The sequence below is a fragment of the Amphiura filiformis genome, chromosome 4 (genome assembly GCF_039555335.1).
Source record: "Amphiura filiformis chromosome 4, Afil_fr2py, whole genome shotgun sequence".
In the NCBI taxonomy this organism is placed as follows: domain Eukaryota; kingdom Metazoa; phylum Echinodermata; class Ophiuroidea; order Amphilepidida; family Amphiuridae; genus Amphiura; species Amphiura filiformis.
This window is the reverse complement of record NC_092631.1, coordinates 58,448,547-58,592,725: the sequence shown is the minus strand read 5'-3', so window position 1 is coordinate 58,592,725 and position 144,179 is coordinate 58,448,547. Positions and strand designations below refer to the sequence as shown.

At 37.2% G+C, this 144,179-nt stretch overlaps 2 protein-coding genes and 1 non-coding gene across 4 annotated transcripts; 2 read left to right on the top strand and 1 right to left on the bottom strand.

Annotated features, from left to right (window-relative positions):
* Window positions 1-54,472: 54,472 nt before the first annotated feature.
* On the bottom strand, window positions 54,473-110,155 carry LOC140151130 (poly(A)-specific ribonuclease PARN-like). Of its 2 annotated transcripts, XM_072173351.1 has the most exons (20): window positions 110,004-110,155; window positions 107,839-107,984; window positions 106,465-106,532; window positions 106,109-106,190; window positions 105,468-105,528; window positions 104,473-104,653; window positions 103,914-103,979; window positions 103,171-103,209; window positions 102,541-102,586; window positions 100,822-100,902; window positions 98,573-98,707; window positions 97,706-97,792; window positions 97,067-97,142; window positions 95,614-95,791; window positions 94,173-94,228; window positions 83,375-83,536; window positions 79,782-80,073; window positions 62,500-62,600; window positions 56,181-56,238; window positions 54,473-55,007 (listed from the first exon to the last, which is right to left on the bottom strand). In XM_072173351.1, exons 1-19 carry the CDS (start codon window positions 110,020-110,022, stop codon window positions 56,186-56,188), a joined length of 1,929 nt encoding a protein of 642 aa, XP_072029452.1. In that variant the 5' UTR covers window positions 110,023-110,155; the 3' UTR covers window positions 54,473-55,007; window positions 56,181-56,185. The 2 variants fall into 2 exon arrangements, with proteins under 2 accessions (XP_072029452.1, XP_072029451.1); XM_072173350.1 differs by having other exon boundaries at window positions 54,473-56,238.
* On the top strand, window positions 100,349-100,420 carry Trnai-gau (transfer RNA isoleucine (anticodon GAU)). The gene has a single exon. It is a non-coding gene; the product is annotated as a tRNA-Ile (tRNA).
* A 4,386-nt stretch (window positions 110,156-114,541) lies between the features above and the next one.
* LOC140151128 (bifunctional apoptosis regulator-like) lies at window positions 114,542-134,606 on the top strand. Its single transcript, XM_072173349.1, has 9 exons — window positions 114,542-114,607; window positions 122,717-123,208; window positions 123,862-124,063; window positions 125,732-125,891; window positions 126,473-126,627; window positions 129,229-129,399; window positions 130,473-130,669; window positions 131,495-131,676; window positions 132,834-134,606. The coding sequence occupies exons 2-8, from the start codon at window positions 122,766-122,768 to the stop codon at window positions 131,655-131,657; spliced, it is 1,491 nt and encodes a 496-aa protein (XP_072029450.1). The 5' UTR covers window positions 114,542-114,607; window positions 122,717-122,765; the 3' UTR covers window positions 131,658-131,676; window positions 132,834-134,606.
* The last annotated feature ends 9,573 nt before the right edge of the window (window positions 134,607-144,179 follow it).

Below are 144,179 nucleotides of genomic sequence, written 5' to 3'. Positions count from 1 at the left end.
CTTACAAATTGATATGTTACTGTAGAAACCAATGTTGTACCCCACCAACCCCCTCTATGGTCATCTTTGACGACCGGTCCTACCCCCGGATAAGAGGCTGGGGTAAAATATTTTAGCACTAAATGAGCGCAAAGGATGGATCTACGATTAGCTTAGGTCGTTTGGGCGTAAACACGTGCGTTTTTTATGACGGGTACAAATTCTTGGGTGGTACAGCCCCGCTTCGTAGTTCTAGGGTAAATGCAGGTGTTTTAGAGGAAAGGAACAGTAAGCAAGTTGAACTCAATATCGCTGTAGACAACCAAATAGTAAAGAAAGAAAAAAACAGGCATCTTTGCCTTATTGTTTTATTTTGCCAGATGGAATGGAATAAAAGTGCAAAGGAAATAAATAAAGCAATAATGTCCTTCAAAACAGAACACAACTTCGGTCGGGAATGTTGTATTCTATAACATCCTGTATATGCACCGGCTCTATGAGATGACAAAGTTCTTCTGGTATAATCCTGCGTTGGTAGTAGACTAGGCTGAATGTACGAATATAATGCTGACGCTCCACACCAGCAGAGCACGGTTGTTTGATAATTTATTAATGTTTCTAACGTGACATTACATAATTTCAGTTGTCAATTCTAGACCTTTACAGTACCTGCCTTTCCGCGTTTTTGTGGTCATTTTTATTCTATAAAATGTATATTTGTGTACAAATTGAGGGCGCTATTTATATATATTTAAAATTGAATTTAGCCCAATAATATGAGTTATTCCTTTCATTTCATAATAAAAAGTAGTTTGCAAATGTCCTTGCTATATGTTACTCATTTTCTGATGTTTTAATGCCATTATACAAGTGTCTATCCCTTGTAAAGATGCAAACAAGATTTAGGATAAATAGCGCCATCAGTGTTCAACTTTTTTTAAATGAATACATTTCTACATGACATCAAACAACCGTGAACGAAATTTATTGGGATGACTTAACATGTTGAAGAGTTTCCTTTTTACCAAAAAGATCCCATTTAGTGTTCATTCTTTTATCTAATACCTGCAACAAAATACATAAGATTGAATAATCCCAGTATAAAACGCTTTGCCTCAACTGCTCCTATGAGTTCATCCAATCATGTCCAACTACAGACTTCCAACACTATAGCAATGGATGGATTAGTATTTTTTTCTTATCAAGCAGATGTAGAAAAGTCCTTAATTTCAAACGACCACAGTGAACAATCAACTGAAACATATACACAAGTGGCAGAAACAACGTAAAATGACTCATGGACTTAGTACATGCAATCTAAACTCGACTGCCAGCGTCCCTGCAGCAAGCTCGCATTATAGTTTCCTCAGCATGTGGAACAGAAGCTTATACAAGTGCATATAATAAACAGCGCATGGTGAAAACGTGTGAAATTGATAACTAACAGCAATAAAGTTTCTGCTGTTCCACCTCTTGGACGTGATGGTTAAAAGTGCATCATAGCCAAGGACAAGACTAACCTGCCGAACAACGCCTCTAGTATCAATACCAACTTGATGATGATGAAAACAGTGCTCCTAAACTCTAAACAAAACTAGTGTTGCATCACTTTGTGTCTTCTACAGCTACTTCTTCATCTACTGAGTTAGCTGATAAAGTAGGGCTTCGTCATGACTACCGTCATGTCCTCTATGTTTGCATCGTCTTATTGTCATTTATTAATTTTTTGCTGTGATCCCTTTTCTTCTTGTGCTGGTCCACCAGGTCCCGAATTCTCAGTTACGCAGAGGCAAAAAACAAAAGGGGCAATACGTATTGTGTAAAGGAATCGGAACGCGATGGCATAAAAGGCGAATATTACGTTTTCATGCTAGGCAGTAATGTCATCACGCCACCTCCTCTTCTGTCTTCCTCGTGATCTTTTCCCTGTTCTTGGTTGCCATTCTGTAAGCCGTTTAGTCCATCTGTAATCTTCCCTTCGTGCAAGATGACCTGCCCATCTCCATTTCGCTTCTTTGAGTTTCACCATAATGTCTTTGACTTGAGTTTGATGTCTTATTTCAGTGTTCTTAATTTTATCCCTTAAGGTAATGTGAAGCATCTTCCTTTCCATTGCTCTTTGGGCTGTTTGTAATTTCTGTTCCAGGTACTTGGATGTTGTCCATGTTTCTGCCCCATATGTCATTGTTGGCAATACACACTGGTTGAACATTCTACTTCTCAGATACATTGGTAACTTTTTATCACATAGAATGTCCTTGAATCTTCCAAAGCAACTCCAACCTGCCTTTATTCTGATCAAAGCTTCTTCCCTGTTGTTGTCCTCCATCTTCACTGTTTGGTCGAGATATTTGTAACCATCCACCTTTTCGATAACATCGCCTTCAACTTCAATGACATCCTCTGACTGATAGTTTGTTATATTTTTGTTTTGCCCTTGTGTATGTTCAGTCCAATCTTTTTACTTCCTTTATACAGATCATTTAACTGGACCTCCATATCCTTTACTTACATTGTCACCAAAGCTACATCATCTGCGAATCTCAGATCTGTTAGCTTCTCGTCATCTATGTTGAGCCCTCTCTCCTGTAGGTTCAGCTTTCTGAATATATCTTCCATTGCTGTAGTGAATATTTTGGGGGATATTGTGTCTCCCTGTCTCACACCACGCTGAATTCGGATTGTTTTTGAAACATAGTTTTCAATGTGGATTTTGGCTGTGGCATTTGTGTATATGTCCTCGAGAATTTGGACATAACCTTCATTGACTCCAACTTTACGTAGTGCTGTAAACGGGACAACAAATTTACAAATGGGCACGAAAATTTGGTTTTGATCCTCCCACTAAAATTCTACGCTACTGGCGAGAGTCCATAAAAGGTCAGTGGTCACAAACAATGCAGACTTGCGAAACGTACCTACGGCAGCCATTGCTTGTGTCCACCAAACAGTCTGTGGTCGTCTTTCATTGATATTTTACGATTTACTTTGTAAATTGTTATTTGTATTAGACATTGAGAATGGAGAACATGTAAACAAAATAAATTCTTGTAACTAGTTATATTATAAATTTATAGTGACCCGACCTTGCTACATTGTTCTATGAACTCTCACCCTCCTGCAATATGGTGTGGTTGTCTACAGTTGGGATACATACACAAGAATCCAATGTAAGTCATACATCCATCATGTTCATTTGCCCCACCAAGTCGTACCTTTCATTATGAGGCCAATCAATTCACTAATATCTATCCAGGGTATCTTTATTCTTCCTTGCACCGCCACCGATATACTTAAAGTAGGCTCAGTAGATCGTATTTAAGAACCGACGATAATTTGAGGGAAAGTTTGATTATTGGAGCCAACCTGTACATGATTGTGTAGACTACTCGCCATCACGGGAAGGGATGGTGCGCGGCAATAAGGCGGGGACTAGCAGCAAAACCGTGACATTAGAGTCACCGACTAGAGTGCTGCTACTGCAAAAGGAATCTAGAAGACTGTTACATTCCCAATGATGCCATATAATCAATGTAAGGTTAAGATACACATTCCGTGACTTGTTGTAGGTGGGTAGTTTCCACCCACTTATGGCACAACAAAAGTAAACCACCCAGGACATCTAAGTCCCTCAACAGGTCTCACAATCAGTCTCGGCACCGATGTCCTTTGATCGCAATTGCATTTACGTAATGTCATTACCTTGATCTTATCGGTATATAAGCTCAAATAACGTATTTTACTTAAATGTCTTTATCATTATTGCATTTTGTCTGTATATTCCACTATTTTCTAATCGTGGCTCAGTGATCCATTTCACAAAATCAAGACCTTTTAGTTACTCTTTTTCTTTTTCAAAGGAATACTATTCAAAGAGTAAGTTAAGGACCTTTTTCAAGTTAGCAAGTTATATTGGTTCCCAGTATCAAGGGTAACCACTGATATTCTTTCTACATTTTATCATGCTATCCATTCCTTTGATCAATTATTTTCCTCCGTGTGTACAGAGTAAGTGTTTCACGAGACTGAGATCGTAAAACTTGAATAAGAATGACCTATAACGGATTGAAGTAAATATGTGCGAGCTTAAAATGCGTCAAAGACGTCTGGTATTACCATGGCCAAAGAGATCGAATAATTTGAAATCGCCAATCCCTTTATCATATAGTATTATTCATGAAACGGTAATCTACATCATATTGTGTCCGAAAGGTAATCGCAGAACCACTTACAAGTTGTTCACCTAAACTTTGTTTTTCATAACGTTCATTAGTATGCGCAGAATGATCATTTCGGCACCGATTTGCGCAATTAAATAATAGATTTCACTTCGGTTTTCGAATCCCCGGGTCTAGATTGCGAGTAGACTGTTAACAAGCCCATACACGGTCACTCCGTTTTGAAGCAAATAACGACGTGTACTCGGTCTATTAGGTCAGGTCAGCCAGTAACTGAATCGTGTGGAATATATTATTATTTTTAATTTGGACAATCGACACACCCTTTGGGACAAGTTTGCAACAAGTGAATTGATATTTATATTTGTTGATATGTAGAACAGTTTAGGTGAGTAAAATTTAGATTTGTTTCTATTGTAGCGTAGTTCGATCCCATTTAACATTCTTTTTGGCAATTTTGGTGAATGAATGCTTTTTACGCGGTGAGTACCGAGTGAGAAGAATCCAGACAAGTGCCTTTCCCAAACTTGCGAGCGGGTTAGGTTTGGTTCTAGGGACACTTGTCGGATGCCGAGTTTTGGGCAAATTGGTTCTTCAAGGAATAAGGAAAAATCGCTTTTCTTTTCTTTTCACTTATCACTCGAAATACTATTATAGCTTTTTATGGTTTTATACGGCCGGTGTGGTGAAACAGAAAAAGATCGGTGCATTGGTAAAAACACTCCCGGGTAACCACCCCATTGTAGCTCATGGGTTCAAAGGGTTTGCCTTAATGAATCCTGTTTTTCGCTAATTCTTGCAGTACGACATCCTTTTTTCTTATTCTTAAAAGAAATAAATAAATGTATCGATTGATATAGCTGGTGGTAGTGTTCATGAAATTCTGGCATCAACAACATTACTGAACTGCCGAGTTCCGATATTCAGAAGAACGTAAAGGACAACAACTAAAGGACACGTAACTTCAAACCTTTTGAGCAAACAACATATCGAACACATGCATCGCATGGCTACATAGAATTTGAAGTAACTCTCAGACACTTTTGATAGAAAACATACAAGGAAAATGTAAAAATGGAGAAAGTGAAGACATAAGTTCTCTTACGGTTGCGTTATCGTCGTGTCACCTCGTTATTTTCAAAAACATGATAGGCGCACGATTCTGGACAAAATGGCCTCCATTGTGGCTGTCCACGTTATTGGCCAGTATCATATCGTCTTGAGCAAAATGGCTGATATAAGTTAAAGAACATAACCCCTCTGTAACAACCTAGATTGAAGCAGCAAAGATTGTAGTCTTGAATGCGTGGTGTAGTAACTAGCCCCTACATTGATGCCCGAGGTGCTCCGGACTAGAGCAAAATTAGACTGCGTACAAAATCGATCCAAGGTCTAAACGAAATAAATCCGTCAAATTGACTTCTAAATATCAGTATTCTTTGAACTTTTGGCGAGTGAGAAGGGGGAAACGTAGATGCCCACTCAATAAGTCCCATTTGGTCACTTTCTAATAGCGTAAGTCGGGAGTTGAAGTTGGGCCAGCAACTATTGTATTTTTTGTGAGTTAATATGGCTACCCCGGCACCATTGGTCAAACAAGTATTACAACGGAATGATCAAAAATAGACAGCGTACAGAATCGATTCGTATAAGCGAAATAAATACGTCAAATATATTTAGTATTCTTTTCACTTTCTACGAGAGAAAAAGTGGAAACGTAGACGGCCAATAAGTCCTATTTGGTCACACTATAATAGCGAAGGTCGCTAGCCGAATCTTACCAATTGCATGCAAAATGTACTGCTACCTCGTTCGGTTGCTACATGGCTACATGGCATGCATGGTATGCTTTGATACCGTTTTTGCTGCATTCAATGCAGATTACTTTATAATGATATTTATTTGATCTAATAGTATTCAAATATTATCTTATACTGTCCACTTATGTATAATGATACTAATATTAGTACTTAATTTACAAAAACGTTTGCTTGTACCGATGTATGTTTTGATGAGAATAAATTTGAATCTGAATCTGAATATTTGAATCATGCCGTAACACGCAGAAATGCGACGTGTTTTCTGTATTGTGATTACCGTAACATAATTGATCAAATTCAACAAATTCTGATGCATCTTGTAATTATTGTATTAGATAAAATGCCCTCGCTATCATTGGGACGCATGAGACTACGTGACCCATATTCCATTGGTGGGGCTGATCTTACTTGCTTGCTTAAGTCGACTCTTGTAGTCGGACTCCCATAATGGCTCTCCAAACTGCTCTATCCAGCATACAATTTTTAATGTCTGGTCCTGTTAATCCCGTATCATCTGCCAACACCTTGATGTAATCCTTCTTGGGGCTGATCAGAAAAATCTTAACATATTGGAACAGGCCCTCGCTCTCTCCGTGTCGTGTGCTTATACGAGGTGAGGCTAAATAAATTACGCTCCTTGGCTTCCATTAGTGGCGTCAATCAGGGGCATATCAAGCGGGTGGACTGGGCCAGGTGGACGAAGTTCAAGGGCCCCGATGGTTCATGGGCCCGAGCAAAAGCGAGAATGAAATAGGGCTGATAAAGAGGAGGTTAAAATAGCTCCGCCCAGTGCGGGCCACACTGCTCCTTGTCCATGGACCCCCGAAACTCTTGCTACGCCCCTGGCGTCAATGCGTCTTGAAAAGTGTGGGGATAAAGTATATCTACTCGTAGATGGCATGAAAAGCCGACGATCAATTGAAAATTTTGACCTTTTGTATTGAAGATATAGATTTTTCCCAAAAACATCCAAATAAATCAGGTCTTTTTGGGAAAAAATGTATATCTTCAATTCATTTCAATGATACTGGTATTTATTAATTTTTATGTACCTTTAAATTATCAAAGAATAAAAGTATCAGACTCAAATAAATATAATAGCAAAATATGGAAACGATAATTTTCGTTATGGTACCGTTAGCACAACCACCGCCTGATTAGTAAAACACATTAAGGCCAAGTAAAAAATAAAACATGTTTCACGTCCAGGTTTTCGAAAAAAAGGAGGAGGAGGGGGCTTTTTATTTTCTATTTTTTATCGCAAAATTGGTGTAAATACCCATACTTAGAGCTGTTTTAGCGTATACAATAATGCCTGGAAAAGGAGGAGGCCCTTTTTATTTGTTGTTCTGAGAGTTACACCCCTCCAATGATCACAAAACCTTCCTAAAATGTTTCTTGTATCTTAACAACTCTATAGAAAGCATTCCAACTTCCTAGACATATTTTTTGAAAAGTTATAACTGAATTTCAAAAAATAAAAATATATTTGAGGAAACCTCAAAAAAAGGAAGCGGGGGGACGTGAAACATGTTTATTTTTTTTATTTGGCCTAATACTTTGCGCCATCAGCACAAACAATGTTCCAAGAAAGGTCAGAATTCGGCCAGTATGAAACATGAATGTTGTAAACATGTAATGTTTATTTGTTGTGGTGAAGGGTGGAGTAGGGGACAAATATGTTTTGGTAGAAAATATTTGGCTGAAGCGTAGAGCAAGCCGGAGACCATGCAGAAGATAGTGGATGCGATATCGCTATTTTTGACGTCGCCATTGGATTAACACATAATCATGAAATCTTCACAAACAATTCTAAATGTGTTATGTGGTGTCAAAGCAAAATAATTTTACTCTAAAACCGTCGGGGTTCGACAAAGTACCCCACTGTAAGTATGTTGTTTTTCAATTTGTAACTGCTAACCGTGTATTTTGAATGGGGCTGTCGGCCTTGTATTTTCGCCAGCCTCGAACGTCACGTGTTGCGTGTCCTATGCCGCCCGCCGGAGACCTCTGGATACCGGTTTACCTGTTTTTTACTGACGTATATTTTACGCACTTTACTAAGGAAGGTTGTCCTCTATGACGAACCCCCTATAATACTGTCCTATTTTTATTTGCTACCAAAGGATAGCTAATGGTCTCTGCTATGCATTGATACCAAAATAAGTACCAACATTCTCAACATGGTGTCTTTTTGGGGAAAATGTATATCTTCAATTCATTTCAATGATACTGGTATTTATTAATTTTGATGTACCTTTATATTATCAAAGAATAAAAGTATCAAACTCAAATAAATATAATAGCAAATATGGAAACGATCATTTTCGTTATAGTTTAGTATTAGTAAAACACATTAATACGTCACGTTTTACGCACTTTACTAAGGATGGTTGTCCTCTACGAGGAACCCCCAATAATACTGTTCTATTTTTATTTGGTACCAAAGGATAGCTAATGGTCTCTTCTATGCATTGATAAGTACCAACATGAAGAGACCATTAGCTATCCTTTGGTAAAATGTGACGTATTAATGTGTTTTACTAATCAGGCAGTGGTTGTGCTAACGGCACCATAACGAAAATGATCGTTTCCATATTTGCTATTATATTTATTTGAGTTTGATACTTTTATTCTTTGATAATATAAAGGTACATCAAAATTAATAAATACCAGTATCATTGAAATGAATTGAAGATATACATTTTTTCCCAAAAAGACCTAATGTATTTTGATGTTTTTGGGAAAACAATCCATATCTTCAATACAAAAGGTCAAAATGTAAGTAAGTAATGTAAGTGTAAGGCAATTTACAAAGCAGGCCAAAATTGTATTTTGGCTACAATATCGTAAAAACATTCGATTTTCACCGGAATTTTGGCTAAGTATGAAAAGGAATCAGCCGAATCACTATACTTTGAACTCAAATGTCACTAAAATAGTTTTGTAAGAGCAAACATTAAATTTGGTAACCCTTCCCACGAACTTTGATTGACCACCCTGCACCCCCCCCCCCACACACACACCCCCACACACCACACACAATGAAGTCCAAATAGGTCAAAATTTACGAGTATTTCGTTCAAATGAGCGCAAAGGGTGAACATCAGATTAGCTCGAGCCGTTAAACCGTTTTTAGCAAAATGTGGAAACATATGTGGAAATGAGAGTATAAACTGATCAGTAGATACCAGTTGTAGTCCTACTAATTCATGGCACATTGGATGGGCCTGTGGAAAGTTAGCCCATATTTGCAAAACGTTCTATGCATTCATTCAAGGTGAAATAAACCTACCCATGTTACCATCTGGTCGTGGTCTGGCCTGATGTCTAATCTTTCCATGGGAAATAAGGTTTTCCAATTTGGGCCTTTAAGGGTTGAATAGCGATGTTCCCCTTAGAATCTTCAAATTCAAAAAGGGTTCGTGAAAATCTAAGAACATCTTGTAGAACTAATGAAGGTGATGACCTTGCAACGGTATGTAGGTTAAGGGAACATTGCAACATTTCGTCGGCCGTATCACATACTGACGTATTCGACATTTTTAACATTTTTGAGAAAATTTGTATATTAGTTTGTTATGTTCTAATCTATATATTCACCAAAAACCATGCCTCAAAGTGGCTTAAATAGTAAGATATTAATTAATTTAATTATGTCGTATTTACAAAACATTGAATTGTCCGCATCACATAACGACGTATTTGCCGATCACCTATACTGCGCAAGCCCAGTATATCGTATCTGCAATTTGAAGAATTTGCCGTTTCACATACTGACGTATTTGCGCAACGTATTTGCGCGACTCTGTCATTTCACGGCAAAATTGCTGTTTTGTCCTTTTCACATACTGACGTATTTGCGCAACTGTTTCACATACTGACGTATTTGCGCGACGTATTTGTCATTTCAACGGCAAAATTGACATTAGTCCTTTTCACATAGTGACGTATTTTATTTAATATTGATTTTTTGCAGAATGAGTCATGCTCTGACAGTGATAAGTGAATTATATTGAAAATATGGTATATTTGCATTACTGTTAACCTGGTTTTAATCGACAATAATATTTTAATCAAGATTATAAGGCAAATGAAAATCGCTAAATTTTCAAGTTCGATTTTCTCGAAATGCGTATTTTGCAAATACGTCAGTATGTGATGCGGCCGACGATTTGCTGAGAACGACATTGAACTTAACATGAGAATCAACACCTGGTTCAAATCTGCAATTCGACATGACGAATGTGTCCCATATATTAAACCTAATTCATATGCATGTGTGTCACGCCCGGTGTCACGACTCCCACGTGGAAGTCGTAGGTGCAAGGGATTGTCGTGATCTGCACACTAATCATGTTATTTTATAAAGCCTGGTTCATACTTCAATATTCGACGTGGAATATTCGATGGATACAACAAGTTTTCGTTATTCAAACTATTTCAAGTAATCTATATCTCCTAACTAATTGTTGTTGACGAAAAATGGGCTATTCCATTTAAAATCCACAATACCCCCTGTGAACGATTTTGGAGATACCTTCTACAGGGGGAGTATGAATTTCAAATGGAATTAAGATGTTAACAGCTCCATTTGATCCTCCCTCTGTAGAAGATTCAGATTGAATCTTTCTCAGAGGGTGCATGAAATTCAAATGGATCTGCCTAATGTGTTAATTCCATTTGAAATTCATACTCCCTCTGTGGAAGATATTTCCAAAATCTTCCACATGGGTAGTGTGGCTTTTAAATGGAATAGCCCAATGGATTATATGTATTAGACGGCAAAGTACCTTTTTCGTCACCAAACATTCGTTAGAAGTTTAAAATGGCTAGAAACATTGAATAACGAATACGTCTTGCATGGAGTATTCGACATCAAATAAAGTATGAATCGGGCTTTGACGTAACATTCTAGCGCAGATGCAAATGGCTGATAACACTATTGTTGTTATGTTGCTATTATGTGGAGTGTGTTGAGTGATATAAAAACAATTGTTCACTTAAGCATATGGGGGTTCAAATAGAAGTAATCAAATATGTAGCAAATGTCAATGACGAATGTTCCAATCAGAGCTCATCAGTTTTCATGCTTTATTGAAAAACCTCAGAATTCAACATTGCCTCGTCTTGAAATGTAGGACCGGAATATATAGTTCTTTTACCTTTTTATATTAAACTGCAAATAGATGAATCCTATGTTGCAGTCTTGTCCAAAATCGCTGGAAAAGTCGGGTGGGTGTACCAATCATTTTCATTTGGCTTCATTCAATCCTTGGGGAAATTTAGATAGGAGACACAATATCAAATGTCGAGCCCCCCCCCCCACACACACACCCACCCCCCCACCCCCACCCACATACACACACATTTTGTCAACTTCCATCTTAAAATTACAAGCGTGTTGTTTGATAAGAGCAAGCATGCAGTTAAAGTCTATATTAGAAAGCTTTAGACCACGTTTTGAGGTGTCTGTGCTATTTAATCAACAAACGTGTAAATATGTGCACCAAATGGCTTTAATTGGGGCGTCATTTTGAAACAATCAAACTTCTGCGGGGCACATCCTCTCAGATACTCCTCTGCGTCGTGTAAGTCTATTATTCTCACATTTTGATGTCTGTGATTATCCAATAATGGGGTAAAAATGTGAACGGCCTTTTATTACAAAAAAATTCTAGCTTCTGAAGGAGACAAATCCCCCACAGACACCCCTCCAGTACCGTCGCACAAGTGCGACGTCCGGCAATCCCGGACCGGCAATCACGCGCCAATCTTCACTTATATGTGTCCCCTCACATTTCAGAACGGACTGACTCTCCTGTTGCAACTATAGCTGCTATAATTAAAATTGAATCGAGTATGTATTATTAGCATTGTAAGAATAATTATTCGTTAAAACAAGAAACACGTCAACTTGTGGATCATGCGGAATTCCAACAGTTTCTCCCCTCGTGTCTGGCGATTTTTATCATCACACTGCAGGGGAGAAAACATCAAATTGGTGCCATTTGGACATGTCATGCCTGCAAACCTCACAATATTATTTCATCTCTCCATCCTGCTTGTTGATGTTTTCCTACCCCTACTTCGTGAACTTGTCATCGGTCTCCATTCTGTGCTAGGTTTTGTTCATTCCGATTGTCCCACGCGTCCTGTCCATCCTCATTTCTTGTTTTTGCTACGTTCAATGATGCCTTGAACTTTTAGTTTGCTCTCGTATCCATTTACATGTCCTCCATCCGTCCCTTTTGTTGATTCCTAACATACATCTTTCCTTACTTCTTTGCATGACTCTGAGCTTCTGCTCCACTGTTTTCGTCACAGCCCACGCCTCTGCTCCATCATGTCCATATGTCATTGCATCGGTATGATGCATTGGTCAAACACCCTGCGCTTCTGGCATGTTGGCATCTTGCTCTTCATGATGTCATTTAATTTTCCAAACGCACGCCATCCAGCTTGGATTCTTCGTTTTACTTTTTCCAGATGACTATATAATCCATTTTTACCCAATTGTCCTAGGTATACGTATTGGTGATTGCATCATTGTTGACTCTGATTTCTCTGGATGTAACATAATTGTTCACATAACTTTTTTCGTGTTGGTCTTTAGCCCTATATTGTTGACTCCCTTTCAATCCCAGGTTAATTTCATGAAAATACCTTCAGGGTCAGCATTGAAGAGTTGTGGTGATATCGAATCTACCCTGCTGATACATTTGAAACTGGGCATGTCTTGAGGATGCCTCAACATCGGCTCCTCTACCAAGCCTATACATAAACGACTTCAGCAACAACAAAAAACACCACCAGGTCGTCCACCTAGAGATATCACGCTGAATCAAATGCGAACGGGGAATAGTTCTATTCCAGCAGAGAGAGGCTCAACATCACAAGCTCCATAAATGATGTTATTTGCCGGAGACGTTTGAAATGGGCTGGGCGTGTCTTTAAGATGCAGTCAACATCGGCTCTTCAACCAAGAGCTACCAGGCCTATATAAACGACTTCAGCAAAACAAGACCACCAGCTCGTCCCCCAATCAGATGGAGAAACCAAATATTGAGTGATCAGGGAGAGACACCGCATGAAACAGAGACGTAATCAGCGGACAGAACTAAATACAGAGCCTAGAATTGAAACATGCCTTTAGCTTTTGTTATATGGATCTGGTCTATCTGATCCTCACACCATCTAATACCTTAATTTGTATTAAAATGCGATATTGTTATGATCAGTTAGGTACGATACTACATTGAATATCACCTTCAAGAGTCTTCCATTTCCGCTTTTCCATATGCATAATTTACATAAATGTAATGTCCCAGGGGTTACCCCCGTACAGACGTGATACACATGCACCATAAATTAGGTATATTGTTGCAGCACATTTTGTTTAAAAGTAATGGCTCTGGAATTGGTAATTTTTGGCCATCGAACTTTGCCTGTTTTTGTGCCTACATTAGTTGTTTGGTTTATCGTGTCTACTTATGTGCACAGTGATTTTCATCACTTGTTCTAGTGCATGGCATACAGGGTGTCCCTGAAAGAATTCTATTATTTAAAAAACGGAGCGGACAATTGTTAAAATTCAAAAAGTATGAGATAGCTGATATATTCCTCAACCATATCGTTTATTTGGTTATGTTTGGTTTATGCGTTAAAATACCCAACAAATTCAGTTCCCGGCGGTACAGTTCTTTCAGGGACACCCTGTATCGTACCCGCGTAATGTTTTTATCATAAATGTAATTTGCACCCCGATAAACTGGCGTAGTACATACAAACCACACTCATAAATTGGTTCAGATTCAAATTGGCTCAAATTAAGTTTTATAATGAAAAACTTTACAGCCCATTTTACCATACAAAACATGTATTTGACCCGGTGGAAGGTTAAAAAAGGGCAAATAAATATCAAGCATGTCGAAGGCAAAAGGACCTCTATTTACCAAGATCATCTTCGTTATTACTCTTTCCAGTTCTGAGTCTTCATTCCGTAATTCATTTAGTCCATTTCCATTGTTTCTTGTCAAGTCATATCTTTACAGCTTTTACACTTTACATTTGCATACAAGTATTGTCTCTGGTGTATTGTTTGTTTTTTAACCAGAGTGTGCCCGAGAAATTGTAGGGAAACCATAACCCTAACCCTCACTGCAATGGTGTGATTTGTTCAGATTTGTCAGGTTTCGTTGATTTTCAGCTCATTTTAGGGTATTTTTTGCCCAATTTCACGCTGTTTTTGTGGATTTTTTGTACTATTTCCGGATATTTCACAAGCTTTGAATCACACCTCTATACCTGACAACTCTAGCCCTGGAGTTAGGGGTATTGTGGGCCGTTATGATCAGTGGCGTAGATTTCTTTTTGACATGGCGGGGGCAGGGGTGGAAAAAATATCTTGAAGTATAGTGAATCCAGCACCTTTTGGCGACCAAATGAGTTTATGGTACAAATGCGCGAAAAATTGTGCCATATTGAAGATACAATTATGAAATATGGTGCTAACGTTGAATATTTTCGCGCGAAGCTCGCAAAAATTGGCACTTTTGGGGCTAAAATGGCCAAATATGAGGTTAATTTGGTCAAAAACCCACATACTGGCGTCGACAACATTGGGGGATGATTGTATGGATCATCCCCCTGGCAAAATATTGGGGGAGAGATTTATCCCCCATTCCCCAGGATCTACGCCTATGGTTATGATGCAAAAAGAAATTAAGCATCGGGGCCGTCAAGTTTTGTTGTATCAAAAGTCAAAAATTTGAGCCAAATTTAATGCAAATTTGCCGATGTTTGGCAAATTTTGAAATGTAGGCTACATTGAGACAAATAATTTTGAATAAATGACCCATCCATATACATGATATACCAAAAATGGCCTTGAATAGGGGTAATTGATATACCAAATGGCCGAAAGTATGACCCATGTTCAGTGGCGGCGCCACGTGGGGGGATGAGGGGGCAAATCCCCCCCAGTCAGAACTCTTGCCCTCCATGTTGCCCCCGAAAATTTGACCTTTTGTGGTAATTTTGCGCAAAATTGGTTTATACCCCCCCTGAAATTCACTTTGCCCCCACAATGCTCCCCCCCTCGTAAAATATTCCTGGCGCCGCCACTGCCCATGTTTACGGCATGTTTACGGCACATTACCGTATGGCCATTTGTACTGAGTACCCCCAATCACCTCATCAAAAAGACCAGATAAGTCACGCATTACTTTCATAATATCCATAGATTTTTTTTGTAATATGACGCTATTTGCATATTCTTTGTTGTCATCTATAAAGCCTAATTTTTCTTTGTCTGCCCAGTCCAATCTGATGCTTTATCAAAACGATACCATTCTTAGTTTTGCTTTTGAATTTGAAATAATAATTCAAGTCAAGGACGACACGTTTGTTAAAAACCGGTCAGATTTAGCTCGTTTAGTTCAGACAAGATTGGAAATGTTTAAAACTCAATTGGATTCACAAATTTACGTAAAATAAATTTAGTTGTTTGTGCGTACGTGTGTATAATCCAAGGCCTATTCAATGATCCCAGCGAAAGTGTAAAAAAATTAAAATTGTGTATACATTTTCTAAAGGTGAAGGATAAGTCATTAAAATTGTCATTAGCTATATTTGAAATGAAAAATTTGGCAAAAAAACGAAGAAAACAGCAGTATTTACAAAGTTAAAGCCCCATTCAAATATATGTAGCTAATTTCTCCCATTCGGTGATCCCAGCGCAAGGGTAAAAAAATAAAATTGTTCAGAAATTGCTTAAAAGTAAAGGAGCAGTTAATTTGGAGCAGCCACCCTCTTCCATCGTATGTTCTACAAAGAGGCCCCTGAGTTGTTATGCCAGCTGGTGCCACACATCCATGTCCATGACCCCAGGTTGCGACGGTCTGTGAGATCCCATGACCTAGCAGTGGAAGTCCCAAGATCAAACCTTGTCAGCCATGAAAGATCATTTTTACCATCTACAGCCCAATTATGGAATTCTCTTCCTGCCAAATTCCAGCCATTAGATCAAGGGCCATATGCAGCTTCAGCAGGGAGATTAATCGCTTTCTGGGTGCTTCCTCGTCAGCAGCTTCTAAACGATTTTTTGTCTCTGCTGTTAATGCCCAGTTAAGTTATGCCATGTCGTAAAAAACGACATTCAAATTGTCATTTGGTATTATTGAAATGAAAAATTTGGCCAAAAAAACCCCGAAGAAAACCGCAGCATTGACAAAGTTGAAGCCCCATTCAAATATATGTAGCTATAATAGTATTAGATTTATATACTGTCAGTATATAAATTACAGATTCATGTAAATGCCTTATTTTGTCTTAAATACACGGCTTTCGGCTGGACCTAGCAGGCTATGTTAGCCTGCTCGGTGATGTTAGCCCATCTATACAATGACAGAGGTACACAAATCTGAATTTTTATGATTTTTACGATCGTCCGGATAAGCAAATCACTGATTGGGCCTTTAATAGGAAAATTACAGATTAATGTAAAATGTCTTTTGTCTTTAATACGCGGCCGGCTATTCAAAAGTGCAAAAATCTGAATTTTGATGATTTTTACGATCGTCCAAATGAGCAAATCACTGAATGGGCCTTTCACTTATTGAAGTTTTTCGCCGTGAGGCCTATATGACAAAGGAATCCGAACATTTTGAGCGGATACTCATCGGGTTTTTTTTCTTCAAAACTTCCATCCCTCCGGGAGTAATATTGAACGGCCCCTAAGTGTTACAATAAATGACACATAGTCCCTGGGCATAGCTGAGATGGTCGATCAATATTTAATTGTTTCTATATTAAAGCAACGCAATGTTTTTGACATTAATCGTCAAATGCTTAATTAAACTGCAGTTCATTAGTCAAGTTGCCATGGTTAACTATATCTTGGAATTATGTTATACTCCATCGCTGAGCGACGAGCGATTGCATGGTATTGGACTGATGAGTTAGCTCGCTTTTCCCAACGCAACAAAACGCGCGCTACATCACTGGCTAAAAACCAGTTGCTATCGCTCAGCGAAGTTGTTTAAATTCAGCTTAAGCTTAATATGGTGTGTAGAGGTGTGTTTGTTTTGTTTGTTTAAAAGTACTACAAAAATATGTAGAATATTCCAGATTTATGAGCAAAGGAGAAAATAAAGCCGTTTAAATGAGCGCAATGGATATTATTTTACCTAATTTGAGCCATTGTATAATTATTTTGTATACCACCCATCCACAGTCAATATTTGTATAATATTCAATATTCATGGTATAGGCCTAGCCTATCTATTAAAATGGTGTATTTTACTATGTTGGCAGTAATTTTAGTGCATCCAGTTTCCTTTCTCACGAAGTAAGGGCTAAGAGTAAAATTGTACAATTGTGTTTGGGAGTGGCCTTCTCTCTTTTCTCTTTTTCCTAGCTATTTTCTTCCATTTCTTGCTTTGTTTATCAAAGCTATCTAGGCCAGCATGCATATATTAGCCTACACTGGCTATCCAGGCTTGTGCATTTGTATGAGCTTGGAACGGTCCATGGTTTTCCATGGATTAGCATGTGTTCCTCACGGACCAACCTGGGTAAACAAACAAACAAACAAACATTGAACATCATGCGCTAAACTGCAATGTTAGTGGCCTGTACGGTCTTCCTGTATCATGGCCTTACTTTAAAATGTGAATAGCGCCATCGTACGTTAGAATATCGTCATTGCTTACCTCAATTTCACTCAATTTTGGCATTTTTCAGGAGCCATTTTCTCAAAAAGTAGTCCGTGACGAGCATTATTTTTTGCTTTTATCTGATAAAGGGACAACTATTTAAGTTAAATTAGTTGTAAAACCTTAAATATTTTTATGCGAAAATTGGTTGCTTTCGATGTAAAACGTTGGATGTCCGGCCTGGCGCGCGAGAATGGAATATGACTTGGCTCGTTATTTGTGGCACGATTTGTTTATTTTTGAACAAACTGAATTATGAGTTTATGTTTGTAATATTTCACTTTTGTATTTGTCTTTCAAGAACAATTTTGTGAGGTTATGTTACGAACTATTTAATTAAATTAGGGTAGACTTACTACGAGCAATCCCAACTTGCTCGTGATACAAAAATGTCCATTCTACCATAACACCTTCATCTGTACCTGCTCTAAACTGCGACCAAATATTGTATTCTGAGGATTTACATAATAGCTTATATTTATTCTTTTAAATACAGATTTGCTGACTTAATCCAAAGCCAAGAGACAAATCAAATGGTCGTTAAATATAGGAGGAAGTACGAATCAAGGAAACCCGCTGAAAATCAAAGGTTGGTGATGCTATATTTAAGGAAGGGAAGGTGTGATGAGAGAAATGGAAATGACGAAACTGGATACGCTAAAGAAATTTCGAAAAACTACAAAGAAACAAGGAAACATAATTGTCAAATAAGAAAGGTTAATTCAATTAAGTGATTGCGGGAGAGAATGAAAGGGTGGGAGATAGAGAAAGAAAAGAAAAGGGATAAAGGAAGAAAGAAAGACAAAAAGAAAGAGCAAGACTGAAAGAAAGGAGGAGTGAAAGGAAGAGAGAGACGTAGATAAAATGGAGTATGAGAAGATTTTGAACAATATCGTTATTAAAAATAGCCCAGAAAACCGGTACTTTGGGCGATTTTTGTGATATGTCAAATCCCGTGTTTCAGGTAGACCGGTAATAAGTGACGGAACTTATCGGTAGCCTAAGTGGGAAAGATGAAAGATCATCAACGGTAAAAGTAACAATAAAATCAAAATCATTTCTTGTTAATTATTATCATATTTATGTCGTGTCTAATGTATCAAAATGGTACAGATAATCTATATAATAATACCGTATAGAGTCGTTCACAGAGAAGAATTGTTTCAACATTTTTTTATGTTTCAACAGCTGTTAACAAACAATATGCATTGATACTGTATTAGGCCTATTTTTAGGTCAAAAGAGATAATGAACCATATTTTTGGTATACTAGTACGTGCGCGCAAATGTTGGCATGGGGCGGAGGTAGGTTCATATCATCATCTAAAAGGACTATACTCGAAAAGGACTCTGAACATGTAAATGACGAAAATAATAATTTAAAGATACTGAACATTCGTCAAAATTTCTACGAAATCAAAGTCCAAAGTTTATAATCCAAAATTATTATCATTATTATAAGCCTACATGATCAAAGATAATGTAACATTAATATCATTTCGGCGTCTGCACGAGCAAATTACATTGAATGTGACTTGCAGCACGGGTTTAGTCGATAATTTTTCTCTTCGTGATAATACGTGTGTGTACTTTTTAATGTAATGATATTACGACAATTTATCGTTCGGCGTGTTTCATTTGCACCTGCTGAAAGTGATTTGAAATAATTCTGGTATGTAATCCAGTGAATATTATTTGCGGTGATAGTCAGATGAACCAACCATCGGGAATATGAGTCTTTTAAGTTGCTGAAATGGATTGCTGTCCTTAATTTGCCAACTGGTGATTATGGGTGTGTCTGTGAAGAGAACTTTTCTACGTGTAAAAATAGTTTGAAAGTGATTTACTTTAGTGTCACCTGCGTTGCTACTGAAACCCGATGGAAATTTAGCCTATGGAATCAACGTTGTGAAGAATAGAAGCTTAGCGAATGGTACGAATTTGTACGTAGGGGTGCTATAAGTTATATGCTACATAGCGTGTTGAATCGCTGTACTCTACACAACAGACGTACATTATGATTGTGAAATCAAAGTCATTGTTCACGATCAATTCATTGGATTTATACTTCATTTATTTGAATTTGTATGGCACCATAAAAAGCTAGCAGAACGGTTTCGACCTGTTATTTCGAAGGGCGTTATTCCGAATTGTGGAAAAGGGGCGGTATTCCACATTGAGCAAAAGGGGCGTTGTTCCGAATTGCGCAAACCCTATGCAAATCCCAATCCTAACCCAAATTTTTTGGAATAATGTCCGCTTTTCACATTCGGGCTTAACACACCTCCGGAATGACGGGCCGACCTCTGCAGAACAACACTTAAAATAAAAACTTCTAGCGTGTCATCAAAATCGTCGTTTAGATTTAATAGACTTGTACTTGATTCCGGCGTGCATTTGTTACGTTTTTTACAATTACGTACGACATACATACTGAATTAATCCCGGGAATTAATCTATTCTGATGATCATATATCTACATGTGTCATTGGAGTATCTGCAAATGCAAATTGGGCTATTTCAGTTAAAATCCATGGACAACATGACCATAAACTTTCGCACAGGGATTTTGAATTTGAAATGGGTTTACCTAAATGGATGACCCTGCTTGAAATCTGCACCCCTTGTATGGGAGTTTAAGGTCATGTCTTCCACAAGGGGTGTATGGATTTCACTGGAATAAAAAAATGCGCTATTTGCCTATTTTATGTTCGATAGGTTGCTTGTTTTAGAGTGTGGCTCGGACGGGTGTTTGAGTTTTCATTTAAAAATCTTTATTTTACGCAGCATAGAAATTGACTTGGGGCTTATAGCCTCTAATATAGGCGCTGGAATTCGGAAATTATATAAAAATGTATTTGCTATTTGCTTTAAATTCAAATCGCTCACGCGATCACGTCTATCAGGAGATCGAAGTGCCCTTATGGCAAGCATGTGTAAACAATAGGACACTATACAAACAATATAATTGATACTAATTAACGTTGTGATTGTCAATATACGATATGCAATAATTATTGTTATTACACTTAATTTAATATAAGTGCCTTCTCACAACCTCACTAAAAGAACGTATTGTCGCTTTTTGGCTTGCCCTGCACACACAGGTAAAATGTATCATAAACTTCCAGGCATAGGCAGATACGGAGATAGGGCGTAGCGACCGAATTGAGCGCTACAAAAACATCACCGATAGTCCATTCTAATGAATCGGATATGAAACTAAGTTTTGTCTCATTTGCATAATCCTTGATCATCTTGGTTTTATCCAGTTCGATCTTACAATTCGAATTAGACTTCATTCGGTTTACTCTCGTGCTACTCGCTCGCCCAGGTCCGCGAAATTCGGGCACTCATACTGCGTTACCATACGCGTGTAATTTTGGTTAAATTAACGTTTTAGATTAATCAAATGTAAAATTCCACAGGATTATACTGTTTGTAATTTAATCAAACCAAGATAAATATTAAAGTTATATTCATCCTTGCTGTTCAATAACTTGATAATTTTGGATTATTCTGAAATATAGGCCTACATTTTGTTAATTGGACTTTGCTTTCTCATTTGACACCCTGTTCGTGAAAAACGAACAAGAATTGACCAAGATATGCGCCTCCAAAGCCTCAAACCCCAAAATCAAAAGTTGCATTTTCAACAATTTTCAATGGGAACGCATCGTTGTATTGCACACAAGCACTACACGGGCCAATCAATAAAGCACACAGTGTAACAGGCACAATTGAATCGTTAAAATTGCAACTTTTCATTTGGGGGTTTGAGAGTTTGGAGGCGCATATCTTGGTCAATTCTTGCTCAATGTTCACGAACAGGGTATCAAATGAGAAAGAAAAGTCAAATTAACAAAATGTATATTTCAGAATAATCCAAAATTATCAAGTTATTGAACAGCAAGGATGAATATAACTGACGAGTTTCTTTTTGTGCCTGGTGTATGTGTCAAAATGTACTTTTCTTGGTACCGTCCGTAAGCTCGTAAAAAAACAGTGGAACGTCATTACTCGTACTCTAGTATAAAGTATTAAAACCAGGTCAGTTTTAAAAACATGTTAAAGTTAAAAGTGTAATGCGTGGGCGAACCACATTCAACGAAAATAACGATTGTTCACGCATAGCTATTTTTATCACGAATGACTTGGAGCAGTCCCGGTTTCTAAAAATAATAAATATTTTGTTCCTTGCCAGTGAACTCATTTCAAGTACTCATGCCAAGAAATTTACAATGAAAAAAAGATAGGATTCACTCGTGGGAGGATTCAATAAATAAACGAAAACAAATACGAATGTTGTAATCTGTCACGTCTTGTAATCTACTAAAATAGGGCAGGAATAAGAACTTTAAAAAGCTTTTCGATAGTCTTATTCATCTCGATATTCTTTCCAGGGATGTAGAAAGTGATTTCTTTCTCAGTAGCTCTCTCTGTGTCAGGTGGCGCTGTGTAGTGCTGCTGTGGTCTTCACAAGAGTACGCCATCTCATGCGATCTGATGCCAAGTGCATTCCTTGGTTAGAAACCAACTTCACGTCATTAGTCCAAGATGTTGGTGGACGTCCCCTTCCTTGTCGGCCTTTCATAGCCCCTTGCAAAATTTGCTTTGCTACACCTCCATGTTTCCTGACAATATGGCAAATTTTTTCTATTTTTTTTTCTCCCTTTTATACTGAAATATAATTTCCTCAATTTTGATAGTCATTTCCCAGGAGCGGTGCTCCTCACTCTCCCGTTTTCTGCATCCCTGATTCTTTCTTTATATCTACCTTTGGCAAAATCGCTCTTAGCTAATCGATGAATAGATTAGTAATTATGTATGTGCTCTAAGTAAGAGAAGTCTATTTACCGAAGTAAGAGATTTTTAATGTTATATCTCCAAAGAATGTAAAAACAACACCCATAGCACAGTGGTGTAGGCATACCGGGCTAAATGTCCAGGGGTGACAAATTTGCAACATCGTCCCGCGATACTCCTCTATCAAAATTACTTTACTGAGACAAATGCGCGCGAAGCGCGGGAAAATGTGCAGTTGTATTGGTAAAATGGGCCAAAAATATGGCTACGGTTAAATATGGCCTAAAACATGTCAAAAGGAAGATGCCCATCAACAATGTTGGTCATTTTTCTGCCCTGCATTCGGTACGCCACTGCCAAAGCAGAATAAAATGATTGATTATAATATACCCCCTCTTATTTGTAATAAAGTTAGAAATTAAGGCTAATTGTTAAGATATTAAGTGTTAGAAAGTTTTGAAAGGTAAAGATTCATGTTGTGTCTTTCTTACTCCTCATGACCGTGTCCCGGGATTCTGCTCGTCAGTCTAGTCTGTGGCAGTCTGTGACATCATTGATGCTACTCTGTGTCCAGGGTTTTGCTCGTCAGAATGTGTGTAATATGTCATCATACTGGCCAGCACAATCCCAGACACTGGTTAGTTACGTCATCAAAATCGGCTTACTACCTCATCTGTTTGCAATACGTCATAGATATCTGCGTACAACGTCATCACTACATCGGATGTGACCCTACACGATACAAACACTCAGAAAAGGTCGTGACTTGAAACCAAATAAACTATAGTGTTAATGAATGTTCCTGAGAATTTGGGGATCCGCATACCAAAAGCATTCGCACCCGGCATTCGTCACGGCACCGGAAACATTTAGGGACTTTTTTTTAATACTGACAATGGTAGTACTTGATGACTCATATTTAACTATTATTGTATTTGTATATACCGTATATAATTTTATACACTGACATTGTTTTGTGAACTATTTAGTCATAATTTGAAAGGAAAATTAAAAAGAAATGCATGTACCAGTAATAAATTGCCAACTGTTGTTTACTTTGTTGTCTTATAATAATTATGTTATTTTCATCATTTCCATTATTTCAAAACGATGTATAATACAATTACCGATCTTGCAAGGTCTATAAGTAATAGTTAGTACCTCTATTACATGGTACCTCTCCTCCCCTATGGAAAGAACCCTGTTTTTGGGCCGCGCAGCTCCTAAATTTTATCAAAGTAGAGTGCTTAAAGACTCCTGATTTTGATGATTTCAGTTCCAAAAGACCCATAAATTGCTCATTTCACACTTTTCTGTTTTTTAGGCAATTTTCAACCAGAAAGCTATGACAGACCATCGATTTTGACCGTTCGCAGCTCCGAAAGACACCCTTTCACCTGCACCTTCCAACGACTCACAATCTCCAAATTCCAGGGGATCATACCCACCAAAAATTGAAGATGTGCACCCCCGGGTCAATGTAGACAGATCAATTGCTATTATTAGAGAATGCTCACATTTCGGCATTTTGGCAACGTATGACGGTATTGCCGAAAATATCGGCATTTCGGCACAGTCTCAAACGCCAGCAGAAAGTTGCTGATGCGGTCTCTCAAATAAAAAAATAACATCGGCAGAACTTTTGCCGAAAAAGCCGGTAACTCGCTAAGCAACCTATTTTGGCCTACCATACAGCGCATGCGCGTGGCCAGCTCGGGTGGTGAAAAATCGTCCCGCTCGCGTACCGCTTTTGTTGGTGTACCTTACAAATTCAACTCAATATAAATCTTCTTTTTATCGGAGGCATCGGGTGAAGGGATGGGCAAACTGAATTTCAGGGGGGCAAAATAACAAATATTGCGTAAAATTGCCGCTAAAAGTTTTAATTTTCGTAATTTTGCGTTTTTAAGCCTGACAAGGCCTTAAAAGTGTGAGGGACCCCACCCGCCGTAGTGCCACCACTGATTCTATTGAGAACAACCTGCAATGTCAATTCATTCAATTCAAATTGTATTGGTAATTAATGGAAAAATGTTCCACTCATATAAAGAAAAACAACCCTCATAACTATAACACATCATTCACGTTACAAAAGTATGCTATATGCCTTTCTAAAGAGCCTGTATTGTGTCGCAAAAGTCTGCATATCGCAAAAACCGTAATTTGTATCGCAAAATGAATTTGTTACTAGACCTCAAATTGTGATCTCGCAACATGTTCCAGTTTATAAAATTTGATATACATTTGTATTGAACAGGTGCACTATCTCGTTAGTAGTAATTGCAACATAAAACTTGAAACGGGGATTTCCCAATGAGTAATACTCAGCTGCTTATCAAAGATACTTATCATATATCTCAAATTCGCGCGGGAAAAATTTGGCGCGCTAAGCCTCTTCGTCAGAGCTCTATTATCGCAGCATGTAGAGGAAAAATCAGCGGAAAGTAAAAAGTACGTCAATGTAAAGATCGAGAAAGAGGGCAAATCAAATCACTTGGGGTTGGGGGATCCCCTGTTTCTTAGAATCAACATTTTAAGACGCTGGATTGGATCAATTGAGTATGCACGTTGAGTAATGTATGAAAGGGTTTTTTGATTCAAATCAGTATTCAAACATTTCTAGTCCGCAAAAAAAGCTTTCGAAACTGATTTATGACAATAAAAACAGGAAGCTTTCGGACGCGGGTAGTTCCATTTTAATTTATAACCGAAAATTAAACAAAAATATACGCCTTTTGGTCATAAGTAATGATTTTCATTGCCACGTGCGTTTGGACATATTATTCGTATAAATATAGCAAAGCGGAAGGAGATTCCTTGCATTTATATTCGGGCGTGTGGTCACTCACGAAGCAAATGAGGTTCTCTTCACGCACAGCACATGAACTCTGCTGGTAAACTCATGTGGTTTTTGTATTCAACAGTGCAGAGGATTTTAGCTGAAAAAGACTTCGTAAATCTACCTCGCTGCCCAGGCCTGGCTGTCTGTAGCCTATGCTGTATGTGCTAGTAGTGTGGATGCGAAAATAAGTAAGAATCCATCGTTTTTCGTTAATGAAGTAATATAATTTGATTTTCTTTGTTTAAAAAATAAACTGGAAGCTAATCCACCTGTAGAACAGATCTCGATATTGGCTGCGGAGCAAGCGACCACCTGATTTCTCCATGCAAAACGGTCTTTAAAAACGCACGTGTAATAAACTGGAAGCTAATCACATGTAGAAAAGATCTCGATATCTCATCATCATCCTTCGGCTGCGGAGCAGGCGACCACAAGATTTCTCCATGCAGAACGGTGTCTGGTAAGTGCGGTTTATCTCTGTTCTGCTTTAATCATGCCTTCAATCCCTTCATCATACCCGAGCATACGTAAACCGAAACTGAAACCCCAGCACACGTTGGATGTACGTGGACGTCCACGTCTCCTTTTGCCATCATGATTTGGTATGTAGCGGGCATTTCTTCTAAACACTCGGGCTCTTCCTGTGGCAGACGAGTGATGTGCCCGAAGAATCGCAACTTGCGATTCCTTAATACATAGTGGATAAGAGGCTCACTGTTGGTCATGTATAAATGCTGGAGTTTATGACATGGTCATGATGGGGCGGATACAGGATTTCGAGAAAGGGGGCACACTCCTGAAAATAAAAAAAAAATGTATGAAATGGCCGCGAAGCGGTCATCGCGGAGCGCTTGCGCGACGCAGGGGGGTGTCTGAGGGGGGATGTGCCCCCCTGAGAAGTGAGAAACTTTTGGAAAATGAAGACCCAAGTGAAGCCATTTGGTGGACCATTTTGTCAACATTATTGTGTAAAATTTTCGTTTGAAAAAGCGTAAAATTTGCAAAAAGACGGCCCAATTGAAGCCATTCATGGACAAGTTTTGACCTCTTGTAAAAGTATTGCTTTATATGTACCCATAACGTTGCGCGACATGGGGGGGGTGCCTGGGGATGCCCCTCAGAAATGAGAAACATTTGCAAAATAAAAACCTAATTGAAGCCATTTGGTGGACCATTTTGGCATATGGTGTAAAATATGAGTTTGAAAAAGCCGAAAATATGAAATTTGCAAAATGACAGGCCAATTGAAGCCACCTGTTTTCACTGTTATTGTATAAATTCAGAGTGCTGGGTGTGAAATACAGAAGCGAAAACGGGCAGTTGTTTATATAGGCAGGGGGTTGTCTGATGTTCCCCCTCCGAAATTTGGAAATTTTGCAAAATGAAAGTCCAACTGAAGCCTTTTGGTGCATCTGTTTTACACTATACCAGAGTATATCATTGCTTTTTAAAACAAAACAGGGCCCGAACTCAATTTGTAAAATGTTACACTGACACTTTAATAGGCCTTAGACTCGGAGATTCGCAATTTAAAGCATGCATGGATCGAAGCCAGCATGGAGTCCGTATTAATACTGACTTTGAGTGACAAAAGGTGACGGGCCATGCATCATCGACGGGCCAGAAGAAATCAACAAGTACTATAGGGCCTACTTCTGATACTTCTTTTCCTCTTTTTTTTTGGGAGGGGGGAGGAAGGGGGCGCCGCCCCCTGAATCCGTGCCTGGAGTGCCACCCCGGTGTATGATACTCACTACAGATTTATTAGGCTACAGGTCCGAAGATTTTCTTTCTTTTTTTTACGTTGTTCCGTTTTCTTTTTTCTTTTCTTTTCTCCCTTTCTTTTCTTTTCCTCCTTTCTTTCCCTCCTTCCCTTCTCTTTCTTTTCTTTTTTTCTTTTTTGCACGGGCCGGCTGTGCCCCCCTCTAAATCCGCGCATGAAAATTTTTGATATGATATAAATTATATGTCTTAAAGCCCATGGCACGAATCCGGAATGCGTTTTTTGTTTTTCGGGTTTTTTTCAAAGACTTAATTTTGAATTAACATGTCATTTGCGATAACTGCCAAAGCTTTTTTTCGGGTGGAGTAGCCTCGGGTGGGGTGGTCATTGGGGGTTTTCAGCTTTTTGAACAGACGGTTTTTTGAGTACCATTGTACTTCCTCACGGTGAATTGGAGCCTCAAAATGTTGGCCTGGCCCAGGGCCCCCAAAATGGTAAATCCGGCCATTTTAATAGTACGACTAGTTATAGGGGGAATATTTCTGCAATACAGTGAATCGATGACCACTTTAATAGTAGGGCAAGGGGTACCTGCAGAGTTTCGAAAGAAGTCATTATCTACACATTAGTCCTGCTGATCTGCCCACGAAATGATTTTGCTGGGACGAATGAGAGCGAAGCGCCGCGGGAAAATGTGCAAACTTACACTAATTTGGCGCACAATCCCGCGCACAATAAGGTTATTTTATTCTTAACTGGTGCAAGAGAAGAAGAGTACACACTTTATTTGTGCCAGAGAGTGGGGAAGGGGTGGGTAGTTGCCCTTAACGCTTTGCCACCGTCTTATAAGTTGCAGCATTTCATCATAGGCCTTAAAGGCCTATGATTTATGTCTCTGAAAGTGTGATTGCACTCCGAGATTCAGCTACACCCAGGGCCGGACCTACCATTGGCCCAGGGCCCCAAATTGCCTTGTGTATCTTCCTTTTTAGCCCATCCGATGTGCCAAAATAGGGTAACATTGTACAAATTTGCTCGCACTGACTCTTCAATCAGCAAAAATCGGCAAATACAGTCTCGAATTAATTTTGTTGATGCGCGTGACTGTCCTAGTAGTAAAATTGGAACAAAATATACCCGTCCCCCTCTATAAATTTTAATGATTCTGCCGCCACTCGCGATTTCTTATTACACTTGGCCACTTGAGTGCACATACCTTCCTCACGGTGAGTTTGGAGCCTCCAAATTTTGACCTGGCCCAGACGCCCCCCCCGGTAAATCCGGCCCTGAATGCTGTTTATCATTTATACCATGCATATATTTGTTCATCATTGGGGCCTCCACATTTTGACCTGGCCCAGGATCCCCTAAAAGGTAAATCCGGCCCTGGCTATACCTATTAAATAACCTACTGAAGCCAGAAACCAGTACATAACTCGCATTCCCCAATTACTGTGTTCTCTTAATAATGTTGATGACCAATTTTGAATAAAAATGCACAAGATCTTAGGTTAGCCTACCTTTTTGACATCTGTATACAATGTTAATAAAGAGTTTTGAGGTCCATTCATACTACGCCGCAATTGCTTTGCGGTGCGTTGCCACACTGTATCCTACTGCAAAAAACTGAATTGCGGCATCGCAATATAAAGTTGAATATATTTTAACTTGGAAATGCGACGAGTTGCGTTGAGTTGTGGCAAAAAGTAATTGATATGTTGGCAACGTACCGCACCGCAAAGCAATTGCGGCGTATAGTATGAACGGACCTTTAGTTGGTGCCGAAAATGTATCTTTCTTTTAATATTTCCGAGTGTCCCTGGTTTCTATGTGATGCCAAATCATATTGAATTTTGAATGTATCTTCTAAAAGAGAATTCTAGGATAGTTAATATTAAGTATTAAACCTAAACTTTGATCTGCAACGCGGGTAGTTGTCCTCTATAGGACTATAGTTTGCTAACATTTCAACTTAAATATCAAAAAGTTGGCATATCATCTTTTCGCGTAGACAAGGTAGAAGAGGGTAAATGCTCGGGGATTCATAATGCGGTAAAAGTCATTTGATGGTTGAGCGTTTTGTTTTAGCCTGTTGGATTATAGACCGTGAAGACAACTTTGATCATACCCTATAGACGAATTCAACGAGCCAAGTCATGGTCAGGATTTGGTCGGCCATTATTGGGTCCCCGCAGCACCAAACTGGTGTTGTGACTGCCCAATTGGGTGGATTAAAGCCACTTAAAATTCGATGTTAGATTCTTTTGTGTTGTAAACTGTCATCATTCTTTTGTCTACGTGTAACACGGGTGATAGAATGCAGTTTAATATACCATCCAATGCCGCATCATTTCACATTTTAGGTGTGATGGAGCCGACGGAGACCCAGCTTTGGCTGCCATTGAGGTGTAGGAATGCGTGAAATTGGATTCGTCTATACTACACCACTCATTAAATCAGATTAGAATCTGACAATCTTGACTTTATCTTCTTTCTTTCTGTTTTTTCTTATGGTGTTAATCGAGGTGTTTTTCAGTGTCAATGGATATCAGGTAGCGAAAGTGTTCTGTTGCCTAAACATTACTGAATGAAATGACACTCATCTGATATACAAAGTTTCGGCAAAATGGATGAATAAGTCTGATCCTTTAATTTCGTTGAGTAGTGTGTGATCCTTTAATTTCGAGTAGTGTAGTTTCGGCAAACGTTGGCTTCACATAAAAAAAAAGGGTTTCCACTGTTAGAAACATGTTATCCATGCAAACTAACAACAAATCGCAATTATTGTTAAGGGCAATACAGAGTCCAAATAATCGACATAAAATATTCGTTCAACAAATATTCGATATTCAATCTACATGTATTTTAATTCATTTTTATCATCTGACGAATGCTTGTTGACGGAAAATCAATTCTATTTGATGTTGAATGTTTGTTGGAAATATATATCCATTTAATGTCAACAACCATTCGTTATAACATGATCTGCGGCGGGCCTTAGAGAAGTTTGTCAAAAACGTGAATGCTTGAAAAGTACGTAAACGATCACTATTATGATGTGATGAACTTCTTGTCATAAATACTAAGAAAATACTCAGTAGACCTAGTGCCTAAAAGGTCACTATTGACGCACATCACAATCGGTCATATACATGAAAGTACATGTAATGTGTCAAACATTGAAGAACTAGTGGTCTATCTGTGGGATATATGGCTACATTAAAAAAGTAATTCAATATTATATTTCCTTTTCATGTTAGAAGAAAGAGCCTTAAAATAACACGAATACACAGCTCCCCTATTGTTTATTTTACCCGGGTGTCCCCCCAAAAGGTTACTTGTTATAGATATTTGAAAATAATCTGAGTAATGTTAACAAAAAAATGTTTATGACATAATCTTTGTACCCTCTACCATGTCTAGGCCTACCCCTGTAAGTGTCAAGTTCACAACTTGCGTACCTAGCCCGCATTCCTCAAACTGTTTAGGCCTGCGTGGCATAGTGCAACACGAGGTTTATTCCAACCGTCACAACCACCGTGAGATTGGCGGGGCATTTGAATAGGCCCAGTCATATTATGGCAGATGCAGTATTTTATTCTGATTAACAGAGAAGAAAACTTGATCAGTTTTATTTCAAAAGTTCAGTTATATAACGCAACACAGCAGCGATTTCAACTCAACAACAAAACTTAAGGGATCTAAAATGAGCGTTTATTGCGTTTCGACAGTATTTTTTGTGGGACATGAGAGCACCTCGGACCTATCGAATTGCATTCTGAATACGAAGCATGTCTTTCTGATATCAAATAATTTTCATTTTTTGAAAATCACAATATAATACAAATTTTATGACAAATTATAAAAATTTGATATTTTTCAAATTTTTTATATATAACAGTCCTCGAAGTAAATTATATAAATCTAATGATATATTCTTAAAGTGTATGTAGCAGGGAGGAAAAGCCGACAGTCAATTGAAAATTTTGACCTTTCATATTGAAGATATGGATTTTTTCCCAAAAAGACCTAATTTTTTTTTGGTGTTTTGGGGAAAAAATCCATATCTTCAATACGAAAGGTCAAAATTTTCAATTGATCGTCGGCTTTTCATCCCACCTACATACACTTTAAGTATAAATCATCAGATTTATAAAGTTTACTTCAAGTACTGTTAAATATCAAAAATATCAATTTTTAATGATTTGCCATAAAATGTGTATTAAATTGCGAATTTCAAAAATCAAAATTATTTGATATCAGAATGACATTCTTCGTATTCAGAATGCAATTCGATATGTCTGATGTGCTCTGATGTCCCAAAATAAATACTGTCCAAACGTTCATACCCCAGCCCTTTCAAAGGCAAAAGATTTTTTATTAATTTCACGATGTTGATGATAGGAGATACAATGTGCAGAAACGCCTTCACCAAAAAACGTGTTCTTCTCTAATGAATATCTTTATTTAGTGTACAATATTTAATTGTTCAATATGTTTCATTGTGCAATTAAGTTCAACCATGAAAAAAGAAGAGAAAAATTAAAATATGAAATCAATGGTTGCTTAGGGAACAAACCAAAAGATCGATGACGTCCTATAAACGTAACTAGTTTCGTTTCTTAGCCGACCCCCTCCCTCCCTGCCAGAAACGTAATAATGAAATGTTGAAAATTTTGACATAATAACAATAATGACACATTCTTATCAGACCGATGTTTTTGAACAAACGTAATCGATGTTTACCCCCTCCCTCCTGAACAAAACTAGTTTCGTTCATAGGACGTCATCGATCTTTTGGTTTGTTCCCTTATGTTCAACTTTCGTTGTGCGATGATTTAATGGTTAGCCACTCTTAACACCCCTATCATCTTGCGCTCCGAAGTAAGTTGCTTTTTGGCGCCCTCTACGGAGGCGCCAAAATATAGGCATGACTTTGTGATTCTTTGTGAAAAGCTTCTAATTTCACTCTTGCTAGATTGACTTCGCAATTGTTTTGCTAAAATTATGCCCAGCTCAGAAATAAAACCACAATTTGCTTGGATTTTATTTACAATCGCAAATTTCCAATTTGCGAGTGTTCTGTTTTTGGTCAGTTCTTCTTTCTTTCTTTCTTCTGTCAAACTTTTAACGAGCCATCGTAGCCATATGCTTTAAGCCAATGTGACCATATTTGGTCACAAGGACCATTGGGTGGGGGGACAAATGTTACATGACCAACTCGGGGTCAAAGGTCATCCAAAGGTCATTATGGCCAAAATGTGATTTTCACTAAAAATGCTTCTTCTTCCACAAATTACATAACACAATGTCGTCACTTGCATACCTGCATCGCCTTTAGCCAGTGTCTAAAAGTTGTACAAAGAATTGGGGTCAAAGGTCATTAAGGGGTAAAATCTTACAATTGGGGTAAAATCTTACAATTGCATTATCTCAACATCCGTAAGGGGTATGGGGCTCAAACTCAGTGACAACAAATCTCATGACCAGGGGAACATTTTACAGGGGTCAGGTCAAAGTTCATGCAGAGGTCAAATTTAAGAAATGCATTTTCTGTACATCTGTAATGGGTACGGGACTCAAACTCTGTGACAACAAACTTAATGACCAGGGGAATATTTTGGAACACTTTGCAGGGGTCGGGTCAAAGGTTATCTTGGGTCAAATCTTACAATTTCCTTTTCTGGACATCTGTAAGGGATATGGGGCTCAAACTCAGTGACAACAAATCTCATGACCAGGGGAACATTTTGTAGGGGTCAGGTCAAAGGTCAAATTTTAGAAATGCATTTTTGGGACATCTAAGGGTACGAGACTCAAACTCGGTGACAACAAACTTAATGACCAGGGAGAATATGTTTGCAGGGTCAGGTCAAAGGTTATCTGGGGTCAAATCTTATACCGTAATTTCATTGTCTGTAAGGGGTATGGGGCTTAATTTCGGTGACAACAAACCTCGTGACCCGGGAAACATTAAGGTCAAAGGTCAGGTCAAACGGCCATTAAAGGATTACATGCCTTGCGATTGTCTGCGCTCTGTGAGCGCAAATTATCTCTAGTTTATTATTGTTTTCTGATATGCACAGGATAAAATGGTGAGCGTATATTCTTTGTTTAAAATACAAAATTAGGATTTATAAAAACACCAAATAAATCCTGACCTTTGTATGGGTTCAACCAGTTTACCGTGTGCCTTAGAAACCCGATAGACGGTGACATTTGACCATACACTAGGATCCACAACATGCTCATCTATCATGGGAACAGTTCTTAAGCCCTAATACATTAATAGGCCTACTTTCATCCTTTGAAAATTTGGGTACACAAACTCATACTTTGCAACTTGAGGTCAAATTTTGCACTATGATTATGTAATTGAGGTTATTGGACTATGCCATTGGGACTGAGACTATTGTGGTCCATAGTGATAAAATCAATTAACGAGGACTCTACTGATGGCTTTTGTTTGCTAATTACCATAGAATCTATATAGCGGTTATTGCCAAAGTTGCAATATGGTGGCACAATAATGGGCGGAAAACTGTATGCAAACAACACGGCATATTAATTATACATGTTCTACATTGTTGTATTTTAAAACACTGAAGACCAAAATTGACGTTATTGCCATGATTGGATCATGGAGGTAGTAAGCCTACTACAACTCTGGCGGAAATTCGTTGCCACACCAGGGCCACACCAGCACGTTCTGGTGTTAAAAGCACGCAATCGAAGCTAAATATGGGATAGTTCCGTATTATTTTGTATAATAGTTGCAAATGCACATTCAGATTACACTTGCCCCTTCCCCACCCCCCACCCCCATTTTCCAATGTTGGGAGACTGTAATGTAGAAATGATGACGATTTTGTCTAAATCAACATTGCAATAGGGGAGCGGGGAAGGATGTTGGGCTAATTAACGCTCAGGTGTGGCAACATTTTTCGCCAAGGTTGTAGCTATATACTACCTCCATGATTGGATTAAGTAAATAACTAAATCCTGTTATCTACCCAGCAATGTTTGCTTATCATAATAATTGTAACAAACTGTAGACAGAAAAGGCAAACAGACAGAAATTTAGAGTTTTAAATTAGAGAGTTGACAGGAAGTTGTAAGAGTTAAATTGTTATGGATATGATTGGTGTAAGAACGAAAAAGTTGAATGTCAGATCAAAGTCATCCGAGGTGAATTAAGTAATGTCAATCACAAATTGTTACAGGTCATTTGAGGTGGACTAAGTTTATATTTGGATTGTCAGAACACCTTCCCCAATCAGACACATTTCTCTTGTTTGGCTTGACTTTGCAAAGAGCGTCTAATTTCGGTCTTGCTAGATTTACTTCGCAACTGTTTTGCTTAAAAGTATGCCCAGCTTAGAAATAAAACCACAATTTGCTTGGATTTGATTTTATTATTGTTTTCTGATATGTTCGGGATAAAATGTTGTGCGTATATTCTTTGTTTAAAATACAAAATTAATGGACTTCTTTCTATGCTAATATTACATTATTGTTTTAAAGAGAAAAAAAAAGTATCCAAACAGTTGGGCGCCCATTCCTTTTTTAAAGGAATTTTTATTAGATATGGAGTTGAAACTTAGCAGACAATAAATTGCAACAAGGATGAACAAATAATATCTGAAAAACTGATATTGTTATGTTGTACCATCACAAAATGCGCTTCATTTTCTACACGTAACCTTTTTTATGTGACACCTTGTTTATCGTTTGTCCCCCATTCAATGGGGATGCACCCCGTCATGACCGTCGCGTGATTTCTATTTGTCTTATTGGTAAATCTCACACGATAATTAATTTACCTCGTGACTTGCTGTTTTGTTGTACCATCACAAAATTTTTCTACACGTAACATTTTTATGGGACACCTTGTATATATCATTTGTCCCCATTCAATGGGGATGCACCCCGATTGGTAAATCTCACACGATAATTAATTTACCTCGTGATTTGCTGTTTTGTTGTACCATCAAAAAAAATTTCTACATGTAACATTTTTATGGGACACCTTGTATATATATATATCGCTTGTCCCCATTCAATGGGGATGCACCCCGTCACCGTCATGACCGTGTCGCGTGATTTCTATTTGTCATATTGGTAAATCTCACACGATAATTAATTTACCTCGTGACTTGCTATGATGAAAGCAAACCCATTTAATAATAGGGACATTACACGTGCATCATGTGTACGAATCCGTCATCATTTTAAACGAGATTCCCTTAATATTATGCTGAACGTCTCATATAAGAGCATTTCGTGATACACGCTGACCTCATCCCCCATTTACCTCAAAACAGTTGAGATTTTTACAACATCAGAATTTCAGAAACCAGCGTTAGCGTGCATAATCCTTTTGTCAGATTCGTTAGTTTGCTAAATACATCGTCCAAATTTGTTACCGACTGTCGGCAGCCAGTAATTATAACACAGTGGATTATGCATAAATTATGCATAACTCGTAAATTCAATGTCTGTGAATCAGCTGAAATTTTGGAAATAATCGTTCGTGGATGATATTTATTAAACCATACTCTAGTTTTATTGTTTACCCTCTGCAGTTAGTTGCAGTTCACAACAAAACTTTCGGCACGTGATGATGAGAAAGATTCCTAGCTGGAGCAGATGACGATACGCCACAAGTTGGCGACTTCGAAGATACCCTCAATGCAACTCTTGAATGACAATCAGGACGTCAATCTTCCAAATCGGCAAGAGAACAAACCAAAATTTTGATGACGTTCGTCAAATTTCCAGATTGCAGCCTTGGGGTTTGGAAGGCGTGATGAAGGCAGATGATGAAGTGTCCCGGATGAAGTATAATGTATGGGTAGCGTGGCTTTCGAGATAGCAGGATACTGGGTGATGAAGCCGGGTGATGAAGTGTAACTGTTGTATGGGTAGCTGTGCTTTCGTGATTGCAGCCTCGGGAGTTCGGAAGGCGTGGTAAAGCCAGGTGATAAAGACACTCGTATGGGTAGCTGTGCTTTCGCAGATTGCAACCTCGGAGTTCGGAAGGCGGGATGAATTCAGCCAGGTGATAAAGACACTTGTATGGGTAGCTGGGCTTTCACAGCGTGCATTTTACGGTGAATTTATAAAAACTCGTAATGCCCTGTGAAATCCCAAATATACCATACTAAATTCCTCGACTTCATTTGTTACGATGTACTACAAATTATTGGAATCATCAGTTGTGAGGAGATTCTTTCATAAATACCATGCATGGATGAAGGAACCATCTCAGGCGCTTCAAATCCTGAAGGTATCTGTGACATAACAATTTGGTTTATTAAGTTTATTAAGTTAAGTTATTAAGTTAAGTTATTAAGTTTATATAGTCGGTTCATGAAAACGTTTGTAAAGTTTTATATGAAAAAACACTATAACAAATGTTGTCAAACTGTCATGGTAAAAATTTGTATGGCAAACATTTTTTGCAAAATATTTTGTCCACAGTCTGTATGTCATTATGTTAGAATGTTTTGCAACAAGTGTCAAAAATGTTTTTGAATGTTATTAAAACGTTTTATACCCTCTATCATGTTTATATAACTCAATATTTTAAACGTCGATTTTCTGTAAACATTTTGCTGGGAGGTTTATCAAAATCATACAAATATTGTTGAACAAGAGTTTTACCATAATCAGAGATGCTACTTTATTTCCATTTAAAAAGCCCAAATCAACTATAATAATGGCCTCTAAATGAGTGTATTGTATTGTTTCTTGATGAAAGACAAAAGACACCCTGTACAAAAACATTATTTGGAGTTTGAGCAACTATATTATTGATACAGGCGGCTGTACTAATAAGTATTATTGTAAGACCAATCTATTGTAATGTTTTAATAGAGGGTGTCTGCCTTTCGTAAAAAAAAAAGGAAACTCATTTTGAGACAATGCATGTAGATAGAATTATTCGGTATGCTAGTTTTATTTCTTCAACAAATTTTGTATAAAGAGTGTAAAAAAAGTAATCGCATTATATCCATAATATTTTTTAACACGTGATGTATTCAAAATAGTGCTTTTTAAAAGGGTTATACCAGTGCTAACCATCACTTATCTTTCAGTGATCCCAGCGAAAGTGTAACAAAATTAAAATTGTGTATAAATTACTTAAAAGTGAAGGATAAGTCATTAGAATTGTCATTAGGTATAATTCTGCAATGAAAAATTTGGCAAAATAAAACCAAGGAAACAGCATTATTGACAAAGTTAAAGCCCCCTTAAAATATATTATGTAGCTAATTTCTCTAGAGAAATTATGGATTCATGTAAAATGTCTATACAGCTTGGAAATGTAAGAGCTTTTTGGATGGAACCATGCGAGTTTGCACACCCCACCGCAAAAAGGTCCATCACAACAGCAGATGACTCTTTTGTGATACTTTCCACGAACCTTATTGAGGGTTCTCCATAAGACACTCTGGGGACCATGAAGATCACTCCTAACCATTGTTTGATCAAATTTGTTTTCCCTGGTTTGAAATAATACTCTCTTAAATGGACCAATTGAAATATTGCAATCTTTTAACGCTTGATGAGATGAATCAATCCGAAAAGATTGAAAAATAGATTGAAATGGATTGACTCTTTTTGTAGACTAATATGTGATACTCTGATTGTGGTTAAAATGAGATTTAAAACTTTTTTAAACAATAAGAGTGAATATTTTCAACCTCTTTTTTTTTAATTTGGAGAGGACTTGTCCCCAACTTCAGTTGACAAAAGATTGAAAAGCAATAAAAATCATTCCTTTCAACTGAATATTCGATCAGAAAAGATTGGTAAGTAGCTACATGTATTTGAGTGGGGATTCAGCTTAGTCATTACTGCTGATTTCAGCAGGATTTTTATTGGCTAAAGTTTTCATTTCAAAAATATACCTAATGACAATTTTAATGATGTGGCCGTGTGTCCTGAACTCGCCACCCTTAGCGTTACATGACAAATATTATGAATTTTTACACCAACCGGGTTTCTAATTAGATTATCTCGACAATCATCAACCCTAAACTAGCAAAAGTATACATTTTTGGAAAGCTGAAGGCATAAGCAATTCAAATATATACATTTCAACTCATTATACAGGGTGACCTGCAAGTTATACAGGGTAGAATAAAAAAGATTTTGATAAAAAATGGGTCACTCAATGCATTGCTTATTACCAACTTACAGTAATAAACTGGAAGTAAACAACATTCATTTGGTTAGAGGATATGGAGAGCCAACTGACTTTGGAAGAAACCAAAATCACAGCTGTTTGGTAATCTCGGAATATAGGGTGTCCCAAAGTATGTTAGATTTTTTTTACAATTCAACATATTTTGAACCTAAACATTTTCCCCTAACCCATACATAAAAAATATGTCCATATTTAGATTCCTCGTCAAATTTCCCTTAAGAAAATCTATACTTTGACTATGATAGGATAAGTAATTAAAATGTTACAGTAACTTTTAGATTTTGAAGACATCTTCATTACTTACTACAGTGTTTAATATGACAACGGGTAGTTTTGTATGGAAAAGTTTGTATTTTCTAGACTAAACCAATCATAAATTATTAAAAACAATTAGTAGAATTGTTTAACTGTAAGGCCATGAGTGTTTTAGATGCTAAATATAGTCCAAATCCAATTTACAGCCTTTACAGAAGCAGATTACGCACTAAAAATACCAATCCCATAGAGTTTGTGTGTACCACATCCCCACCACCACATCCCCACCACCGCCACCCTGCCCATTCTGAATTCTATGAAGCACAGTGTCAGTATTAAAAAAGTTCAAGTATTTCTTTTTACAGGGCTGAAAGTGCATTTTATTTAGCAATAAAATGAGACCACAAGCATGACAATACCTTCTTGCTTGACAGAGATATCATCATTGGTTTTGAGTCGACTTTGGCAAAATGTAACGTCGCCACCTTTTTTAGGTGGCGAGCTCAAGACACATGACCATGTAGCAATTTATCAACAATTTTAATTGGTTTTTTTTTTACACTTTCGCAGGTATCACTGAATGGGACTTTGTGTCATGTGTTTTTGTAACTCTACATTAAAATAACATCTGTATGTATTAATAGTGTTTTGATAATTATGACATTTTATGTTATCTACCTATAACACTCAAAATTAATGGCATTGTAAAAGTATCTTTCTAAATATATGATTTTGTTCTAGATTTGGGTTTTAGCGTTTCATATTTGAAAGAACTAATGTTTAATTGCAACATTTGAAACCACAAACCAAAACTGGGTGCTATGATGTACAAGATTGGGCTATTAGTATGCATTTTACCAAGTTAGCAATAGGTATTTGCTTCATTTTGCATATGCATGACTTTATTATACTCAAAATCGGATTTTATTATACATGTTATAATATAAGGAAGTTGTTTAGGTGCATATAGGCTCCTTCACAACCGGTTTCTGTCGTGTATGTTTGCGAGTGAGCCACAAGCAGACTGGGTTGCCAGGGACTACAGGACAAAATACCTGTTTCTAACTATTAGCAAGGTCTGGATTTGGCACCCTACCAGCTATACTGATAATGGTTAATTGGAAATCTGAAAATAAACACTTATTTTGTAAACAGATGATACTCTGTGATTATTTATGGATGGAAACTTAGGAAATTGCTGTTAATAAAATAATTGATATATTAAACAAACATTTTGTTTTGTCAACGATAAAAATCCATTCAAAAATAAGGTTTTTAGGAACCATTTGACATTAAATATTTTGAACAATTGCTGTATGAAAAATGATATAAATGCACCCCTGCTAGCTCTGATCCAGGCTACTGATAAGCTGTCAACAAGTGACCACTAATTCAACAATTATAATGAGCAATTATCTGACCAGACAGGAACCAAGCTGGGTATAAGGTGCCCAGGCACCTGCACTGTTAACTAGGGTTAGTTACCATCACTAATTGATGTTGGGCGTGACACTAGTGGGGGGGGTTAAATACCAGTAATTGGGGTAGATAGTTGCTTTGGTTTTATACATTTTGGTAGAGAAACTGGGCAGTTAGTAGTAACAATTATAATCAACACATTCAGAAAATAAAGATTGAATTGAGCCAGGGAACTCCTGGGATAGCACTACTTTCGGGCTCTGTTGCTATTTAGTATACTATCCAGAGAGGTTGCGTCTGACGCACTCGATTGAGAACGTCCGTGAGGGCCACAGACTGACACTCGATTGAATGCCTCGCACTATGCGCTCGCTAAGTCTGTGAGGGCCACAGACTGCGGCTACCCCTGGGATTGAGTAATCAGTCTTTTTGATTATAATTGTTAAAGGTCATCTGAGCCTGAGGTGGAATAAGTATATATTGTTGGATTGTCAGAATGTTCAAAGTCATGTCATAAAACGTAATCACAAAGTCGTCTGAATATAGATTGTTGGATTGATGCGAAACTCAGTGGATGTGATTTCCATTGATCCCTTTGTTTGTACAAGTATAAATTAAGTATAAATTAAATGTAGACCTATTTAACACACATTTTTCAATTTAGCTTATAGTATGTCATTGGTGGTATTCGTGTTAACAACATTTCCAACCCCGTTAGTTGTGCATGTGCTACACACCGGGGCTACACACACCAAATTACTAGCATTCCAAGTACTTGTCAATGTAAAATTATGAAACATGAATTTCATCCATGGTATTGTCTTCTTAATTAAAGACATTTCTTGTTATATTTTCAAATCAGTCCCTACTACAATGCCAAATATAGACAGTAAGACCTTTGACTTAGGCTGTAAGGTAGCATGTAATGTGGCGATCTAATGTGAAAATGTTCCTCAGGAACGAATTATAAATGAACTGTTACTGTTAGCTGACATCAAGACATATCACATTTCTAGCAGAAATGCAACAGCCAATTTTAATTGGGATCCACATATATGACTTACGTTAGTTCTTTTGGATTTGGAAAGGTTTCGACTGTATCCATTGAAATTACACAAACCAGAGCATTATCTCCCACAGTAAAGCATAGTGTGCATGTAGTAGATACATTAGACCTTGGCTGAACAAGTGGATTTCTTGCTCCAGCCTAACTGCCTAAATTAGCTCCCCTCCCTGTTTGACACATAATATTTAGAACAGGCATTCTCAAATAGATTATGTGAAGTGCCACATTAGACTAGAATTACGCAGTTCGTAATTAAGGTGGCCTTACACATAGGTATGTAAGCAGGTTTTATGCAAATCAGCTCATTATTCATAAATATGCAAATAACATGACACAAAACAATGCAGCACATCAGGCTACCATATCCAATCCCCATACAAAGTTTGAAGTTTGAGTTTGGGCCATTGAAAGTGATATAGGAGGGACCTCTTGGTATGTTTTTCTTCATGTTTTCAACTATTTCAACAGACACAGTATTATAGATAAATATAGATTCTCTTCAAAATTATCAAAAAACAAAACTAACAACGCTATTTGCAGATGCCTGATTTAGAATCACATAATCTAACTACATGTACCCTACCAGCAAAAAAAAACAAGATATGAGTCGGTTTGCATTATTATTATACAAAGTTATACATTGTAAAGTCAGTGGAAAGTCAGTGGATGTGGAAATTAATTGGTAGATCATTCTTAGGTGCCGAGGAGGGATTCCCCCTTCAAACCCAGCTTGTTCATAGGGGGATTTCCCTGATAACACCGCTGCATATAAATAGAAATGACCAAATATAATAACTTCGCAGATTGCTTCTGAGCTTACCTCTTTTCCCATGCGTAGGTGAATGGCATTAGATGGTATGAAAACATGTATCACTATAATAGTGTGGCTGGTACCAACTGCCTGTACTACACCAGGCACAAAAAGAAACTTGTCAGTTATATTCATCCTAGCTGTTCAATAACTTGATAATTTTGGATTATTCTGAAATATACATTTTGTTAATTGGACTTTGCGTTCTCATTTGACACCCTGTTCGTGAACATTGAGCAAGAATTAACCAAGATATGCGCCTCCAAACTCTCAAACCCCAAAATGAAAAGTTGCAATTTTAACGATTCAATTGTGCCTGTTACACTGTGTGCTTTATTGATTGGCCCGTGGTGCTTGTGTGCAATACAACGATGTGTTCCCATTGAAAACCGTTGAAAATGCAACTTTTCTTTTTGGGGTTTGAGGCTTTGGAGGCGTATATCTTGGTCAATTCTTGTTCGCTTTTCACGAACAGGGTGTCAAATGAGAAAGCAAAGTCCACTTAACAAAATGTATATTTCAGATTAATCCAAAATTATCAAGTTATTGAACAATAAGGATGAATATAACTGACGAGTTTCTTTTTGTGCCTGGTGTATATTTTGTTGCATCAGTACCAGCAATGGTAACACCAAGGGAAAGAAGGGGGCATGTGTTCTGTAATCTTTGGCTTTTCTCCCATCAAAATAGGACTTTTTTTAAAATTTCATCTTGTTAAGGCTAAAAATTACAAATTTTAGGCAAAATTTGCCCCTCCCCCAAAAAAGATTGTCTTGGTCACTTTCCTTCTCCTACCCCCCCACCCCCAAAAAACCCAACAACAACAAACCCAACATTGTGGTGCTGGACACTGTTCAGTTCTCATGGTTGATTTCGCACTGAAGGATATTGCAAAGCATTCATCTTTAGCCTCTGATGTTATGTAGGTATTGCCATCAGATTTGAGGACTGGTATTTCACTCTTGCCCCCTTTGCCCATGAGCCGATGTGCTGTCCACCACCAAGACTTTGATCCTGTCTGGAGCTCGTCTGTCATCTTCTCCTTAACTCTGGACTTGTGAGCAGATGCAGCTTTTCTTGACACAGATGTGTATTCTGTCCTGTCTCTGTTATATTCAAGTCGGGTCTCTGGAGTCAGGAGGGATTTCCAACATCTCCACTTGCTATCCTTCTACAATTCACAGCCATCATTCCACCATTCTGAGTATAGTTAACATAGGAGTGCACAGATCTCTGTGGTATAAACTCATGCATTGCCTCACAGATGACATTGGTCACATTATCACATGCAGCCTCAGGGTTGTTTTTTGTGATCAATGTGTTCCATGGAGCTGTGACTAAAGCGCTTCTTAGTCCATTCCAATCTGCCTTTTTGTGGAGCCATACTTTTCTGGGAGGTGGTTGTTCAGATAGAGTTTGAGCTTGCAATGTTGTCTGGACAAGGTAGTGGTCGGGGTACCAATGTTGTGATCTATGATGACTGGAGTGAGCAGGTTGGGGGCATCTGTAATGATAAGATCTAAACGGTTCCCAAGCTGGTGGGTGGCTCCCGAAACAATTCCGAGTAAGATCATGTGTACAGCAGAAGCAGAAGTGCATGAATACTTGAAAGGGACATTTTATGTTATGTACGTAGGTTTTAAGGAATTTGATTTTCCAAATATATCAGGTCACCTTCCTCTAATTTCACTCTTTTCTTTATCATTTTAATATGAAGCACCTGTAATCATGATGCAGAAAATAAATCAATCATAATCCTTTAGTTCATAAGTGCAGATCTCCATATTTTGATGGGGGATGGTCCATACAATCATCCCCCCAATGTTGATGCCTGTATGTGAGTTTCTGACAAAATTTACCTCATATTTGGTCATTATAACCTAAAAAGTGCTGATTTTTTTTGCCTACTTCACGCAAATTTATTCCACTTTTGTACAATATTTCACCAGTATAACAATTTCATATGGCAACATTGTTCGCACGCTTCACACACATTTTTTTTATAATGACCTTATTTTGTCACCAAAAGGTGCTGAATTCATTATACTTCCAAGAAAAATTTTCCCAACCCATCCTCCCAAATGTCTAAAAGAAACCTATGCCACTGCTTTAGTCTGACCTAAATGACAATTTTGATATTTGGCCAATTTTGGAAATGTTAAATGACCAAAAGAATTTTCAGGGTGTTTTTTGTACAATCAACTACTAAAAGACTGGGAGAAGTGACATCAATTGCCTCCTCATTTTAATTGCTGATGTTTTAATTGCTCCTTGGAACCAGCATAAGCACATAGAGTACTCCTGGGATCTTATTATATCAATTGCTTCTCTGAATCGGGACTGTTAGGGAAAGTACCACAGCATGCACCTGTCACACAATCCCATCTGTATATAGATATGAGCCAATATTTTAATGGTTTGATTCATTGAATTGTTTTGATTCTGATGTGTTATTTTGCAGATACACCGTCATCAATTTAAATGTCTCTGAATCCTCATTTTCCAGCCAAGTGGTAATTCATCAGCAACTTAATTTAGAAATTGCAACTTTTTTTAAAGCCATTATACTTGGTGAAAAAACAGATGTGGAAGTGAGAGTCTAACTGACCAGTTACATACAGTGGCGTAACCAGTGCCCCCCCCCCCGAACACAAACAACTGGGAAGAAAAGCAACAAATAGGGAAGGGGAAAAAGGGGGGAGGAGTGAAAAAGAGGGAAGAAGACAAAAGGAAGGGGAAGAGAAATGGGAAAGAAGAAAAAAAAAAAAAAAAGAAGAAAAAAGGGGAAGGGAGAAGAGAAAAGGGAAAATCAAGGATAACTGTTGTACAAATTTTAGTGCAGCTTCAAACAAATCTACACTACTTTCATTGTGAAATTTGTACTCTAAAACACTGATTTTTTTTAGCTTCTAATATGCCAAAAATCAGGAGCTGCGGTGCAAGCTATTGCTCGCACATAATTACTACAACTTTTGATCTGAAATTGGGAAATTTTAAAATCTTGCTTACCCCTTGAAGATCAGGTCTGGTTACGCCACTGGTTGCATAGTCCTACTAATGTAGGGCGCATTGGGTGGCCTAGGGGGAAACAGGACCCTGATTATAAGACTATCCATGTGCTCCAAGTGAAATTTAGTTGCTGTTTTACCATTTTCCTGGGAAACCATGAATTCCAATGTGTGGCTTTAAGTACCATATCTTCTGGATGTTCCTCTGAACGAATTAAAAAATATAATCATAAATATAACTTTTTTACCCCTACCCCACATTTTTTTAGAATCTCGAGAATTTAGGGTCACCAATTAACAATTTTAGTCAGAAAAAAAGGGTCTGTGTATTCATTATATCCTGTGCCTTACGGTGCCTGTAATGGCTCTCAGCCGCCTTGTATGGAGAGTATAGATTCAAAATAATTAACCATGGCCAATTAAATCAATTGCAAAGCATACTCCCTCTGTAGAAAACTTGTTTGAAATCTTCTACATGAATATGCCAGATTGTTATTGAGCAGAGATTCATGCTACTGGGATGCAAAAATAAGACGTATAATTAAAAACGAATAGCGAAATATGCATTTTACATGTCAATGTAACAATGATGCAAGTCACACATGGCTTTAAATACGATGTGACTTGCTTCATCAGGGAGGGAACATATACGTGACTTGCTCACATTACCTAATATTAGGGATGTCCACTGGCAATACATTTGCTACTAGTACGGTTTCCCATTTACTGTTGTGTGCACTCATCCATGTATTGTCAATGCAAACACAAATTTGCAGGAAGTCCCATGGTATGCAGTACTTGCATTGGCCCGATTTAGACCTAAAACAGGTTGTTTCAAGAAATTCCTGATTCCACCAGAAAACATTAACCAAACTCTTTCCTGATTGGTCAGTAAGACCTTCCTTTATCAAGGGATCAACTTTTTTTAAAGACAAATTTAATGAGATGAGAACTACAACAGGTTGAAGTGACACCATTCTGTGCATCAGGTGTTGAAACGCAATTATCTCCAAATTTGGATTGATTCAGACAAGCAAACTTCCATACTCATAAAATTTAACTATTTTTGAAGACAAAATGTGCAGGATGTTAAGAAATTAAAGAATGTTTAAGTCTTCCAAAACCCATCTCAAATTATGCACTTCTGACCACCATGTGCATTTTAGATATGCTACCCATCATGGCTTCCATGCACACACAGTATATTGCTCAATGTAGTAAAGATAACCTTTGAGTTGGAGCAAATTTCTCAAAATTGGTAGTGATTAATGTTACCAAACTTATGTCATGATGAAATATAATCATAAAGATCAAATGTGCTGACCTTAAAAGATTGAACAATGTATAAGACTACCACTATTCATTTGAAATAATGCACTTATTGTTCAGCTCCTCTATGGAGCTATTTTCCATGGCAGCCATCTATGGTCATACTTGAGGTTCCACCAAACAAACCATGGGTTTTGAGGTCTTATATTTTTGTTGTATGTCAACAAAATTGCTTAAACTTCAGGATGATCTTATTTCATGTTGTTATAAGCAAATATAATGTTCCAGATAACACCAGTTAATAAATACATTAAGAAAAAACACCTTAATATTGCACTTTCTGTAAGTATTCCTTCTTGGACTTTTTAACATGTTCTAGCAGCCCTATATAAAACTGTGACACTTGAAAGGCCATATCTCTGGATTAAAACATTTGATTAAAATTATTTAAACACCAAAATGTTTCTTTCATCAATTCCCAGTCAATAAGTTAGGTCTGAATCAATTTAAAAATACTTCAATTTTTAGTGGACATGCCTACTAATATGTGAGTGGACACTACACTGTCATGACAATTGTATTCCGAGATACAGTGCAAAATGTGTGCGAAGGTCATATTAATTCATAGGTGTCTCAATTAGGCACGACATGTTTCTCATTTGATATCGTTTAAACCAATCAATAATCCTATTGCTGAAGAGGATAATAATCTTCTACAATCATTAAATAGCTCTAGTCTTTGTTTGCTTTGGCTAAATCCTGTTCAAGTGGTGGGTTTATACAATTGCATTTTATTTTGTCTAGGTATATATAACCAACAATAATAATGAGAGGCATTCCTGAACCTCGTTGACTTGGGGCATTTGAAATGACCGCCAATTATGACTTTATTACCAGCAATGTGGAAAAAGGGACACAAGTAGAACCGAAAAAAGGTACAATTTTTGTTGAGTTCAACAAACCATAACCCCGCTTCTGGATATCGTTTGAAGTCAAATGATATACTATTTTAAAGCTTATGATATATATTTTCTAAACACGAAATAAAACAAAATTGACCGGGGCCGACTTTACGGCTGATTCGTAGTGTCCAGTCACATATACCTACCTTTGTCCTAATGTCCCAAAACCATTACATGATCCATTTACAGAACTAAAGCGTTGAGGCAGACAGAACTTTTTGAATGACCTTTCACATTCAGCATCCAACTTAATGGGGAAAATAACTCAAATAACTTTTACAAGGCCACCTCAATTAAAACCCAAGTCTCAAAGCTTGTGAAAAATTGAAAACCTAAAACAGAAAATGAATTTCTTGACTTTCAAAGAAGATAACACAAAGGAATGCGTATGTCAGCTTTGAGACCCAGGTTTTTATTAAGGTGGCTTAATTAGCAAAATATACTTACTTTTGCAAAGTCAAAGAAATTTTTTTTAAAACTATAACCATTGATAACCCTTCCAAATTTTCCAGCTCAATTTGAGTTGGGCATACATTGCATTAGGCTGTAGTTAACAAGTGAAAATTGCACCTTGAATGTGACAATGTATACCTATTATTATTATTTAAACCAAACTTTCAGCACAAAAAACATAAAATGCATCTCAATGCACATTATTCATCAAATACACATGTTGGCCTAGCATTCCCAAAACGATTTATATTAAAGTTTTTATGTTACTATTTGCCAACTATCAATAGCATCTTATTTATTGACGATAACAAGTCTACATCAACAAATGTGATGCCTGAATCATTGTTACGATGGGCTGTCCTATATGAAATCCACACACCCCCTACAGAAGACTTGAAATTAATCTTCCACACAAGGAGTATGTAATTCAAATTCAGTTACCTAAATGGGTGACTCCATTTGATGTCCACACCCCCTGTTAATGTTGCGTCTTCCATAGGTGTATGGATATCAAATAGAATAGCCCAAAGCCTCAATGGATTTCCATCCTGCCACTACATTGTAATTGGTATTCTTCAATGCTGAAGGTAGAAAGTGGGGGAAACCCCTACTCACTTGTTTACATGAGGCTGGCGTTGCCACGAGTGACGACCAATTATTATTGCTTTTATGACCAATATATCTGAGCATAAAAACACATTAATTGGTGCATCTTAATTTCTATATATTAAAGCGACAATTCTACATACAGGCATGATTGACCCAGATTTTGTATTTTGGAGATTTTTTAGCTGTAAACAAATAAAAACGGCTATTTTTTGATTTTTTGAAATTAGCAATTTAATACACATTTTATGGCAAATCATTAAAAATTGATATTTTTGATATTTAACAGTACTTGAAGTAAACTTTATAAATCTGATGATTGATACTTAAAGTGTATGTAGGTGGGATGAATATTGAAGATATGGATTTTTTTCCCAAAACACCAAAAAAAAAAAATTAGGTCTTTTGGGAAAAAAATCCATATCTTCAATATGAAAGGTCAAAATTTTCAATTGACCGTCGGCTTTTCCTCCCTGCTACATACACTTTAAGAATATATCATTAGATTTATATAATTTACTTCGAGGACTGTTATATATCAAAATTTGAAAAATATCAAATTTTATAATTTGTCATAAAATTTGTATTATATTGTGATTTTCAAAAAATGAAAATTATTTGATATCAGAAAGACATGCTTCAGTATTCAGAATGCAATTCGATAGGTCTGAGGTGCTCTCATGTCCCACAAAAATACTGTCGAAACGCATAATAAGCGCTCATTTTAGATCCCTTAATCAAGAATAACAATATTCCCCACATTTCTATGTATTTCTTTATTTAGGAAACCAACATCTCCAAAGAAGGGGTTATTCCAGTTGAAATTCATACACTCTCTATGGAAGACATGACCATAACCTCCCACACAAGGGGTGTAGATTTCAAATGGAGTCACTCATTCAGGTAACCCCACTTGAATATCACACTCCCTGTGTGGAAGATTAAGGTCACATCATCTATAGGGCATGTATGGATTTCAGCTAGAATACCCAATAGAATTCCACATGTGTTTCCCAGGTATTAGTAAATAGATGAAAAAGGTACTAGATCACATACAGTGTTTATCATTTTGGATGATAAACATACCATTTATTTTTTACTTCCACATGGAATACTAATCACAATTATTTTAGAAACTTTTTGACACTATATATACATTTCCTTATGCACTGTTTTTATTTTTGTTTTTGTTTTGTATACATGTACTTAGGGAACAACCCAAAAGATAGATGACATCCTATAAATGAAGAATACTGATTACACTTCTCCTTAGTTCTTAACCCCGTGAGAACTACCTGGCGATTGGTCAAAAACAAGTTTTCATTATCAATTGGACCAATCAGCAACATTGTTAAAATAATTTCACCATGCAAAAAAATTGGGGTGAATTATTTTCAAAGCTCCATTCTGATTGGTGATTAAAATGAAGATATCATGTTATTGACCAATCAGAGGCAATGTTAGCTTGAATAAGTTTTGTGAACTCAAAACAAGACCAGACTAATAAATCAAGACTATTGCAATATCTAATTGAACTAACTGAACCCCTAATAGGGGCAGAGATCTGTTTTTTGTTTTCAGAGTCAAAATTTGGACAGGCAGTCTAGGTGAAAATAACAGGCACTTGCTAAAACATAGCGATGACCCTGGAGGGTCAGCTATGAAAAGAAACTAGTTATATTTATAGGATGTCATTGATATTTTGGATTGTTCCCTTACTTTGGTCTTATATATTTATATTGAGTAAATGTTATCTCTATACAAGTAATTATTTATATATAGAATTAGAATTGGATCTCAAAAAATTCTATACAGGAAATACATATTTACACATTTTACACAGACATGTAAACTTACGTCTGATCCCCTCTTGTACTCTGGATTCAATCTAAATGTTGAATTATTCTGAAGCATTGTTAATTCCCAAATAACACATACAGAATACTTATAAATATCGGTAAGCAAAAAAAGAAAAAAATCATTATTCCAAAGGGATCATTGGGCTATTCCAGTTGAAATCCATACACCTATTATGAAAAACATGACCCTAACCTAACCAGAAGCCACAAAAGGCTACAGCACAAACCAACTACAAGGACAAGTATCCCGCATGATCCGATTGCATCATCGTGCGAACAAACATATGTGACCCGTTGGCGTTATTTGTTTTACACGCACCTGTTCAAGCCAGTAGTACGTCTGTATGTCCTTTGTGAATGGGGGTAAATGTAGACTTCTCCGTAGTCCACTTGCCCATTTTGCATAATCTGCCCATTACATTTAAGCATAAAACTGTGATTTATATTGATTTGTGTGCAACTGATAGATTTTCACATCTCTATCTGATCTTTTCAGTCACCGCACTCCCTCTGTTTGTTAGCTTCCCAAGTGGACTACTGACTTTGCCTTGCGGTTAAAATTTTTAACACGGGACTCTATGGAGAGTTAGGCCAATTTCTGGCCTAACTAAAATTGGCCATGATGTAATGCATCTTTAAATGGATCTGCCTTGTGATTGGTCGCCCATATCTCGCTATTGTTTAAATCTTCCGGGCTCAGCGCCATTACCATTAACTACACCGTACACAACTATCTGTGGTATTTGCGACGCTTTTGTGTTGATGCGAAAGTTAATCTCTCATCAAACATCTAGCGCGTCTTGTACTATACCATGCTTAGTACTTGTGGTTAATGGACTGATAAACATGTATGCTTGACTGTGTGTTTTTAGAGAGCAAAGTCCCGGGTAAAGTTCTGCTTAAAATTCAAAGTCCATAGTCGGATTTTCGGGGTTCGCTATCAATAAACTGGTAGATTCCAAAATCAGAATTGTTCATTATTAAAGTGAGCCATTATAATTATGCAAGATGATGTTGCATTCAGTTACTTTTATTGTCACTAATTATCTGATATTTTTAACTCTTTATAACCATTTTACTATTGAATACTTATTTTAATAAACATCCGTATAATTTTGAGTTCAACGAAATGGGTTCATCATGAAAAAATAACATATTTTTAATAAAATCCGACTATGGCATAGTCTAGGGTAAATGGGATATTAATGGGGGCACAATGGGCCATTCATGAAGGACATACTACTGGCTTGTACAGATGCGCGGAAAACAAAGAACATCACATCAGTCAGACAGGATGTCTCGAAACTACCAACTTGCGACTTTACGCTCATTTCGTGTAGCAGGACACATGAGCACGGAGAGCTTGGCCAGCCAGGTACACCCTCATGGCGCACTATGCCTAGTCATGTGTCTAACACCCATGGGGTCCGTGGTTCAAAACCGTTAGGAGAAAACAAATTTCTATTCATCATATTTCTTCCTGCCAAAAAGCCTCCAGTACAAGGCAAGTTTAATCTTCCACACAGGGAATATGAAGTTGAAATGAGGCTACCTGAATTGATGACTCCATTTAAAATTTACTCCGTATGTGGAAGAATAAGGTCACATATTTCATAGCGGGTGTTTGGATTGTAATAGCCCAATGTGTATGTGGTGTGTAACTTTTAATTGGAATAATAAACATTTGAAATAATAAACCCTGAAATCATGAGACGTGGTGCTACCGAAAATTTGTGTGCAGAAATATTGAGAGGTCCTACACAAATATGGGTAAAACAGGATAAGGCAACAAAAAAAGACACCCAAAACTGTTCTATAGGCCCGACCGACCCAGATTTTGCATTTAGGGGATATTTTGTGTTCTTAGCTGTATTTAATTAAATACAGTCACTTGTTGGTCTAAGTGGATTAATTTTGACTGAAATTTGGAATAATACATTTGCAAAAATGTTTCAGATTTTCAAGCTTTCTGAGATTTTTGGGGTCATTTAGCCTCTTCCAGAAAAATTTAATAATAAAAATCATGACCTCCCCTACTTGGCAAGTCTGTCCACCCATAGAACAGCCCCCCTGTCTCTTATATATGCCAAATTTAAACTCAATCGCTTGTTGTGAGAGCTTTTCATGTTTGCTCTGAAGTTACAGACTATTATTTTGTCAGAGAGTCAAGTTGACAAACAAACTGCTTGTTCACAAAGCGGCCATCACCTTTCAGAAATTGTCGAGACTTGGGTGATGTCCCGCATCACTTCAACTAGATTTGCACCACTTCAACTTTGTTTAGTAGTCACAACTTCAATAACTATGACAATATTTAGATAATCTAAATGGAAGCTCTCTTTAGTACCGTACTCAAAATGCACAAATAAACACATTAAGCATGAAAAAGTGGGTAATGGTGAATCCAACAGATGACAACACAAAACACATCAAGGATCAATAAATGATACAAGAGGATACCTTGATTATGAACAACAGGAAAGAAAGAGAGCAAGGTACACCAACTTGATGTGGGGAAACAAGTAAAATACAGACTAGACAAAAACAGCAAATGTAGGCATTAGAACTAAAAGTGAACTAGAACAAGTGTTCCCGACACTTCTGTGGGCTCTGGAATTGGCCATTTTTGGCCAAACTTCAGTGCATGTTTTTTAGTTGTTTGGTTTTTCATGTCTGCTTATGTACACAGTGATTTTCATCACTTGTTCTAGTGCACTTTTATTTCTAATGCCTACATTATTTGTTTTTTTTGTTCCCCCTCTGCATACCGTCTAGTCTGTATTTTACTTGTTTCTCCACATCAAGTTGGTGTACCTTGCTCTTTTTCTTTCCACATTAAGCATGGTCAAAAGAGTACACCCTCTATGGAAGACATGACCTTTTTCTTCCACAACGGGATTGTTTCTTCCACAAATGGATTGTGAATTTCAAATAACTATGGGCACCTGAATGGATGACCCCATTAAAAAACTACACCCCCTGTGTGGGAGATAAGGTCATCCATCAGAGGGGGTGTGTGTGGATTTCAACTGGAATCATCCAATATAATCTGTATTGGTACTTTAGGCCAAAAAAAAAGTTTTGTCTCATGTCCTCCAAGCGATTACAAATCCAAATGCGTTATGCATTTTTTTATTTATCAATAAATCAGGTGTTAGGGGTTACCCTTGAAAACTCACCAGTTTTAGCCCATAATATGTTTTGCCAATGGCTATTTACCTTCATTTTTTGAAAAGAAAATAAAAATTGTGAAATAAAATTTTATTTTTGAACATTTTCACCATCAGAAATCTAATGCGTGCAGGGGACATGAGACGAACCTATTTTTTTTTGGCCTTATTGTAATATTTCATTGTACATTGTGACATGATCTGGCCCATGGGGACCAAAGGAGGCATTTTTGAAAATTGAGTTACTGTAATTATTGCATTATACGTATAATATGCTATCATTTACTTTAAACACCAAAGGTCTAGCATACTTGGTTCTAAAGTTATGAAGTTTTTTGATGTCGATTTTCTTATGTATTTTATTGTTTTTTACTTCATATTTTTACCTTTATCTCAGTTTCAAATTTACAGCCTTTGGCCTCCATAGACCAGATCGTGTCACAATTAAATATTATTATTTCCCTTGTTAATGATTTTTGAGCACACAATCAATAGTCTAGTATCACCTTCAAAGTTGTGAATACTAAGCTACTAGTCACGACTATTAAAGGCTATATAGTTGACTTAAGTCATGCAACATTGGGCTATTCAGTTGAAATCATTACACCCCCTATGGAAGACATGATCTTAATCTCCCACACGAAGGAGTGTAGATTTCAAATGGAATCACCCATATTCAGGTAACCCCATATGAAATTCGTACTCCCTGTGTTGGAGATTAAATTCATATCTTCCATAGGGGGATTACGGGGTGTATGGATTTCACCTGGCATAGCCCAATAACTGCTTTGACCAGTCGATGTGTATCAGCCTCTTTTACAAATTGAAATTCATTTCATTCTTTGAATAAGTTCATCAGGACTAATATAATTATAATTTAAGTAACTATAATTACTGATGAAATCGTCCACACAGAAGTTGAAATGTTCATTCTGTGAGTAACCTTCTGCACTTGTACAAGATAACAATATTATGATCAACCAAAAAGTTCATTCCAATCACTTTGGATGTCATTATATTGAACTTGTGGCATTTTGCATATTTTTAAAAACATACATTCCAACCTCATAATTCCAACCTCTTTAATCTGGACATAATAGGACCAAGCACTGCTTTACATGTGACAAATCTGGATAAGTGAATGATTATTAATTCAACATTACTGTCTAGACACATGTCACTCAAACATTACTAAATAAGGGTAACAGCACTGAAAGATTATACTAGTACCGTATTGGTCCGAGTATAGTCCCACCCCCCCCCCCCCCCCCCCCCCCTCCCCCCCCCCCCCCCCCCCCCCCCCCCCCCTTTAAAAAAAAATTTAAAGTTTTTTTCTTGGTTTTGGAGTTTCCCTGGACCTAGACCTAAATGCTAGGATCATTCATGGTTGACCTAAAAAAAATAAAAAATTGCATGATGTTTTGTGTTTTTAATATGAAAATTGATAATTTGTTTTCATGTCATACTTTTCATGTCATACTCTATTAATGATATCAAATTTTGGTCAACTATGAATGATCCTAGCATTTAGGTCTAGGTCCAGGGACACTCCAAAACCGAAAAAATAAATAACTTTAAAAAAATGGTTTTTTTACAATTTCTGGAATTTTTCGAAAAATGGGGGGTGGGACTATACTCGAACGTGGGACTATACTCGGACGAATACGGTATTTGAGTGTTGTTTACAACACAGAGATGTCATTCTAAAAACTTCAGATCATGAAACAAAGACGTCCAAGCATTAAAACATGTTATCCTATGAAGATCACATGGCCAGATAACAGAGAGATGTGTATGTATTTGAGATCTGGATAATGGAGACTTGGCTGTATTTACAAAATGTGATCCTCTGCAAGTACAACAAATAGCAAATTAACAGAATGAATGAAACCAAAGGATCTGGACTAACCGCTATCTTGATACACACACGGGGCAAAAATTGTGGATATTCATGATTTGCTCGAAATGCATCCGAAACTAATCGGTGCTTTTGGGCGATACACGCAGACCGCAGGCACAATTAGACAAGCTCCATGGCGAACGCATTGATTGCGTCAAAGGAGTGACGCAGTACACATTTCTCACGCAGAATCGTTTTTGTTTGTTTCCGTATACAGACGGCAAGGACCTAAATACCCCTAACTTTTTCTTTCGTAGGTGATGGCACCATTGTACATAGCTGTATAGGGAGTCCCGGTCCTCCTTGTAATTCTGTGGTTTGCTCCCTAGTAATTGGAAAATGTACAAGTAACAAGCAAACTGTTTCTATTTGGTATAGGCGGTGTGCCCAACTATGTGTATGCCATGCAAGACTCACCGTGGGGTCACTTGTATACTGTTCGACTTACCAAGCCTGTTCCAAAACACAAGACCAGCTTAGGTCCTTGGATTCACAAAAAGGTATCAAAATCACAAAAGCCTCCCAAGGTCTCATATAGGGTATCAAATTCATCCAGCGAGTCTCATATAGGGCTTCTATTTTTCCATAATGTATTTTTCTCAAAAGTTAACCAACTTTGAGGGAAATGAAGAAAAGTTTTATTTGGATGGGTCTTTCTGTTGTTCAAAATTTTCTTCTTTCTCGGAAAAATAACCCAATTTTGCCATTTGGTACGATGGTATTCTTGCAATAACATATAGTTTAAATTGATACCCATGTAATTTTGCAAAATCTTGCATGGGGTATGGGGTATCTTTTTAAACAGAGGTGGTCTCAAATATGGTATATTTTTACCCATTTTTGGTATCATATGGGTCGCCCTCCACACCCCAGTAATGCACTTGATTATCCGGACACTTGTACCGGTAGGTTAAGACTTGCCAGCCTTGCCTTTATTGTTGAATGAATATGGATGGTGCTGAAGCCAAAAATACTGTTTTCACTACTCCCCAAAAGTCATTGTGAAACCCTTAAACAATGGCTCCACGTATTTTTAGCACCACATTTAATAGATAGTGAGCAAAATGATTATTGCATCCGGTTTTAATAAATCCACTCTTATTTTTAGTAATGACATATTACCATGGTTACCAAGTGGTAGGCTCTTCAAATAGCTTGTCTGGATGTTTCTTGGTTGATTCTGAAGACAAAAGTAAGAAAAGAAAAAGAGAAAAAGTCAGAAAACAAGTAATAGGTATATATTGAAGTTTTCTTTTCATTCATGTGTTTCACTGTTGCAACACAGGGTTCAATCATTGCCCCTGTGCGAAAAGTTTTGGCACAGGGGCAATTTTGAATTTTCATATTTGGTATAAAATACACAAGCATGTTATGAAAATGTTTTTCTTGTTTGTAATTCGTACTGCACAACTCTGATAAATCATTGTTTACCATGGTATTTTGTGAACTTGCATTTCTTGATATTGTATGTGGCCAAAAAAAAGGTAAACCAACCGACCTTGACTTTGGAGCTCTAAGGGCAATACAATTTTTAAGGCCTAATCAAACATGATACTATACACTTGGCTCACTATGATCATAGTATTCATACTGGTTTGAAGCTAGTCATACTTCTGGCATAAAAATATTATTGTATCAGCTGATACGCCCACTTCCTACTTTCACTTTCTAACACAACCTAGCAAAGTCAATCAAGAGCCTATCAAAGTGGTTCTGCTATGCTCCCATCTCATCCATGTGTATGCCCGGGGGTGGTACTCCATGCTCCATACACTGGGATGTGATGCAAATATGGGTCTCATGTATGGCTTCTCAACAGCCCCCTTTTTCAATTTTGGTATAAAAATGGGTCCTTTTTCAAATTTTCAACATAAAAAATACACAAATTTTCACCTACAAAGCTATATGCCCAAATTTTATTTTGGAAAATTGTGTTAAATTTTGCAAACAAATCTGGGCTTCAGGTATAAAAATGCGTCAAATTTCCTTGGAAAATTGGTCTAAATATCAGCTCACTTTCAGATTTTTTGGTGCAAATCCCTACCCGAACCTAACCCGGAGTGATATGATTGCAAATCATGGCCATTGTATCATAAATGGTACTATATAAAATTTGGTCAAACTATCCCGTGTTATGACGAGTCAATTAGTGGTCAAGTGATCATTGCAGTTTTAACCACATAAACCATGGGTTCCTCCAGTCATTTATGAAAGTGAGTGCTCCAACACAATGTGACAAGTATGCTCATGTGACCAGGGTTTGTATGTTGTAGAGGTATACTTTCAATGGGGGTGTGGGGATAGAGCAGCATTTTGGAGATCATGGTTGTCAGGCTCTGGTGGATAGGAACACTCTGGTCAAGTCAGAAGTACTCAGGCTACAACTGGAACCATTTTTGATGTTTATAGGTATGACAAAGGACAGCTTTTTTTGGATGGATTTTGACCTGAACTTGATGTAAAAAGTGCAACAAATATTACATGTTTTTAAAAATAAAATTTCAAGGACAACCTTGGTTGAGGGGGAAACTGAAATATGGTTCAAAAATGGGAACAGTGAAGTATTGGCAGATAGGCTAACATTTTGCCAGAAGAGGAATGACCCTCTCAGTATTCCCGGCTACCTCCTGAGTTAAAGCTAGAATCTAATGCAACACTGGTATTACAAAAAGGAGAGATTCTGGATGACTTAGGTACTAATTCTGGTTTACCCTATGTACGTTAGATTAGAGTTATGGTCAGGGTTAGGGTTATACTTAGGGTAGTGTGCAGGGTATTCCAAAATAAGTCCGATTCAAATTGTCCAATTCATTTTCCCAGGTCAATTATAATAACTAGTTCAATTGTCAACAGAAACAATACATTATTGTGAAGGATTACCTTGGTGATTCTTCTTCAGTTAAATCTTGCACTATATCCCCCCCCCCCCTGTTTTAATGAATATATTTTCCTTTGGTCTATATCCGGCATCCTCAGCTGCACTGTCACATTTCATCCCATTTGAATAGCAACATCTAAAAACCAGTGGCATTAGAATTCGTTTTCAGGGTTACAAATGAGGAGCAAGAAATTGATAGAGGGGGCAGAAATCCCAAAAAATTTCTTATTTTGACTGGGGAAAGCCCAATTTTGGGGGGAGATGCTCCCATGCTCACACCCCCCTTGGTTCTGCACTGCTAGAAACTGTGATCCCATGAAAATGTTCTTTTCTCACATTTTTTGTTGTTGTTTTTGCAAAATGTTCATACTCTTTTGTGCATGATATGGCACTGTGAAATTGAAATGATGTGTGTATAATTTGTAGCAGAAAAGTTGTCCACAACCCCACAACAGACACATAAAATTGTGCGTGTTCCAGTGTCCTTGGTTCATATCTGACCCCTTGTACACCACTCCCACCAGGTCGTTCAAAGCACGATAAGGCTAAAAATAGCTTTCATCCTCAACCCCACACCAGAAACATGGCATCGTACGTGTTTCGGTGTCCTTGGCTCATAGCTGACCTTTTGTACACCAGGTCGAGCAAAAACACGATAACAGCTAAAAATAGCTTTCAACCTACAGTGTTCGAAAACACGATAATGGCTAAAATTAGCTTTCAGCAGTGATCAAAGACAACACATGAACCATGCACTGAATTATCTGGGCAGACTGCCAAATACAACATTGAAGCAAATGTATTGGTTGAATGTTAATCTGGAAAGTATAGGAATAGGACGGTTAACCTCAGAGAATAAATCAATACATGTATATGTATTATTGTATATTGATGCACTAACTTCGTGTAGGCAGGGTACATGCTATCATGGTCTTCCATACTTAGTTTTAGGCATTGTCATTGCATCAAAAGTGCAACATGTTAGTTTCATCCTCAGTGAACTGCAACGTCCCATTTTGTTGTGTATGTAAGTGCTTGCACTTACTTCAAATGCTGTGGCATAGCCAGGGCCTGGGGGGGGGGCAAAAGGGGAAGCTTCCCCCTGTGAGAACTCTTGCCCCCTCTTGCCCCCTTGTGGAATGCTGCCCACGCTGATATTTATGATTTTCTCTGATATTTATGATTTTCTGCCTTTTTTGTACGTTTTAGCCCATTTTTCGTCAAATGTTGCCCCCTTGAAAGTTGCCTTACCCTCTGAAAAAGTCCTGGCTACGCCACTGTTCAAATGGCTTTAAAAATTTGTCATCATGGACCTGCACTTTTCTCCTTTTTATGATATTTATTGTAACTTATTATGGGTTGGAGGTCTTACGTATGATGCATTGTATATGTCAGTAACTCCATGGAAGTAACACCCACCTCGGGGCATTTCACAAAGGCTTACGATCGATCTTACGATGGAAATAATAGGGGATTGCATGTGGTATAGTAAACCAATCGTAAGATTGATCACAAGGCTTTGTGAAACGGACCACTATTTGAGTAATTATTGAATTTATTGTATTTCTCCTAATCATGATACTAATTTTTTTCGACCCAAAATATATACTTCCCCAGATCCTGCTTGATGGTTGCACCATTATTTTTGTCTTGTCACCTCCCTGGTACAGTGCAGTGAGGTGTACAGGACACAATTTCAAATTGATTACAATAATATCCAATGCAGAAACCACTATCAAAAACCATTTGCTCTATAAAATCATTTGTGAAAAAGTAATGCTTGAGTTTCCAAGGTAAATTTAATAAAATGTGTGAAAAAAAAAATGTTTGCGTCTTCAATATTTTTGTGAAGGGGAAAATAGCAAGAGTGCTGACTTTTCCTGTTCACATAATATGAAACCTAATACTAATAGACACCACTTGTAGAAAAGCCTAGTTTTGCTTTTATAATTAGCTTTCTTAAAATTCTAGTGACTTTAGTAAATTAAATCAGTTTTGCTATCACAATACCGCACCTCTATAATTATATTCACCAGAAACGAGGCAAAACTAATCACATGATACTATAAATATTATATAGTGCATGGAAATGAACTAGTACTGTACACAATGCACATATATGGTGCAAGCTTTTGTCCCTTGGTACATGGACCAGCAAGGATGCTTTGTGGGTCAAAAGAAAAAGCCATGCAAATTTTTCTCCACCTATTTCCTGGTGACTGAATCTTACTAGAATATTGACATGAGCATCACTAATTAGGCGTGTCGGAGTAGTAATAGCCATTCAAATCCCCCAAAAAATTTTCATTGTCTACATTAGGGGATTAATGAAAAATTACACCCTGAAGATTTGAATGGGTATGGAATGGAAAAAATGCACTTTCAAAAATTGATTAATGTATTGTGGTTCTTGAGATATGTGTCATTTTGTGTTGTTTCGACACGCTTTACATCACAACTCAAGAACCACAAGACCTACGAAAGTGTAAATGTGATATTTGAATTCTTTATCTAGCCTGATTCAAAATGACCACAACAATTTTTTACAAAGGTAATTACTATTCACAAGATACCACAATTTGACAAATTCACAACAGCTAACTAGTCTAATGGGTAAAAACGGGGGTGGTGTTCCAATTCAAAGACAACCACTTTTGACAGAATACATTGTTAATAATGCAATTAATGAATGGACATTTACATACTTCTTTGGTGTGACTTTTCAGCAGGCTTCACAGCTATTACTTGTTCTGGGAAAAGTATATACTGTGCAAACTTAAGCAAAATGAGTCGGATGTTAGGAATATTGAATTTGAGATACAGCTAATAATAGTATTCAACTTCCTTTGTATTTTATTGTTCTGAGCAACCGTAGGTCTAATTATGACGGGGTTTTCAGCAAAATGAAGCCTGTGTAATCAAATGGAAAACTTAATTTTGATTTTGTTCGATATCAGACTCATTTAGCTTGATTGTATCATAAATATTTCTACTTAAGACAGCGTTCAAGATTTGACTTACGTTTGGCGGACACACATGTGAAAAAAGTATTTTGGGGTGAAAAGAACCAAAATTCTTGAATGTCAATATGTTTCCAAGGGTAAAATGTCATCTAGTTTCAGATTTTGGCACTTAAAACTCCCTATTCTTTAGAGAATTTGAGAAAAAAATCATTTTTTTGTCCGATTTTGGCCGAAAATGTCCATTTTGGGGTAAAAAAAATTTTGACTTGCAGATTTCCTTTGAGTATAATTATGAACATGAAAACTATCAAATAGTGCCTAATTTTCTATTCTAATTGTGTAACAAGGGTACAATTGTGATATTAAAAGCATTGAATGGGATCCATATATTTCTTTATTTTTGTAGCAGGGGTAGAAACTTGAGGGTTCGGGTGACAATTGATTTAGAAGAAAATACAATATTCGCATCATTTTCAATTTGAAAAGGCCATATCTCCACAATGGTATGAGCTATAGGGATGCTTTAAGTGTTTTTTTGCTCAGTATTTCATTAGCTAAATGGTGATATAACAAACAAGTAAGCTAGATCTACAGAAAATAAAATAACTTGCAAAATGCTACCCCACCCCTAAGGATTTTGAGGGCGTGAAAAAAGTCATGGATTTTGCAAAAAAAATAATAAGTCCTTCAAAATTGGGAGGTTTGAGGCGAAACAAAAGACATGTTGCCCTTACCAAGGCCTCCCTCTAGAGCAACATGTTTTTTGTTTAGCCCTGAGTATCCCCATTTTGAAGAACTTATTTTTTTTGCTCTAATTTTTGCTCTAATTTGGGGACTTCGGGCAGAAATATGCCTGTACAGTGCTATGGGGAAATTTTCAAGTTGATAATTATGTATTTTTTATGTCAGATTCAGTTTCTACATTTCACCCTAGAAAATGTTCCTTTAAGTAGGATATCTTTCAATTTAAGTTTCCACCATTCTGGCCACCAAACGTAAGTCAAAGCTTGAATGCTGTCTTAAACTGTATGATAGGCAATTGACCTTTTTCGGTAAACCCCATAAGCTTTTGTGAGTACACATGAGATGTCATCATTTGACATCACGCTGACTTGCAATGAGCAGTAACGATGTTCGATAAACGATGTGCGCATCGGTGCAGATCGATGCGATATCAAATGACGACATCTCAGGTGTACTCGCAAAGGCTTATGGGATTTACCGAAAAGTCAATTAGTAGTGTTTAACTCACCAAACATTTGAACTAACATTATCTACTCTCTATATCAAAGTATGTAATGAACGCTTAAGGCCCCTACAGACTTTTTAGGGATGTAGAATATTCAATGTCACAAGTCTTCATTATTTAATCAATTCCCATTCTATTTCCAGTAATGTTTTCTTCTAACGAATGTTTGATGATGCAAAGTCGGTAATATATTTCCACCAGACATTCTACATAACATATTATCGATTTTACATCATTAAATATTCGTTAGAACTTAAAACATCGCTGGAAAGAGAATATATAGAATGGGAATAGATTAAAAGAAGATATGTAACATTGATTATTCTATGTCGGGTATGTAGCGGCTCTTACCATTTGGACTAGCACCATCTATTTTCTTTGGTGTTATTTCTTTATCTTTGTTGTCCTGTTCAGCTGGTGGTGGAGTTATCCTGGAAACAAATGGTTTGGCACTGCAGAAGAAGGAAAAAAAGGTAAACAATAACATTGTTATTGTGGTATAAATAATAATAAACATAAATGACAGCAAGTGAAAAAATTCACTGACCATCCAGGATTTGAACCTGGGACCTTCGGATCACCTCAAAGATGCTCTACTTGAGCATGATGAAGAAGAGAAGTCAGATGAAAAAGAGAAGTGCTGTTATTATCTGTAGGCTTTCACCAGTTCAAATGATTATCTTGTTATTTTGTTACATTGTAGTGCAAGATATTCATTGTTTTTGTCACCTTGATCATCTTCATGACAGCGTACTGTATAAGTTGCCTTTACTATTAACCCTAAAAGGAGAGAAGATGAAGAAAGAAGTCACTTGGCACCCCCCGGGATTCGAACCTTAGACCCCTCCCATGCCAAGCACACGATCACCGACCGGTAGCTACACAGGTAACACTACCCCGGGCAGTGATTCTGTGAGCATTTAGCACTTAGGGTGATTGCGTCATCGCAGACCCTAGGATTCATGCATGTACAGTGGTTTTCATCGTGGTATTTTGTGGTATCTATGGGTGTTAAGGTTAACTACTCCAGCTCCAATGACACCTCATTCATTTCCATGGACATTTGGATGCATTGAAATAGGTATACGTATTAGCATTTTACTTTGAAAAATCAATGACAAGACTGCAGTGCTAGTTTTCATGCCCCTCCAGTGAAAATAGGCCTAATCCTACCCACAACAATATGCATGAGGTGTCACTGGAATTGAAACAGATAATAATAACAACTGAAAATTCTCCATCAACAGAGTGTCAGTGGCAGAAATGTTCATAATTTTGGGTTTTTACTGGAGGGAAACTGGGGGTAAGCTGTACGACGTGTGGTATGTTCCCCTACATGAACCCAAACTGCAGAGTATTGTTTCTGCCATATGTCAAAGCAGTCATCTGGTAATCTTCTAAAGAGCATTAACTGATCTGGGTGATGATGGAGCATTAATAAAGCCTTCACTTATCAGATATTACTGGACTGTATCAACCATACTGCTTTTGGCCAATGACCTCAGTGCAAAATTCACTGGGCAAAGCTTAAAATCGCAAGCAAGCATTTTCTCAATGTGCTGGAATATATGTCTTGTTTAGATCATACAGTCAGCCTACTCTGAAGTACAAAGTAGCGACACGGACGCACACATTGTGCCAACTTTGAAGGCACGCATACATGCAGCAGAGACGCAGCACTGCACACTATTTACACGCGTTGTCACTTTGTACTTCAGAGTGGACAAACTGTAGGTTCTGAAACCAGGAGACTAGTGTGGGCTCACCCCCCCCCTATAATTTGGGTGCGGGGGCTCGAATACCCTTCAGGCCCTCAATAATTTCAGGTGAAGTATAAAAATGTGATCAGACACCAGTAAAAAAGACATTTTTTTGACCTATTGTTTACCAAATTTTAATGCTCTGCGTGCTAGCCATGCGCTTCAATAGAAAAAGTTCAACTTTTGAAATATTTTCTCAAAATATCAAGAGCTATCGTAAGAACTACTGAATCAATACTAGGCTTGTTTGTACTCATTTTAATGCATTTTTCATGCTGATTCCAAATATGGTCATGAAAATTCACATTTCTGAAATTTTGACTTTTGAAAAAAATTTTGAAACTTGTCGTATGCAGTCGACACCCGCGTGAAGAGAGTTAAGGTATCAATAACCTAGACAGAATCCTTCGTCTGCCAACTACACGTCTTTATTGTTTGATACTGTTAATGATGGAAAACACATTCCAAAAAGTAACGGGCTGAAGAAATTATTCATGCACGACTTGCGTTGCTAATCCTAGCGTGACTTGTGATGTATCCGTGTCTCTGTGCACCATACCACAGTGACTCGATCTCGCGCTGAATGTTCTAAAAATATGTGTCCAATAAATAACTTCATTACACGAACACAAGTCAAACGGTGAACTTTGATACAACTGAACAGAATTTAAGTTTCTTAACAAGAATGTTAATGACTTGAGGGCATCAGTAACTGTTTGTTTGTTTATTTGTTTGTTTGTTTTCCTACAATCTTCTGGCCACTCAATTTTTAAAGTTCTACATTCTATTTCTATATGTACTTTCATTTTGCTACTATCCAACATTCCACTTCCCTTTTTTGAACTTCTTGTTTATATTATTTCCTTTTACTTGGAAAACCCAAAACCTTCACATCCCATACTGATTTCCTATTGGAAGTAATTACATTGTAATTGTAACACAAAATGTATTTAGGCAAGGTTAATGATTCAAATTTTCTCTTCAGCAATTCTGTTTTTGACATGAAATGAAATTTGTTTCATTAAGTCTAGCGTATCTGACACCCTAGTGTCTCCCATGGGATGGGATGGGGGCAGATAATAGTAATACACCGGACACATCTATCCCCACCCAAACCTTCCCATGTGAGGTAGAGAGAGTTAAAGTCCCATTCAGTGATCCCAGCGCAAGTGTAAAAATATTTTAAAAATTGTTTATAAATTGCCTAAAAGTGAAGGATAAGTCATTCAAACTGTCATTTGGTATTTTTGAAAAAACAGCAGTATTGACGAGGTTGAAGCCCCATTCAAACACATGTAGCTAATTTATGTACTGTCATGTAAATGTCTTATTTTGTTTTAAATACACAGCTTTCAGCTGAACCACTAGCATGCTATGTTAGCACATCTATGACAAAGGTACCAAAATCTGAATTTTGATGATTTTTATGAGCAAAAAATCCAGAAAAACACGGTAAAATTGGGCAAATAAACCCTACATTAGGCTGAAAATCAATAAAATTGCATAAATTTTGGCGACAAAAAATCCGGAAAAACCCAGACAAATCACACCCCTGGTTATGTGTATCATGGAATATGAATCAAAATACATAGTACACCAGTATGACCGTGGGACATTTTGTTCCCATAAATGAAACTACAATTCACTGAATTGAAACTCCAAAATTTACCACTCGTTAAGACTAAGAGGTTGTATTATAAAGTACACCCTAAAATGCTTATGTTTGTATCCGGATGCCCCCAGTTTGGGTACAATAGAGCCGGAACCGTAATTGTACAGCTTTATTTGCCTTTCCATGCGTGACATACATGGTACACACTCTTATTTTGCATGCACAGCATGGTTTATGAGCCCTTCGGCCATGTTGTACACTGCACTTAGGGGAGGCATTCGTGACTGAAGCAACTAGCGGAATCATGGATTCTGGAGTATCGTTATACTATAGCGTAATCCACTATTTTGCACAAGTTAAGACAGTCGCCGATTTCATTTAAAATATCTCATAATACTAAACTTACATAAAGACTAAATGTAAACTATCTAAATTTGCCCTTTTTGATGCATAAATTAGCACCAAACTCAACATATATGCAAGTTATGGGCCTAACATTAAAGAGAACAACAATTGATTATTTCTACTGCGTTACAATCTGATCGTAAAGCTAAAGCTGCACTAACACATCTGAAACAAAGAACAATAAATACTATAAATCGTACCCAGGGACGGATTCAAAAGGGGGTCAAAATCATACAAAATCAGCCCATATATTTTAGCCAATCATAGTGTCTCCACCTCCCCTATTATACATAATTAACCATCCCGGATCCGGCCCTGACACCAACTATCAATCAATATTATAGGCTAAGTCTGTCTCACTATTGCATCAGTATGCCAACATTGTCAGCTTCACAAATACATATACAATTTAGGCTAAAAATTTCCCAGTTGCTACAGATAAGAAAAGTAATATATGCAGGTGACACACACAGCCCTGACAGAACTTAAATATGGAACTGCTTGTAATATTATATCGTAGGCCTACTACGCTAATTTCCAAAGTAATTTTTAGTAATTTTGAGAACAAAGTACAAAATGTAGTTCATGCATGCATCAGTTACAAAATCACCAAAATTATTTCGAATTATTTCCTTTAATTTGTATCATTACCATATATATTCTTGTGCAAAGATTGGTGAATAAATATGTGCATGCTTGAACCATATTTTGTACTTTGTTCTCAAAATTACAAAAAATGACTCAGGCAATTAGCGTAGTAGGCTGACGGCATATAGTCCTCAAGATTCAAGAAAATGTCTCATGTCTCCATCAATTGTAGTATCACCCAATATAACAACTGAAAGTAACTACATTTTTACATAAACTATTAAAACTGTTTTATATCTTTCAATAATTCAAAGTGTCCTAAATAGCTCCCTTTGGTCTGCTGCCAAGATTCAAGATGGTATCGATAATCATCAATGCTATCTCTTCCTGCTGGACACCGGACAGATGATCTGATAAACTTCCGATGAACCACTCCATGGAAATCTTTATTTGGATCTTTCTCGGAACAAACAATAGATAACATCGCAATGCTATTAATATTAACCTGATTGAAGCGCTTAAGATAATATGAACTTGTCACGTAATCCATATCCTTCATGGGTTCAAAGGTCATCTATAGCTATTCCATTTGAAATCCATACACCCCTATGGAAGACATGGCATTAATCTTTCACACAGGGGGTGTAGATTTCAAATGGAGTCACACATTCAGGTAACCCCATTTGAAATTCACACTCCCTGTGTACAAGATTAAGGTCATGTCTTCCACAGGGGGTGAATGGGTTTCAAGTCTAACAGCCCATTGTACTAGTTAAATATAAATGACCCAATTATGCTTTGCATGCTAGCCAGAGGCTTTGACATATTAAAAGTCCTAAGTTTTGAGATATTTTCTCAAAATATCAAGAGCTATCTCAAGAACCACTGAAACAATAGTGGGCTTGTTTGTACTCACTTCAAAGCATTTTCCATGCTGATTCCACATATGGTCGAATCCAACCAAAAGTTTCCACGGGCCAAAAATAAAAGTCCGAAATAAAAATGTCTCCACAATTTTTTCCTTTTGCCCATTGATTGATGACATATTGGCCTTATAGGAACCAAAAGTGCCATTACTAATCTTGAAAAATAAATCCAGGACGTGTGATAGTAAATGAAATATCAAAACCCAATATTACCTACGAATACCACTAGGATGCTTTCACTATCGCAATACTAATCAACCTAAAACAAATGGAATATTCCCATTAACGTTTTTTTCGTGTAATGTAGACCACAGGGTGTCAGGAAAATGCTAGCTCAACCAGAAAATATTTGTTTTATTTTTATAACGCGATCAATATGATCTTAGTCAATTTATGCTAGTTTATTTTTGAAAATGAAGTTTAGGTCAGTTTCTGTATTTTATTTATCAAATGAGTATGAATCAATTTACACATTGTATAAGAACGAGTAGGATATATGTTTTCAAGAATATTAGGAATTATACGCATACACCTAACGCTTTATACAATGAAAAGGTGAAGAAACCCGGTATTCGTAGGTAACATGAGCAATTTAACAATATCTATATTGAGTTTAGAGGTTTAAATTTTGCTATTATGGTAATGAATTAATAAAATGGTAGTTTTAGATCTCTTTCAGATGGTACGTCCAAATGAATAAATGCTATTACCTTAGATCAAACAAATTTTGATGCTTTTAGCAAGATTTTGACCACTTCATTTTGATATACAAGTAGTTAATCAGCAATTTTACATAATAAATAATTGTTGAATGAATCCAGTATATGGGTAATAATAGTGTCCTGGGGTACCGCTTAAAGTTTTTGACAATTAATTTCCATTGGTAGGGACACTTCATTACACATGTCATGTATTATGCTGTATTCGTAAGTAACATTTCAGTATTTGTAGGTAAGAATTAGACTTTTGGTGGGTATCGTAATCAAAACTTCATTTTATAAAGCACTTTGAATGTATTATTTTCTTTATGTGCGTTTATTGATACTTTAGACCCTACCATGTATTAATAATGTCGGTTCACAGCGGTTGAAAGAGGATTGAAGTAAGAAACAAAGGCACTAAAGTGACTTTAATTTGCTTAATTGCACACAAATCGCTTGAAACCGTTATTGCAGACTTGTGAAGTCCATCTTGGAGTCAGTTACGTCTTGTGGCCTTTCGTTTGAGGGCAACTACAATTAGCTTTATACCAGGGTCCATCACTGTGTTGTCTAGATCATGAGACAATGAGAACAGTCGTTTTTTCCATGGTATTCGTAGGTAACCTTAGCGAAAACGTCAAAAGGTTACCTTCGAATAAATCAATTTGGATACAAATTACTCAGAAACCAGAAGGTCGGTAAACATTTAAAATGAAGCACACATGACAGTTGACAAATCCAAGTATTTATCCCCTTCTAATCTTCTTTGAATCTGATTTTTCTTTCAAATGAGCAGACCGTTGTCTATTTCAGTACATATTTTTCAACAATTAAGCCGTATTCAGTTTTGCATGGTGGGCATGTATGTGAATTCGCAACTTTCATTGACATATGATTTGATAGCAAACATACAGGCCTTCGTTATGTACCAATATGGGCAATGGCATGAATGGCGGTGTTTCACAATACTGTCATGATGTCAAATTGTATTCGTAGGTAACATTCGGTTACCGAAATTTACCTACTGAATACTTGCTTTTATTGTTGACATCTCAGAAATATTTAAACGCAGGCTATTGAAACTTGGTAGAAATAAAGAGTGTATTACCCTGCACCTATTGCTTAACTATTGTTTACTATTCTCTCACTTTGTGGAAATGACACAGCTTTTAACATGTATTCGGAGGTAATGTATATTTTTTACCAAACCTACCTTTGTGCCATTTAGAATTTCTGGCAGCTAAACACATTAATAAAGATGTCCGAATGCAATGCATTTCAGTATTGGACATATCAAAGCTTGTATCAATTATGCATTTATTAGTGATTTCCATTTTTAAAGATATATCTAGTGCTATGAAAAATTGTATTCGTAGGTAATGTAAAAAATACCACTCAAAAAATTATCACAAAAATTCATAATTATGTACAAATATGTGAAAAATTGAACAGGCAATCTTTGAATACACACCTTTCAGGAAATCAATTTAGATTCAATCCAATGATTTCTTTTCATAACTGATTTAGATGTTTTTAAAAATACTTTAACAAAATTTTTGAAAAAATGGGTAAAAATAGCATCATGTTTTGGGGTCTCTGTGTCTAAGTTTTTCACAGAAGGGGTCTTATTATATATGGCGCCAAGCGTATGATCAAGGCGCTTAATAAACACAATACAAAAAACGAATGCCAATTGATTAATACTTTTAAGTTATGGCCCTGAACATGCCGTGTACACTTTTCGTTGGATTCGACCATATGGTCATGACAATGTACAATTCTGATTTTTTATTAATTTTATAGAAAATTTGGAAGGTTAATAAACTTATTAAGGTAAAAGTTATTCAGTTTTAGTTACTGCATGCATTAATAAAGTTCTAAATTACTATCACGCTAATCCACAAAAGCGGGTGGCAGGTGTGCAAAAAGCAAAGCGCCCTTTGCGTAGGTGTTCACCCAACAGATTGTACGCTATTCTATAGTTGAGTTAACCTCAATGTTTATCAACAAAGGCAAGGGACTGGTATATCGATATGCTTGAGCGTACAACATACAACCACTACACATGTTCACTAGCCTTATTGTGATGTGGTGGGAGTTTTAAAAGCACAGGCCCTGAACAAAATATGATACGCACGCCCCGGGACGCATGCATACTGCCAGGCAAGGAACAAGAGGAATTGTGCTGCTGCATGCGCATACTGCCAGGCAATGACGTCAGAAGTCAACTCATCCATATTCATCTATGTTATGAGTATATTCGTATCTATTCCAGTTGGAATCCATACACTAAAGCCAAGAATTTTCTGCTTTACAAATGCTAAATTCCGCTTTTCTCCGCTTTGTAATTTTAGCACATTTCTGACATAATAAAATTTCACAAGAATCATTGCAATGTTGCAAAGTTGGGATGGGTGATTGGGTATCATGGCTGCAATGGGAGGTAGGACAGGCGTTGTAACGGTAAATCTATGACCCATTTCATTTAGTATTTTATTTATTTATTTTCAATTGCATTTTATTTCTCTTTTCTAGGTCATTTTTGCTTATTTTTTATTTTTTTCTCAGAAATGTGTTTTTCCGCTTTACCTCTGAATTCCGCGATTTGAGAATTCTTGGCTTTACCATACACCCTCTTTGAAAGACATGACCATAACCTTCCACTCAGGGAGTGTGATTTTCAAATTGGATTACCTGAATAAGAGGTGACTCCATTTGAAAAATACACTCCCTGTGTGGGAGATTAAGGTCATGTCTTTCATAGGAGTGTATGGATTTCAACTGGAATAGCCCGTTACGAGCTGAAGAAAGTATTAAGTGATAGCACCTATTTACGCAAGCAAAGCGTTACATGTGATCAGATTATCACTATAGAGGTTGTGCGTGAAATTATTGATTGGTTGGTGTACCATCATTCCAAAATGTGCATCATCCACATACCAAGAAGCTATTTATATGCAACCACTACCCTGGCAAATGAAAACGAGAATACTACACAACATGAACTACATGAAATACTACATTAACCCTTGCCCTACTGAACCATGTTCGTGACCTGTTCCTACAAAAAGCGTAACACGAACCAATCAATAATTTCACGCACAACCTCTATAGTGATCATGATAAGTCGCAAGTTGGGAGTTTCAAGACTTTCCAACTGTTGAGTTGCTGTACTTTGTTTTAAGACACCTGTAATAGTCAGTGGTATGTCCTCTGTGAAAGGGGACATAATATGCTGTACCCTATATTCAGTTATGTCCCCATTCACAAAGCACACACTACTGCACCAGGTGTCTTCAAACAAAGAACCACAATTCAACAGTTGCAATGTCTCGAAACTCCCAACTTGCGACTTACTGCTCATATCTTAGGAGCAGGTCACATTTTGTAACACGAACTAGGAAGAGGGTGGTTGTTGCAACCCCTTCCATATTTGTTCATATTAAACATCATATACTGTTATATGGGGTACCAATGTATAGCTATGGGTCTCCTCTATCCAGTGATACCAAAATAAGTACAAACATTCCCCCCGTAATATTGCTATGATGTCATAATGTGAGCAGTCATGCAAAATTAGGACATTCTGGCTATGTTGAAATTGTGGCTAAAAATCTCAAGAACATGCAATTTTCACCTGATTTTCTACTAGATATGTAAGGAAATGTCTATTTTAACCTAGCTACCAAGTTTTAAATCCATATCACTTGGAATGATTTCAAAAGAGCAATATTAAAATCATGGATTTTACTGCAGAAACCTATGGGGGCCCAACCAACACTCCTAACCCAATGGACAGTCAGTAAGGTGGTGGGTTAAATCAAATCTCTAAAATTAGCGCAAAGGATGGATCTACAGTTTGCTTAACTTACACTACTAAATAGACCTGTGCCATCATTGTGGATGGAGATTTCAGGCAGCTTTTTTGAACATGAATTTGACACTACACTACTGTCATTGATATTGTCAGAGAAATGTGATGGTGCTAAGCTTGCTGGCCATAAAAGTGAAGGCTAGCAAAGTATTGGGCTATGCCAGTTGAAATCCACACCCCCTATGGATACATGACCTTAATCTTATATACGGAGGTATAGATTTCAAATGGCATCACACTCTATTAGAAATTCTCACTCCCTGTGAGAAAACTTAAGGTCATGTCTCCATAGGGGTTGTATGGATTTCAACTGGAATGGCCCATCCTTGATCCCCTCCCTTCTCTTTTTATTAAGGATATGATATTTTGGTTATATTTTCAGTTCAAGAAATTCATCTTTGCTGATTACACTTGGAGAAAGTTTTCTGTTTCTTAGAAATTTGTATTTTGGGATACTTAACAAGTTAACATCACACACACTGGTAGGGTACTTTGTACTTTCACTTTAATTTACACTTTTTTTAAAGTTTATCATCATAGATTTCTAGTCTACAATAACCTGTTATGCCTTTTATCACATTCCATGTAGCTGTATTGTGAAAATAATGGAACTATATAAATGCATTACAGTGTGGTTGGCCTACTCAGTGAACTGTTCAATAAAATCTATGCAAGCATTCATACAAAGTGTCAAATGGCCTGAAACAGCGACCACACACTGTGAATTTTGTTCATTTTGAACAATTCCAAGTAAAAACGAAGTTGGTTTACTCACATTTTTAGTGACGTTAGTGGCTTCTTCAGTTTTTACTTGGAATTGTTCAAAATGAACAAAATTCACAGTTGATATCAACATTCCTAATGAACTTGTTCAAAGAGCGACCACACACATGTAGAGGGAAAAAACCTCAACTTCAAATTCAAACTGAGAAATCATTTTATTTATTAGCAGTTTTCGAAATAAGATGATGAGCCATGCACTTGTCTGACAGACAACTACTATATTTTATCTCTAAAATCGTGATTAATAAATAAATAAAACTTTATGTCGGGCTCCAACGCCAATTGTTCATTACAATTTCTCATTTAAGGTAGTAGCTAGCCCAGAGTTGAGTGCAGGCAGTGGCAGCACCATGCAGGGGGAAGCATGGGGGGAATGCCCCACCAGTCAGAACTCTTGCCCTCCCAGTTTCTCCCAGTAAAAACCCAAAATTACAGTTTTTCCTACTTCTGTGCCTGCATTTATTGTTTCTTGTCCCCCTGCATTATGTCTGTGTTTTACTTGTTTCTCCACTGCAAGTTCGGAATACCTTGACCTTTTTCCCAGTTGTTCGCATATTCAAAGTTTCCTCTTGTATTTAATTCTTGATGTGTTTTATGGTTTGGTTCCTTGGATTCAACATTACCTATGTACTTTTACTTTCCTATAAGTTCATGATCGCTATTCAATTGTATTGTTTTCTTAAATTCTAATAACAAAAGATAGATTACAATATCAGTTCAATCTTGTTAAAATAAAACATCAACATCATCAATTCAATTTCCCTTTATCTTGAGATGACTTTCACTTTGCACACCAGTGACCTGCACACCACTCCCAAGGACAATTACTGGTAATTTTTTAGTGGTAAACCACACCACTATAATTTAACTTCATAATATTTTGACTGTATCATAGCAATAATAATTGTTTTGTTTCACCCGAGTTACAAAATCATCACATGTAATCCAAGTTATCCAATCTTGCCCTGTTGAATAAACATTTGTTCATTGCAAGGTGGGACTGATAATAAGGTCAAGGATCTCATGTTATCACCTATTGCGACATTAAGGGGTTTTCCCCTCGTTACAGCTATTCCTGGCTTAAATGCACTGATAGAGGGCCTCATACTCAAAACAAGCTGAAATACTAAACTAGAATATAAGGCACAGCACACCAAATCAATCCATGTTTGCTGAATGGAGAATACTCAGTGGTATGACCAGAGAGGAAGTTTTGGTTTGGGGGTTACAGCCCCTCCAGGGTGTTAGTTTGAAACAGTCCATCTGTCATTTTGGACAGGCAGTTTGCTCCTGGGACAGGCAATATTAATGCCTATGGCATGCTAAATTCTAACAATAATGCTTGAATAAGTTTTGTGAAGTCAAAAAAAGATCAGACTAATAAAATAAATCATGGCTATATAGTATTCAAATATTGACTGCTAAGAGGGGCATGGTTAAGATTATAGGCCTTAGGAGATCACCGCGGGCCTACAATATTAACCATGTCCCAAATATAAAGCAGTCAATATTTGTTTTACATACCGAATGGATGTACGTTGATGTTGCGATTGCACAGTTTGATTGGGATGCACGTGACTGGTCAATAGTTCATTTCCATGACCGGTCCATAGTTCATTTTGAGGGCATAGCTAATTCAATGACTACACTTTCAATCAGATGACAGGTATCTATATATGAGGTATATAACAATAGCTATTTGAACTAAATGCACACACATACTCACCCCCCCTACTTGTGTGTCTGTGAGACTTGTGTGACTTTTCTTGTGTCTTTTTGACCCGACGGACACGTGACGGACGCCTGACGGACCTCTAGTGTGTCTTTTTTTCCATCTTGTGTGTCTTTTTTGTTGTACAGACTGGTTGTTGCTTGTGTGCCTTTTTCAATACCTTCAAAAATGAGCTCTATACCCCCTCGCAAGATCTTGCTTCTGTGCCTAGACACACAAGAAAAAATCAACACACAAGCTAGTTTTGTACTCAAAAAAAGGCACACAAGCATAGCTTCGTGAGAACCCCAGAAAGGGCAGAGGTCTGGTTCATCTTTTCAGAGTCAAATTTTGGACATGCAGTTTTGGTGAAAATGACAGGCACTTGTCAAATCCTACTAGCCAAGACTCTGGCTTCCACTACCAGGATTTTCAGCAACATTCTGCTACTAAGCCCCAGTCAAATAGTCATGGTTTTGAGATCACCTTGTGCCTATAATTTTAACCATGCCTGTGACCATGGGCCTATTATTTAAAGCTCAAATCCTAGGTAAGACCCAAGCCCCTCCACCACGATTTTCAGCAACATTCTGCCACTCAGCCCCAGTTTACAGCCCTCTGGGGTTGTAGGTTTCTAGGCATGCTCCTGGGCACTTGTAGTAACTTGTCAAACCAAAGGTACCTTCTTCCCCCTCCCCCCAAAAAAAAAAAAAAAAAACAAGTTTGGATATCTCTTCCCTCCCTATTAGAACTGAAAACATCCCTGTGCTGCAAACATTGATGACTTTCTGGAAAAATGGTCTCATTTTTGCTTATATGTACTATATGTAAGGATTTGTATGGGCAATGTTTAAAAGTCAGAATGTCACATACAAAATAGTACAAAAATTAACCCCCAACCCCAATGTACCTTTCTTCCATTCCAAATTATTCTGATTAAAAAAGAATGGAAGAAGAAAAATCAATAATAAAATTGGTTACCATATAAAATTATGTCATTACAGCAAATCTTATTTGTGGTTATTACATTACATACATATTCATAAGCTAATAACGTTATTTCATTGATCAATCACAAATGACAAGGTCTTTTTCCCTGTGTGTAATACTGTGCAATAAAACTTACTACACGGTTCATACCTGAAAAAATAGGGCTATGGGTCTTAATTAATCACCCCAAACATTTCTTTTGTTTGCAGCAACTGGCCGGGGATTTCCCATTTCATCCCCATCACTATGAGTTGAACACGCTTTCTATTGTTTCAAGCTCAATTTGCTCTCTAAGTGACGGTCCGTTGTGGGAAAAATCATTCAACAGAGAGTAAATTCAGCATGCAATTTACTCTCTGTTGATTGATTTTGCCCACAGGGGACCTTCACCTACAGGTAAAATAAGTCATTCTTGGCCAAACTCAAACGTTATGAACGCTAGTGGCACCGCGATAAACACACTCACAGATAGCGAGGTACAGAAGAAAGCATACACACGCCTTACATTGCGTACACACTTAGTACGCTACATGGACGCAACGCGCATGTTCCAGCTTGGCCAAGAAATACTTCAATTATCTGTAGTAGGTGGTTATTTTTTAGTACAGAATTCTTGTGATTTCTGCCAAAGGGGCCCTTTATGCATAATGGTATTTTCACAAAATTCATATTTTAACAATGTTGTTATCTAATATAAGTTGATATTTGTATATTGTTAAACTTGCAACCTAACCTTTATTCATGAAAATAAAACCATTGTGAAAATTACCACTTATCCAGTACATGAAAATTACTAGTTGCCACTAGAGGTCTACAGGTTAATTAAGTAATTCTTGGCCAAGCTGGAACATGTGCCTTGCGTCCATGTAGCGTGCTAAGCATGTACTAAATGTAAGGCGTGTGTATGGTTTCTTCTGTACTGCGCTATGTGCGATTGTGTTTATCGCAGAGCCACTAGCGTTCGAGCTTGGCCAAGAATTACTTTATTTACCTGTAGTTAGCCATGGCACAGTTCTGCTATATGCGGTACATGAATGGGAATTGAACCAGTCATAACAGTGTGTAAAGTTACGTAATTCTACCTTTCATGTCTATTGCTAGTCCAAGACTCTTCTTCCTTATTGCGGAACTATGCAATGGGCGATAAGGACCCTTATTCATTGCGGAACCATGCAATGGGCGAATAAGGACCCTTATTGATTGCAATCACTCTCTAAGAACCAAGCCCCAAGCATCTTGATTAAGGCTTCCATCCGCCAACAGCTATACTATATATAACCTTATCCCTCCCAACAATGTAGGTCCCTGCCCATGAGTGCCAGCCTTCACATAGTGCACTCTCACTTACAAAAACAAAGTGGCTGCCAGAAATTTGACCAAAAATACAAAAGTCATGTAGTGTTGGAGGCAGAAAATATAAATAGCACTTGCAAGACAGACCTGTGAACAAACGGAAGGCATGCATGGCAGTGGTTCCTGCTCATGACAGAACTGAAAACTATCACTCCTACCCTGGTACCGCAAACATTGGGGTTTTTTTTTTCAGATTTGTGCTGCAAGTCCCCCTTTGAATACTCCCTGTAGTTCACCTGCCCTTTTTCTGCAAAGTCACATTTCTACAGTATTTTCTTGAATTGAATCATCTATTGCAATAATAGCTGGTTTTCCGTTTGATCATGTGACGGCAAAAACATGTTGATGTGGCACTACCAGATTTTTATATTATTTGCTGATGCCCTTTGCAAGGAAGTTGTATTTTTGGCCCCTTGTAATAAACTTTTACTTACATCATCACATGTTTCAATAGACCATTGCAAATCAAGATCAAAAACCAGGTGCAGCGACCAGAGAAAAAAAACATGTACCACTGTTCAACAAAATGGTGGACAAGATATGTCATGAATCATGGTACCCTTTTGAGCAAAAATTTGTGTTCAGGCTAAATAGTGGTTGTTTTTGTTAGCGTTGATGACCCAGAGTTATAATCACGCTCTCGTCGGAAAACTTTAATTTGAAAACGACTAAACTACTTGAGGGTTCATGCAACATAAATAATTGTTTCCAATTTTTACCTCAACATATTTTCAAATATATTCAATTATTAATGCCTCTATATCATTCCAGCCCATGATTTTGATGTTTATGTATGTTTAATCCTATCGCCTCTATTTATTGTGTAAAAATTTGACATGTTCTTACAAAATTAGAGGCAAGTTGCAAACCTTTATTTTGAGCTCTGTCCAGATTTGCATTCTCTTGATCAAAAGCTTTGAAATGATATAACTTGTCAGGTTACTCCCTCACTTGGTCTTCAAAAGTCAGTATTTCAATGAAGAATTCTATTATTTTCTATTGTTTTCTGACATGTTCAATGAGCCTGATCTCCTTTTCTTCCCTGGTGATTTTCTGCTCATTCTGTGAGAAGGCCTCAATTTTCTTTTAATGTTTTTAAAATTGTAAAAGCCACAATGTTATGAATTTCATTAATACAAATTAGTGAATCATTAACCGTCACACTACATGGCAGCCAGGGCTAGGTTAAAGCCACAATGTTATGAATTTCATAAATACAAATACGTGAAAAATTAACCGCCCTCATGATCCCGTAACAGCCAGAGCAAGCTTTGACTTTCACATAACATTCCTGTCTTTGTTGAAGCATAAAAACGGGATTCTCCCTTTTCGTTACCTCAATACAATTTAATGCATACATTTCATGCATCGATGCAAGGTATTTGAACTCACTAGGGGCAACATCACTTCAGGCATATGCTATTGCTGTTACAATCCACACACCCCCTGTGGAAGACATAACCTTAATCTCCCACACAGGGAGTGTGAATATCAAATGGGAGTCATCCATTCAGGTAACCCCATTTGAAATCTACACTCCCTTTGTGGGAGTTTAAGGTCATGTCTTCCATAGGGGGTGTATGGATTTTAAATGGATAAGCTCATTGGTTGTATGGTGTCTTAGGTCACTGTGGTCATGGTTTTTCTCTACGGCACAAATACTGTAAAACATGACCTGTTCACATGCATGAAAAGTTTGTGAATTCAGCGAGTACAGTTGATTCATGAAAATTTCATGCACACAAGTATTTTTTCTTCCTATAGGTCTTTTAAGGAATCAGATAGCAATGTTTGCACAGTATTTTTTGTGCCTGAAAGAACATCAGACACACCAAATTGCATTCTGAATACTAGGAATGTCCTTCTGATATAAAATAATTTTGATTTTTTGAAATTCGCGATTATATGGCAAATTATTAAAAATTGATTAGGTCTTATGGGAAAAATGTATATCTTCAATACGAAAGGTCAAAATTTTCAAATGATGGACGACTTTTCCTCCCAGCTACATCCACCCAGCTGAAGGCCAAAGGTTTTGGCCGAAACGTCGGTGATTCCATCTGACCAAAAAGTGAGTTTTTCTGGTTGACCAGATTTAATTATCTACTAATTGATCAAATCCCAGATGACTGAAAGTATACACAGTGTTACACTTTAAGTACATATTATTAGATTTTGAAAGTTTGCTTCGAGGGCTGTTAAATGTATAAATATTTATTAATTTGCCATAAAATTTGTATTATATCGCGAATTTCAAAAAATCAAAATTATTTGATATCAGAAGGACATACCTCGTATTCATAATGTCCCACAAAAAATACTGTGCAAGCGTTGCTATCTGATTCCTTAAGGAAAACATGAAATTTTAATGCTGTGAAAATATTATGCTTTACAGTATTGTCAAATATTATGCTTTACTGCAAAAATATTATGCTTTACAGTATTGTCAAATATTATGCTTTACTGCAAAAAATATTATGCTTTACAGTATTGTCAAATATTATGTTTTACTCCGAATATATTATGCTTTACAGTATTGTCAAATATTATGCTTTACTGTGAAAATATTATGCTTTAGTATTGTCAAATATTATGCTTTACTGTGAAAATATTATGCTTTACAGCTCAAATATTATGCTTTACTGTAAAAATATTATGTTTTACAGTATTGTTAACTATTATGCTTTACTGCGAACATGTTATGCTTTAAAACATGTCTGGGGAGAAATGGGCTATTCTAGTTGAAATCCATACACCCCTGTGAAAGACATGACCTTAATCTCCCACACCAGGGTTTTAGGCTTCAAATGGAGTCATCCATTCAGGTAACCTCATTTGAAAATCACATTCCCTGTGTGGAAGGTCATGAGTTCCACAAGGGTTATATGGATTTCAACTGGAATAGCCCAATATGAGATATTTATATTTACTTTGGATCCATTGCTTTGTGTTTCTTGCCATGCATGAGTTCTGCCACCTCTCTATCTGCATCCGTACTATCACCCGAGTCATGATGTCTCTTCACACCTCGGCTTCCTCTACTTGAGCTGGCATCGTACCCAGTGTCTGGTGGGCTCTTTATGTCTGGTGGAGCAACTGTAGCAGTCTCATGGTATGGTGCAGGAATCTCTAGCGCTGGTTGGGGATCAGCGGGGAACTGTTCTCTGTATTGCTTGTAAGAGATAACTTGGTAGAGTGGGCTAGGTTCGATTCCCTTTAAAACTAGACAATGAAAAGGAATGAAAAACAGGTGGAAAATGTAATAATTAAAACATTACAAAAATTGAGAATTGCTTAATCAAAATAATCAAGGGAAGACAGCACGTACACACTCAGAAAATCAAATTTTTAATCTTTGTTTAATCTTCATCAAAGAAGAAGCTATTTCCATAGTGTGTGCATGGTCTAGGGCGAATTCTAAAAGTCAAATTCTAATGACTTGGCTCTTCAGTTATTCTGAATGACTTCAGATAAGACATCCATGGACGAAAAAGATAACAGACCGCGTGCAGGCAGTCAAAGTCTCAGCATCACCCGATAATGAGGGCCGATTGTTCCATGAAATGCGACAGGCACAACTGCTACGCACTTACTGCATATTTTTACGGTCAATCACGTAATCGCGAAGGCACGCAACGCTGGCGTGATTGTTAGACACGGCACAATCGAACAACCAACCCTCATGAATATGCGAGAATTCACAGCATACAATGCACAGGGACTTTGACTGTTGATACATGGTCTGTAGTAGTCTGTGAAGACATCATTGACAATGAACATGATTTTTTTTGTTAGTGTAATAGACCTTTTGAGGAGGACCTTTACAAATAACAACAATCATGTGCGACCATCAAATCATATCAACCATTTGAAACATATTCGACAATATGGCAATTTGAACATGTATTCAACCACACAGTGGACAGCGGCGTCACGTAAGAGCACCACGGTACATGATTTGTGCAAACACGCAACATGCTCATTGAATGCGCTGTCACCTTAATAAAGTAAGCGATAGCACCAGGGTGCAGTTGATTGAGCAAATTTGCGATTGTCTTGATGCTGGAGTTCTATTGTTAAAGAAATTTCAAATTTACAACTTTCAGTGAAATGTTTAGAAATTTTGAAAAATGACTCATGATAGCATGTACTTAATGAGAACACCTACCATTTACAACTCAAGAATGAGTTACCGCGTGTGGAAGCTCATGTAGGGGGCCTACATTTAACCCTGCATAATACTGTTATATACAACTTATGAAATATTTCTCTAAATCTAGTACATAACAATTAAAAATGCAATTTCACACTAAATATATTATTAATTATATTAAAAGTTACATTACAATAACTTTCACAATAAACTTCAACCATATTTTATTCAGTAATATAAAAAGGCGGGCATTGCGTAACACAAAGGTGGCTCAACTTTCTTGTGCAATACACTGCTTTTTAGAGTAGAATGCAGACCGCCACGTGGAGCCCGCACATCCAATGATCATAATTGCATGACCATGATGTCATCATGCGATATTCTATATCAAAATACATCAATCGACAATGTTTTGAAGCCCGCCGCCATGCCATCAATGCCTGTAGAAGATCACTGTAACACTATTGAAACTGGAGCAGGAAATGGCGCCACTGAATTTGAATTGTTGTGTCACATGGCTATTTAGCTTACCTCACAATCAATCTTACATGTAGTCTATGATGAAGTCTTTAATTGATACACACATACAGCTGAAGGTTCATATGATTTCTTCCTTGTATTGCACTGAGATGCCCAGACATAATTAGCCTTCACAAATATCCTTCATATATTTTTTCACTCCCAAGTATATAACATGTTTTAATTCCTATGCACAAATCAGACAACTCATTAAGCACAACCACTTCTGTAAGGGTCCATGTACTGGGCTATTCCATTTAAAATCCACATACCCCCTGTGGAAACTTATAAAGCCATCTCAATTCCAATTGTACCTTATGGCCAATCCAGATGGAGTATCATCAGTATTTTCAATGGCAGTTTCACTATGGACCACAATGGCCTCATCCCAATGGCATAGTTCAATAACCTCAATTAAACAATCATAGTGCAAAATTTGACCTCAAGTTTCAGAGTATGAGTTTTGTACCCAAATTTTCAAAGGTCATTCAATGAATGTGCAAATGTGTTGAGGTTAAAGAACTGTGCCTTGATAGATGAGCATGTTGTGGATCCTAGTGTTTCATGTTAAATTCTAGTTTATCAAATCCAATTGGATCTTACATACATGTAATGGGCTATTCCACTTGTAATCCTTACAGTTACACCCTCTATGGAAGACACAACCTTAACCTTCCACACAGGGAGTGAAGATTTCAAATGGAGTCACCCAGTCAGGTTACCCCATTTGAAATTCACACTCCCCATGTGGAAGATAAAGGTCATGTCTTAGTTGCGCATATTTCAACGGTTGCATTATTTGCCAAATGTAACCCTTGGGTGATTTCTCATGCAACACTCAATTATGTTTCCTGGAACACAATCGCTTATTTGTTTTCCGTATTTACACACAAATCCTCATGATCGTACCTAATCAAAACCTAATATTTGATCAAAACATAATGCCAATGTAAACTGAACTTTTCTCAGATGACTTACTGATAGGTAACCCTGGCTAAAAATGTAACACTTTATTTAACCTGAACTCTCCCAAAAGATGTATGTATAACCCCACATCCTACATGATATTCTGTAGACAAAGGCAGCCTACGTGTACAAGTCCCAGTAGTTTTGTCCTGAAGACTTCAGAGCTAATCCTGACAAAAGCTTGATAGTTTTATACTTGTCTGACAGAAAACTCATTGAAACCCTCAATTTGTATAATGAATACATGTTGTAAAAGGCTATCAAGCAAATTGTACAAGCTTATCTCTTTTCTTCAGTGCCTGTATTTCTGAGACGAGTGAATGAAGGAATTTTAAATAAATTTTGGTTTGATGTCGTCAATGGTGAAATTTAGCGGGTGACAGGCGTCATTTCAAGCCTGTGAGTCTAATAATGTGGCCTGTTGGGGGCAAATCAGGCGAATGTTTGCAATGTAGACCAGGCATGTTTTGCAACAGCAACTGATCATGAGGCAACATGTTGAGCAGGTCACTTATCTCATTGCGACTCTGAAAACTTTCAACAGCACACTTAAGGACTTTCAGAGTATACGTATTAGAAAAGTATTCATTTGAGACCAAGCCGTGTTAACATGTATGTGATATAAGATGGTAGATACAATTTTTTTTATATCAGGCGATATATACAAGGCTGGTCTCTAAATAACACTTTCATTGTCATTCAAAAACAGATCAACCCTAAAATTATGTTTGGATCTAATTTACGACCACTTTGAGACATTTTTCGTAAAGTTCACTTCCGTGCATGAAGTTTGCGACACCCGAGTTCTCATTCACGCGCGCGAATGCAAAATACCTATCCATCTTATGTAGACTGGACCAAAGTCTGCAAACAGTTGATACATACCTGAATCAGCCCTGTCCTGGTTTGAGAGTGACACAAATGCTGTAGTACTATCTATCCATCCTATATAGACTGGACCAAAGTCTCCAAATAGCTGATACAGATCAGAGCCTTTCCATTCTTGCGGGAATGTAACATGGAACACATGGGCTCGACTTGGCTGTACTGCATAAAAAACATCAAAAATATTAAAATGGTTAATCACAACTGCTTACAGAGAAGTGCGGCACTTGTTTACCTTATTTGCCCATACACAGCGTAAAAAACAGAAGTTGGTTCTGATTGGCTAATTTAATTATCCTACAATCATAATAACAGACCAGTAATATTATGATTGGCCAACTGCATATCAAATCTTATTTTGACCCTCACGAAAGAAACACAAAGCCATGCCTATGTTGCTCATTAATAGGGTGCACGCATTGATCATAGCAAGGAAGCATTTTGTTGGGGTAGGGGGGGCTTGGTTGGGTTGCGCTAATTAAACAAGTTTTGAATGCCCGATATGGTTTTAGGAGAATCAATTCAGTTGAGAAGAATCTTTGTGACAATTTATTCCCCAAATTATGTTGTTGTTGTGTACTTTTTGGGAGGATAGTGTCCTTGATTTATATACCATTCCAAGTCTATCTCAATACTTCTCTGTATTCCTAAACCATGCGACTTGGGGATGATTTGAAGTGACCTCCACTAGAGATGAGTCTGGTATTATTCTTTGCTATTATGTTAAGAGACATGTGCAGACCTGCCTACCTCTGCCACAAAACTGTATTCTGAAACACCAAAAGCTGTATTTTTCATTAACAAACTGTATTTTGTATGACGGGATGAAAACACACAGGCGCTCTTGCTATCTGGAAACATCTTGATGTGTAACAGCCGGCAAGTGCATACTTTTGATATGGATGTACTCATATTTAACCAAAAATCGTTTGGGCTTATATCACAAAAATGTTTCTGTAAAACCTAATGGATATATCTAGCATTGTGCTATTCCAGTTGAAATCCATACACCCCCTATGGACGACATGACCTTAATCACCCACACAGGGAGTGAGAATTTTGAATGGAGTTACCTGAAAGGGTGGCTTCATCTATAATCTACACCCCCTGTGTGGGAGAACAAGGTCTTGTCTTCCATAGGGGGCATATGACTTTTAACTGGAACAGTCCATTTTCTGTTTCATATTCTTATATTAGTTCAATTAAGATGCAGTTTTCACCAAAGCGTAGTCTTTAGGCTGCATAAAATTAATGTTTTGGTTCTCATCCGGAGGAATTTCATGAACTAACAATCGCAGGAGTTTTTTTGGGTTTTTTTGGTGCAATTTAGCAAAATTAGTATTGCTAGCAAGCAATTGTAATCCTTTTTCAACCTATTCCTGGAAAATGATGCAGTGCTTTTTAAGTTATGAGGTGTTCAATTAAAATTACAAAACACTAATTTTTATCATCATAATGAATTGCTGGAGCTTTAACCTCAAACCCAGACAGTGATGCGGGCAGGGACGAGAACAAAAAATTATTTTATACGGCCCTACAATGTGTATAAATGATGTAGATACATCACAACTGAATGCATACAATTCATTGAAAGCACCATTCCATCATGTATACAATAATGTTGCCTTGTTCTACCAATTGATGAATTACCATATCCAGGTCAAATTGATCATAGGATCATTTGTTCACAAAGACTCATGTTTTTCTCCCATAAAACATTGTAAATAATTTATGTCAAGGTTGATTATTCAGGGGGGTACTCACATTTATTTGGTTTGGGTATTGATGTGCCTTTGAGATTCTTATGTAGACCCATATACATATTTTCCAAGAAAACAGGACACATTTTTATACCAGAGACCCAGATTTTTTGGCAAATTTAACAAATGTCTAATTCTTTTTTTTACAAAATTTCATTTTTTTCTTGTTGAAAATTGGGCTCCAGGTGGGTGAACTTGGGGCACGGAAAATTACCCATCTTATACCAAAAAACGACCTAGGAAAGGGGCCATTGTTTACCAGAGGCCTGACAATGAGCCCATATATGTAGCACATCCCCGTATGGTCATTTGTTTTGTTTTGTTTACCCAGGTTGGTCCGTGAGGGACACATGCTAATCCATGGGAAATCCATCGACCGTTCCAAGCTCATACAATAAAAATGCACAAGCCTGGATAGCCAGTGTACGCTAATAAGATGCATGCTGGCCCAGATAGCTTTGATAAATAAAGCAAGGAATGGAAGAATATAGCAAGGAAAAGGAGAAAGGAGAGAAGGTCACTCCCAAACACAATTGTACAATTTTACATTTAGCCCTTACTTTGTGAGAAAGGAAATTGGAATTCCAATCTCAAGCCCCCCCCCCCTCGATTGCAACCCTGCATCCTGCTTGTCAAGTTCTCTCTTTGTTAGATGCTTTAATGACTGAATTTTTAATGAAAACTAGATGACGCAAATAACTGAATGGCATGGCATGCCATGTACTTTCACTAGGCATTATATGTTCCTCATATTCAGTTTCCCCTGCTTCTCTCTCATATCTTTGCCTACATGTATCTATCATGATCATGTTACAGTATGCAACATTTGTTCTTTTAGTCAGGGTTTTCCAAGAAAAATTACCACCTCAAAGCATTTCACCTTGCACCCCATGCTACAGGATGTATCAAAATTATTGGTACCCATCAATTTTGATGTTTATTGAAAAGCCTGCCTCTTCCCAAAACAACACTGGGAAGAGGCAGGCTTGTGTCAGACTCATCCATAAACTGATGGGTACCAATCCCCTGCGCCAATCCCAGGGTACCAATCATTTTGATACAGCTTGTGTTGATGCACATCAGATGCAAATATCTCTTCCGGCAAATCTGCATGGTATCCGGTTTGCTCACAAAATCTCTTGTTAAATTACAAACGCGGAAGTTAGAAATAGCCATTGCGTAAATCACACATCTTTATGATGCAATATCTATGTATAGCAGACAGAAAGCCTGTTCCGGCAAACCTGCATGGTATCCGCTTTGCCCACAAAATCTCTTGTTAAATTACAAATACGGAAATTAGAAATAGCCATTTGCGTGCATAAATCTTGCATCTTTGAGATATATGACTAATTCTACCTTGACAGACAGGACACATTTGATCCCCTTTTATTCTAGAAAACTATGGCAAAGAAAATATTCATGGGAGAAACCCAAACTTGCTATATTTAAAAATAAATTTCCATCTACGGTTCTGGGCACATCCATAACACAACAACTGGATGAAAATTGCCTGATGGACATGGCATCCTTTACTACTGCACCATTGTTTTTTAAAGTGAATACTTGCAAAAGCCTACCTATTTCTGAATGCACGATTCACATCGCATATCTCAGCGCAAACCTGGTTTTTATTGTTTGTAAAACCACTGATTCTGCCAGGGCACTGGCAGTCGACCAGGTGTTGGATATTGAAGCCATCCCTTATATGATACTGAAAAACTCTTTAAAAATAATGAACTACCAGGGTCCCAAATAAATTTCCTAGGACATGGATAAAAAGTCCTTCTAACTATGTCCCTGTCAACACTCTGGGTAAAAGTCAAAAGTTCTATTTCAACCAGGTCACTATAAAAAAAATCTAACTAACTGCCTTTAGGTTTTAAGCCCATTTTGGATTGAATAATTTTGAGTCAGTCTTTCAAAACCAGTTCCACCTGGTTTTTATGATTAAGTTAATCAATAACCTTGCTGACCAATCAGATTGGAGTATGGAATCTCCTCTTGGCACGTCCCCCTTTCAGATCTATAGTCCAATCAGTATACCAAGTTTCAGTGCCACAATGTTCCCGGGTGATGTTCATGGCTTGCTAGATTCCCCAGCTTTCTTCTCACATGCTATGGGCTGGCACAACCAACTCCCTGCTAATTTAAAGGGCATTCTAAGTAAGAAATTATGTCACTATATATACACATGTACAAATGGGCTATGCCAGTTGAAATCCATACACCCCCTATGGAAGACATGACCTTCCACACAGGGAGTGTGTATTTCAAATGGAGATACCTGAATGGGGGACTCCATTTGAAATCTTCACCCCTGTGTCAAAAAATTTAATTCATGTCTTCCATAAGGGGTATATAGATTTCAGTTGTAACAGCCCAACAATGCTACCTGCCACAGCAAGAGGTGGAATCCCAGCTAGGTTCACAAAGTACTTTATTTGATTTCTTGGAAACTTGAGCTATTGAAGAAAGAATTTGGCACACATTCAAATACCTTACAGCAAAATTCTCACACTGAACTGCAGACTTTTTTATTGGATTTAATGTTCATAGTTTATCTATGCTCTAATTAATTGATTGCAAACACACAATAAATGCAAGCTTTTCTCTAAACTATAACATAAAAAATGACTTTATTTTGATACAAAAACTAAATTGAGGTATTCCAGTTGAAATCCATACACCCCCTATTTGGGAAACACAGGGGGCGTGCAGATATCAAATAGAGTCACCCATATTCAGACACCCAATTTGAATTCACACTTTCTCTGTGGATGATTAAGGTCATAGGGGTGTACAGTTTTCAACTGTGACAGCCCATAATTAACAATTAAAATACCATGCTAAAATTCAACATGAAATTTATACACTGCACAAAACTGACAAATTTAAGCCACATGGCTTTAGAGCATGCTCACATGGCTCTAGAGTACTTCTCTTCTCAGAAAGCTATGGTGACTACATGGTTTGCCAAAAATTTCAGCCAAAATATTGTGTCAAATAATCGAAAAGTAGCCCAATTTACCGCTTACAATTAGTTTCTATGGCACAGTTAAACTACTATAGGTCGCGGGGGACAATGTTAAAAAGTCGCCCAAATTTGTTCTTTACCATTGGTTTTTATGGGACAGAAAATGATCAAAAGTCGCGGGGAAAATCTTCAGAAGTCGCCCAATTGGGCTACCAAATTGCAAGGTTTGGCAACCCTGATGACTACATGTATACATGTTAAATACAATTTCCGCATTGCAATTAGATGTAGCCTGGTCTTTGTGATACGGTTGGTTGTATTTCGAAACACAGCTGTAAATAGGTTGCAACCTGTACACACTGGTTCAGGGTTCATTCCCGCCCATGTGATCAATGCGTGTTAGCACCGCGTTTCACATCAAATTGTTTGTATGCATCATAATGGATGCATAAAATGTCATGTGGTTTCGTTATTGTGTAAATTGGAAATTTGCATATGCTTTAAGGTTGCACAATTGATTTTCCGTACAGCCCAGTTTAACCTTCAGATAGTATTGGGGCTGTGCACATTTTCCACAAGTGCCTCCCCAAAACATTTACATGGGTAAAGTTTACCATACACACCATTATAATGCGGCCTGTCCACCAACATATACCTCAAGTCAATTTATCAAGAAAGTGAGATTACATAGTGTTTTTAGAGACTAAAACTAGCTTCTTTAATAAATGCACCTTGAAGTTATAAATGAATTTAGTGGCCATTTTCTCTTCCCTTTATTTTTTACATTTAAATGTCTCTATCATAGTGAAACTAGCCTGTCCAAATTCAGGTCTATTTTGGCAGGATATGTCATAAATGTTATCAATTATATTTATGTTCATATTTACAGGCATGTGAATGGATTTTTTTTAAACTGCCTGAAAAACAGACTGGAAAAAAAAAATAAAAATGCATAAATTTGGACAATAAAACTGCCTGAATTCAGGCAAAAGCCTGAAAATTCTCATGCTTGTAATATAATTCTATGTTTATTTCAAACACGTCTTTGGAATGAACATTCATCTAATGAATCTACTTAAAATCTGTCAAGATTCAAAATAGGATATAGATTGTTTTTTATATGAATTATTGAAGTGCATTGCATGGTATAAATCCCACTTCTTGGTGTTTCTTTTGTCTATATGATTTACCTAATAGACATTCATATAAATGATGTATTTATTTTTGTATGTGTACGTGTACTAATGTGAACATTGGAGTTTGGCTATGAATCGGACCCAATTTGTTCTTTGCTCTTTGCCTTTTTACATTAGTTGTTTTCTATTTCCATTGCCAAATTGATCTGTTGTATCCATTTAGCTTTAGTGTGTTTTATATTTTTATTTTATGTTAATTATGTTAGGACGAGTATACATTTAAATGTGGTTGCGCTTGCATATATAGCTCATTCAGTCAACCAGATTTACTTCTTCAATGTACACTTTTGTATTTTGTTTTATTTTGCAATTTTGCTCTATATTTATATAATAATTCAATATTGTATTCAAAAGTTAATTCAAACAAATAATATTAATATACAAAATTATAGATATTGGGGTATATTCACCCCTCAGTAACAGATTGACCTGTCAGTTTTCTTTTATTATTATCTTCTGTCTTTTTAATTGTAAATTCTTCTCCTTTATTTCAATTACAGTGTGATTATAACTGAAGACCGAATTAAAAGACTAGTTTGCGTATGACGTCCTGTCAACCAGACCAAATATGGCCTACTGCGCAGGTCAGCAACCAATCACGTCGCGCCTTTGCTCTGACGTCATACGCAAACTATTCTTTTTAATTCAGTCTTCAATTATAAGAGGTTAGTCACAATATTATAGCACTGAATGAATGGCAAGTCAAAGAGTAATCAGGTGAAGAGGTGGTGTTCCACTTTGTTCCACCAGGTTTCACTACCATACGCCTTACCTGTTCTGAGAAATTGTATCCAAATTGAATCACAATTAGTTAGCTGTGCTCCTCTGCCAAAAAGGGAATTATCATCTCAGCAGATGGAAGCATAGCATAGCTTTGAATTAGTTTTGAAAGATTTGCTACAAGTTAAAAATGTGATCAGATATTATTCTGTCCTTACATAGACAAAGGAATTATGACCAAGATTTGAACCTGGGACCTCTAAGATTGTAGACCAGTAGTAAGATTACAGATATTTATCAAAAATGCAAAGGCTAGTTAAAGGGAACACTGTTAAAAGATGGATCAAAATACGACTCTAATTGAAATCACTGTTTAAAACCCAACCATCCTCAGCATATGACATAAATCAGGAAGTTAGATAAGGCAATATTACAATATCATCAAACATGGGTGTGTTCTGATGATAATTCAGTCATTTGATAAGAAAAGAATGCTAATATCCTGGGAACTAATGGCTATTGCTTTTAAAATCCATACACCCCCTATGGAAAATATCACCATCAAATGGAGTCACCCATTCAGGTGACCCCATTTGAAATTCTTACTCCCTGTGTGGAAGATTAAGATTGTGTTTTCCATAGGAGGTGTATAGATTTCAGCTGGAACAGCCCAGTAGAATCAAACAGATTAGACCCACAGAGAACCGACCCGCCATGTTTGCATGTCGCTTGTGGTGGGCAAAATAGTTTACCTCTGGGTTCCTTTGCCATGCACCTGATAAACTTTATTTAAAGTGTGTGTTTGTATGAGTTCTGTGTCTAATGCCGTGTGCCAATAATGCACGCTTTGCAAGGATCAAGCTTATAAGTCAAAGGCACAAAGTTTAAGTTAAAGGCACAAATTATTGTGTGATTTCAGGGTTTTACTGATAAATGCAGGAGGTTCAATATTTCTGTCTCCATGCATGACAAACCAATATTGGTGATTTACCAAAGCATTATGTTCAGGGCAATTCTGAGTCAACAAATGCTGGAGGTATTTGTGTACATCCATATCAAAACGATGCACTTGTCGGCTGCTACATGTGTCTCTTTTTACATAATAGCTAGGAATAAATACCAGACTCATGATCTCATCTCAAGTGGAGGTCACTTCAAATCATCTCCATGTCAAATAGTTTAAAAATCCATAGATCATTCCTCAACCATGTGACTTTGCGATGATTTGAAGTGGCCTCCACTTGAGATGAGTCTGGTATTTATTCTTACCATATATAGCAGCAATCATGCATAATAAACCAATATGGGTGATTTACCATAGCATTATGCACGTGACAATTCCGAGTCATTCTCATTAGGATATAGCCACACCTAGCCAGGGAATATAATTTACCCAAAAGATCAAACATACAAAAATTGGTCCCCTTGAAGGTGTGTGGTCAGATTTTTTCATACTGTGTTTTGTTCCACACATTGAGGCCTTTACCATCATCCGATTTCCGACGATTTAATTAAATTGTACTTTAGACTTTAATTTTAAAAGTAAAAACATGTTTCACAGCGGCCCATAGAACAGTATGGGTGATAACCACCATAGGGGATGAGGCTATCACTTTTCCATTCACAACATCTAAATGGTACATATTTTAGGCCTAACATTCCAGTTCACTGGGATTATGAGCAAAAAAAGAGCTTTCTTCTGATGCCAAAATTTCGATTTTTTTAGGATAAAGTGGGGGTAGGCTTTCGATAAGGTATATTTATTATTGCTGATAGCGATTGATAGGCAAAAGTGATGCATGCTGGGAATGAAACAGGCTCAAAATTGACCGTCATGAGTGATGAATTTGATAGCTTTTGAGCCCTTTTCATTCTCAGCACGCATCATGTTTGCCTAACGATTGCTATCAGCAATATACCCTCTCTGGCTATCAACAACATCAATTACAGGCAAAATGTATGATTTTATAATATGAAATTAGTTAATCTTTTTTTAAACCTGATTTTATTTTTGGTTTAATTGTAATGTTTACACATGTCCCAGCTTAAATGGAATCAGTCAGTCTGTTGTGTTTGTTAGGCAAACGGAACAATTAAGTCATCCATAGTACTCCCACATTAAACGGCCAAAATAGCCAGTGTGGGTTCTTTCATATCTTGTTATTTCAGCTTAAAATGGATAAAAACCTTTCCTGACATTTATTACTATTATATTTCAGTAAAGAATAACAAAATTAAAATATGACGGAAATCATACACTATGGCTTTAAATACAAACAGGAAATTCTAAGTCGCATCAGTTGCATATTCACTTTTCAAAACAAAGACGTCCTGTGACGTGTTCATCATGAGATATCGAATTAGCAAATGACATGATATCACCAGTTTCACTATTTAAACTGGATGGGTAAAAGGTACAGAAGATGAACTTGTGTTCACAGACCGGACCACTGCACCACCGTGCCCATATCAGATGGGCAGTAATAACTCAAATAAAACCAAACTTTGTACCTTGACCCATATCAAGACTCACAGTGTCACTTGAGTTTTAAAAGCAAATTTAGAGTTCCTTTAGATCATCTGAACGTGGCCCGTAGACAAGGACAAGCACATATGTGAGACAATCTGCTCCATGGGGGCCAAAAGAGGCCGTTTTGAAAATTTAGTTACTATAATTATCACCTTATGCAAACACTCAGCTATCATACACTGAAAACACCAAAAGACTTGTATACTTGGTTTTAAAGTTATGTGATGCGTATTTTCTTATGTATTTGATTGTTTTTTTCCCCTACATATTTTTGCTTTTATCTCAATTTCAAATTTGCCGCATTTGGCCCCCATGGACTAGATCGGGTCACATATATAACAAGGCCACCAATTTGTGACTCAATGGTTGAAAGGTTCCAATTTTGTTGAGGTGGTGGTATTTTGAAATCTTCATCTCCTAAGCTTGAAAATGATACATTTAAAATTAAAGTTTATAAATGGTAACATGTTTATAAGGACTTGTTAATTATTAAAATTCTTGTTTTCAAGCATTTTTCGTTTGTTGTTGTTTTTGACTTAATACAGGTTTACCCTTAAAAACAAAAACATATTAGAGAAAATGTGTAGGTTTGCAAATCATCATTCATCAGGACAAAGATATGAAGTATTTAATCAAACTGATGACATCAGATATGTCAATAACATCCTGCCAATTTAGCAAGAACACCATCTCTCCCAGGGGCCCTGTAATTGGAAGAGATTCTCCAAACAATTTTGGTAAAATAATCAGATATAACATATCATATGACCTAGAGAGTCATAAAGAGTCATAAAGTGGTTTTTATTAACTCTTTTTCAGGACCAAATAATAAATTTTTTATGTATGATACACAGTACGAAATACTCCAACCAACCACGGTACTTTTAGTGCACAATCGCAGACGTAACACCAAAATGCATTTGGCATGCAACTGCAACAAATTGCACACCCTGAACCGAGGAAGGTTCTCATATCAGTGACATGACATTTACATTGATTCCGTGTAGAAATTATCCGAGGTATATTGATAACACTGATTGGTCATAACCCCCTAATGCTAAAAGTACTGTTTTGGCATAATTAGGCTAAAAACCAGGCAGTAGCAAATATGAAGCCTTGTGCATAGGAAGGGGCTATAAGTTCTGTATACATTGTATTATATGTGACACGATCTGCTCCATGGGGGCCAAAGGAGGCATTTTTAAAAATTGAGTTACTATAATTATTACCTTGTAGTAACATTAGGCTATCATATACTGAAAACACCAAAGTTCTAGCATACTTGGTTCTGAAGTTATGAGATTTTGTGATGTGTATTTTTTTATGTATTTTATTGTTTTTACTCCATATTTTTGCCATTATCTCCATTTCAAATTTGCTGCCTTTGGCCTCCATGGACCAGATCATGTCACATATTGGTGCTCTGTACCAAAATAGAGCATTCCATTTGAAATCCGTATAGCCCCTCTGGAAGACATCATCTTAATCTCCAACACAGGGGTGGTCACTTTCAAATCACAGATTCACACTCCCTTTGTAGGAGATTAAGGTTGTGTCTTCCATAGGGGGTGTATGGATTTCAACTGGAATAGCCCAATACATCTGATATACTTACAGTCCTTTCCAGTTAGATTCATGTATGGTATATCTTGGACTCTAAACATGCATACTCTGTTAAGAAAAATAGCAAATAATTTAGAGTAAGAACTTAGAGAATATTAGTGATTAGTTAGGTAAGCAAATTTCTGCCTTAAAATGTTACATGCTTTGAGAATTAAAATAATGTTTTAGCCTCTGTAATGCACTTAGTATCATTTCATATGATAATATATGTTACTTTAAGTACATCAAAGAGACCAAAGTCTGAATTGTTGTACATCATAGGTGCAGGACAGGGGCTGAAAACAATACCTTTACTAGCATTCTCAAGCACTTTGTTTAAATGAGCTTCTGATAGTGATAATAATAAAATACAGCAAATAATACTTGCACGTCACCATCTCTTGATGTGACAAGGGAGAAGCAGGTCATTACACATGCACATCGTAAGGGTAGCACTAGACGCTAAAACTAAGGGGGGGGGTTACCAGGAAGGGATCCACAGGCTTTTACTATATGAGAAGTTATTTGGGTGTCCAACTGGTGTACATTGGGGGTCCCGGACGCCCAATGTAGGTTAGTGCCAACACTGTGCATATCTGATGTGAATATACATGTATCTCTCTTCAGGGAAAATGTTGTTCTTTTTTAACAATTCTAAAGAAAAAAATGAAGATGTTTAACTAACATTTTAGTGACATTTCACCACTACACTAATGATTTCATCAGACTGGCAACCCATCACATCTAGTATATAAGGCAAATGCTGGTGAACTTAACTCAAAGTCCGGCAAGGCCCGCAGAACTGGCATAGTATTTGTTCGCGGGCAACTCAACCCAAACCTCCATGTGGTGTCGGATGGGTAACGCAAACTTGGGCAATGGGGAACAGGCTTGGATGAGAGGAAGTCAAGCTAGCGGAGGATCATGTAAAGTTTTGACCACGTTCTAGCCCTTCCTCGGCTGACTCGGCCTATGTGTGGCTCTGAAGAGATACCATTTGTTTTAAGAAGACTACAAGACTGAGAAATTACATTGAAATCACAGTACGAGTTTACACAAAGAAACATATGCAACGTGGCAGCAAGCTGAAAGGAAATAAGTAAGATGCAGTGAACCATGCAACGTTTTGTGACTGAATGAAGATATACAGGTGCAATTTGACAAAGGAGTGAGTACTGGCGCAAATAACCATAGGAGTTGAAAACGCCATACAAATCTACAAAAAACAAAAACTAAACTTAACTCAAAATTATCATCGGGAGTCAAGGTGTTTAACATCACAACCCAGCTGAAGGTCAGTGGTTCTGGCCGCAACGTTGGTTGCTCCAAGGTATGTTTATCTGGTTGACTAGATTTAATCTTGTCTCTCGCTTAACTCAAAATGTTTGAAAATGGTGTTTATCCGCTTTGCATCTGAACTCTTCATACAGAATTATACGGTACTCAAAACTTACTTATTGAGAAATGGTTCTAATAGCTGAGATGAAGGCGACACTCTCTTCTGAGGTGGAGTCATGAAGGTACCCAAGTAGTTTGCCATTGTAGCAAAACACTGCCCTGTTATAAATGCATCATACCCTGCATCATGAAACTGCTCTGACTTGGTGTAATCGGTGTAATTCTGTGCTACCTCTGGTAAGAGGTGGAGAAAAGAAAAAATAAATAGCTTCATATTCTAATGTTACATACATTGAATAGGCTATTCCAGTTGAAATCAATACATCAAAGCCTACAGTGGACAAATGCAGGAAATGAATGCCCTGCAGTGGCGCATCGTGGCGCTCTTACCCGGGGGGCTGAAGAAAATTAAATTTTGCCGCCCCTTCCTCAACAGCCCGAAAAGGTTGACCCAAATTTTTTTGGTGGTTTGAAAAAGTGAAGAGCAAAAAAAAAAAAAAGGGGGGGATTTTAGGTGCATTCTTTCAGTTTTTTATACTTTCTCGCGCACCCAAAGCCCCCCCCCCCCAAAATACGCGCATGCCCTGCATTGACACCTGTAACACACATTTGCCACACAATTTTGGATTCAATGGCAGCACTAACACTTAAGTACCTGGCGAACGCCTTGGTTTTGTAGGTGTTGAGCCCTGCACATTTTTAGTCTGGGCATCACGTTATTGAGGACACACCCTGTCCAACCAAAAATTAAAACAATAATTTTGCATGTGTAGAATGTGTCAAGAATGATAAGTTTACACAAAGGCTGGTAGTATTACAATTTGGTATTGTAACATTGTTCCAGAAAGGTATTAAAAGGTGATGAAAATTTTGACAATAAGTGTCTTCTCCAACATAATTTTCACTGGTTAGTGTTTTCAAGAACATCTGCTACCACAAAATGAGTGTAAATGCGCAAGTTGGTAGTTTTGAGATGTCCTGGCTGCTGCGTTGGTGTTCTTTGCTTCACGCACAGGTTTAAGCCAATAGTATGTCTGTATTATGTCCTTTGTGAATGGGAGCACAAAGGGCCATTCATGAGGGACGTACTGGCTTGTACAGGTGTGCGGCAGACAAAGAACGGCGCACATAAACATTTTTTTCTTTTTCGTTTATGTGCGCTGGCTGCTCTGGTGAAAAATTATAAAATTTGTTCATTCTATCAACCCAGAGAATTAAGTATAATAACTTTCATACAGTCATACTTATGTATACCTATAGATTTACATCTTCCGCTCTTCTCCAGCGTGCCTCTGTGGCTCAGTTGGTTAGAGCGTTGTGCTAGTATTACATAGGTTGCCGGGTTGAATCAGGCCAGATTCACCGTTTTTTTGTTGTTGTTTTTCAACGTTTATATGTGCTGGCTACTCTGGGGAAAATTTGTTGACACAAACAACTGGGAAGAAAACAAATAAAACAGGCACAAGACAAGTAGAAGAATGGGCTTCATAGAGTGTCAATTGTTCTTACCAAATTGAGGCTTATTGAATTGGTTTCCATCTAAATGCTTCCATAAGTCATTAAGAGCTGTACTGGGTATCATATTCTGAAAGGAAAAATAATGTCAAATGATATTCATCTCAAACAGATGTATGTAGCACAAAAAGAAGCTAGCATGTAAACAGTTGAGCACTCTGTAAAAGCTCAAATATGCGAGAAAGCCAGGTATCAGCTAAAATTCAAGAATGCTCAGAACACACAGACACAGGACGTTCCAATCTATGTGTCATTATTAATCTAAGATCCTCTCTTTCTGGTTCCTTAAGTTTCTTGCAAACAATATGATCTCAAAGTATGTTATATTCTCATAAGGTTAATACTACTACCTATTCTCTGATTGCTAAATATGCTTTGCATGCTGACCATAGGCTTTAACATAAAAAATTTTGGGATATTTTCTTTAAATATCAAGAACTATCTCAAGAACCACTGAACAAATAGTGGGCTTGTTAGTACTCATTTCAATGCATTTTTCATGCTGATTCTAAATAAGGTCATGAATCCAATTCTAAATATTTTTGGATATTCAAAGACAATTTAGACTTTGTCGTCTGCAGTCAACACCAGTGTGTAAAAAGTTAACCAAATTGCAATCATGGGTCTTCTTACCTTAAACGGTTGATTTGATGCCATTACTTTAGTGTCTATGAGCTTTGGAAACACACATGTAGCTAGAGCCTTGAATTCATTTAATGACTGAAACAAAACAAGAAATAATAACATCATATATAAAAAACAATGTCAAACAATGTTCTCCTTTCAAGATTTTTTTTTTTCTGTCAAGCATAAACAAACAGCTGAACCCAGTGAGATAACACTGACAAAACTACATACAAGTCAAGTGACTTGGTGGAGGCTGTAAGTTGGTCGCCGTAGATAGCCGGTCGGAGCAATTTTACAGGATGGACAAGTGTAGCCGACAATCAGGTGTTACCCTGATTGGAACTGACTGTAACAAGGACTTTATATGGGTCATCTACCCCACCTTTCCAGATGAACCACAGGGAAAGCGGACCTTCTACACCAAAGGCAAAGACCTTAACCAGTGTGCCATACTACTCCTCAACCAAATTGGGCTATTAAAGTTGAAATTCATACACCGCCTATGGAAGACACGACCTTAATCATCCACACTAGGAGTGTGAATTCATTACTTGAATGGGTGACTCCATTTAAAAACTACACCCCCTGTGTCATATCTTCCATAGGGGTGTATGGATTTCAAATGGAATAGCCCCTTTTCCTCTCCTGACGCTTAAATTAACATAAGCGCGAATCAGTCACACAATATGTAGTTCTTGTAGCAACTGCACCCAGCTGTGTGTTCGCCATTCTCTATCAATCCACTATGTTATGAGTCCCACCTATTATGAGCTGATCATAGTATAGTGCACTGTGGGCACATTATATCAGCAAAAATGAGCAACAACTAAAATGTTTGACATATGTGTGGTAATAAAATCTGCATATACATACCTCTGGTAAGGGACAACTGAACTGGTGTAGTGTATGCATAATATCTAATAACATGTTATGTCCAATGATCAATTTGCCTGATTCTGACAAGATTTGGATCACCCTAGCAAAGCCTGCCGCCTCATCTACTTCATCCTAAAGAAAAGAAAAGAAATCAATCAATAATTCAATTAAAAATCTTCTATAAATTTGGGGAAATGAGTGAAATTCTCTTGGTTAGGCAGAAATTGTACATAGGGGAATGGGCACTTCAGCTGAAATCCATACACCACCTATGGAAGACATAACCTTAATCTTCTACATAAGGAGTGTGAATTTCAAATGGGGTTACTTGAATGGGTGACTCCATTTGAACTCTACACACCCAGTGTGGGAGATTAAGGTCATATGTCTACCATATGGTGTATGGATTTCAACTGGAATAACTTATTTCGGGAAAATATCTGACTGCTTGAACATGCAGGATGCAAATGGGTTGTTATAACTTTGTTTGTTTTTGAAAATTTGCTACCAGTTGACTAAATCTTCAAAAGACACCTAAAAGAAACCAATTTATAATTTGTGTGCAAACAAGTGTTTCAACTTAATCAGTGTTTCTAGAAGTACTATAAACCGTTTTTCTGCAATTAACCAAATTGACTTCTAAATACTTACAGTGCAATTAGAGATTCAACAACTCTTCCTATACCTTTGTACAGGAGCCAAGCGTTGTTAATCGGTGATGAATCCACAGTCCAGTAGCGTATACGCGAACGCAAGGTTACGTGTACGTGTTACGTATGAGCGCGTAAAAATCGTCATGCCTGGAACGTATGCGAAAACATGAACCCTCGTATGTTGGCCGTAGCAGTTAAATATTACTGCTTTGTTCTTTTGTTTTATTGCTAATATCAACAGAGAAATACAGCGATCTTCTTGTAAGGTTGAGTGGGAATGACAAACGGACATTCCTAATGAGAGAATCATGTGAATTAGACATCTTTAGCTTGTTTCGTTGTCCGGCGCGTCTGCATGGTTTACTTCGTAAACCACTTAGATGACGCGGACACATCGTTGTTAATCGGTGATGAACAACGGTGAAACATGATTGAATCCCTAAATAAACAATATGAGTTTTTGTTTTAACTCTCCTCTACCGTGTGAGGTCCAATATTTTGAGCAGTGGATGCCGCACTACAATTTCATTTGCGTATTACACTCTAGAATGCAAGTGTGTTCTGCTGCTGCCATGCACTGTGTGATAGACAGCATGCAGACACCAATAAAATTCAGCGCTTACAAGCTAAACCACGGCCACTGACTAAGAATATTCAATTCATTTCTCACAATTAGTAACTGCATTTTGAAAACTTCAAAAAACAAATTTTATTTAAAACTTTTATATTTCATGTACATTGCACAAAGTAAGCAGGTATGTCCGGAGTTTTTTCTCTGTTATATCTGCCTATACATGTTATGTTTCCATTTGTAAATTCATGTTTAAATGTGCTAGTGTGCGATGCTTAATTCTTCTTTCCCTGTATATTGATATAATAAGAATAACGATTAAGCATCATTAATTTGATCTCGTGCGCTAGTTGTAATGTTTGAATGTTTCCATGTTCCAGTGTATGATGAGTAAGCCTCTTCCTCTGTTTGTATGATTATATTAGGCTGGCGGGTAAGCATCATTAATTGATCTCGTATACTGGTATGTAATGTATTGTTTGTAAGTCTGTTCACCCTTGACTGCTCATATCCATAAGTACCAGACTTGAGTCCTGTTTATCAGGGACAGTCTGTGTAGCTCAGTGGTAGAGAGCTCGCCCGATAAGCGAGAGGTCTGGGGTTCAAGTCCCTGCACAGGCAGGTATGTCCGGAGTTTTTTCTCTGGTATATCTGCCTATGCATGTTATGTTTCCATTTGTAAATTCTTGTTTAAATGTACTAGTGTTCGATGCGTAATTCTTCTTTCCCCTGTAAGCTACTTTATTTGCTGTATATATATATATATCACTTGTATGAGCAATGTATGTACACTAAGCTTATAAATGGGCCATTCCAGTTGAAATCCATACATCCCATATGGAAGACATGACTTAAATCTTCCACACAAGGTGTGTATATTTCTAATGGAATCACCCATTCAGGTAACCCCATTTGAAATTCACACTCCCTGTGTGGGAGATTAAAGTCATAACTTCCATAGGGGTATATGGATATCAACAGGAATAGCCGGATCATTATTTTGTAAGCTAATCCCTACTCACCAAGTCTGACTTGAGCCTCTGTTGTTCAAGTTTCTTCTGATCTTCCTCCCCTGCTTTCCTAATCATGATGAATCGTTCATTCTATAGAAGCAACCATACATTTCCCATTAATCTAGATACTGAAGCACAGTTTGATTAATTCATAGTTCAATTGCTTGCTATGCTTTTATATTGGGAATTCAGAAAACAAGGTTTTGATGGGTTTGTGGTTAGTCAAGCATAAAACTGTCAACAAAATAGACTACCTCGTAACATAAACCGTGAAGACATAGACAGTTATCTGGATCGTAATTCTAAAGAAATTTCACATCAATCTTTTCAATCAATCAATCTTTATTTCATTCAAAATACAACAATACAATAACAGCAAAACATACACATTTGAATGAAGAGATGCTCAGAAGGCCAAAAAGGCCTGAACAAACACCCCCTTAACCTAATAGCCTAAGTTTCATAATTTATCTAATAAAAAACAATTACATACATACAAACACCCGCCCCCCTCCACCCACCCTCTTTCATAAAAGACCATGTATGTCTTACTCGCATATGTTGGATTAGCGTGTTAATACTTTGTCTCTGACTCAGTTATGACTGCAATATAAACTCAATTATTGCAAAACAATTATTACAAGAAATGCCATGGTAAATACATATATTCACCAATGTGATTTATCTAACAATATCTGTAACTCTGACATTGAATGACTTTACCTTGCATTATCTAAGCCCTGGTCTCAACGTCATGCATGCACAGAGGCTCATAGCACAACATTCCATTGGTTTGCGACTGATAATGCAATTGAGTGGACAAGAGTTGAGCTATAGACCTTTTCTTCGGTAAATTGATTCGATGGTAGGTTTGAAGACTATCTTGTCTTTGTGTTCAGGCAAGACGACCATAGCTTCAATGGATATGCTGCAGATGACCTTCAATGTCTTCACTGATAGATGCTCGTAGGTATCGTACACCTTTTTTTTAAAGCAATTTTAGCAATGGTAATTTCTTTCTCACACCCTGCTGAAACTACCAATACCTGAGAAATACAATACCCTAAGAAAAAATGGTCTACTGACTTTGTAACAGAGAGCAAACTATGCACTCTAAAAATGACAATGAAATTATCTCATTAATGCTAATGTACTGTCTGTACATAAGACAGTACCTTCAGAGTGGGTACAGGTATTACAGTATGGATCAGACATTACATACAGGCTGGGGCAACTGACAGTCATCCCTATTGGCTACAAAAAGTACAATGTCAAATCAAAAGCAAGTAGACCCTTTTTTCTGGAGTGAACGGTCACATGGGAGGGCGGTCACAGGGACTTGCTGAATTTATGACAGTATTGATATTGGAAGCACTTTATAATTGAATAGGGTGTTTGAGGTAGACTATTTTAATTATACTTGTTCAACAATGAATGTGTTGATGCAATTGGTTTGTATTATCTAGTCACATTTAAATATACTGAAAGAAACAGATTTTGCTATTTTATTTTTATTATCTTACTCTGTTATAAAACTTAGCTTGTGCAAAGCCAAGGAGGTATAGCTCCCAAGTGTATGCAACTGTATCATCATGCCATCACCAACAATTTTGAGAAAATAAACTAATCATATCGAGGGCTGAGAGCCAGAAAGCCTAACTCACAAAATATTCCTTTGTGAGTTATGGCTTTCTGGTTCTCAACCCCTGATATAATGCATTTTCCTACCTTATTTTCCCCTGTTTGTGTGTCTAAATGAAGTCCAGATGTGAATCTGAAACCATACAGAGAAATTAACAAAAAAACACTAAAAGATTAAAAAAGAAATGTACCCCACTCCAACTCCAGTTCTACACTTATTTTGTAAATCAAATTATAGTAAAAATAACACTTGCTGACATAAGGTCAACCATTAGAACTCCTGGGGTTGATTTCACAAAGAGTTACTGCAAATCATAAGTCCAAAATTCATTGTAAGTAATAACTCTTCTATAGTATTCATATGTTAGGGTACTTACGATGGATTAAATCCAGGGGTACAATATCTCTGAACTTTTTGTGAATCAAGATTGATTCCCATAAACTTGCCTTGCGTGAATCAAGGGAATCCTGTTAACTTACTGCATGTAAAATATGCATGCTTTTAGGAGAATCAACCCACCCCTGGTAAGTAAATAAATTCAGAAGCAACGAACAGAAATCGAAGTCGTTATTCTACTGTATAATTTTTAATTAATGGACTCTATTCTAATCATGGTTTGACACTTAAGCTGTAAAATATTCTATTTTGTGTAACATCCTATATGAACTCTTTCATTTAAAAGATTTTTCTGGAATAGGGAGTAGTTGTTTGCTTACTTTGACCTCACAGCTTGGTATGTCAGCTTTCTTCTGAACCTGAAAAATGAAACATGGATCAAATTAACTACTGACAAGTCTGCCCTCTAGTGTTATTTGGACTCAGAACAAGTTTGCAATTCAATTAGAACTTATTCACATTATCGTCAGTTATGTATGGCAACTTGGTAAGAGTGTTGCACTTGACAATAGAAGGTATTTGCAGAGTGCTGGTGAAACACATTTTTAATATTAAGAGTTAGGATTTACGGCTGGGAATTAGGTACTGAAATTTAAGCTATTGTCTCATGTATTTTGAGAGTGTTAAGGCGTGTCGGAGTAGTCAATGCCTTAAGATCCGGAGTGCAATATATCATTAATATATTCTTGTTCATTGATTAACTTAACCCTAACAGGACCAAGTACTACAAAATACTACTTGATATATGCGCTGTTCGTGCGTGCATCCCACGTGGTGTGATGACTTAATCGCCCTAAGTGATATATAGGCACGGTTTCAGCTGGCCAGCGAAGCCCAAGACCGATAACGTGGCAAGGTGTCGCCGACCCAGTGCTTGGCATGCGAAGGGTCTCGGGTTCGAATCCCACCCAGAGCAAACAACTTCTTTCTTTCTTTTCTCTCTTTATTCCTTCCTTCTTTCCCTTCCCGTCACGAAAAAGCCCTGAGGGGGTTAGGCTTAGAGTGGTTCATGTAACCATAAAAATCAGTTGCATGAATTTATATACCACGGCAAAGTACTCACCCATTACAAGGTTCAAGACTTAACGTCTGCTTCCCTGAATCATTGATGAAATCTTCTACAAGCTTTCTGTTAACAAATGGAAATAAAAGATGAACAATATTAACTCCAACTCATGTTGCACTACATTTCTTTCACACACTCTCTTTTTGATGAAGCACATTGCATAAGTATTGAATTAGGGTTCCAACTGGCTATTGAAAAATATCAGTAAAAGATCGCTAACATATCGCAGTACAACTGGGGTAATGTTGCAGGACCCATTCCTTATGTGATAATCAAGGTTAGTAAATCAGTAAATACAAATGCAAAGAACTCTGCAGAAGACTACAGAATAGCTAATAATCAGTATGCCGTCTTGGACCCGGTACTGCGTCATCCTACATGTAGATCAACAACAATTTAAGACAGGTCTTTGAAACCACCCATTTTATAAACAAGGATGCAAGGTATATTTGAATGTTAAAATTAAAAACAGTGGCTTAAGGTCAAAGTTAATAAGGTTTGTCTCTGGATTTCATGTGGTATGGATTTTTGGGCATATTGGCATAGAGATACTCACATGACTCCATTGACAAAGTCTTTCTCTTTTTCCGGTATTTCCATTGGTTTCTTGGCAGCAGGGGATACAAATGCTGGGCTTGCTTCAGGCGGAGCTGGTAAACCTTGCTCATGCATGTTATGTCTCTCACGAACTAACTCTAGCATTCTTTCCTTGTCACTTGGTGTAAGGTATGGTATACCTGTTTAAATAGAGAGAAATTATAAATGAGACTGAAATTTTGAGACAAATAAAGCTGACACACAAGAGGAATGGTATGGGTTCTATAAAAGAGATCCCAAGGCTTGATAAGGGTGTCATTTCCGCCCCATGGGCATGATTAAGGACAGGGAAAATGCGCGATGTGCAAAAAAATGCAGAAAATTTCGCATTTTGGGTATAATCACGCATTTTAGGTCCGACCGCAAATGATTTGCCCAAAATAACCATTTTTCAAGTACAGATTTTCCAAAAACCTGAAGTTTTCACTAAAATCAAAAAATCCATAATGATTTGCAACGCAATCCATGTTAAAAAAAGTATAGAAAATATGCAAAAAATTGTAAGAAAATTAGTATAGAAGAAAGACAGTGAACATTTTTTAATATTGCATATATTTGAACTTTTGGGGAGAAAAATCATGCATTTGGGTAAAAAATGCGCAAATTGTGCATTTTTACGCATTTTCAAAAACTGGTGCACGCATTTTACTCTCAAAAATAGCGCATTTTCCCTGTGCTTAGGCATGATGTTTCTCAGGAGTGGGGAAACGCCCACAATATTTAATTTTGAACTATATCTGGAAAAATATGGCTGAGATGATCGAGAATTAGATATTTTGATTATAGTTATGTGTATTGCTTAAAGATAGCTAAAAGTATAATATATCTCGAAAACAGTTAGATGCAATTTTGAAATTTTGAAACATTTCAGTTGTATGAAATGCGTATCAATTATTTTATTATACCTGGTTCCTTTCACGGTTAGAACAACTACAACATGCCATATGAACTTACCTTCTCTAAACACCTTGTTGAAATCAAACCCATGACTAGCAAGGAAATCCATGCTAGAACTCTATACAATGAAATACAAAAAAAGAAATTGTGTTTTAATAAAAAATAAAGGTCAGTAGTATAAAAGTTAAAATTAGGTAAATGTGGCACAACATCCAATGGGGGAATAACACACAAGGTATAAACTAAGTTGAGAATTTCGAAAAGATAACTTTTGTTTTTTTAAGGATAAAAAGTAGAGACCAGCTATCAGTATAGACCACTTGGCATGTGACGTCATTGCCCGGCAGTATGCGTGCGCATTATGACAATTTACATTGTTCTTTGCCCTGCAGTGTGCGTACGCATCATAGTCTGCTAAGGGCACATGCATTTAAATCGCCCGCCACATTTCATACAGTACAAGAAAGCCATTGATCAGTGTAGTGGCTCGTTCGAGCATATCGATAGACGAGTCCCTCGCCTTTGTTGATAAACAGTGATGTCAAGTGGTCTATACAGGTTGTGACCAGCTCTAATCGTAAAATGAAGGGATGATGTGTGAAAATGAATAACACACACTTGCACAGAAGAGGAAACTTAAATGAGTGCAATAGGTCTACTACCTGAAATTCAACTCATACCCTGACACTGTCACCTACCTGACATAGAAACCTCTGATCACGAGCATCTCTAAGTGTTGGCCGTGGAAAGACATAGAAGTTGAATGGATGTGCTACATATCTGAAAGTAGTGAGAGAAACAACTACCAATTAAAATATGTAATTGTGCTAAAACCTGCAACGTGTACAATTATCAATTCAGTGTGTGAAATGAGACAAAAGTGAGTCCTACTCTCACAAATGTTTTATCTATTGGGCCATGCACCACATTGGAGAAGACCTGCTTTAAATTACGACTCGCTTGTCAAGATTTCAACATCTGCGGTCAAGTTGTGATGAATAAAATTTGATCCCTATTCCGTACTCACACTCATTTATTATCAACAATAACTTGCCTTGAATTCTTGCCATCATATTTGAAGACACACACCCCAAACTGAACTAGTAAGAAGTCCATTGAACCCTGAAAAGAAAAATACACATAGTAATTAGTATGTAAACACCTCAATGGCCATTATTCAAAAACTGGCTATTGTATGACAAATCTGTAAAATGCGTTGGAAGCAGAATTTATTTCTGCGCATTTTGACACCTCATTTGATACGATAGCCCAGAAAACAATAAAACACCAGTCAATTTAATATAGCGAGGTCCAGATTTGAAAGTTGCACTTGCATACAATACAAAAACACTCAGATATCATGACACAGATTTTCTTCCATTATACTGAATACAAAATCAATACAATTTACTACAACCTTCAAATCTTGGGTTACATTGATTTAAATGTACGATGTGACGTCAATATTTAGTCAATTGCAACAAATCAGGTGTCAAAATATGAAGAAATAAATTCTGAGCTCCAACGCATTTTACAGATTTGTAATACAATAGCCAGTTTTTGAATAATGGCCATTATTTAAGGGGGTTAGTTACTTTTTTTGAGATGTTTATAATTAACATGATCTGTAATAAAAAGGGCAGCTTATAACATAGCCATTCTGGGGCTTCAAATTGCTGGCTGTCACTTGAGCCAAGATGTACATGACAAATTACCTAATGGGACATTTCATTTAAAATCCATACACCCCTATGAAACATATGACCAAATCGTCCGTACTGGGAGTGTATTTTAAATGGGGTTACCTGAATGGATGACTCCATTTGAAATCTACACCCCCTGTGTGGGAGATTAAGGTCATGTCTTCCATACGGGGTGTATGGATTTCAACTGGAATAGCACAATAAAGTGTCTAACAAGTAAAGACTCGACTACACTATTTTGCAAAAGCCTTTCGCACTGGCCGACCGATCACGTAAAAGAACTACGGCATGCCTGCATCATGCGATGATGCGCAGATTGATCGGCGAATGAAGTGATGTGATTGTGATGATGATGTGATTCAATTACCCAATCTGAACCCAATTTCATGTTTACGTCGTAAACTGATCCAATCTGAGCAGTGTAAAAGGTTTTTGCAAAATATGTGTAATTATTCAAAAGAATTCTTTGAGGACCAAGACACGAGTACAGGACAATCAATCTGGATTTGAAGAGAATAATCCTAGGATCATGAATAGAAGAGTGGGGCCCGCTTTCAAATCACACTTATGATCCTCTCCTGACTGACATAAAAACAGCACCCAGTCATCTGCAGTCTGTATCAGCCCATCCTGAAGGAAGGATCATATTATCTGAAATGCTTTTCCACCAAGAAAGTGTTAAACAATCATTCTAGTCAGGAAAAATGTTGGTGTATGAAGCTTACCTGTCTAAGTTTGTGATATCTGTCAGTAGGTGTATCAAATGCATTAGGATTTACATAATTATGGAGTCCTGTGAATTCACCATCTATGGCAACAAACGACGAGTGTTTGATGACGTCGGTCAGAATGCGACAGGCACTCTTGAAATCTGAAAAAAAAAGATTTGAAGATCTTACATAAAAGTGTACAGAAAATCAATTACATTGCGAGACAGATTAGTTTTGCACACTCAATAAGCCATTGAAACTCAATACTGAGTTTAGCGTCCCACTTTTTTCAGCTCATAGTCATAATGAGGCAACTATTTCATTATTCATTACCCGGTATTCATTATTTTCAAGGTTTCATTATCAGCGGCCTTTTACCAATGCTTATGTGCTTTTGTTCATTCTATATAGGCCTAATTAATCGCCAGTCCCAAGTTAATGTCACAAACAGCACACATCATACTTTTATAAAAGTAAAATTATCTTGCTTTTTGTTTTTCAAGTTTTAAAACAAACTAAATGTATTCCGAAGTATACAAATCTTCTTCACTCCAATTTGTACCAAAATCTCCGTATACATTTGAGGATTGGGGGAAATGGGGGGGGGGATTGACTCATTTATACAAAAATAACAATCATGCAGAACATTATGAAATAATTCTTATTGGCACCAATTTGTTAAAAATAGGTCTTTTATAGTACCCCTAGTTAAATTATTTACAATATAAACAATGTCCATCTGATAAAAACATTTTGGCTAGGCTAAGTTCTTGTCTACCCTGGTATCCCAGGTATAATTGAAATAATTGGATAGAGCAAGGGTCAAAAATCTGTATATTTTTAATGCTCAAATATTTACATGAATTCTTCTAATAATTGTCAAGGCTTTCTATAGTTTTTGAAGGGTTCAAATACAAAAAAGGGGGGTTTAAAAATTTGAAAGAACAAATTTTCTTTCAGGTTTAGTAGTAATTTGCACAATTAATAATGAATTATTTTCAGATTTTACATCTCAAACGCGGCACAAAATTCATAACGTGGGCGGCGGACGCTAAACTCAGAATCAAGTTTCAAGTGCCTAAACATGTACGGTACCATAATTCGCCATTTTGGGGGTTCAGTTGTTTAAAAAATGAAGTATTTTGTCAAAACGAGAGTCAAACTTGGTACATTTGTACATATTATTTCTTTCTGCAAACGGTCATGTTAAGGGGGTACTACACCCCTGTGGTAAATTTGTGACTATTTTTGCATTTTTCTCAAAAAATAATAACACACTGGTAACAAAAGTTATGTATATTATTGGGGCAAGGAATCCAATTACTACACTGGAATTTCAGTGATTCAAGACAAGCGGTTCAGTATATATGATCGGAAATGAGGTACATCCTAGCGGTACCTTATTTCTTATCATAAATAACGAACCGCTTGTCTTGGGTCACTGAAATTCCAGTGTAATAATTGGATTCCTTGCCCCTATAATATACATAACTTTGTTACCAGTGTGTTTTTAGTTTTTGAGAAAAATGCAAAAATAGACACAAATTTATCGAGGGGTGTAGTACCCCCTTAAAGGAGTGTTTCGTGATCCGAGCATCCTCTTTTTATGACATTTTTCAGTACATTTCCACGAAAAAAAGCCTATTCCCAAAATTTCAGTTGATTCCGATTTTGCGCTTTGCGAGTTATGCATGATTATGTGTATTACACTGCTCCATAGACAATGCGTTGTAATTTCGTTCTGGTGCACCAGAACGAAATTCAAATTTCACGATATCTTTGCAAAACGAATTAATCTGCAAGAAATATTGTGTACATAAACATTATGTAGCCAGAGGTTTCCAGTGATATAAAAATCTCAACTTTTTTTGAGAAAAAGGGGGATGAGGCTGTGGATCACGAAATGCCCCTTTAATATACAAATCTACATGAAATTGAATTCACAGTTGATATTACAAGAATCTTTGCGCAAATTAATTCACGGATTCGCATAGGATTTTTAAGCCTGGTGCCTGGCCTTGACGCAACTTTGAACTTTAAGGGCGTACTACACCCATATTGGTTTGATTGGTCTAAAAAATATTTTTTCATTTAATCGAGCTAAGCTTACCGGAATACCGAAATTACTGGTTAAGCTTACGTATTTTTACATAGAAAACAAGCATTACAGATCGACTCACTTGTTTTGGTTACATCCATATTCAATGCCTGAAATCTACAAATTCTTTGATAACTGTTTTAGGTGCCGGAATTTCCTACAAAGGACCACAAATTCATCAATATAATCATCCGACCCGCCACACAAACAAAATCTTCACATGACCTGTGAACTCCAAATCACGAACTGTTTTGGTAGCAATAGTGTTGGGCAAATCGATATAATAAATTGAAAGTGTTTTTAAATTTAAAATAATTTTATTGGGGGAGGGGCAGGGGCGGCGCCTAGGGGGCGCCAGGGTATTTTGATAGGGACTGGCGAGTCGCTTTAAAAGTTTGTTATGCGGCGCGAGGTGTCTGAGGGGAATGTGCCCCCTCATAATTAAAAAAAAATCAAAATGAAAGCCCAAATGAAGCCATCTGATGCATCATTTTCACCATTTTATTTTATTTCTATTTTCCCGACTTCCAGCCCGCAAATTTTAGCATTTTAGGCGCCTACACAATCCTACGTTCAACTTTTCTTATTTTTTCCATGTCATCCTTTCTTATATTACAAATGATCGGGCATTATATTTTAAAATCGCGTTGGTCAGCATTCGGGTGCAAGACGTCCGAAGGGGGAGGTCCCCTTCCCTTCCCCTATATATAGCCATGGCAAGGGAGCCCGGGCAAGGGAGATGGCTCATTTTCTTCTACTCCCTCCTCTCAGTCCCCTTCTCGCTCCACTGTCCCCTCTTTCTCTTCCATTCACCTCTTTTTGCGCACTGCCCCCGGGGTACCGTATATTCCAGACTTGGGCCACAACATGATTAGAGTGGAAATACAATTGAAAAGGTAAAACGAAAAGCAATATTAAATTAAATTAAGGTACAGTTCACAAACACTTGTAAGGGGGGCCTGATGCAAAAAAAACTTTCATAGCGAAAAATTTTCGCCCCCCCCCCTTTACAGACCTCAAAATTTCAGCCCCCCCTTTTGACATGAAAATTATGGGTCAACCCCATAGAAAAGCATATAAACTTAATTTTTCCAGGAAAATTTGTGGTCATTTTTTTCAGGGCCCCCCTTAGGAGGGTCAAAAATTTTCAGGTCCCCCTTTTTGCATCGGGCCCAACAAGTGTTTGTGAACGGTCCCTAATATGTACTCCCATTTGGTCCTGCTGTTTTTAATGGTGTCATATATTGCTGTGTTGGTAATTTTATCTTAATCATTAGCATTATCATTATATCATTAAGGTAGGCTAAATGATAAACGTCCGGGGGTACTCAACTTTGGAGGTGACGGTATATGTGCCTGTCAATAGGTCCCCTTTTTTGAAGTCGAACGCGATTACCCCTCTTTTGAACTGTTATACCAAATGACCCACTTTTGCAAAATGTTGTACCCAATGACCCCCCCGCCCGTTTTTTTTTTTTTGTACCCATGCAATGACCCCCCCCTTTTTTTTTTTACGACGTTTTATAAGTAGGCCTACCGATTTAAGGCCCCTACTTCGTGACGCCGGTAGGCACATGAGTTGATTGACTGTCCCGCACCCCCGCATCACCGCACGTGACACAGCAGTTTGAGGCTGCAAATTATCAAACATTGCAGACATTGAATTAGATTTTAATCACATTCGTGTAATTTGCAGTAATTGCAAGAGAGTGTATTCATATGGAAAGGTTTCTATACAAAAACGATTCTCTTAGGCTGCGTTCACATAGAAGTATACTATTCGGGTATACGGTGCACGTTTTGCAGCCTGCACGCGTAGGCCTATAGCTTTTAAAAATCGATCAAGGCAATTTCATAGTACCGGGTCACATAAGGCTACGATCGCATAGAAGTATACTATTCGGGTATACGATGCACGTTTTGTAGGTGCACGCGTATAGCTTAAATCGAGCAAGGTAATTTCCCGGGGTAATTTCATAGTACCAGGTCACATAAGAGCTATTCGAAAAGGCCGTATACCTGCGTTTAGTATGGTATAGTGGGAATCGCGCATGCCGTTCGATTTTAGTGCAGCGTATACCGTCAAAATTTTAAAAACCTAAACCATATGTGGGTAAATTCATTTTTTTAATAGATGCACTCTCTAATTCTGCTCATTATGACACCTCATTGAATGCAATGTGCCCTCTAGAAGTAAAGTTACAAGCATTTGATAAGACGAAGAAAATGGGTAAACTGACATACTCGCTATTCGCTATACGAAATACGCTCATTCGATCAGGCTGAGTTCACATAGTATACTCCTATATGAACTCAGCCTGATCGAATGAGCGTATTTCGTATAGCGAATACCGTATACCGTATACTTCTATGTGAACTCAGCCTTATGGACCTTTTCCGTAATTGCCGACCTTTCGCCGTACATTGATGTTTTGCAATTTACTATATTTGGGCCAAAAACACGGTGCTTTTCGATGTGCTAAAATGGTTTTGCATCATGGCAATTATTGCTTTATTTTTTCTTCTAAGGATTTTTAGGGGGATGTCCTCCATGGAAAAAATTAGGGGGCGTGTACCCCGGTTCTCCCGTTCCTCAGCCTATAATTGTAATGCAACATGGTTTAGTTGTATTATATATCAGTGATAATAAATTAATAATCTGTACTACATGAAACATTATTGTAAAAATTGTCAACACTAAAGAAGAGCAAAGATACTGCAGCTTTTAGCGATTTAAAGAGCAGACAAGAAGGAACTGACACAAACTTCAAAATTAAGTTACAGACAAGACAATTTTTAACACTTCATAATTTATATCTCTGATTATTGAATGACTTATCAAAATATATAAAGCACCTGATCAAATGTACTTTTGTTCTGGTAAGTTACTGGAACATTTTCGCGCGCGACCCCCCCACGTGCCAAAAACTTTTTAACCCCCCGTTCATACACCCAAAACTTTTAACCCCACCCCATTCAGAACTCCTAAAATTTTATGACCCCCTATATTTTTCAGCCCCCCCCACCAGAGTATTTCTGAACACTCCCTAATTTGGGATTTCTTTATGTTTATTGATTTATTTTTTTCATTTCAAAAAAATGAAAATAAAAGACCAAGTCAATCAACAGCAAATCACATGCACGCAAAGGCACACACATAATCATTCATAACTCGCAGACGCAAAATCGGAATCAACCTAAATTTTGGAAATAAGCTTTTTTCGGGGATATCTAGGGGCCTACTGAAAAATGTCATAAAAAGCGGATAGGATCACGAAATACTCCTTTAAGCATAAAACTCTGATTTGTATTAATTGTGTGCAATTGATAGAATTTCACATCCGATCTTTTCAGTCACCGTACTCCCTCTGTTTACTAGCTTCCGATTTTTAGCTTTCGCGATTAATAATCTGATAGATTCTAAAATCAGAATTGTTCAGTATTGAAGTGCCATTATAATTATGCCATTATAATATGTTGCATTCAATAATATAAGCCTACGTATAGTTTACTGTTACTGTCACTAATATAATTATATAAACTTTTTCATAACAATTTTATACTAGTATTTTGATGTAATAAATATCAGTATAATTTCGAGTTCAGCTGAATGCTTTCATCATGATTAATAACATGCTTTTATTTATCAAAAATCGACTTTGGCATAGTCTAAGACAAAATAGGATATTTTGCATGAAAATGTATTTTTTTTAACCTAAAGAAATTAGCTATAGCCTACATTGGGCTTCAACTTTGTGTCATTTCAATAATTATGACAATTTTAATGACTTATCCTTTACAGTTTCACATTTGGGATCACTGAATGGGCCTGTAATAATTGTGAACATTATTTGTACAGTAGGCCTACTCAGTGGTTTATAATCAGATTAAAAATAATCTTCATAAGAATAAGTTGTTAAGGGGAGGGGTGGGTAAAAACTTTTTTGACCTGAACATGACTGGTGGTCAAGAAGTTAAAAAAGTTTCTGCCAGAAACCTGTCACGGTCACCTGGTCAAAGTTCCCCGGGGGGGGTCACTCCCATTATGGCCTGTACACCATCCGCGATAATCAACTTTTGAAAAGCACCCTAAACAAGGATTTAACCCTTGGCTAAAACAATACCCTAAACAGGGATTTTATTCCTTGCATCTAATTTCATACCCTAAATTTCATTTCCGCGTATTAGCAATTGCAATTTTGCTACCCTTTTTTCCAATATTTCACGTTTTTGACACCCTAAACGCGTTACGCGCGTATCGTGCTTATCCACGAAAAACTACCCTTTTTACGCGTTTTCATTATCGCGGATGGTGTACAGGCCACAATGGGAGTGACCCCCCCGGGCAAAGTTCATACGTGAAAAATAAAATTGTTTATAAAGTAAGTTATTTGCCCCCCCCTTTTTTAACTAGTAAATTTAGCCTTATTCCTTGTTAAAAATGGAATAAATTTATTTTACACAGATGATGTTCGGAAAAATTGCGTCCGGACTCCGTAAATCCGGCCCTTCACACACCCACCCCTGCATCCCAGTTGTAGTAATACCACCTTAGTAATACTAGAAACACTACAAAGTATGAAAGCGTTATTGCCCATGCCTACTTTTGTGTCGCGAAATAGGAGGCACAAGAACGACGACATTCGTAGAAATCTGCGATTCTAATTCCAATGCTTGAGAAAACATGTAAGTATGATTCTTCAGGTAAAATGCACAAGTTCCATTTTGTTTTTTGAGTAGTTCCTTCTATTTGTTCCTTGTAAAACATTTGCCAACCTTGAGATTGAACACGGCCGGCCGGGGAGTTCGTACAATCATGTAGTCTTGCCAGCAAGACTTCAGTCTTTATCATAAACATAATGACATCTACGGACCTGAAGTCTTGCAGCGGTACATAGGGATGCACTGTACGTTTAAGAAAAACAAACTTCAAGCATCAAGAAATATACCTTGTATTTGTCAGTTTTACCTCAGAGATGCTGTAGACCCTCTCTACACAGTGTAGAAACATCACAAGTAGAATGCTGCTCAATATGATAAATCCAAATCATGAAAATAAAGCAATTTTGCAGAGCAATATTTTGACCACTTTTGCACTAAGTAAATTACTCCATGAAGATTGCAGGTTTTGCCAACTCAGGGGATGTTGAACCCACCCAAAAGTTGACATCAATGTAGATCAATTATCTCAACTTTGGTATGGTAGTATAGTATAATGGGATTAAAATCATCCATGTACGCCCAAACTCTGGTACAATGGGGATTAAAATCATCCATGCAGGCCAAAACTGTCCTTGAGAGTTCCTCGTCTACATCCTTGGAGCCCAAAATGAGCCCACATATTGTGATGTTTCTTATTTGTGGTACAGAAATGAATAGAGTGCCCTATAACTCAGTATGCTGAGTTATAGTTACTAGAACTAACAATCATGCAATGTCAATGTTGAATTGTATTACATGTCGTAAGGCACGTCTTGTTGTGTACCATCGACATGACCTTGTTTACAAATAGTACGTAATCAGATTTGGTCGAGAAATCGATCTAGGATACAGAACACAAAATAGCCATGATAGCTTTCCATCAGACTGCAAAATAAGGATCACGTTTTAGGCCATTATAGTGGGGATTATGTAGTCCGAATAATCAGACCCAGAACAAAATATTAATTTCTGACATGATCGTGTACTGGGTCTGAACTGTTTCCATATGAAATCTTGATGGCAAATTGGACAATAGAAGCACATGGTTCTACGTGACAGCTTTTTAATCCCTATTCAGGTTGCGTGAATCACGCTATTGTGGACCATCCTTCTGATACTTGAATGTTTGGACAAGCGGAACGGTTTTTTGTCTACCTCTCTGTTTGTAAACAAACCAGGAGGTCGAAATCGTCCTCCTCGCCGAATACGAAAGTCAGCGTAATAGTACGGCACTGGGGATTATGCACTTTCAGTTTCCCACACGTTTGAAGTTGAACGGGAATTGGATTGAGTACTTTTTCAATGTCTAACATATACTTACTTGATATAGTAGATCTGAAAATGACTACATAAGAAGTACACATTCATTGATTAGGTCTAGTTTGTGAGAAAATTAGCTTATATAAAAAGGCAAGTTTTTTTTCTGTGTGTACATACGACTGCTTACTCAAGAACTCTAGCTTCGAATTTGCACAGGATAGTTACGCATTTGATGCTAGAGTACGCCATCGTTTTTCGGTCGGACAGCGGTGCAATTTTTTGCACCGTGGCGTGGGTTATCTATTCTGTTAATGTTGAAATTTGGAAGAAAGTTAATTTCGATGAGTCAACTGTATCTTTTGAGCAAGATTTACCTACTTTGGACAGTCTAAAATTTTGCTTAAGTGTAATTTTAGCTTCCATTGCCTTACATGGTGTCATGCTTCAGCGAATCTGACTAGATTTTGAATGCAATGGTCTCTAGCCTAGAATGTGAAGCTATCGGTGAGCAAATTCTTGGCTAGACATCTCGCGCAAATGACTGCTAGTGCTACTTCTATGTTTTGACCTTGTGTGTTCATGCGCAAATAATCGTAAACATCACTCAAATTTTCACATTTTCTTTTCAAATTTGTAGAGATCACATTCACAAGTCATGCAAGTTCTACTACATTTGTAGTAAACCAAGATTTTCAACACTACAAATTTTTAGGGCTCAACCGGTTATTGGATCGGATATCGATTTACCGTATCGGCCCGATATTTGTTGACCGAGAAATCTATCTACGGTACCGTACTATCCACGCCGACACAGTAGTTACTGTGTGGATAGAACTAGAAGATTAGAGTGTGGAACTGTTTAACTACTTCACTCAGTCACTCAATCGTCACCAATTTTCAAACATATTAGGGGTACTACACCCCTCGATAAATTTGTGTCTATTTTTGCATTTTTCTTAAAAACTAATAACACAGTGGTAACAAAGGTTATGTATATTAAAGGGGCAAGGAATCCAATTACTACACTGGAATTTCAGTGACCCAACTCACCCAAGACAAGCAGTTTGTTATTTATGATAAGAAATAAGGTACCGCTAGGATGTACCTCGTTTCCTATCATATGTACTGAACCGCTTGTGTTGAGTCACTGAAAATTCACTGTAGTAATTGGATTCCTTGCCCCAATAATATACATAACTTTTATTACCAGTGTGTTATTATTTTTTGAGAAAAAATGCAAAAATAGTCACAAATTACCACAGGGTTGTAGTACCCCTTAAAACAATTCTTTGTGAAGTTTACCAAAATTTATTTTGATGACTTATCTGTACAGAGCAAAGTTTGCTAATTTGTTAACCATGCTAACAATTTGCTCACTTTTCATTTGAGTGCCGTAACTTTTTCGGGCACTGCCGCTAGTAGGCCTACCGCTACCCGTCGTGATCGGTGTTGTTTACTTCCAAATTTCCATTGCTTTACATGGTTTTTACGTGAGCGTGAGTTGGGACTTTATTGACATGCGCAGGAAAACCGGGTGATCTTTTCCTTTAGACCACCCTCGCTATATAGGGACTAAATTTTAACTTCTGGAGATAAGGTTTACTTTTGCATCAAGGTTTAACACAATGGTTTACAGTTGTCAATTGACCTTTTCGGTAAACCCATAAGCCTTTGCGAGTACATCTGAGAACTCGTCATTTGACGTCACGCCGACTTAAAATGCGCAGTGACGATGTTCGATAAACAATGTTCGCATTGGCGCAGATCGGCGTGACATCAAATGACGAGTTCTTAGGTGTACTCGCAAAGGCTTATGGGATTTACCGAAAAGGTCAATGCCAGGGTTTCGATAAATGAGGGAAATTATGGGGTAAAAAACAGGTTGAAACAACTTTTTGAAAAGTAAGTGAAAACGGCTATTCTGCTTGGAAGTTTTTGTCTAAAAACAATTTAAAAATTATTGGAAAAGCACAGGGTTTAACTAAAAAAGTGATCTATAGTTCATTTTTTTCATCTCAAAACAAATTATTAAGTTACAAAAATAATTTCCTGAGTGTAACAAAGCCAGATTTTGTAATTATAAATAACAAATTAAAGGCATACGTTTTCATTGGTCAAGTGCATTTAACCGAAATGTGGCATACCGTATATCAGATTCAAAACTTTTTCATTTTAAGGACTTGATGAGACAAAAATTATGTTGAATGATTCATTAAAAGTTGTGTGCTGCTATTTATTAGCTTTCTGTGTTATTTTTTAAATATTTGAGTGACTATATTTGAGTTTTTGCCATTTTTGCCATTTTTGCCGGTTTAAACTAGGCAAAAACCGAACCCTGGAAAAGCAAGAAACATACCTTCATAAAATCAGCATCACTTCCATCATATTAAAAGATGATCAGATCAGTGAAAAGTGGAAAGAATTTGTGAAATGAGGGAATTTATGCAGATATGCATCACACAGTGAAAAACTGTCAAACATGCTTGAAAATGCTTGAATGCAAGTGTAAATCACCATCAAAATGAGCGTACATCAAGCATTTGTGCTGCACGAAAGTTTTGGAGTTTGTATCACCGGTTTTGCATTCATTTGATCAGCTCTTGTACGTCAAAAATTGCAATAAAAACATGGATTTTAGAACAAAATAAAGCTTGTTTGACGAAATAAAAGGTATGTTTGTATAGCTGAAAACATGTTTAACCTAGATGCAATAAGTTTAGTTTATCCGGTGGCCGAAAAGAAAAGATCGCCAAAAACCAAATAATTTCCACCTATATGCCAAACAAACAATCCATGATGACACAATAGTTACTGTGTGGATAGAGATTATTAGTTATAGTAGTTAGTACGGGAAATTATCGTGCACGAAGTGTTATACTGGGTGAAGCCGAATGCTGAACCCAGTATGACATTGACAGTGAGCAAGAAATTGCTCTGGGCAGAGCTGTCACTGGGGGTGTGTTTTGTTTATGGAATGGCATAGCTGCAAGTGTGGATTGTTTATTAAAAAGGGAAAGCACCTTTTTTCTGTGCAAAGTGGTCACTTCGGATGCGTTGTGTTTTATGGAACGGTATATTGTTTATGTTAAAAGGGGAATGCAAATCAGTTCATACACATGGTTGGGCATGCGACATCAACAGTAAAAAAAAATTGTTGGTTTTGGGGTGCAAAATACAGATTTTTGGTCTTCTGAGTATGGAAATCTGTTCAAAGTTGGCATGCAATAAAGGTGTTTGTGATTCTCATCAAGTTATGTGGAATTGTGTTCATGTCTTTACCTGAAGCATCATAAAGTTTGTAAAACACCAGTTCCTCTCCAGATAAATTGAGAATATGATGGGAATGCTATACACTACCCACATATGTTAACTTGAAACTGTTTAAATCAGCCGATGAGAGGGATTTTGTTATTGTTGAGTTCAAATAGTACTCCAAATATGTTCTTTTTAAAGAAAAAGAGCATGTTAATTCAATCCTGATGACAATTTTTTTTGGTGAACATTTGATTGGGTGGGGGTAATTAGAAGCTAATGATGCATTTCCATTTAGCCTTGCCCTTGTGTGTTCTTGACAGCTGTACTAAAGACTGCACAAAAAGTAATGCAGCTGTTATAAATACGCCTATAACGTCAGAACTAATCATTGTGTTCACAATATTTCAACATACATGTAGAAAGAAGGATGATTTATTTACGTGCATTTTGATACCCTATTTGTCCAATTTCATTCAAAATTAACACAGCAGTGTTTTTAAAGAAAAAGACCCGAATTAAAAAGTTGCAGTTGTTGGTATTGATTTGAAGTCAGCGCGAAGATAAATGGAGGGTTTTATGTGCCACAATGCTTGAGTAATAACCATTGATCGCTGTAAACGGCAACTTTTAAATTCGGGGATTTTACTTTAAAAGCACTACTGTGTAAATATTAAACAACATTTGACAAATGGGGTATCAAAATGCGCATAAATAAATCATCCTTCTTTCTATGTATAAATACTGTGAAAACAATTATTAGTTCGGAAGCTATAGGCGTATACATTCGTAACAGCTGCGTTACTTTTTGTGCAGACTTTACAATGATTACATGCATACTAAAGAGCAATCCAAAGCAGATGCTGTACATTATACAGCGATAGATAACTCTGAATAAATTCCATCTATAATGTCTTTTAAAATTATCATCATTTTGAGCTGTGATGATTTTTACTTCAGATACACATACACAATATTGTGAATATCTGGTTTAAACTCCTGAGAAATTAACTTTTGAAACTGGGTGAAGTTCTTTTTGGACCACCCTGTAATACTCAATCTAGAGGTTATCCACTTTACTCATGCGTGACTCGACTGACTTCTAACAAAAGGCGCTGGGTCCCGTAGTATTCCTCATTCAAACTATTCAATGCACGACCTCAGAGTTACCTGTATGATTTTGGCGGGCTATTTTGAAACAGTAAGGCTGCGATCACATAGAAGTATACTACATACGTTTTATGGTATTGCGCTATGCGAAAGACGCTCATTCGATCAGGTTGAGTTCACATAGGAGTATACTATGTGAACTCAGCCTGATCGAATGAGCGTATTTCGTATAGCGAATACTGTATACAGTATACTTCTACATGTATGTGATCGCAGCCTTATGGTTGCACATGCAGGTACTTCTTTTGAAAGTCCTAAACAAGGTACATGTATAGCAGTCCTGTATAGGATATGCAGCTTAAAGAACATGGATAACCTGGATGACCAGTGTTGACCAGACACTATATCAACAAACCCAACATTTATATCAATGGGTTTTTGTGCAACTTTTTTATCTATTGATAATCTATTGAACCATACCCTAAATATTTTGATACTCGTAGAGAATTTGAGTTACTAACTCGTAATGAAAAGTAAATACCTCATGTAATGTGTTTACTTAAAATGTATCGGCTAAAGCTAGGCTGTATATGTAATGGGCTATTCCAGTTGAAATCCATACACCTATGGATTTATGGAAGACAGATCTGAAGATTTCAAATGGAATCACACATTCAGGGAAGAAAAAAAAAGCCCGCGCAGTGATTTATAGTGCGCTACGCACAGGCACAACGCTTACACATTGATCCACAAGCCTCAGCACACTTTACAAGTTGTCGCTGACCATTACGGCCCACATCATTCCATAAACCATTTATAAACAACAATTCAGGGACTTTGCTGAGCACTACAAGAGCGCACACCCTAGACATTCCACAAATAACCTTCACAACCAGGATCAGCTCCCCAAGTTCCGTACGGGTTACAACAAGACAATTAGCAGTAAGTTCCTTGTCCAGGGAATTTCAAGCTAACTCAATTTTTCCACGAGGCGTACTAGGCACCGCCTGGTTCGAACCCACAACCTCTCGCACAATAGTCGAACGCCTTATCGATTGAGCTTAATGGAAGACCATTTGAAATTCACCACCTCCTTGTGCCTTTCATAGGGGGCATGGATTTCAAGTGCAATAGCCCAATGTTACATAATAATAATAATCATAATAATAATGGAGGGTTCTTAGTAGGCGGGCAATCTTCAAAAAAACTCAAGGTTCACAAACAGTAAAGACAAACAACTTATATGTGAAAAAGATGAGTTTTAAGTTGCTTTTTGAACTGAGTAAGCGAATGGTTGTTACGGAGGCTGTTTGGAAGCGAATGCCGAAAAGCAAAAACAGCTAACTTACACTGAATCCGGAATTCTAAAGGCAGCCAGTGAAGCTCATATATGACGGGGGTGATATGCTCATACTTCCTTTTCTTCATGATTAAACGGGCCCACACAATTTTGTATTCTTTGAAGTCTGTTAAGTTGGTCAGTGGTGATACCAGTCAAGGACGAGTTACAGAAGTCAAGACGTGATGTAATAATTGAATTGACAAGACATGATGTAGCGTATGATGTTACATGTGCCTATAATGGCACCAGTCTTAAAGAAAGATGTGTGTGGCTGTACTGGTTGTTTTAAAACTATAAAGCCTATTCATATCATTACACCTGAATCACTGGTGGATTGCTACATAATGGTTTGTAGGCCATTATTATTTGTCTAGATGATTCATAGTTTTTAATGCCATGGCTGATGAACATATGTCTGCAAGTACCACACTCTAAAAATGGTTATTTTTGCATACAGTTATTTTTGGGAGTTTATTTTATAGAATTTACATCAAGTATGATGCAACTTTATATTAAACATATATCTTTGTGTGTTATTGTGAGTGAATCCCCTGGCCCTCTATAATTATGCACAAAAGATCGCCTCCCTTAAGGGGGTACTACACCCCTGGCCAATTTTGTGCCTACTTTTGCATTTTTCTCAAAAATGCTAGCGCATTGGTGGCAAGTAAGATATGTATATGATAGGGGCAAGGACTACAACTACTGCACTGAAAATTCAGCAACTCAAGGCAAGTAGTTATTGATTTATTGATCAAATATTGGTTTCCCTCATTTTTGACTGTAACTCCAAAATTGTTGTCTGTGCTGAAATAAAATTTCCATTTCAGTAGTTGTAGTCCTTGCCCTATAATATACATATCTTACTTGTCACCAATGCGCTATAATTTTTGAGAAAAATGCAAAAATAGGCACAAAATTGGGCAGGGTGTAGTACCCCTTTAATGAAATAACAGAAGAATTAGGTGACGTAATTTTAGATTTTCATTTTTGTTTTCAAATTGGGAGAAAACATGTTACTAATCACTCTGTGACCATATGTTCAAATTACAGACATATTATTAATTATCAATATAATCTACATAGTAATTTATAACAGTTTCATGAATACATTTACATTTTTTTCACAGATAAGAATCTTTCTAAAATGTGACCAGACCAGAGAACAAACCACCAACCATGTCCAATTCCACAACGCAAGGGATACATGGCAGGTTGCGGAGACAGAGGATACGCAATGTCAGAGATACTGATGAAGATGGCTTCAGTTCAGGAGAGGAGCCAGATATACCAGATGATAAAGATGCCTGGAAACCCTATCATGGGGCTCCTGAAATCTCTCCCAATGAAGGGAACATAGCTTATGGGTTACCTGACAGCACCCGGAGTACTATACCAGAAAGGAGGGTTGACGGAGAACCACTGTTTTTGCGTTCGATGTCGGAGAACACTTTCAATTGCGGGTGCTGTTATGAGTTAATGATTCAACCCACCACCTTGAATTGTGGTCATAGCTTCTGTCGTGTATGTTTGGCAAGATGGTGGAAGTCAACAAAGAAGATGACGTGCCCAGGATGCCGGCAGCCGTGGATTGGATTCCCACATATAAACATAATACTCAGGTAAGCTAGGTGGTTAGTATTTCATTGATTTGTTGTTGCAGTGTGTGTTTATAAAATTATTCTTTTGAAGTCACTATGATTTGACTTTGTACTTAGATAACTTTTATTTATCCCAGTCTCAATTGACATGTAATGTACGCCTACTCTGTTCAACATGTTAAGAGGCGAAAATTTAAAAGCATGTGCCAGTCAGACATTACATGTACACATTGGTGCTGCACCCAACTGCATGCATGCCATTCTATATCAATCCATGATGTTATACCTAAAAACCTATAAATGTTGAACAAGTTATACATGTACCTACTTGGTACTATACCAACTTAACCTGATAATGTTCTATCTGCATGTGCTGCCCGATTCATGCAGTCCCAAGTTAATAATCATTTTTAGAGAATCATAATTTGCAAAATAATATAGATCTGTCTGATAGATAGTGTTGGTAAATGCAGTTCACAGGGCTCGAAAAAATGTTAATTTCCCTGGAAGCAAGCTAAATTTGTATATACAAAAAATACACAATTTCCTCCAAATACCAGAATTTCCCTCCAAACACCAACATTTCCTGAGAATGAGCTTCCCAAATTCCCCACTTTTTCGAGCCATGGCAGTTCAAGTGATTAGTTTCTTTTATTATACTTTCCTCTGCACAGGAACACAATGGAGAAGATGTTTCCTGAGGAGCTGCATGAAAGAGAGCTGAGTCTACAGAGTGAAGACAGCAAAGTAATTATGCAAGAATTTGAGGCCTTTGGACAAGAATTAGATAAGAGAGCCAGGAATCCAGGAGTGGTGCATGGTAGAGCTAAGAAGGGATTCTTATGGGGTGTTCTTACTACTCTTGGAGTTGTATTTGTAAGTGAATCTAAACTATGGATAAAAACAAAGTTGTATTGCCCCTTTTCCGACTGACCCTAAAATTTGACAATCAAGGGTTGCATTTTTTATTCAAATTTTCATATTTTTGGTATACAATTCACAAAGTATTTTCTTGTTTTTGATTCATACTGTATAAGTCTGATATATTCCAAAAACCATTAAAAAGGACATTTCGTGATCCACAGCCTCATCCTTCCACTTTTCTCAAAAAAAGTTGAGATTTTTATATCACTGGAAACCTCTGGCTACATAATGTTTATGTACAAAAAATTTCTTGCAGATTATTTCGTTTAGCAAAGATATCGTGAAATTTGAATTTCATTCTGGTATACCAGAACGAAATTACAACACATTGTCTATAGAGCAGTATAATACACATAAGCATGCATAACTTGCGAACGCAAAATCGGAATCAACTGAAATTTCAGGAATAAGCTTTTTTCGTGGAAAACTACTGAAAAATTTCATAAAAAGAGGATGCTAGGATCACAAAACACTCCTTTAACTAACCAAAGATATTCTTTAAAAAATGGACCAACCAATCCTGACTTAGGAGTTCTAAGAGCAATACAACCTTTTTTCTTTTTTGCTTATCAAAGTCGAATTGCATAAACAGATGCAAAATAACTGTTCTAACTGTGTTGTCAAATCATACTCTACTTTTGAGTAAATTGGACCTATGAAGTGCAAGCTAGCCATAGCCTTAAAAAATCAAAATTTTGAGATATTTTCTCAGAATATTAAGAGCTATCTAAAGAACCACTGAACCAATACTAGGTTTGTTTGTACTCATTTTCTTGCATTTTTCATGCCGATTCCAAATATGGTAATGAAAAATTACAATTCTGAAATTTTTGAAATTTTTAATTTTTTTTTAATTTGTCGTCTGCAGTCGACACCCGCGTGGAGAGAGTTAACATTGTAGTCCACAGTCTCATCCCCCAACAGCTGTCACCAGTCGGAAATCAGAACACAGTGGCCTATCGGGCGCTGTAATGTATGGAATTATACATAAATCGCAAATTATACATCTGAATCAACTGTAATTTTGGAAATACATGGATATCTATTGAACCATACCCTAAAAAGAGAGTGCTAATATAACAACATACCCTTTCAAACATATATCATATGCCAACAGGCACACTTTGGAGTGCAAATTATGATGTGATACTTTTTTTCCAAGGTCTGTAAAATATAAAGTTGTAGATACTGTATTCTTTTGGGTATTGAAAAATACCGTATTTAATCAAATAGTCGCCCCCCTCAAATAAACGCCCCCACCACTTTTTTTCAATCAAGATGTTTCAAAAATGCCGATATTTCCATGCTATCTTGTGTAGTAAGCTTACCAAGTTGCCCACATGGTCGATAATAGCGTCACTTTTTGGCGAAAATCTGGATTGGAAACCCGGAAGTGAACCAGAAGTCAGTGTTTCTAGTTCATAGTTCGTCATTTTAGTGTGAGTTTTAAGTTTACCTAATGATTTTAACAGGAATTATCGTTCTAAAATTGACCTTGAATAAACACCCCCCCCCCTTGGGAAAATGTAATGATTGAAGAAATTATTTGTCTATACTAAAAAAAACCATACTCCAGAATACATGTACATAAAACTGTTATATTTTTCTTTCTTCACGCAGCTATTACAGCTACTACTGAACTGGGGTAGTGGAGATAAAGAAATGTTAGTGAGTAAGCCTTTATCTAGATGGAAACCCAGTGAAGTGGCTGAGTGGCTCAGTCAGCTTGGCAACTGGGCTGCTAATGAGTATAGCCAAAAAGTTATGGACCAAAATATAAGTGAGTAGAATTGTTCTCCACTGTGAAGGAGGTGGTGTGGTTTTGAATGCCCCGCCAAACAAAGTTTGGAAAGGGGATTATAAAATGAGGTCTGATGTCTTGTGTTTGTGTGCAGAAAATGTTAACCTTTTGCAAAATAATTTTACTCCTTGGCTTCTTTTGTTGATTTTTTTCTAAATTATGTGTTGATTGATATTGATACAAGAATTGTGTCCCATGACAGACAGAACCAGGGGCCCATTTCACTAAACTCTTAACCCTTTGTAACTCAAGTAACCGTTCGTAAAGTTACGAATACCCAATACTATATGTAATGTAACTTTACGAAGGGTCCCTGTTGTAAATTCCTACTACTTATGTAGGGTACCGTTCTTAAGTAAGCTTAGTGAAATAGAACTTATGACTCAGTGCAAGTTATGAACAATTTCGAGACTTACGAAGCTTCGTTAAGTTTAGTGTAATGGACCCCATATTTCTTCTTATCCTTTAAGTCATTGGTCAGGTGCTCTTCTACTATACCATGCCTCTCATCTTTCATCTTGATTAAAATTAACTGTGTGTTTATCTACTTGCTTTCCCAGATGGCAATCTACTAATGGGACTCTCTGAGGAGGAAGACCTTGAGCAGCCACCTTTCAGCATTACTAACTCTCTACACAGAAGAGCTATCTTAGCTGCATTAAATAGAGTCAAGGAACTAGGCTATAAACCTCCCAGGGATCTCAGTGATTACAAGGTAAAGTGTTTCTTGGAATAGAGAATCCTTTTAGTAAGTTTTTAGCGGGTTCACAGCCGGACAAGTTTAGAACTGTCAAGCTTTCGTCAGGAGTAGCTCTGACTTCTTCAGGACAAAATACCTACAAATGAGATATGTAGCCCGCCCCTTGCCTGCTGCTGACTCTGAAAAGAGCCGTTCACTGAAGATGTCCCTTGTCATTAGAGAACAAACAGACCTCTCCTATCTGCTAATCTAAACGGTTTGGTGGCTCTGAAGAGAGTGGTTCACTGAAGACTGGCCCTTGTCAACAGAGAACAAGCAGACCTTGCCTATCTGCTAAATTTAAATTGCTCCTTGTCAACAGAAAAAAACAAGCAGACCTCGCCTATCTTCTGATGCAATTGCAGAAAGTTTGCAACAAAGTAGGTTGCCCGTACCTTTTTGTGTGATTGTTGAATAAATAAATAGGCTGCCACTTACCTATGAGGTCTTAGGTACTTTGTCCTGAAGAAGTCAGAGCTACTCCTGACGAAAGCTTGACAGTTCTAAACTTGTTCGATGATGAACCTGCTAAAACTTACTAATTGTTATGAACTCCGGTCGTAAAAGCCTATCCCACAATTTAGAGAATCATTTGTTCTTAACTTAAAGGCCCTTTCAGTGATGCCAGCGAAAGTGCAAATAAATTAAGATTGTTTATAAATTGCCTGAAAGTGAAAGATAAGTCATGAAAATTGTCATTAGGTATTTTTGAAATGAAAAAAATTGGCAAAAATGAGGAAAACAGCTGCATTGACAAAGTGAAGGCCCCATTCAAATACATGTGGGCAATTGATATATACTGTCAGTATATAAATTACAGATTATGTGTAAATGCCTTATTTTGTCTTAAATATACAGCTTTCGGCTGGACTATGTTAGCACATCTATGACAATGACAAAGGTACCAAAATCTGAATTTTGATGATTTTTACGATCGTCCAAATGAGCAAATCACTGAATGGGCCTTTAAATAGAACTGTGTTTTGAAATGTGTGAAGTAATGATAATTACAATCACATTATTACAGTCAAGCACATAACTGTCTTCTTCCCTATGTTCTCACCTCCACCTGTTTTCAGTACAACAACAAATTTTATGCTCAGGTACAGGTGCCGCGATGGACCAACCAGTTTCTCCTATTGTCGCGGAATTCTTCATGGAAGACAGAGAAGAAAAGGCACTATCTTACTTTTACTTTTTCACCCATTATCAATCCACTGCAGGATGAAGGCCTCAACATGATGTCTCCATGTGTCTCTGTTTTGTGCTTGTTGGTACCAGTTCACTTCTCCCCATGATGTTGCAGCTCGTACCTCCATCGCTTCCGTTGGCATCCTCTATTTTGCTTTCCTCCCATAAGGTGTCCAATGTGTAAGTGTTGTGCTCCAACGATTATCTTGTCTACGGCTGATATGGCAGGCCCATCAGGTCCATTTTCTGCTTTTAATGGTTTCCAAGATGTCCTGAACTTGGGTCTGCTCCCTGATTCATTTGTTGGTTTTTGTGTCCTTGTAGGTGATGTTTAATATGCTTCTTTCCATGTTGTGCTGGACTGCTGCCAGTTTTCTTTTAATTTTTGAGGTTAATGTCCATGATTCTGCTCCGTATGAAATAGCTTGGAGAATGCATTGGTTGTAGACCTTTCTTTTAAGGCATATTGGGAGATTGCTTTTCATGATGCTGTATCTTCAAAAGGCTTGCCACCCGGCTTTAATTCTCCTTCGAATTTCAGAGTCTTGGATTTTGTCTTGAAGAGAGAAGCATTGTCCAAGGTAAGTATAGTCCTTGACCTGCTCGATTTAAACCTCTTTTACTTGCACTATCTTTGGGACTGTTTCTATTCCTGTCATAACTTTATCTTCTAACGAAGTGAGTTCTGTGGTTTAATATGGCACTATCATCTTATCCCAACCCTCTGCGATTTTTTGGAAGATATGTCGACGACACCTTCATTATTTTTAAGAAATCGGAAGTAACAGCATTCACAAACCATATCAACTCTCTCCACCCCTCATTACAATAGAACGCGAGGACGACTGTCAACTCGTCATGTTGGATGTTCTGGTCAAGCGCAGTCCCAATGGCTCACTTAGTTTACTGCAAAGACCAGTACTTGAATTTCTCTTCCCTGCGGAAACTAGGTGTGGTGCGAAAGTGACTGGTACCATAGGGGAGTGCGCGAAACCATACACATCAAGAGACAAAACTGCAAAATGAACAGGGACCAGGGACGGCACATCCTTCCTCTCAGTTATGACAACATCATCAAGTCATGTGACCCTAGAATCACCAGCGGTCACATGACGAACACAGGAATAAGCCAGTGGCTCCAAAGGCTTGTGGATGCAAGCCGCAGGCTACCACAGCTCTGAATAATATAATCGTGAGACGTAAGTTAAAACTTTCTTATGCCATGATGATTACAGTTATGGAAAATCTAGTGTTGCAAAGTGATGGAATTCAAAATGATTCATAACAAAAAAGGCCTAATATCCAATCTAAGTGAGAAGTCTCGTATCACACCCAAAGCCAATCAATATTATATAGATATTAATCTGCCATTTTCTTTCTCATCAGACACTGTACCTGGGATTAGCTACCTTTCTGATGTACGCCTTGAAGGAGTTCCCTCGTCTGACGATGACTAGCATGTATATATTTCACTATGATGATGTCTTCCTTCCATTCATTCACATAACATGTCCTATCAACCAAACCACAGTGCAAGAAAGTATGACGGTGCAATATGTGAGTATTAAGGCCTAAAAAAATTTGTTTGATTGGCGTGATCTGACCGACCCTAAAAATAGCACTGACCCTATACTTTTCTTCTAACTTTTTTGCAAAAAAAAAATTTTTTTTTTAAATTAAACAAAAAAGTTCCAAGGCCTTTATCATAAGCAATTTACAGCTTAAATGTGTGTGTGTGTACATTTTTTTTTAATTGCCAACCGTCCTACCCTAATTTTTTTTTTTATGTTGCGCCAAACAAACATTTTTTGGCCTAAGGGTTGAAAATCACAACCTTTGCTGTGGTCATCCAAGATTTTGTTTCCACGAGACAAAAATTGCAATTAAATTTTGATAAAGGTACTACTATGAATACAGTACCAAGGAAGTGTAAATTGATGCTGTTGCTTTTGGATTGAGAGTCTGAAATCAATAGTTGGAGTGTCATTTAGTTTACTGACAATCTGCTTCTCTAACTCTTGGCAGTGGAGATGAAGCAGGGGCAGTGTGCTACATGTTGCGTGTTTATAACTGACTTTTTCTCAATCTGTGCTGTTACACAGGGCCACTTTTTTTAGTAACTAATAAAAACTAAAAAAAATCCTGTAAAAAAGGTCCAGAGCATAGGGCTTCACGCTCTGATGGCTTTTGCATACTTTACACGCGTGTTTGAGAGATATAATGGGCTGTTCCATTTAAAATCCACACTCCCCCGTGGAAGATTTTGGAAATATCTACTACAGAGGGAGTTTCAAATATAATTATTACATTAGCAGCTCCATTTTGAAACTCACTTTCCCTCAGGGGAAGATTCAGCTTGAATCTCTCTCAGTGGGTGTATGAAATGCAAATAGAGCTGCCTAATGTGCTCATTTCATCTGAAATTCATACTCTCCCTGTGGAAGATATTTCCAAAGTCTTCCACAGGGGTAGTGTGGATTTTAAATGGAATAGCCCAATATACCATCTATGATCTCATAGATTGATTTGATTAAAACCAAAGCAGCATCTGGATTCTAGGATGTGTTATGAATGTCTGAAATTTGTAATTGTATTTTATGTTTCATTTGTTTTGTTTTTCCTTTTTACAGAGTGAGGATATATCATGGGAACAGTGGGCAGAATTCATTCCCAAGTTTGTCTTTCTACCCTACTATCTCATAGCTGAGTTCTCATGGGAGTGGATAGACGTCAACTTTCTACCTGTTACATTCATATTAGCCAACTGTGTGTTCTTAACCATGATGGAAGCAAAGGCTATACGGGCAGTATGGAAGATGGGCGTTAGGTAAGTAACTTTTAGATTGGTACCCAGCGGGGTCCCGCAATCTGTTTGTTTATGGGTACACATGCTGGGGTCCATTTCGCTAGCATTTATGATGTTTTGTAAGTCTTAAAATCCATTGTAATTTACGACACATGAAAATCCATTTCTCTGGAATGGTTTACGATTTGTATGTAATTCAGACTTACTACAGGACACTTTGGTAATGTTATGATTAGTAACAGGTTATACGTAACTTGCAAATGGTTACTTGAGTTACAAGTTTATTAAACTGTGCCCAAGGTCCTTAAATTTTGAAAACACATCATATTGCAGCTCATTTTGCAAAGCTTGAGATGATAAAAGTTGTTTAGATATTTCACAATTTTGTACCCGTCAACAATAGCCCTGTTTCCACTAAAACTGTATAAAATATTTCAAAGATACCTTATCAAAGCACATTACATTCATTCTGCTGCCACTGGGATATATCACATTAGTTGGCTGCAACATGGAGCACATTATGATTATCCCCGAACAGGTCCCCATTTTTGCACTTGAGTAGAGGGACAAACCAGATATCATTTTGCCCAAGGACAAATGTTAGCCCTGATGGGATTTGAACCCACAACCTTGTGATCATGAGTCAAACACCCTAACCATTAAGCTCTATAATAATATTGAAATACTTGTTCTCACCAGAAGAGTAATTCACAAATAATTGTAAACCGCTACTGCGTTTGACAACTTATATTTGATTGTTCAATTCAGGGTATGCTGTAAATCGCATACAGGTGTGTGCCATGATGATGTAATATAATGTGTATTTCTATTCCTTGTCAATTTCAGGATGTTTTCAGCATCAATCAAGAAACAAGCCAACACCTTGCTGTTCCTAGTGGTGTCGCTCATCGCCTGGCCATTAATACCCACGCTCTTCTGTGATCTGCTCTTCTACATATCGCTATACTACTCGCCGTTTTCCAACTTTTATGCTGTATTCCTGAAATAACAAGGATTTTTATTTTGTGGTAAAGTTATTTTTATCTGATTACAGGTCAAAGTTGGCTTTATTGTGCACATATTTGTATGTAAGAATCACATAAGACATGTTCCCACAAAATAAGATAAAAGTTGCAAATCTTTATTTTTGAATTATGGCCAGATTCAGAATCTATGGATCATAAGCTTTAAAATGATATAACTTGCCAGTGTTGCTCCCTCACCTGGTCTTCAACAGTCAGTATTTCAAAGCAAAATTTTGTTTTCTTTTGGATTGTTCATTGAACCATTTCTCCTTTTCTTCCGTGACGATTTTCCACTCATTTTGTGAGAACAGGTCTCATGTAATAACCATATTATCTCCACCAGAGGTGTAAGTCTTCGGAGCGGAAATTCACGGAATTCGAAATGTGGCCAAAAAAAAAAAATTCCGGAAATGTAAAAATGAAAAATAAAAAATTTACTTGTTTTTTTTAAACATTTGCGGGATTGGATGATGATAATTCATCATAAAAGAGCCAAAAAAAACCTTTTTTTGAGGGGGTGATACCCTGCAGCCTATTCCCCAGACAAGCCCCCTTGCATTTCAGGAAATTTGGCGAGGTGCTCGCCTTTGGCTCGCATGTTTTTCAGGGAATGGATCATTACCTTACTTACACCTCTGCTCCAATGTGATAAACAGAACCCATACTCCCCCGTGTTGCCCATGAAGGGGAAAATAGTGATGGGAGGTTTTACTAGTGTTGATGCAAACACTCAAATTGATTTGAATACAAGAAGCTTGTATGCCGTTTTTCACCCTGATGTGGCAGTGACATCGGTGCGCATTTCATTGGATGCAGCGCAAATTGCTTGTGTTTTGCTCAGGTTGCTCGTATGCACGCTCGCGCTTAAAGACACCGCATCCTGCGTGCGAAAACAGCTACATCAACCCATTAATGCTGATGTCACTCCAACATCCAAGGTGAAAAATGGTATGGTGATAAGTGTAAAGTATATCAGAAAACACTTGCAAACTTCTTGCAATCAAGCATCAAAATCAGCAAAAGCTTGTGAGCATTTATGACACTTATCATAATTAACATCAGTATGACATTTGTTACATAAGGCAAGACATTGAGAACAAAAACATGTTGTAAGGGTCCGACCAACCCATATGTTATGTTTTTGTGTCAATTCTACACAGATTTACAAAAGTTTGGATGTAGAAGCACAGAACAGAAGAAAATGGAAGCCACTTGAGGAGGGCTACATCCGACAGTGGGTGACACAGCCTGTGAGGTGAGGTTGTATCATTTACTTTTAGTAGTAAATCAAAAACACATATTGATTTGTATTTTTGAGGCGAGGTTGTATAATTTTGTATATCAAAAACACATTCATTAATTTGTATTTTGAAAATAAAAACCACAAATGGTCTTGTAAATTAATGTGTCAAGATTTACTATTTTCTTAGTATAACTTGATACATATTTTAAAGAAACAAAAATTAAATAATAAAAACTTGGACAAAGTATGTAAAAGAGGTACATTGTGCTCTGTATCCTTGGTGTAAGATATTCATGAGTTAGACTAGTGTAAAGACTCCATTGTGGAATTAAGGAGCTTATGGAATAAAGCTGTATAATCCTTCAATAGAAGATTTGTGCTAGGCTAATTCCATGGAGTCTTACACGAATGATAAACCCATTGTGCCTGAACGGTATTGAAAAATATTGTCTTTTTGAGGTATGAACTTCTAGATCTTGAATTTTGGAACTTAAAATGTATAAAAATTATTTGAGCAGGCAACATTCAGATTTCGTATACATATGTGGTGAAATGCAAGTCTCTTGCCCAGGTCATTCACTGACATGTTATCAAGTTTGCTGGCAAATTGGACTGTTCCATTTATAATCCACACTACCCCTGTGGACGATTCTGGAAATATCTTCCACAGGGGGAGTATGAATTTCAAATGGAATTAGCATATTAACCAGCTTTAATTGAAATTGCCCTCCATCTGTAGAAGATTCAGATTGCATCTATCTCAGAGGGTGTATTAAATTCAAATGGAGCTGCCTAATGTGGTATTTCCATTTGGAATTCATACTCCCTCTGTGGCAGATATTTCCAAAATCTTCCACAGGGGGAGTGTTGATTTAAAATGGAATTGCCCAATGCCCATTACAAAATGTCATTCATATCATTCAGGTAAGGTATCAAAAAATAACAACAGGTCTTGACTGATCCAGATTTAATGTTTTGGGGATTTTTTAAAGCTATATGCCATGTACAATCAGCATAGGTTATGCTATTCCAGTTGCAATCCATACACCCCCTATGGAAGATGGAAGCTTAATCTTCTATGCAGGGAGTGTGAATTTCAAATGGGGTTGCCTGTATGGGTGATTCCACTTGAAATCTACACCCCCTGTGTGGTAAGATCATGTCTTCCATATGGGTGTATGGATTTCAGCTGGAATTGACCAATACATGTTCATCAATCTGTTATCCATTCACTACTCCCTATTCCAGAAAAATACAGAACTTATTTTTTGGAATAAAAAAAAATATTATCCTGGTTTGCCACTTGAAACATAGCTAAATCCTAATCCTTTAGTTAGTCCTAACTAGCGATAAAAGTCAAATTTTAATATTTAGTCAATTTTTGGAAATAAGGGCCAAAAACATGTGATTTTAGTTTGTTTTTTTTGTATGCTGTGACAATCAAGCCCAAAGACTTGTACTAAGACTAATTTCAGTTTATTAATTTTTGGAAAAGACAGGTTTCATTCTTATAACCAACCGTTTATTAAAGTAACACACACAAAAAATAAGAGCAAAATTTTGGCATACACTCAAGATTTTGAATGCTTAGACTTGTTCCAAGTTTGTGGTTTTTGTGACTCGATTGTCAGAAAACATGCTGAAAATGCATGTTTTTGGCTCTTTTTTTCAAGAATTTAGTAAAATAGTTAGGACTAAGGTAAGCTGACAATATTATTTATAAAGCCTACCCAGTCGCACTGCAGTTTTTAGCGGGATCCCATAAATGGGCGATACCTCATCCCATTTTTTTCACACTTCTGTAAGTAGCAATTAGCACCTCTTGAGATTTCGATAAAATCAATGGTCACTAATAGTAGTGGCACCAGTCGCGGTACACCATGAGTCTGACGGACTTCTGCACTAGTGCACATTGAATAAACAATGTCCATTGTTTACGCTGGTTTAAATCATGGGTCAATATAACTATAAACATCTAGGGAGTGTGTGTGAATGTGTGATAATGGATGAATATAACTGTTTACTGTTACATTATTAACCAGCTATTGTTGATGGTATCGGTAGCTAGTGATTTTTTGCTTTACGGGCGGCACTAGTAGGCCCTATTGTAGTAGGCCCTAACTGGCCGGCACTAAACGAAAATCGAAGTGGCAAATGCAATGCAGATTATTATAATATTATTGACTTGTGGCTGCCAAATCCGATGTGTGAACTGCCAAATCCCATGTAATTGATTTAATCTGGCAATTAGGATAGAGTTGTAAACACGGCTGCCAAATCCGATGTGTGAACTGCCAAATCCCATGCAATTGATTTAATCTACGCAATTAGGATAGAGTTGTAAACACGGTCCGTTCGGTCAATCGAGAACAATTCACACACTTTAGTGGTAAACAGAATTAACAGATTATCTCATTATTCTATTGAATGCTCAAACAATGTTAATTGGGGCGGCGATTCAATCAGGAGGTGTATCGGCAAACAGATCATGACAACCTACGAAATGGAAAATTTGAATTTGAAATACTGTACATTGTCACAAACGTCAGGACTATACTTATTTTTATTAATGAAGCTTGGTTGATCATAATTATACATGAAATTGATACGACTCGATTAAAAAGGTAAGACTTTGAAGCATGTTTTAGATCACCCAATGTTTTCATTTATCATGTAAAGGGGAAACCCGACTCTGTCTTGGCGTTTTTCAAATATACTATTAAAATTTTTAATAAGTACATTTTAGGAGTTTAAGCTCATATAAAAATTATATAAAAATCAGATTTTTTTCTCTCTTGGGAAGATTTATTATAATGGACTATACTTTTCAGCATAACTTCTGATTCTGATATCGTAGAAAAAAAATATGCAGGGAATGCTTGCACCCTCCTTTCTAGAAATAACGCGAAACTGGGAAAGATTGCCAATTCGCACGTGCAGTGGGGTGTATGAAAACACGAGGCGATAGTGCAGATATTTTAATGCGGAAAAGGGATTGCCGTCATGCCGTGTATTGCATGAGATCAGCGACTGCTGTTTTCAGGACAGTTATCTGCAGTTTTAGCGGTATAAAAACAGTTCTATAACCCATGTAACATTACCATGAGGATTGTTATAATTATGTTACTATTAGGCTCATTTATTGGTGTGTTGAAATCGAAAACCTTTCTAGGTTATACCCAGGGTCTATGGTTAAACCATTTTACCAATTTACCAGCGATTTTAAAATGAGTCCTATTTCCAGAATGGCTCCCAATCGGCTTTGAAAAAGCTATAATCCAAAAGCTTCAACCCCGCCAGGCCATTTCCCCTACCAGTTATATGTTAATTAACAATATAAACATGATTTAAGATAAGAGTTTCAAATCAGTGACTTTAGGTAGGCCTATGTAAATAGATCGGTGCTGGAAGCTTACGCGGTAGGAAGCTTCGTATTGAGTTGATGCGGTGGTGTTTATTGATCAGTCTCACACTTTTCGGTGATAAAACAGATTAGCTGATAACAACTAATTGTGTCGGCGGCCTGCGGTATAAAAAACAATAGATGCGGCGCGTCCGTTCTACTGCAGGAAACCTTATAAATAATATTGTCAGCTTACCTAAATGAATGATTAGGATTGAGCTATGTTTCATTTGGCAGAACCTGATAATAATTTTTTAATCCCGAAAAATTAGTGCTGTATTTTTCTGGAATGGGGAGTAGTTCTGTCATGATGAAAAGTGAACATGATGCCATTTGAGATACTTAAAGCCATGTTGTAACATTTCCATAAAAAATAGGTAGTATTTTTTTCCATAAAATGTTAGCTTTTACTATCAGATATGTCCCCCTTTAATTTTGAGCTGAACAACTGAGGTAAAGCAAAGAAAATTGGAATTTACTACCAGCGCCCATGTCATCAATGCATGTCACTCCATCGGTCATGCTACGGCACTATCCTTTGATGTGTGTATATCCATCCCGCACGCCATGTACGTACTGTGTGTGAACATCAAGTATGTGTTCGACTAATATTTCCATCGTAATAATAAAATGACGGTTCCTGCGTTTTATTCAAAATCTTGGATGGTGACTAACTACAGCACCTAGAGTCTTGATTTTTTCAGGGTATGTTAGTTTAATAAATTACATTACAATTGTGTAACAAAAAAAAATTTTGAAAAATATTGAGGGTGTCCTCCTTGGCAAATGTTACAATATGGCTTTAACCAAAATAGTGGCGGTTTTGAAGCATTTTACATTTTGTGATCTTGTGTTTTCATATGCAACCATTGGTCTGCAAGAAGCTTATGCAAACCATTTTGTAAAATTTGTTTTTCATTTTCTATCAAAAGTATGTTGGGCATTTCCAGTTTAAACCCATTCACCCTCTATGGAAAACATGACCTTAATCCCCCACACAGGGAGTGCATAGTTCAAATGGAGTCACCTAGTCAGGTAACCCATTTAAAATTCACCCTCCATAATTAAGATCATGTCTTCCATATAGGGTGAAAGGATTTCAACTGAAAATATATCCCAGTCATGTGCGCTGTGTGGAGCCCCTTTTCTTCATTACTTTTGGAACAGAGTGGGTATGGTGTAGTGCAGATAATTTAAGGGCAATAATGACAGTGTGTTGATTTTTGAGTTTTATAATCAATCACTTCTTTCAGCAGTGATAACATTGATATTATTATTGTATAAAAATGACTATGAATTTTAAATGCAACTTCAACCACTATACTGTGTACATCATGGCTATTTGTTTCATTATAACCATATCGTCGGTCGCAACACATAGTGGCGTACGTGAAGGACAAAATATGTCTCCGAGCAAAACTTGGCCCGATTCCATTTGAAATTGAAGTTTAAGGTTCAAATTATAACACTGTATCGTTAATAGTAAACAATAAATAACTATTATAGGATAATAGCTAGCTCTAAACCTGTGCGCCACTATGTGAAGCGGAAAGTTGGAAAAATCACTCTCACGCCACTATGTATTTAGCCCGACGCTTAAATACAATTAGTTGCCTTTGCAATCATTTGTGCTCATGCAAGGCCAGAATGTTGGTGTGAATATTCATTTCGGTTTTCTTTCAATGATTTGTTTCTAATGTACATTCTCAAATCGTCTTTAAACCTTGATTTAATTTTGGTCAGAGGTGCCCTATGTGAACCCTGTCTGCTATAGGGAGGCACTCAGCTTATACAGTTTTGAATGGTTCAGGGCGGTTATCACCTCATTACATCAAATTGCACTCATAATTACTTCCCTTTGTTTTCATGTTGAGAAGAGACTGGCTAAACATAGGACGATAGTCAAGAAATAAATATGTTTTGCAAGATCTGGATATAGGCTGCTCGCTGCCAGAAGTGGGTAAGTGCAATAGCTGTCCTGTGAACATTTGCCAATTTACACAGTATATTGTACTCATCTACACATGGCAGCTATTGCACTAACCCAATTCTGGCACTGAGCAGTCGATGTATGCTCTATTCATTGAGGTAGTTTTTGTCACTATCGACCCATGTTGCATTGGTAAATCAAAACGGTACAGAAAATTGAAATGGAAGACATGCATTGTGAGAATTGTAAAATATTCTTCTCTGTATAACCTCACCTCTACCGTATTCTGCTATTGTTTGTTTGGCATGTAATTGGAGAATTTGGTTTTATATACTACGCAAGTCAGCGTGCACCAGTCACGCAACTAGGATGCGTAAGTACTGCGTGCACGCCATTCTATATAAATACATGATGTTAAAATTCTATATTTTTTTTTGCCAATTATATGTTGAACAAACTATACTGATCTTGAGAATAGTCCCACACAGTTTAAGACACTATCATTATCCAGAAAACTTGAGATTTTTTTATTATCTAAATGCAGTTTTTGGTCCATTCCATGTACCCGGGCCAATCAAATTACGGTGCATGATGCTTGCTGAATTATTGCGTGTACACATTGACAACTGATTTGATTATTATGTTATTTACCTCTGTAAGTCAGTTATATTCATTGCTTGAAATATTTTCATTTTGTATATATATTTGTTTGAATAAGATTTACCATCAAAGTTTAAGGTTAAGGGTTACATTTGGATCAGATATGAGTATAGTGATTTCTTGTCAGATTTGCATACATATGTTAACCCCCTGAGCACTACCTGCCGATCTAACATTGCTTCTGATTGGTCAATTACATGATATCTTCACTTAAATCACCAATCAGAATGGAGCTTTGCAAATAATTCACCTCAATTTTTTTGTGTGGTGAAATTATTCTAACAAATATGTTGCTGATTGGGCCAATTGCTAATGAAAACTTCTTTTTGGCCAATCGGCAGGTAGTTCTCATGGGGTTAAACTAGAGAAAGTATGGTACTGCTTGCATGAATTCTTGACAAATAATATATAGGTTTATATAATTATAATATTATGTATAGTGATGATTTTATTTTGTAAACTATTTTAAGATTTATAAGCAGAATGAACTTCTGTGTATTGAAAGAAGTGAGAATTATGTTGGAAAAGCCATATCAATGCAAATGTTACATTGTAGTGGGTTGCATGACTAAAGGTCCGTTCATACTACGCGCAGTTGCGTTGTGGCGCCCTACGTTGCTGCACTGCACCATACTGCAAAAAAACGCATTGCGGTATCGCAATTAAGTTTAATACATTTTAACTTGGAAATGCGACGAGTTGCGTTGAGTTGCGACAAAAAGTAAACAATATATTGGGAAGGCAACACAAGTGCAGCGTAGTATGATCGGACCTTAAGCTAACTCGGCAAGGTCCTTTCACACTGCCCGACCATTCTTCCTGAACCACAACGAAGTCATGCAGCCCCATTGTGTAGTGTTAAGTTATTTTACTGTAGAAAGTGATTGTTCACAAATTAGATGATTTTATCTTGAATAGGGTTACATTCACTTTCTATTTTTGATAAGTGAATGTTTATGTGTTATAAAGGCATTGATGCTTTACCCACTACCAATATAGAACCATGTATCCCCCTACCCCAATTTATATGTACGGGTAATCACTGAAATATGGTTACAGAAGGGCTTAAAATAGTCGGTAAATGAAAACTTGGGACTACTTCCACTTAATCTAAACTCTCGCATGGTTATTTGGGTGAAATACACTGTATGTTGCCTTCCCTCTGCTCGAGGGGAGGCACCCAGGTTGGCAGTTTTTTGTGGCTTTCAGGCAAGTGACAACCTCTGGAGCCGGTTTCACCCAAACAAAATTATCCCCAATTTATATGGTAATTATTGAAATATGGCTATAGAATTGTTTAATTGAGAGAACTTAGGACTAAAATTCTAAAACTCTGCGTGGTTGTTTGGGTCAAATACCACTTGTGTTGCCTACCTTCTACTCTTCTCCAGGGGAGGCACTCAGGTTGGCAAGATTTTTTGGCTTTTGGGCAAATAACAACCTGGGCATCTCTGGAGGTGGAGTATTATTTCACCCAAAACCACCAAAGGTGGGTTTTAGTTAAGATTACCATATTACCAAAGTGTGACCACTGCCAGATCAACCAAAAACACAACATAAAAGAGAAAACATGTGCACGTTTTGTCAGGTGTGTGAATCCCCCTGAACAGGCCTGTGGCGTATCCTTTTTTTTCTGGTCCATTTACATAGACTGCTGCCCTCAGTCGTCAACCGTCTGGATTGACGACTGAGAAAACTATGTGGAAAAAAGTGACGGATTTTGCAACAGGATTCCTGTGGCATAGAGCATGCACAGTTGTGTCCAAATTGACCTTTTGACCGAGTTTGTTGCTTTTAGAACTTCAGAGCGCGATCTTGTCACAGCGGGCGCCGCTAGTCAGTCGCGCTACCGCGCACAACGAAAGTCACATTGAATATTTTCAGAAGTCCGTCACAATATGGACTGTAAGATAATCAGTCGTCACTACGAAGCATACACAATACATGCGAAGTGTAGACGGCTGATTGGAATTAGTCTATGTCAGACACACCCCACATCCTGGGCTGTTCATTAATGAAATCTTGGTACAGTGTAAAATATCTTTCATTTCCAGACCCATACGACTTGTAAGTATTATACACTGTGCAAAAAAACATATCCGTGGCATTTAAGTCGGCAACTTATAAAGTAAATGGGAAGGTATAAATAATTCATTCTTTGCACAGGTGAACAGAGGCACAAATTATATGAAACTGATGCAGTACTGGACCTGGTCTAAGGTGGAAAGAAATAGAACGAATATCTCAATTTAAATATTTGCTTCTTTTCTGTGATTCTTACCATTTTTTGCACAGTGTATAATGGGTAGTGTAAATTTGTTTTGTTTACATAATTAGGTATATTGTTATATATTACTACAATTTTCATGGCAGGAAAACTTACAGTTAGCGATAAATGAATGAGATTGGTATACATTTGTATATTCTCTATCCGGCTTTTAGTATGACATATTTACTCCATCAATACCGCTCACTGTTTAGGCCTAAAAAAAAATTGTTTGATTGGTGTAACGCGACCTACCCTAAAATTAGACCCGACCCCAACTTTTTTAATTTTTTTTGGCAAAAAAATAATAATAAGATTTAAATAAATAAATAAAAATAAATAAATGTTTTAAAAAAAAGAAGAAAAAAGTTCAAAGCCTTTATCAAGCGAAATTTACAGCTTAAAAAAAAAAAAAAAAAAAATCCCGACCTATCTACCCTAAAAAAATTTTATGTTACGCCAATCAAACAATTTTTTTTTAGGCCTTACATATCTTTTCTCTGATTCACAAGCTGACAATGGGCTATTCCATTTAAAATCCACACTACCCCTGTGGAAGATTTTGGAAATATCTTCTACAGGGGGAATATGAATTTCAAATGGAATGAACACATTAAGCTGTTCCATTTGAATTTCATACACTCTCTGTGAATGATTCAACCTGAATCTTCCACAGAGGGAGGGTGAGTTTCAAATGGAGCTGCTAATGTGCTCATTCCATTTGAAATGTATACTCCTTCTGTGGAAGATATTTCCAAAATCTTCCTCAGGGGTAGTGTGGATTTTAAATGGAATATCCCAATAACACAGGTATTATATCACTGGGTCATCTCAAATGTTCTGGAGTCATTTTAAATGTTTTTGAAAGTTGGCTTCATCAAACCCATAAATCCTGCAGTAAGATGCCGATAATCAGGTTTTTTTTTAAATTTTGTTTCTGTTTTCAATTTGTTTACATGATTGTATTTGATCTAATTTAAGAAACATATTTTCAAGAATTGATCATGAGGGCGGTCAATATATTGATTTTGTACATGTGTGATTCTTGCCACAATTTTACATTTCAAACATTGCCTGACAATCTTTTTATAAATTCACATATTCTAGTGAAATGTTATGCAGTAAAAAGATTGAAGCTGTTTTTTGAGCATGGCTTACTCATACATTTTAACACTATAGCCAAAATAATAAATTCTCGATCATGAGAGCCAACTTGGGAGCACAGTTATTTGCGCCCGAGCGTACTACGCAAAGACCGGTATAAACACAGCTTTGAGAATTGACCAATCACACGGTCGTTGCTACATTGTGCTAGGCAAGGTCGAGGTTCGGTCATGCAGGTCGCGCGATCGTGTTATTCTATGAAAAATATGCTGACGCAGAAGGTACATCCTCTCATGATCGAGAATTTATTATTTTGGCTATAGCCAATTGAGACATTTTTCAAAAGTAAATGAATAACAATGAAGTTCTAAGCTCAGAAAGTAAAATGTTTCAAGCACAATTCTGTTTCAGGCCCAATTCCACATGGACTTGTATTCTTTGAAATCCTACAAAGTTCCAATGGATTATTATCTGTTCCTACTTTGATGACACCTTCACTTTCAAAGAGGTGTTAGAGTAATTTGATGAGACAGGTGCCCTGTTCAAATCAGTGCTGTATTGATTATATGTTTATTTGCTCCATTGCATTCACACCCACAAACCTCCTATGATAGTGGTATGGTATTACAATAATGACATCCAAAATGACATCTATGGTATTTGTCCAGCGTGACTTCATGAGGTGTTACTGTAGCTGGAATAATAGTAATGGATTTACTGGCATTTCAGTATCCTTCAGCTATCTGCTCCACACTGTGGGCATGTGATTAGCCTTCAACGCAGGAGTGCATTAATCAATCTTTGTAAAACCCAAGAAATTCAAGACTTGACCCACTTTATAGCGTGACATCCTTTTATATCCACCATACTTATAAGGGCTGATTTCTTAAAGCATGGCTAGTGGTCAGCCTTCCTAAGCCAATTCAAAAAGTGTTTGAAATCGCCCAGAAGTGAAAGAGCTATATCAATGAAATTTTGTCAGTGCAATCACTGGTCATTATGTACACTATGGTGCAAAAATGGTCTCATAAGTATGTTTACTTTTTTTTACAGGTGGCGCTAGATGCCAATAACTGCTGCCCCAGTTACTGCGCATAAACTGCAAGATGGAGAAAATTGAGGCAAGCCGCGTTATTAAGATCCTGCTTTTGAAGGGTTGCAGTGCCTAGAAAATCGATGATGAAATGAAAGTTATCTTCGGTGGTGATTGTGATATGTCACTGTTGCTTTTTGGAAAAGGATTTTTTATTTCATCACAGATTTTCTGGGCACTGTAACCCTTAAATGGAACTTAATCATGCTACATGCTGCAATTTTCTCCATTTTGCTGGTTATGCGGTTACATAGGCAGGTACTGACATCTAGCGCCTGTAAAAAAAAGTCAAGACCATTTTTGCACCATAGTGTACATAAGGACCAGTGATTGCACTGACACAATTTCATTGATATAGCTCTTTCACTTCTGGGCGATTTCAAAACTTTTTGATACCCCCTCGTACCTGTGTTTACAATCATATCAAAGAATGATATAATCAATAAAAGGGTCCACATTGATAGGGCTAGCCTACTGGTTTTAGGAAGCCTGGCCACTAATCAAGGTTCGAGAAATCTGATCAAAACTGCTAATAGTGTTACTGCGAGTAATACTGTTTGTCCATGAGCGCAGCACACACATCAAGATTTTTAATGTGCATAATACAACCTTGTTTGCATCTCGGAAGGATTTTGACCATTCATGTAGGTACTTCAGTAGGTCTATGTGGAATCAGGTACTGGCTGGTACATGTGTTTGCTATAAAGTTTGATTGCTATTCCATTCAGTTCACTTCCTCCCTTGCTTCATTCCTTGTAATGTATGTAAACTAAGATATATAGCTTTATATTTTTAACTAAGAAGTAG

Bases quoted from the DNA above. Each gene is read 5' to 3' on its own strand.
- LOC140151130 (XM_072173350.1), bottom strand. The intron at 100,903-102,540 runs GTAGGAAAATGC...TTGCTTCTATAG, and splicing joins CACAAACAGGGGAAAATAAG to AATGAACGATTCATCATGAT. The intron at 83,537-94,172 runs GTAAGTATATCA...TTTTTTATGCAG, and splicing joins GAATCTAACTGGAAAGGACT to TACAGCCAAGTCGAGCCCAT.
- LOC140151128 (XM_072173349.1), top strand. From the start codon at position 122,766: ATGTCCAATTCCACAACGCAAGGGATACATGGCAGGTTGCGGAGACAG. The intron at 124,064-125,731 runs GTAAGTGAATCT...TTCTTCACGCAG, and splicing joins CTACTCTTGGAGTTGTATTT to CTATTACAGCTACTACTGAA. The intron at 125,892-126,472 runs GTGAGTAGAATT...TTGCTTTCCCAG, and splicing joins AGTTATGGACCAAAATATAA to ATGGCAATCTACTAATGGGA.